The sequence below is a fragment of the Primulina tabacum genome, chromosome 5, assembly GCF_025594145.1.
Source record: "Primulina tabacum isolate GXHZ01 chromosome 5, ASM2559414v2, whole genome shotgun sequence".
NCBI lineage: Eukaryota > Viridiplantae > Streptophyta > Magnoliopsida > Lamiales > Gesneriaceae > Primulina > Primulina tabacum.
Genome location: NC_134554.1, coordinates 4,336,671 through 4,444,644, shown reverse-complemented (window position 1 = coordinate 4,444,644; position 107,974 = coordinate 4,336,671). Strand labels below are relative to the sequence as shown.

General features: G+C 34.3%; 12 protein-coding genes, 4 long non-coding RNA genes and 3 pseudogenes across 27 annotated transcripts; 8 read left to right on the top strand and 11 right to left on the bottom strand.

The window, feature by feature from the left end:
• The first annotated feature begins 2,076 nt into the window (after nucleotides 1-2,076).
• On the top strand, nucleotides 2,077-4,249 carry LOC142545700 (uncharacterized). The gene is made up of 3 exons (XR_012820321.1): nucleotides 2,077-2,418; nucleotides 3,487-3,518; nucleotides 3,802-4,249. It is a non-coding gene; the product is annotated as an uncharacterized LOC142545700 (long non-coding RNA).
• A 1,778-nt stretch (nucleotides 4,250-6,027) lies between these two features.
• Nucleotides 6,028-9,590, bottom strand: LOC142545699 (2-Cys peroxiredoxin BAS1, chloroplastic-like). Its single transcript, XM_075653046.1, has 7 exons — nucleotides 9,317-9,590; nucleotides 8,748-8,822; nucleotides 7,668-7,749; nucleotides 7,486-7,565; nucleotides 6,816-6,941; nucleotides 6,564-6,677; nucleotides 6,028-6,326 (listed from the first exon to the last, which is right to left on the bottom strand). The coding sequence occupies exons 1-7, from the start codon at nucleotides 9,527-9,529 to the stop codon at nucleotides 6,210-6,212; spliced, it is 807 nt and encodes a 268-aa protein (XP_075509161.1). The 5' UTR covers nucleotides 9,530-9,590; the 3' UTR covers nucleotides 6,028-6,209.
• Nucleotides 9,591-18,290: 8,700 nt separating this feature from the next.
• Nucleotides 18,291-20,914, top strand: LOC142545697 (protein SEEDLING LETHAL 1, chloroplastic-like). 4 transcript variants are annotated; one of them, XM_075653043.1, is made up of 3 exons: nucleotides 18,291-19,368; nucleotides 19,621-19,697; nucleotides 20,485-20,914. In XM_075653043.1, the coding sequence occupies exons 1-2, from the start codon at nucleotides 18,463-18,465 to the stop codon at nucleotides 19,666-19,668; spliced, it is 954 nt and encodes a 317-aa protein (XP_075509158.1). In that variant the 5' UTR covers nucleotides 18,291-18,462; the 3' UTR covers nucleotides 19,669-19,697; nucleotides 20,485-20,914. The 4 variants fall into 4 exon arrangements, with proteins under 4 accessions (XP_075509158.1, XP_075509156.1, XP_075509157.1 ...); XM_075653041.1 differs by having other exon boundaries at nucleotides 18,291-19,392; nucleotides 20,485-20,912; XM_075653042.1 differs by having other exon boundaries at nucleotides 19,621-20,914.
• LOC142545698 (uncharacterized) lies at nucleotides 20,289-22,943 on the bottom strand. Its single transcript, XR_012820320.1, has 2 exons — nucleotides 22,596-22,943; nucleotides 20,289-21,900 (listed from the first exon to the last, which is right to left on the bottom strand). It is a non-coding gene; the product is annotated as an uncharacterized LOC142545698 (long non-coding RNA).
• Nucleotides 22,944-26,339: 3,396 nt separating this feature from the next.
• LOC142544609 (RING-H2 finger protein ATL70-like) lies at nucleotides 26,340-27,069 on the bottom strand. Its single transcript, XM_075651639.1, has one exon. The coding sequence runs from the start codon at nucleotides 27,002-27,004 to the stop codon at nucleotides 26,510-26,512; it is 495 nt and encodes a 164-aa protein (XP_075507754.1). The 5' UTR covers nucleotides 27,005-27,069; the 3' UTR covers nucleotides 26,340-26,509.
• A 3,216-nt stretch (nucleotides 27,070-30,285) lies between these two features.
• On the top strand, nucleotides 30,286-33,204 carry LOC142545695 (myosin-binding protein 7-like). 4 transcript variants are annotated; one of them, XM_075653040.1, is made up of 4 exons: nucleotides 30,286-30,462; nucleotides 30,751-32,348; nucleotides 32,438-32,484; nucleotides 32,965-33,204. In XM_075653040.1, the coding sequence occupies exons 2-4, from the start codon at nucleotides 30,957-30,959 to the stop codon at nucleotides 33,065-33,067; spliced, it is 1,542 nt and encodes a 513-aa protein (XP_075509155.1). In that variant the 5' UTR covers nucleotides 30,286-30,462; nucleotides 30,751-30,956; the 3' UTR covers nucleotides 33,068-33,204. The 4 variants fall into 4 exon arrangements, with proteins under 4 accessions (XP_075509155.1, XP_075509154.1, XP_075509153.1 ...); XM_075653039.1 differs by having other exon boundaries at nucleotides 30,286-30,621; XM_075653038.1 differs by having other exon boundaries at nucleotides 30,286-30,625.
• Nucleotides 33,205-35,444: 2,240 nt separating this feature from the next.
• Nucleotides 35,445-38,196, top strand: LOC142545694 (fasciclin-like arabinogalactan protein 17). The gene is made up of 2 exons (XM_075653036.1): nucleotides 35,445-36,915; nucleotides 37,896-38,196. Exons 1-2 carry the CDS (start codon nucleotides 35,460-35,462, stop codon nucleotides 37,967-37,969), a joined length of 1,530 nt encoding a protein of 509 aa, XP_075509151.1. The 5' UTR covers nucleotides 35,445-35,459; the 3' UTR covers nucleotides 37,970-38,196.
• Nucleotides 38,197-38,898: 702 nt separating this feature from the next.
• On the bottom strand, nucleotides 38,899-42,892 carry LOC142545692 (calcium-dependent protein kinase 26-like; annotated as a pseudogene).
• A 2,593-nt stretch (nucleotides 42,893-45,485) lies between these two features.
• LOC142547361 (uncharacterized) lies at nucleotides 45,486-48,079 on the bottom strand (annotated as a pseudogene).
• Nucleotides 48,080-48,132: 53 nt separating this feature from the next.
• LOC142545693 (iron-sulfur cluster co-chaperone protein HscB homolog) lies at nucleotides 48,133-51,552 on the bottom strand. 5 transcript variants are annotated; one of them, XM_075653033.1, is made up of 7 exons: nucleotides 51,111-51,552; nucleotides 50,644-50,740; nucleotides 50,459-50,548; nucleotides 49,871-49,936; nucleotides 49,239-49,307; nucleotides 48,645-48,816; nucleotides 48,133-48,513 (listed from the first exon to the last, which is right to left on the bottom strand). In XM_075653033.1, the coding sequence occupies exons 1-6, from the start codon at nucleotides 51,515-51,517 to the stop codon at nucleotides 48,679-48,681; spliced, it is 867 nt and encodes a 288-aa protein (XP_075509148.1). In that variant the 5' UTR covers nucleotides 51,518-51,552; the 3' UTR covers nucleotides 48,133-48,513; nucleotides 48,645-48,678. The 5 variants fall into 5 exon arrangements, with proteins under 5 accessions (XP_075509148.1, XP_075509147.1, XP_075509146.1 ...); XM_075653032.1 differs by having other exon boundaries at nucleotides 48,135-48,513; nucleotides 48,674-48,816; XM_075653031.1 differs by lacking the exon at nucleotides 48,133-48,513 and having other exon boundaries at nucleotides 48,548-48,816.
• Nucleotides 51,553-52,623: 1,071 nt separating this feature from the next.
• LOC142545691 (uncharacterized) lies at nucleotides 52,624-53,563 on the top strand. Its single transcript, XR_012820319.1, has 2 exons — nucleotides 52,624-53,163; nucleotides 53,220-53,563. It is a non-coding gene; the product is annotated as an uncharacterized LOC142545691 (long non-coding RNA).
• On the bottom strand, nucleotides 53,229-64,989 carry LOC142545689 (ubiquitin C-terminal hydrolase 12-like). Of its 2 annotated transcripts, none has more exons than XM_075653028.1 (32): nucleotides 64,806-64,989; nucleotides 64,383-64,470; nucleotides 64,107-64,245; nucleotides 63,649-63,806; nucleotides 62,794-63,059; nucleotides 62,470-62,688; nucleotides 62,257-62,365; nucleotides 62,065-62,180; nucleotides 61,173-61,271; nucleotides 60,485-60,594; nucleotides 60,251-60,325; nucleotides 59,903-59,981; nucleotides 59,682-59,828; nucleotides 59,510-59,590; nucleotides 59,301-59,420; nucleotides 58,822-58,944; nucleotides 57,824-57,901; nucleotides 57,570-57,658; nucleotides 57,374-57,482; nucleotides 57,203-57,271; nucleotides 56,984-57,094; nucleotides 56,453-56,508; nucleotides 56,157-56,334; nucleotides 55,912-56,013; nucleotides 55,753-55,824; nucleotides 55,431-55,496; nucleotides 55,032-55,097; nucleotides 54,631-54,717; nucleotides 54,336-54,452; nucleotides 54,137-54,211; nucleotides 53,973-54,059; nucleotides 53,229-53,812 (listed from the first exon to the last, which is right to left on the bottom strand). In XM_075653028.1, exons 1-32 carry the CDS (start codon nucleotides 64,833-64,835, stop codon nucleotides 53,771-53,773), a joined length of 3,363 nt encoding a protein of 1,120 aa, XP_075509143.1. In that variant the 5' UTR covers nucleotides 64,836-64,989; the 3' UTR covers nucleotides 53,229-53,770. The 2 variants fall into 2 exon arrangements, with proteins under 2 accessions (XP_075509143.1, XP_075509142.1); XM_075653027.1 differs by having other exon boundaries at nucleotides 64,107-64,254; nucleotides 64,806-64,988.
• Nucleotides 64,990-73,426: 8,437 nt separating this feature from the next.
• Nucleotides 73,427-74,588, top strand: LOC142544608 (putative glycosyltransferase At5g03795). The gene is made up of 2 exons (XM_075651638.1): nucleotides 73,427-73,940; nucleotides 74,027-74,588. Exons 1-2 carry the CDS (start codon nucleotides 73,438-73,440, stop codon nucleotides 74,511-74,513), a joined length of 990 nt encoding a protein of 329 aa, XP_075507753.1. The 5' UTR covers nucleotides 73,427-73,437; the 3' UTR covers nucleotides 74,514-74,588.
• A 607-nt stretch (nucleotides 74,589-75,195) lies between these two features.
• On the bottom strand, nucleotides 75,196-76,058 carry LOC142544607 (uncharacterized). Its single transcript, XR_012820068.1, has 3 exons — nucleotides 75,909-76,058; nucleotides 75,750-75,822; nucleotides 75,196-75,446 (listed from the first exon to the last, which is right to left on the bottom strand). It is a non-coding gene; the product is annotated as an uncharacterized LOC142544607 (long non-coding RNA).
• Nucleotides 76,059-76,576: 518 nt separating this feature from the next.
• Nucleotides 76,577-80,742, bottom strand: LOC142545688 (uncharacterized). The gene is made up of 10 exons (XM_075653026.1): nucleotides 80,602-80,742; nucleotides 79,936-80,180; nucleotides 79,635-79,839; nucleotides 79,306-79,396; nucleotides 79,074-79,219; nucleotides 78,018-78,261; nucleotides 77,811-77,915; nucleotides 77,540-77,722; nucleotides 77,258-77,459; nucleotides 76,577-77,162 (listed from the first exon to the last, which is right to left on the bottom strand). Exons 2-10 carry the CDS (start codon nucleotides 80,153-80,155, stop codon nucleotides 76,678-76,680), a joined length of 1,881 nt encoding a protein of 626 aa, XP_075509141.1. The 5' UTR covers nucleotides 80,156-80,180; nucleotides 80,602-80,742; the 3' UTR covers nucleotides 76,577-76,677.
• Nucleotides 80,743-85,425: 4,683 nt separating this feature from the next.
• Nucleotides 85,426-87,033, bottom strand: LOC142547336 (protein VAPYRIN-like). The gene has a single exon (XM_075655590.1). The coding sequence runs from the start codon at nucleotides 87,007-87,009 to the stop codon at nucleotides 85,426-85,428; it is 1,584 nt and encodes a 527-aa protein (XP_075511705.1). The 5' UTR covers nucleotides 87,010-87,033.
• A 3,068-nt stretch (nucleotides 87,034-90,101) lies between these two features.
• LOC142544606 (uncharacterized) lies at nucleotides 90,102-93,535 on the top strand. The gene is made up of 10 exons (XM_075651637.1): nucleotides 90,102-90,270; nucleotides 90,469-90,700; nucleotides 90,841-90,942; nucleotides 91,062-91,231; nucleotides 91,460-91,593; nucleotides 91,700-91,877; nucleotides 92,089-92,650; nucleotides 92,757-92,869; nucleotides 92,958-93,201; nucleotides 93,279-93,535. Exons 1-10 carry the CDS (start codon nucleotides 90,203-90,205, stop codon nucleotides 93,492-93,494), a joined length of 2,019 nt encoding a protein of 672 aa, XP_075507752.1. The 5' UTR covers nucleotides 90,102-90,202; the 3' UTR covers nucleotides 93,495-93,535.
• Nucleotides 93,536-94,869: 1,334 nt separating this feature from the next.
• LOC142544605 (plant cysteine oxidase 1-like) lies at nucleotides 94,870-96,719 on the top strand (annotated as a pseudogene).
• Nucleotides 96,720-99,828: 3,109 nt separating this feature from the next.
• LOC142545687 (uncharacterized) lies at nucleotides 99,829-104,026 on the bottom strand. Its single transcript, XM_075653025.1, has 7 exons — nucleotides 103,664-104,026; nucleotides 102,845-102,909; nucleotides 102,435-102,472; nucleotides 101,435-102,321; nucleotides 101,195-101,284; nucleotides 100,942-101,003; nucleotides 99,829-100,186 (listed from the first exon to the last, which is right to left on the bottom strand). Exons 1-7 carry the CDS (start codon nucleotides 103,919-103,921, stop codon nucleotides 100,081-100,083), a joined length of 1,506 nt encoding a protein of 501 aa, XP_075509140.1. The 5' UTR covers nucleotides 103,922-104,026; the 3' UTR covers nucleotides 99,829-100,080.
• Between the last annotated feature and the right edge of the window lie 3,948 nt (nucleotides 104,027-107,974).

Below are 107,974 nucleotides of genomic sequence, written 5' to 3'. Positions count from 1 at the left end.
AATTTATATTTAAACTATTTCCAACAATATTAAATTACATGTTATTGGATATGATTTGGAAATTTAGAACTGTGAAAAATACTATGATTTGGAACCGGTACAGTCTTAGATCTTCTCTTAGTATGTCATCGTGGGGAAGCGATCCCCGTCATGGCCTCCCTGTAGAAGACACGAGATTTTACTTTACTGAAGTGGATTTCGAGATCTTCGTTTAAGTTCGCGACGGTGACATTGGCGCCCCATTTGGCCGTAAAGGTCGTCCCGTGGCGGTGAAGCTTGATAGATTGAGGGACGTAACTTGAAACCCGGGGATATAGGTTCCGAAGAGGAGTTGACTAGACTCATGGTGCACATAATGCCTACAGGCTACAAGGAGGATCATCAAGATCAGCATCACTCGGCCAAATGTGGTCGGCTTTTTGGGCTCAGGTATCATAGGGAGATACGGGTTCTGATAGTTGTGTGCGTTGCACGAAAAAAAATGCGGATTCAGGGCGTAAATTTGGTAGTTTCCCTGACTATGGAATGAAGGAGAGTAGGCCACAGGGTGCATTGGAAAAGAATAGCCCGAAGGGACATTGGAGGGTACTGCGTTTGATCGTATCTGCCCACTGAAGGGTATACGATTACGGGTTTCTCCTTCGGGTCGAGGATTCCCATTTTCTTGAACTTCCTCTCACCGCGAGTTTCCGAAACCAGACAGGCAGATGAATTTGTTAAGAAAGAGGCGGTAGTTCTTCTCTTCCAACAGTTTGAAATGACTTTGGAATTTTAGAGTTGAAGAGATGAAAATTAATTTGCATGAGACGAGGCATCCAACGTGATATTTGGGTGATTAAATTTCAACCATTTCTCTCTCTCCTGGTTTTGGATTTGAAAAGAACTGGATGGGAGTGAAACAAGGAATCAAACGTACTAAAATAGTAACATGATTTTCTCCAATTGTCATCTTCAAAATCAAATCACAATATTTAAGACTTAAAATTTGAGGCCTCAAGATTTTATTGGTAAGATATTCGATTTTTCTTTAATCCTGATTTCGAATTTGAGTCTCGTAATCAAAACTAAGCGACGTGTGTAATGTTGACGGAACTTCTAACAAGAGAATAAAATTAGCAAAATAGAGCCATTAGCTCGAATTTTATCACTAACTTGAAACAAGTTTGCGTTCAAAATAATTTATTTTTAAAGTCCCGCAACCAATGACGAAGCTAGAAAATTTTTAAATACAAAAATTTTAAATTTTCTATCTTCCGTCTTTATTTTTCTTCTTAACTTAACCAAACTAAATACAAGTTTTGACCAAAATCATAATATAAAAAAATTAAAAATAGAAAGGCCTGCCTAAGTACAGCCTTGCACGCAACTTAGCGATTGTAGTTCGTTAGTATCACATTGAGACTCGCTCTGATTTTAAGTAGGCAAAAACTTGTGTGCGACGGTCTCATGGGTCGTATTTTGTGAGACGGATATCTTATTTGGGTCATCCATGAAAAATACTACTTTTTATGCTAAGAGTATTACTTTTTATTGTGAATATCGACAGGGTTGACCCGTCTCACAGATAAAGATTCGTGAGACCGTCTCACAAGAGACCTACTCTTTTAAGTAAAACCGCGCATGTATATTGATCATGATATTTTTTTTTAATATTTAAGTTAACTTTTACAAAATAAACTTATGCTAATAAGCTTTAAAAAGTGATATTATAGAGTTGAGTTTGCATTTGGAGGAAAGTGAAAAGGGTGAAAATTTAAATTTATAACTATAAAATAGAAAAAAAGATTTTAATAAAAAAATTGTCATTTTGTGAAAAGAATATATAAGGTTAAAATTAATTTCGGCTGTGGGAAAAAAAAGAAGAAAATGTCTTTATTGAACCACGAGAGTGTCGAAACTTGGAGCTTAAGATAGATTTTGGAATATAATATGGGTTTTGGAAGTTGGATTAGGGTTTAAGTTTTGTTTGGCATGAGAGAGAGAGAAGGGATTTGCTAGCTGTAAGTTTGAAATCATGACACTTTTAAGCGTGTTTCGGTCTCCTCCATTACCTTGCCTGCCTTCGTCATCTTTTTTTGGTTGCGGGTTTCGATGCAAATTTGTTCGTATAATATTTTCATGCACGTATAATCAATCATACACAGAATTATGATTTTGCACAATTCTTGACATCATTTTCTGAGTTCTTCAATGAACCAATGCAAAATTAATTGTGTGTAATATTGGGGTTTTCAAGATTTGTGATGATTATAACGTGAAAAATGAGCAAATGGGTTTTTGGGTTTTGGTTTTCATTTTTTTTATTGTTTTTGTTTTGAAGGTGGAAAGAAGGATTGATTTGGTGTATGGAGGTGGAAGCGTGGGCTTGATGGGTCTTGTTTCTCAGGCAGTTCATGATGGTGGGCGCCGTGTTCTAGGGTTTGCTCCCTCCTCACGGCACTCATTAAAAAAAAATATTAGATGGTTTAACTGTTGTCAGTTGGATGTATCCTTAGCAGTGAAATTTTTTATCTTTTAACATTTTTTTAAAAAAAATCATGCATGGACTGAGTTTATTTGATAATCTCTTGTGTGCATGACACAAGTTCGACATGTGTATGCGTTAAATGTATCTCTCAGAAACTAATATGAATGCGGATTGCGTTGTTTGTTCGTCTCATTTCGAGTATGCATGTGAGCATATGGATTCTGAGATTATTGCATTCATGCCAAAGTTTGAAGCCGCTAGCGAGCAGATGTATGAGTGAATTAATACAAGCAGTTCTATGTTTTGGAAGATCAGAGAAAATTGAGTTCTTATTTTGATCTTGTAGAGAGAAGCCGGAGCAGAAGTCTAAGAGTCATTTAATTCGGAGTGTGTTGGCTCTTTAAAGTGTACCCCTTTTAAATGAAAAGCTAAATCTAACACATTTTTAAGAATGCCTTAGGGACAAAAACTTCATTCTGCATTTGAATGCTCTCTGCTCTAAGCCTTATTTGAATGGGCTGTACATATGCATGCTGGGTAGAATTTTTCTTCTTAGAGTTTTTCATTTTTAATATAAGGGAAGTTTCAACTTTCAAGTGACAATTATCATGTCCCCTTGTGATTACAATATTTTGTTTGGCCCATGCAAGATTCTCTAATTTTCCTGAAAAGGGTTCCTTCTCCCACACCAAAGGCAGACATCACAGGATCAAATGTTCTTATAACTTTATTGTTTATGTGACACAATAATTACTTTTTTCAAGGGCTTCGATAGATTGAAAGTTTGTGTACATTGTCATACCAACATCATGAATCTTACATTTTTGTAAAAAAAAAAATCATAAATCTTACGCATCTCACTCCAAGTACATGCATTCTGCTGTTCATGAGGTATTACCCTAAAAGTTAAATGTCCAATTTGGCATGAGGTTTTTCATGGATCTACATGTCTTTGTTCATGAGCTAAGGTATTGCTTCATTTTCCATCTCGTGCCATAAATAATATAGTTTTTTTGCAGGGTTATTCCAAGGACTCTCATGCCTCAAAGAGGTACGGAACCAGGGGCGGAGGTACAGCTTGTTGTACTCGGGTTTTAGCCCGGGTGTACAAATTTTTTTTAAAAATTTATATGTAAATTTTTGTATAATTTTGAATAAATTTGATATTAGCCCGGGTAGATCAATTTAAAATATTAAAAGATGTTTGAGTTTAAAATTCTAGCCCGGGTAACGCTAGATTCCTGGCTCCGGCACTGTACGGAACGAAACTTTTTTGTTTTCCTATTCTCTTTTGTTTCTCGATCTTCTTTAAAGTTTGAGTACTAAATGCACAGATAACGGGGGAACCGATTGGAGAAGTTTGTGCAGTATCTGATATGCATCAAAGAAAGGCAGAGATGGCTAGTCAGGCTGATGCCTTCATTACTCTTCCTGGTGTGTGTGTGTGTGTGTGTGATCATCGTATATGTGTATGCACATGCATTGTTGGAATTTGTATACATTGTTTTGTGTTAGAAAATGATTTCATAATTGTGAATTTTATCATATTGGTTTACAGTAATGATTATTTCCTCTTTTGTCAATTTCAAGTGGTTATGTAACCCTTCAAGAGTTACTTGAAGTCATTACGTGGTCTCAACTTTGAATCCATCGTACGTAAACCGTTAAGTTGCTATACTTTCCATTTGTAGGTTCAGTTTTTCAATATTGGGACATATCTATTACTCAGTTTCATCTATAGAGAAATGTTTTGATACATTTGTGACCTTGACTGATTTGCCGCTCTTAGTAAGAATCTGCAGAAGTTGTGAAAAATCGCAGAACATATATAGTTTCTTTAATGACAGTTGTGTGGGTTTTTTTTTTATTTGATCGGGTTTGAACCTTGACCTCTCCCACAATAGGGAGATGATTATGCCACTTAGAACACAGTTTTGTGATGATTGATATGGTGATTACCACGATTTTAGTTTCGAATATGCTAATTCAAAGATATTATTCCAACCAGACCTGAATTGAATTTGTTCCAGCAAAATGAAATATGAAAGGTGTCGAAAATGACACAGATTTGGCCCATTATTTTCATAAATGCAATGTTATTACTGTTGTAATCCATCCACGGACTATCATTTTAAGAACATGCAGGTGGGGCTTCTGAATGTGGGCGATTACCATATTTCCTTCTTGTGCTTCTTGGATAAGGCTGTTGGTGAAAGATTTCTCTCTCGAACTGCGCGTAGAATTATAGTATCGTCTACCACAGCCAAACAATTGGTCAGAGAACTTGAGGTATGCTATTAATTCTGCAGAAATTCGTCCTAATGCTTTTAGTCCATATAAAACTTATACGTACGTAAATGATAAAATGGCACATATTACCTATACAAAACATGTGAGCTTCTTTGATGCTTTTTTAATGGTTTAGTTCCATCACTGATGAGGAAATTGTAGCACTCCACGGGATTGGCTACATAATCTCGCTCCTCTTGTAATGATTCGTTCCATGTTGGCTTCCTTAATTCGTTTTTGAGTATCTTGGTTTCAACTTTCATCTCATACTTTTTCTCGTTGATATGGAATGTTCTTGAACCATCTTGAACACTCGTTTCTGATCATATATCTCATCAGAAATATACTCGTTTTAGTCTGATTCATGTTTCGTGCAACCACTTATCTTTCCTTTGTCGTCCACATCTCTAGTACCTGATTTTCATCTTTTTATATCTAAAACTATGTGGCTAGTTACTAATGAACGTATACTTTATGCAAGAACATATTCCAGAATGTCATGAGATCACATAAAAATTTATCTGGGGAGAAGTGTAAAGACTAAGTTACGTTCCGGAATCCGGTGTCACCGCCTTGTGATGTGTTGATGAACAAGTATCATCAAATTTTGGGCATACAATATTTGGTACTTATAAATATACAACATCTGCCTTACTTTTTGTTATTTTGAAACTATACGCACGGGCGACTCGTTTTTTTTCTTATTTTTTATACATAAAATTTTGTCAAATTTTCTTATGGATTTCATTTGTCAATACTAGATCAACCATGATTTAGAAAATTATATCCCGCACTGTACGGCCATAGCAAATGACTAATTATAAAAGGATAGAAGTTTTTAGTTTGTGCTGTGTCTGGAGGAATGTTTTCCGTATAGTATATATTGTTGGATGCATCAAAATATATGTAGACATTAGAAATTCATACATCCAACTATATGTAACACACGAGGAATATATCCTTTGATTTGATCGGGTTAATGTAAACTCGACTTCTTTATGTTTGGTTTACTTCAATATAAATTTATTTACATAGCTGGTCAAAATAAATTTATTTAACATTGCTAGTCTAAATGCCCGGTCCTTCACCGGAATACTCCAGCCGGTGCATGATTGTTATCCTCACAGCGAATCCCGTGAACGGGAATAATTTCGAACTCGTGTAGATTTTACCAGAGACCAGAGTTGTCTTTCTTGCGAGTGGCCGCCCAGTTCATGATCGTCACATTGAAAATCATGACTCCTGTTTGCGTTCACGATAAAAAGGGTGGGTGCAAACAATGGGAATATTATTCTTACATGAAAGAATCATCCATTCAATTTAACACCAGTCATTCACAAGCAATCTAACTCTCAAGAGTAGACTAAAAAATCTGGTTTAATGGCTGCAAAACTTTCTACGGCCTCTATAAACGCTAAAATAAAAGTGAACCGGTATTTGGGTGAGGGTGAACTTAAACAGCGGCAAAGAATTCCTTGCTAAGCTTGGGATCTGGCTTCATGGTCTTCTCCCCTGGCTTCCATCCAGCTGGGCATACTTCATCAGGGTTTTCTTGCACATATTGCAGAGCCTACACGTTTAGGTGTTAAAGTGCATCAGATTTACATAATTCCACTGTACACGAAAGAACACCATAGAACAGCCATCACCAGTCTCCCATTTGAAACAAAGTCGTACCAAAATGTGTAACTGATAATAACGGTGCAAATCAAATCTTTTTAAATATACATCCTCCTAGGCACACGTCCAATTAGATAGCTGAACAAAAGGCCAGGAACAATCGGTGCTATACAACATATTCGATCACCTGAAGAGTTCTCAAGGTTTCATCAACGCTACGGCCAATAGCAAGATTATTGATGGTGGAGTGTTGAATAACCCCCTCCTTGTCAATGATAAAAAGCCCCCTCAATGCAATGCCCTGAATTAACACCACAAATAATTATAAGATGTCTAATCCGTGCCAACTCTTAATCATCAAATTCCACAAATATATAAACTTAAGAATAGTTTGCACGATATATGAAAACCAGAAATGGCCAAACAATATAATACATACCTGGTCGGGAATCAGCAGGCCGAATGATTTTGAAATTGATTTGGTGACGTCAGATACTAGTGGATAGTTCAAATCACCCAAACCTCCCGACTTTCTCTCTGTTTGAATCCATGCAAGATGGGAAAACTACAAGAGGATGCGGTAGTAAGTCAATGCAGCTCAACTTGATACAAGCTTCTGTAAGAACCACTGGTGCATAAAAGACCCGCGTTGACAATTTGAAAGCATCTATCTCACAATTAAGACGAGAAAACTATGGTGGGAATAGATTAAGAGTTCTCTCCCAATACCGCTATAAATTCTTCCCAAAAGTTCGAATGAATATAAAGTAGCCAACTATATGCGGTTTTGCACACCTAGATTTTTAAACCTGTGACATCTTGACTCTGATAATATGAAGAAACTGTTTTCTCCCAAAATTCAAACTCATGAAAGACAGCCAACAATTACTTGTGTACTTTAATGAAAACCAATCAGAAAGTAAGATGAGGACGAGTTATATAATGGAAGGTAATAGGAACTGAAATGACCATTATTACTACTAATTGTCGACATTACATCATAATAAAAGCAATTAGCTTTGCAGTTCCAAGGATAAGTGTTAATTAACAAAGATTAAGAGTTAGGGAATCAAGAATTGATACCAGTTTTTGTAAAAGAAGAAACTAACCACACTGTCTATTGAAACGCCCAACACCTCTGTGTTCAAATTTTGAAATTCTCCATATCTGTCACTGAAAGCAGTGATCTCTGCAGAAATAAAATCAAATACGAGAAATAAAATGCATCATTAGCAGCCACCGTCTAGGAGATGCGGTGAAATTAAGGTCACTGATACAGTTTCTTACTCACCCGTAGGACACACAAACGTGAAATCCAGCGGGTAGAAAAACAGAATAACATACTTTTTCCCTATGTACTCTGAAAGTTTAACCTGCATGAAAAATACTTCAGCTTGTAGTCCACGATGTTTGAACCAGATGCAGCTACAATCGACTGAGGTCAGAGAGGATTAACCATCAAGATTACCAAATCCTTTAACTTCCAACAATCAAAAGCGAAAAAACAAAGAGTTGGAAATAATTCCGAGGTTCTCTTAATTTGAACATCAATTGATTTTACTAGAAAGTGAGTATGACATAATGATGATCCAATCAAACAAGCAATCCCAAAAACAAAATGTAGCTGACGACGGCACCTATGAAATACCCTTGAGAGATTGAGTGAATTAAAATAGCACCATTAGCAGGCATGTTACCTAACTTGATCGGATTGGTTCCGGACCAGATTAAACCGGTTCTGGATTGTCAGGGTGATAAAATCAGCCAATCTTGTATGATACCGGATTGGATCGGTTCCGGATTTGCCGGGGTGAGACCGTAACTTGATCCAAAACCGAAATCGAATTAAGTTGGATTGAAATCGGATTTGACCACATCGAAAACAAATTTAAATCAATTTTTTTTAAAACCATTATGTATCTAAAGGAATTAGATACAAGTGTCGTTTAAATTCTAGATTAGTTTATTAATTATCTAATAGATACAAAATACCCTATGCAGTGTACATGCTATCTAATATAGCTATAAGAAACTGGTTTTGGACTAATTCCGATACTGGATTCAAATGGATTGGACTAAAATGGTTTCATATTAATTTTGAAGCAACTCAATCCGATTCACTATTCATGATGAATCCATTCAACACGACGACAATTATATTAGTCCCGGATTGAACCAGACTAAACCGACCGAATTCGAATTGGTTCCGTATCTATTTAATCTGTTAACCATGCCTTCCATTAGCATAAAGCACTAAATGTTTTTTTTTTTTAATATTCAATTTTGTTGAAAACACTTTAAGGCGTCTTTGATTTTCCGATAATGGAACACTTTAACAGACTAGTTTATCTGGTACTCTCCTCCAGATCACCTTGATAAATTCCTGATCAAACACAGCTTCGGCCTCAAAATCTGGAGCTGTATTCCCAACCAGTGGAAGTTCACTCTGTCAAGAAAGTTACACAAATTACAACAAGAATAGAGGTTTAAAGTACATAAAAGAATATTACAAAGATACAGAGCCAACATTTAAGGTTTTTTATTTAGCCAATAGAAAAGAATGCCAATTCGATCATTATCCCCAAGATTTAGAGTTTTAACAACTGCCCACATATGTACAAGACTTCTAATTCAAAACTCGAATTCGTCTTGTAAAATCCAAATACATTGACAAAACTTCTTTGTGGCCTTCATTCCACCAAAAACAACAAAGTGAAATAAAATAAAAACATCTGTGAAAAATCAACACCATCCGGAAAAAAAATAAGAAATATTCAGCTATGTTATTGTGAACTGCGAGCTTGAGAACGGAAAGATAAGCTTGACCTTTCACCTTAGAAATTCAGGGTAAAATAAATAATAAAACACAAGATCACTGGTTAAAAACCCATTTAAAATAGCAACTGAAATCCAGACATCCAATTCAACAGAAACACTTACGGCACGGACGATGAAATTGCATCTTTTCGAGGTCGAAGACGAGGAAGCGTGGGATACAGAAGGCTCGCAGAGACCGGAGAATGATGAAGAACCCGCGATAGATTGAGAGCTGAAGAGAGATTTAGCTGCGGGAGGTTTGGAGAAGATGGAGGGTTTTAGATTGGGGTTGGATGAGAGGAGAGCGGCCACTGAAGCAGCTGCTGAACACGCCATTATCGCTAAGGTGGGTGGACGGATAAGTGCACACAGCTGCTGTGAGAATTTATGTCCCCTCTTGTGTATTGAAATTTATTTATTATTGTTATTTTTTTAAAAAAAAAAACTACAATTTTTGAACTTCGTTTATTTATTACTTATTACTTTTTTAGAAAATATATAGAATTTTATTTTTTCGAAGGAATATTGAACTTTATTTTCGATGTTTATGAAGGTGTTTGTTTAAGAAAATTAATTGAATAAAAAAAAATTTAAGCAGCTAGCTAGAAAATTAGCCAATGCAATAAAATAATAATAAGTATGACTTAACTCCGTTTAAATAGTCTACAATCTAGTAGAGCTTTGAAAACTTGAGGTCCAAAATATTATATGTTTGATTAATCTAGTAATTTTATATCTTGTCAAAACTAGAGCTTCGACTTCACTAGTTTCACCCGTGATTCTCCTTGTAAGAGCTCGATTTCGAGCCTTTCTATTAAGGGTGTCAATCGGGTCGAGTCGGGTAGGTCGGGTTTCGGGTCAATCCCGTGAAATTTTTTTATTTTTTTTCAACCCAAACACAACCCGAACTCGAAGCAACCCGAAAACCGCCAACCGAATACGAACTCGTCTAACCCGACTCAACCCGTCTAACTCGAATTTTATTTATTTAAAAAAAATTAATGAAAAGAATTCGAAAAAATAAAAAATAATAATAATATTTTAATTTAAACACATAATAACAAATTTTCCGATTTAAATTTGAAAGTGTTGAAAATTAATATTTAAAATGTGTGTATTGAATATTTGAATGTTGAAAATAAGAGTTGTAAATATTGAAAATTAGTGTGTGATTATGTAGGTAATGATGTATTTTATTTTTGGATTATTTGTAAAGAAATTCTATAAATAGGCTCACCATTTGTGAAGAAATTCACAATTGAGTAGAGAGAAAAATATTATAAAGTGTGTAGTTTGATAAATTTTGAGAGTTTGAGATTTTTACTTTTTACCATAAATTTTTACTTTTTTACAACACGTTATCAGCACGAAGCTCTAAAAGTCCTCCATACTTTTCCAAGCTCCAAACAGAAAAAAAAGGTAACAAAAGTAATAATATTTATTTTACTGTTATTTATTTATTGTGTATATATTTAATATATAATATAATGTTATTATTAGAAATAATAAAAACAAATTTTTCAAAAACTTGTTATAAATCCTGAGAGGATGTTAAGACGACATCCCACACTCCCGGTAAGGGATACGACAAGTATAAAAGCCTAGGGGCCCAGGTACGGTATACCGTACCGAACTACGGTACCGTATACCGTACCGAAAATATCGGTATGGAATTTTTCCATACCGATACCGATACCGAAATTTCGGTATACCGCACATTCGGTATACCGAATTTTCGGTATGGAAAAAGTTCATACCGGTACCGTACCGACACCGAAAATTTTGTCGGTATACCGAAAAAATGTTGGTATACCGAAAATGTTTTCGGTATACCGAAATTTTTCCGATATACTGAACTTAAATTTTAAAAAAATAATAATAATAAATTATTTTCGGTATTTCGGTATATACCGAAATACCGAAAAAAAAATATTTCATACCGAGATACCGTACCGAAATGTTCGGTATACCGATTTTTTCGGTAAGTTCGGTATTTTTTTCGGTACGATTTTTCGGTATTTCGGTATTTTTTCCCACCCCTATAAAAGCCTATAAGGTTTTTAAACAAAATAACTTATGACACCCCATTACAATAATATGATATGATATACATAATTATTTAAACATGACTAATATTATATATATCATATTATTACCATAAAATTATACAAATACATACATTTATTTTTTTACACCAACGGTCATAAACGGTAACAAAACGGCTAGTTTTTGCCCAATAAATATGATCTCACAAACTCTTTCAATCACTCCAACTTTCTCCTATTCTCTAAAAATTATTATTCATCAAATTTTTCGAACAAAAAAGAAGATGGCTTTCTCAAGGTTGTTTTTAATTATTTTGGTTATCATACTCACGAGTCTTTTATTTATCGGAGAATATCCTCCTCGTGTGTTTTCTTTATTTTTACAAATGCTTGTACTTGTTGTTTATCCATTACTTTGTATTGCAATATTCATTAACTAATAAAATGCATCGTAATTTTTTTAGTACCACAATGTTAAGTTTGACAAAGCTCGAATTTGTTGCGCTCGACATCACGGGAAAAAATTATATGCAATGGACTCTCGATGTAGAAATGCATCTTGAGTCATTGGGTCTAAGCGAGACCATTAAAGAAAATGGGATATCTTCATCACAAGAAAAAGCAAAAGCTATAATATTTTTGCGTCGACATCTCGATGAAGGTTTAAAATGTGAATATCTCATCGAAAAAGATCTCATGGCTCTGTAGAAAGGATTGAAAGAAAGATTTGAACATATAAGGGAAGTTATACTTCTGACCGCCCGTGATGAATGGAATATGTTAAGATTCCAAGATTTTAAGAAAGTCGGTGATTATAATTCAGCGATGTATCGAATAATCTCGCAGCTAAAATTTTGTGGACATGAGGTTACAGAATCGGAAATGCTTGAAAAAACATTTTCCACGTTTCACGCATCAAATATAACTTTACAGCAACAATATAGAGTGCGTGGATTTGCAAGATATTCTGAACTCATCGCCTGTCTTCTTGTGGTGGAAAAGAACAACGAGCTATTAATGAGAAATCATCAGTCCCGACCCACTGGATCAACAGCATTTTCAGAAGTAAATGTTGTAAGTAAAAATGAATTTAAACCTGGAAACCAAAATCAAATCCAGAGACAAGGTTTTGGTCGAGGTCGAGGTAGAGGTCGTGGTGGTGGACGTGGACGTGGAATTGGTCGTGGTCGTGGTCGAGGTCGTGGTTTTGAAAACAATAGAGATAGTTATTTTTATAACTCATCTCAAAAGGACGTCACGAACCATCCACAGAAAAGGTATCATGAGAACATGAGTGTTAATGAAAATCACTCGAACAGATTTGAAAGTTCTTGTTTCAGATGCGGCACTCCAGGACATTGATCTCGTATTTGTCGAGCCCCTGAGCACCTTTGCAAGCTCTATAAAGAATCGATAAAGGGGAAAGAAAAAGAGACCAACTTCACTGAACGCAGTGACCGTTTGAGTGATTCAACTCATTTTGATGCTGCTGATTTTATGAATGATTTCTCTGGAAATGATCAATATGTTGGTGGGATAGAAATGAACAATATTGATGCTACTGATTTTCTCAATGATTTCTCTGAGAATGAACAATATAAGGTAGAATATAAATGTACAATAATTTATTTTTCATGTATTCATATAATAATGTTTTATTGTACAATTATGATATGTATTGTCAGTAATTTTATTTCATTGCATATTTTTTTTGAAGTTCAAATATGGAAAATGCTATGAGCAAAGCTGAAGTTTGCATACCCGATAGTGGTACAACGCACACTATCATCCGAGATAAAAGATATTTCTTGGAACTAAAACCAACAAAAACAACGGTGAATACAATATCAGGTCCTGTAGACTTGATTAAAGGATGTGGTAAAGCACAATTTTTGTTACCTAATGGTACAAAATTTTTGATCAATGATGCTTTATATTCACCACAATCGAAAAGAAATTTGTTGAGTTTTAATGATATATATTCACATGGTTATGATACTCAAATAATAAATGAAGGGAATGAGAAGTATATGTGTCTTATCACATATTAATCAGGAAAAAAATATGTGATTGAAAAACTACCAATGCTCCCTACTAGATTGCATTATACACATATAAGTCTCATTGAATCAAACATGGTAGTTGATAATTCTTCAATATTAACCAATTGGCATGATCGATTAGGACATCCTGGTTCAACAATGATGCGAAGAATTATAGAAAATACACATGGTCATCCGCTGAAAGACCAGAAGATCTTTCAGAATAATAAGTTTCAATGTAAAGCATGTTCTCTTGGAAAACTTATTATAAGACCATCACCAGCCAAAATCCAAACTGAATCACCAATGTTTCTTGAACGTATTCAGGGTGATATTTGTGGACCAATCCATCCACCATGTGGACCATTCAGATACTTTATGGTATTGATTGATGCCTCCAGCAGATGGTCACATGTATGTTTATTGTCAACTCGAAATGTTGCATTTGCAAGATTACTTGCTCAAATTATAAAATTGAGGAATCAATTTCCCGATTATACAACCAAGAAAATTAGACTTGATAATGCTGGTGAATTTACTTCCCATACTTTCAATGATTATTGTATGTCTATGGGAATCATTGTTGAACATCATGTTGCTCATGTATATACACAGAATGGATTGGCTGAATCATTGATTAAACGTCTGCAAATGATTGCTAGACCAATGATTATGAAAACAAAGCTCCATATTTCTATATGGGGACATGCAATTTTACATGCTGCTGCATTAATTCGTATCAAACCAAGTGCATATCATAAATACTTCCCATTGCAGCTTGCATTTGGTAAAGAACCAGACATTTCTCATCTGATAATTTTTGGATGTATGGTGTATGTGCCTATTGCACCACCGCAACGAAAGAAAATGGGACCTCAAAGAAAGGTTGGAATTTATATCGGTTATGATAGTCCATCAATCATTCGATATCTTGAACCTCAGACAGGCGACGTGTTCACAACACGTTTTGCTGATTGTCATTTTAATGAGAAAATCTTCCCAATGTTAGGGGGAGAACAGAAACATACCGAAAAAGAAATTACATGATATATATCATCATTGTTACATCTGGATCCAAGAACAAAACAATGTGAAAAAGATGTACAGCAAATTGTGCACTTGCAAAGAATAGCAAATCAAATACCAGATGAATTTGCAGACACAAAAAGGGTAACTAAATCATATATACATGTTGCAAATGCCCCTGCTCGAATTGAAATTCCGAATAAACAAATTGAAGATACTCATGATGTCATTAAACGCCTGAAGCGTGGAAGGCCAGTCGGTTCCAAGGATAAAAATCCTCGAAAAAGAAAATTCATAGAGAAACACGATGATCACAAAATAAAGAATGATGTCCCTGAAGAAACACATGATGATCACAAAATAGAGAATGGTGTTCATGAAGAAACACATGATGATGAAAATGTTCTGTCAGAACCACAAACTGACGAGAATCATGAAATCTCTATCAATTATATTAATACTGAAAAAATATGGAAGCGAAAAGATATAGAAGAAATTGATGATATATTTTCTTATAATGTGGCAATCGACATCATAAATGATAATGAAGATCATGAACCAAAATCTTTTGGTGAATGTAAAAATCGGCAGGATTGGATAAAATGGAAAGAAGCCATCCAGGTTGAATTGGATTCGCTAAATAAACGTAATGTTTTTGGACCTATAGTCCTTACACCTGAAGGTGTAAAACCTGTTGGATACAAATGGGTTTTTATTCGAAAGCGAAATGAGAAAAATGAAATAGTAAGATATAAAGCTCGACTTGTTGCACAAGGTTTTTCTCAAAAGCCTGGAATTGATTATGAAAAAACGTATTCTCCCGTGATGGATGCAATTACGTTTCGGTATTTGATTAGCTTGGCGGTATCTGCAAATTTAGAAATGCGTCTTATGGATGTTGTTACAGCTTACTTATATGGATCGCTTGATAGTAATATATATATGAAAATCCCTGGAGGATTTAAGATGCCTGAAGCACAAAGTTCAAAACCCAGAGAATGTTATTCTGTGAAATTACAAAGATCATTATATGGGTTAAAGCAATCCGGTCGAATATGGTATAATCGACTAAGTAATCACTTGATGAAAAAGGGATATGTAAATAATTCAATATGCCCTTGTGTTTTCATTAAGAAAACAACATCCGGATGCGTAATTATTGTTGTATATGTTGATGATTTAAACATCATTGGAACGAATAAGGAAATTCAAGAAGTTGTGTCATACTTGAAGGAAGAATTTGAAATGAAGGATCTTGGAAAAACCAATTATTGTCTGGGTTTATAAATTGAACAAAAAGAATGTGAAATGTTTGTTCACCAGACAAATTATACAGAAAAGATCCTTAAACGTTTTAATATGGATAAATCAAATCCTTTAAGTACTCCAATGGTTGTTAGATCATTAAACATAGAAAAAGATTCATTCCGTCCATGTGAAGATGATGAAGATATTCTTGGTCCAGAAGTACCATATCTAAGTGCTATCGGTGCCCTTATGTATCTTACAAATTGTACAAAGCCTAATATATCTTTTGCCGTAAATTTGTTGGCAAGATTTAGCACATATCCAACAAAGAGACACTGGAACAGAATTAAACATATATTCCGTTATCTACGAGGAACGACAGACTTGGGACTTTTATATTCAAAAGGTGCTAATCCAAGTATAATTGGTTATGCTGATGCTGGATACTTATCTGATCCACACAAGGCACGTTCCCAAACTGGATATGTATTTACTCGTGGAGGCACTGCAATTTCTTGGCGTTCACAGAAACAAACACTCGTAACAACTTCGTCAAACCATGCCGAGATTATTGCACTACATGAAGCAAGCCGTGAATGTGTATGGTTAAAATCAATGACCCAACATATCCAAATCTCATGTGGATTATCATTCGACGAGAAGCCTGTGATACTATATGAAGATAATGCTGCATGTGTTGCTCAAATGAAAGAGGGATACATAAAAAATGACAGAACTAAACATATTCCTCCTAAGTTCTTCGCATTCACCAAAGAGCTAGAGAAGAATAAATGTATTGATGTTCGTCACATTCAATCAAGTGAAAACTCATCAGATCTCTTCACAAATGCACTTCCTACGTCAATATTCAGAAAGCACATATATAATATTGGGATGCGCAATCTACGAAATTTGTGAAGAATTGTTCGTGTCAACATGAGGGGGAGTTTACGTGACTGCACTCTTTTTCCCTTACTATGGTTTTTATCCCAATGGGTTTTTCCTAGTAAGATTTTTAACGAGGCACTATAAAAACACGTAATGAAGACAATCATTATGATCATCATCACAAGGGGAAGTGTTGAAAATTAATATTTAAAATGTGTGTATTGAATATTTGAATGTTGAAAATAAGAGTTGTAAATATTGAAAATTAGTGTGTGATGATGTAGGTAATGATGTATTTTATTTTTGGATTATTTGTAAAAAAATTCTATAAATAAGCTCACCATTTGTGAAAAAATTCACAATTGAGTAGAGAGAAAAATATTATAAAGTGTGTAGTTTGGTAAATTTTGAGAGTTTGATATTTTTACTTTTTACCATAAATTTTTACTTTTTCACAACAGAAAATTTAATTGTAAAAAATTAAATTATATTTACTAAATCAAATAAACAATTGTTAAAAAAAATATATACAAAATAAATATTAAATAATGAAAATTTATCATATAAATATACAATAAATTTTGTTCAAATATACAATATATAAAAATATATGTAATATTTTCAAAAAAAAAAAGTTTTCGGGTCAACCCGCGACCCAACCTGACCCAACCTGAAACCCGTCTAACCTGGTACTAACCCGAACCCACCCGACCTGAACCGAACCGAACCCGAAAAACACCAATCCGAACCTGATTTTTTTTCGTGTCGGGTTGACGGGTCGTGTTGCATTTTGACACCCCTACTTTCTAACCCCTTAAATTTAGGAATATATAAAATAATAATTAGAGATATAAATGAACCAAACCGTTTATGAGCTATTCGAAACTCGATTCGAAAAAAGCTTATTTGAGCTCGTTCAATGAAGCTCGTTAAGATAAACAAATAAAGCTCAGACTTTGCAATATTCGGCTCGTTACATCGTGAACATGTTTGTAGGTAAGTTCATGAGTCATCTTTTAAATAAAAAAAAATAGTTTTGATATTTGATTTATTGATTTTGTACATTAATTATGAAATATATAGAAAAATTTATTAAATTTATTTATTATAATAAATTTACAAATTTTAATAAGAATGTTATATTTTTCTTTGAATATATAATTTATTTTTTAATGAATTTAATAAAAATTTAAATATATAAATCATATTTATTAAATTCGTTTAGGCTCGACAAAAGTTTGAATAAGTTCGTGAGCCATGAACATATTCATCATATAAAGCTCGAGCTCGGTTCGATTATAAACGAGTCAAGCTCAAACATTCAAGAGTTCGACTCGACTCGACTCGACTCGATTACATCTCTAATGATAATGTTATATCTAGTCCATTAAAATTCACTACTTATTAACACTCTAATCAATTAAAAATTGAGTTAATCACCTAATAGGGTGATACTTAAATTCTAGTTTATGGTGTTTTTGAAATAATTTTTTTTTAAATACGTATATTAAATTTTTTGTTGATAAAATAATTTATTTATCCAAACAAAATGTGGTTTAGCAAAATTATGTGATTACTAAAATATTTTTAATTAATTGATAATAATATATTTAGGTTAATTGATTAATTCGAAATAAGATAGTAAATTATAAATTTATTTTTAGATAAATAATAACTACAAAATATAATATTGTATTTTTATATTTAATAGTTTGATTAATATGAAATAAATGATAAATAATTTAATTTTTTTAGATAAATGATTATCCATAAATTTATAACAAACATTTTTTATGAGATTTAATTATTAAAATAACTTAGTTTATAAAAGTGAATAAGAATGGGTATTTGATCAAGCAAGGCGTTATCTACCAAAACTCGAGATTTCCAGATAACATTTGCACGAAAGCTTTCTGCACCTTATCTTCTTCCGCTTCACCACCGCCATGGCCTCCGCCACCACCGCCGCCGACCATTGACATTATTCCTCTCCTTCGATTCAGAGAATGTAGCAACTACCATGCAAGAAACTCTCCATTTCACTTCCACCCCCTTCCACCTTCACAACCCACAATTCCCCTTCATTTCTCGCCCCAATCACCTGCATTTACCTCCCAAATCCTCCACGGTTGCCCTTCCCTTTCTGCCCAAACCCCCCTCCCTCATCAAATCCCCTGAAGACGGATCCCCAACGACCAGTTCCCCTCCTCCCCTTCAAGAATTGCTTCTCTATTTAGACTCTTTGGGTGTGGACTCCCTTTACTGCCTCCACTCCCATCCCCCTTTGATTTCCACACCCCTTTCCCAGGTTAAATGCACTGTCGACTTCCTGTTTTCACTGGGTCTCACCGTGCAGGATCTCCGCCGTATTTTCCCCATGTGCCCTGATTTGTTAACTTCCCCAACCTCCACGGTCATCATCCCCGCCACCACTTTTCTCCTCCGTGAAGCCCACGTGGATGCCGTTAATCTTCGCCACGTTATTCATCGCCGGCCACGCCTATTAACCCGCAGCGTCGACCGGCAGCTCCGACCCACTCTCTACTTTCTCCAGGGTACCATCGGCATCGAGAAAGTTGCTAGTTATTCCTCTCTTCTGTCCTGCTGCGTTGAATCCAAGTTCATTCCCCGAATTGAGTACTTGCAGAAGCTGGGTTTTTCTTACAAGGACACTATAGTTATGTTCAGGAGGTTCCCAACATTGTTTTGTTATAGTATAAAGGAGAATCTGAAGCCAAAATTCGATTACTTTGTTGTGGAAATGGGGAGGGAGTTGAAAGAATTGGTTGTCTTCCCGCAGTACTTTTCCTTTAGTTTTGATAATAGGATAAAGCCCAGGCACAAAATGTGTGTGGAGAAGCAAGTGTGCTTGTCATTGCCTTTGATGTTAAAGTCTTCTGAGGCGCGGTTTCGTGATCTGTTGGAGGTATACTGTGGTTCTTCTATCCCGGTCAGAGCCTCTCCCTTGTGGTGTACTAATACAAATATTTATCGTGATAATGTATGATAGATAAAAAAAAATATTTACATTTATCAGCATTTGTTTATATGAAATTGGATTCGAATTTTCTTTTCGAATCAGTTAAGTGCTGTTAAATTACGCAGCAGTTTTATGTTTTTGTGTGTACATTTGTTGTTTAAAATAAGTTATCGATTTTAGTAAACGATTCTGGAACAGGAGTGTGCCACCTACCATAATTTTCGTGGAATATCATCTTCTGATTGAAACTTGGGACGACAATGAGCCTGTTTGAGGTAGATTCTTTGGTTTCCAAAGACCTGGATTTTTGGATCTAATCAGGCTATGCTTGTGCATATATAGAAAAATGTTCTCGTTTCTTGGGAATCTTCTTGTTTGGGTTTTGTTCTGTGATTCCGTGCGTTTATGTCCATCCGGCCCATCCAGTGAAGGCAATTTAGAGACCGAATAAAGTATTTTTGCCACTTATAGCATAAATGAAATGTTTGCACGAATATAATTATGATACTCATTCGCTTATTTTTGTATGTCTCATTTACTGTTTCATACATGGGTGGAGATTACACCCTCCAGAGATAATGCCATGTTTATGTGTTTTCCAGCAGCAGTTGTTGAATCTACCGTTTGTTTACATGCAAAAGATCTTTATGGATATTGCACGTATATTTGCTACGCGGTTTCGGTATCTGTTGGAGGTCTACGTGATAAAAAAGGTTTACTGAATATAATATTTGGTTACCTTGCTAATGGTTTTTCCATTCTCTCGAGGCTCTAGATATCATCTTATTGCATTATCGAGTGTGTAATTTGACTTTGAATTCTGAGTATTTCATGGATTGTGCCACCCCTTTTCTTATGCTTTTATCGTGTTGTTCGTTTTATTGGGTTGAAGGTCTTATTTCCTTGTACTTGAATGTTTTGACTATGTGAATCATGTTTGTGTTGTGGTGTCTTTCCAATTGATCATTGCAAGTATTTTGTGTATGATGTGATATATATTTTTATCGTTGATACAACTGTGGCTTAGCTGATTCCTCTGTTTGGGATTATGTTTGTAATGAGCTTGGAGACGTGTAGATGCAAGCTAACTAACATCTCCCAGCCACGGTTGTCCATCGAGATCATGTCCAAAGTTTAGTTATAGGGATGTCTGTTCCTCAGTATGAACCAGTAAAGCAATATTTGTTAGATGCTGAAACTTTTACTTAGTTCATGATACTGAGATTCTGTACGTGCAAAAGATAAGAATATGAGAAGGAATGTCTGAATTGGATGTGATCTATGGCGATTACGTGTTTGTTAAAATATTTCTATATTTTGTTTTTTCTCTAAACATGTACAAACGTTCACTTGGTGTAACTCGGACCAAAGACACAGCCTCTGGACGCTAACCATACCATTGCCAGCATTTGAACTTGTATATTACTGTCTATGTACAAAGAAATAATCTCAGCTAGTTGAAGCACCTGCCAATTAAAGTTGGTCTATTTTTTTGTATTTGTAATAGGAACAACCATGTAACTTTGCTATTTTGCAAAGACTTGAGACATCTTTGTTCTGCTTTAGGCTACGGAAGGTATTTTTTCTTCCAGCTTTGAAGTTCCCTGGCCTAATTCCTCTCCATTGACTGTAGAACACAAATACACAGGCACATTTCATTGGTTTTTTTAATAAATATTACAACGAGGATATGATTTCCAATCTAAATCTAAATATAAACTAACTGAATTATATGCAAAAGTGATATTTGAATCCAGAATCTGGGACCTCACTCTCGCCACTAGTCTAAGAGATCAATGGACATTTCTTTGAAATACTGACAATGCGAAAACTGATTTTAGTAAAGCTAGTTTCTTGGAACTATGAGTGCATCTGCATTTCCTCGTTTTCAGGTTTTCAGTAGCATAAAACACTCCTGGTCAATATTTTAAATGCCGGTCGTTTTGAACAGTTGTTTACTTTTCATATGCATCATAAGAAGATAAAATGTGATTTGTTATTCAAATCTTTTCTTTATTGTTTCCATAATTAGATCTTTGATAGACAAGAATAATATAATTGGCACGTATTACAATCAATCACAATTGAAGACACCAAATCACAAGTACTTTTATAATTTCTAATGCCAAAAAATTTACGTTCATTCTCATAACTTGTTACGTTATACGACATATTTGTGTGACCTGATAATTTACATATATAGTCTCGTAACTTAGAATCAAAATGACATATTTGTGACCTGATAATTTACATATATAGTCTCGTAACTTAGAATCAAAATGTCAAAACCATCATACGGTGATATATTATAACTTGTAGAGTTGGTATGATGGAGGAAGCGCAAGTCGATTTTGTTTATTTGGACCATCAAACCTAATAATCCAAGTTGTTGTTCACGACTTTTGCTCCTCCAAATACATAAAATGTAGATGCATTTAAATGCATGCCCCTTCGCATACGATGGAGATGTTGTAATTTCTGCAAAAGAATGCAACTATGTGTGAAAAAATCAAAGCATGCATAATTTTATTAATAGAACACATTATATCATCTCCAATAAATATTTAATCAAAATGGATTTTGATTTACTATTCGAACAAAAATCCCATCACAATGTTGAACAATGGATCACATATATTTTTACAGTGATATAATATTGTTTACTTTGGATCTAAGTTTTCCTGCATTTGCTTTTGATCTTTATCCAAAAAGCTCTATATTATTCTATTTTGTTAACTCGTGATATTTCCTGTGTATTTTTCATATGAGATATTAGTTGAAAAATTCCTAACCATAATATATATGATTAATAAAAATGGGATCAACAAGAAGTTGTATAAAGGTACCGTGAAAAGGTTAAAACTCAATAAAAACTTTGCAGTTTCACAGTTCTTTATAAATTGCTAATAAGCATTCAGGCCAGAACAACTGACACGGCCGATTAGAGTTTCGACTATCAAAAGTAAGATTTTTTATTCAGTAATTATTTATATACGTAATTTTTACTATGGATATATGCTAAATTGAGCTAGACCATTGATGCACAAGATTTGTAACTACTCTTCTAATACTGCATATATAAATTTTACGAAGAATTCAGCTCAAGAAAAGAAAATCATTGCTCTCTTTTTTAAAAAATAAATAAATTAAATTCGTACATTTGCGGAACATACCTGCAAGAAACCCACAATCGTAGCTATTTTACCAACAAATGTAAACCTGAAAGAAAGCAAATTTCCTATTCCACCCATACCAAAATCTTGATCTTTCTTTTCAACTGTATTTTTTATTTTTTTTAGTTCTTTGTGAGTTTAGAGCTTAGAACCACGTTTGGATTCACTGAATTCTTGTTATTTTACAGGTGTTCGATGAATTTAACGTAAAAGAGAGAGGTAGGTATGTGTGAAGGGGTTGACTTGACTATAATCTTGTATTTTACGTACCTAGGACAGCTAGAATTGTCTGGCTGTAAAATTATAAAATTTAGGGCAGATTATATTATTACATATATGAACCCAGAACTCCAAAACTTTATTTAATTTGTATACTTTTTTTTTTAATTTGTGTTACCGAATTTCCTATTCATAATTTTGGTATTTTTTCAAACTTTTCGTCGATATGATGTCGAATTAACATGGACGTAGTGTTACACTAGCACTTTTTATTTAAAAAAATTGTTACCATTACAAAAATTGAAAACATATTACTAAAATCTTATTTTAAAATGTACAGAACTTTCAAATGGAAATGAAAATTACAATTTTCCCATAATTATATTCCGAGAATAATTGGAATCAGCGAGTTGTCATTGGAGTTAACAAGGGATGCTATATTTCGTGTCCAATGGTCCCGGCCAATTTTATCCTATTATCCTATTCTGTGCGGGTTATTATTGCTTTATTACAATATTACTTGACAAAAATTTGTGTGAGACAGTCTCACGATTATTTTTTTATGCTAATAGCATTACTTTTTATAGTGAATATCGGTAGGATTTACCCGTATAAATTTGTGTGAGACGGTCTCACCATTACTTTTTATGCTAAGAATATTACTTTTTATAGTGAATATCGATAGGGTTGACCCGTCTCACAGATAAAGATTCGTGAGATCGTCTCAGAAGATACCTACACATATTGTTTTAATCATTAGAGACGAAAAAAATATATTTAATATTTCATGATTTTCTAACCATGATTAACAAAAAGAAAAATATAAGATTAAAAAAAATGTTAGTTTCTAATGTTAACATTAATTTATTTTTTAAAAAAGCAATATTCTATATTTCAAATTTATATTCGAGGATAAATTGTTCACGTTGATATCTACAATTTTAACTTCTATTATTCTTATTTTTGTAGTAAAATACTAATTTTAAAATAATTATTATAACAAATATTTATTTTACTGATTTGTAAATGCTAATAAACTTATTCTAACAATCTGTAAATGCTGCAGTAAATGTAAATATACAATTGCTTAAATCTTCAAAATTACGTATTGTTTTTATATATTTTTTCCATTTTCATTTTAAAGTTTATATTTAACTAAAGATTGCACAGTTTCTGTATATATTTCTATTCACCGAAGTTAAAATGGAGAATAAAATAAAAGAAAATGAAAAGTTTCAATTTTTTGATATGAGAGAGTAAGATCATCTCTAACCTATTATACCACATTCTGTATTATATTTTGCGTTACATTTATACTACACAAAAATCATCTTCAACTCAGTGTACTACATTTTGCAGTACAATAGAATATTCTCGGTAATTTGTTGTTGTTTGTTAGTAGTTATAGTTGTCAGTGGTTGTTTCGTAATAATTGGTATTTATGGTAATTTCCACTCTTTTTAACGTGTTAGTAATTTAATTCAAAGTTTTAAAATTTTTATGACTAATATTTCAAAATATTAAAGAAATTTAATTTAATATTTATTTAAAATTTCAAAAATTATAAAATTTATTATTAAATTGAAATATAGAATAATTAAATTAAACTAAATTACTCAATAAATTTTTTTAAAAAATGGCGCAACTACAGTGATGCACCACAAGTGAAAGTGCTGGATTGGAACACCACCACGAAGGGTGCGACACTAATGTGATGCCGTGGTTGGAGATTACGTAAATTTTTAATGTTAGTTACATTTTTTAATTTTCTAATGGTTAAAGAAACATTATAATAAATTAAAGGGGGAGTAGGATAGATTAATTGACCGGGTCCGTTCTCTTATTTTATATTTTGCAAGTGTAATTGAATGGGTAATATTAATTGAGTGAAGCTTATTAATTACGCCATATAATTTATTAATTATTTGAATGTCATACTTTATGAGATTGTTGGCCTAAAATTTAATTAATTATTTAATAATGTAGTTAAAAATTATGAGCGATTTATACTTTGAGATTTGAGTATTTCCTTTGCGTGTCACACACAAGCTTCAAAATTACATGTTTTAAAGTTTGAAATAATTTATTATCTTATAATATATATGTTTAGCCTTTGAATATTATCCATGACGCACCAAAAAAAATACCCAAACTTGTTTTATTTTCTTATTCTCTATGTTATTTTTCGCTTAGGCTATGTTTGGTATGGGTGATAAGCAAAAGATAGATTATTAATCCTATATTTGTCTCATTTTTTATGGGCTCAATTAATCAAGTAGCCCGTTTTAAAAAAACCTTACTTGATTGAAAAGAAATCCCTTTGTTTTGCTAGGATTGACAATCTATCTCCTAAAATATAACCTAAATTACAAATTTATCCCTTTTTTATTTATGGTAACCCCACACGGCAAAAACAAATCAAACTTGTGAAGATTGCGAAACCCCTTTTCTATTTTTTTCTATAATTTGTTAGCTTTTATTATAAAAAAATTAATTATTTACGATTCTTTATATTTTTTTCTTGAATTCAAAAATTTCATTCCCAATTCATGTGTAGGAATTCAAATTTCCACTGGAGATCGATCGAACTCGTCTCTCTTTTTATTTATATCACTACACCACTAGCGATATCGACTAATGCGCAATATATTTTTTTAGTAACAAGGCTCCTCAAATCAAGTTAAAAATTTGGATTCCTAGATCTAACTTCTCTTTGGCTAAACTGAGTGCATATGTTATTTGGAAGGATATTAACAATATATAGACACTCCTTGTCAAAGAATTAATTTTTTTAACATTCTGTACCGGTCGTTCAGTAATTTTTTTTTAAAAAAAATTATGTTATTGAGCATTAACTTAGTTTAAGAATCTAAATTTTATCAACTAGTTGATATATAAATTGAATTGAAATTCACGAGTTTTGAAGGTTAGAACCTACGTGATTTGGACTCTATTCTTTGATGATTTATATTTTTTTATTTGCACACACATCACATAATTAACTTCACGATGAAACTAAATAAAATTAAAAAAATAATTAGAAACCAATATTAAAAATTAGATAAAATGCAAAATCATATTAATTTTAATTAAAAAATAAATTATCAGATAAATACATAATAATCTATAATCTAAAATTTAATAAAATATTTATTTATTAATAGCTGAACACATGATTTTGAAAAAACTACTACGAATATCATTTTATATACCAAATTGTCATCAATGCTAGTTTAGGGTATTTTTGTCTCAACAACAAAAAATGTAAAATTTATCATACACATTAAAATCCTACCAAACAAAACATACTTTATCACAACACATTATATATCCTTACCTTGAGTTTTGTAATCAATCTAATTAATTATCCTATCCTAGACACCAAACATAGCCTTAGTGTATAAAATAATAAATGCATTGTTAATTGTGATAAAAATATAATTGAGAGTGACAGTGAAGCAATTATGTGAATATGTTTAAAAAATTTACAAATATATAGGCTGATCCCCTGCATGCAGTCCAAAATAGAGAAAAATAATTGTAATTTTTATTTATATACATGTTTATAATAAGCAAAAATCTTGCTAATCCAACTATCTGGGATTCATGACTAATAATACATTTATACAAGAGAAGTTACGGAAGTAATAATTAATTCATCACTAATTACATATATTGAACAAGCTATATCATGATCATCCGATGGGTCGGGCTGCAAGGGGAACCACCTCCGCCAGCGGTGTCGGAATCGGCGAAGTACGGCAGACTGGGCAGGTGGGGTGGCTGTGCAGCCACGGATCGACGCACTTGAGATGGAAGAGATGGCCGCAGTCCGGTAGAACTCTAAGCATGTCGCTGTTCTCGTAATCTGCTAAACATATGGAGCAGCACGCCGCCGTGGAATCCTTGTGATTAATTTTTGCTTCAGAAAAGAGCATCTTCGGGTAGCTTGATAATGTTAATTCGTCGAGCACAACTTCCACTACACGGTTCCGGGAGTTTTCTAACGGCGGCGCTGCTGGCTGAGGATTCTGCGACCTTGATAAGTAGAAGGTTGGGTTGTTTCTGGTGCAGCAATACGAGGCTAAGGTCATGGTCACGATGAGGAAGATGATTCCAATGGAAATTGCAATGGCGTAACCGACGTTGTCGAGGTTCTGAAAACCGCCGGCGGCGGCTGTGTTATTCATGGTGGAAGCCGACAAGATATTGAATTAATTTAAGGTAGCCACTGCCAGCCATGGTCGAGTTGATATTACGGGGCATCAAATGTCAACGGTCTGAACTTGAAATTGTAAATATATATATATATATATATATTAAAATTTATTCTAGGGAGGAATGATTCCACATGAATCGTAAAAGTCAAGCAAAACATATATTTCATATTTATTTCTAAATTTTATATTAATGTGTGGTTAAAACAGATTATTATTCGTACTCAATTAATTTGCGTGCCAAGTTACGTTGTCCTATGATCCTATTGCATTAAAATATCAATTTTCACCGGTATAAACTACTCAATGAAAGAATTCTAAAAAGCCCTTTTGAAGATTTTAATAATTAGTCAACGGTGGCCTTTTGTCTTTTTCTTGACAGCTTCCTTGCATATAAAATCTGCAGCTAATCATCTTCTTAATTATTGAAGCTGTACGTATATGGTATTAAATTCAACTCTCCTTTTCGAAATCTTGTCACCTCTGTAAGGCACAACCTCAAGTAATTGAATAAATTAAGGAATTAATGATTCTATAATTTGCAAGTAAACGTGCATACGAATCGAGTCTAACTCGACTTGAGATAGCTCAAATCAAACTCCTCCAGTCCAGTTTTGCCCGAGCTAGCTAGTCACCTACTTGCAAACAACTACATGTATATATATTTTTTTAAAAAAGAAACGAAGTTCCAAATAACATAATGGATTATCAGGCTGGGTTTGGTGAATTCTTCAAACAGCCCCATTGGAATGACGGCTTCTAAAAAAGTCATACGACGAAGTTAAACCAAAATGGGAGAAAATTACCAAAAATAAATAATGACTTGTTTTGAATCTAATCAATCAGGCAGTAGAGACGTGTGGCTTATATGTTTGATATACAATTTAATCACACACCAAAATGAAATATGAAAGGATGTATGAAAAGAGCTGTGAAAAATGCTATTTTTTTTCTTCGTGTACCCGATAGATTACCAGACCGAGATGATAAGAACCCCGACTTTTAATTATTAGAATTTTTGGGATATATCTGGTAAGCATGTCACCACAACTTGTTTCGAGACATTGCATAACTGTTGCTTGCCAGATTATTTAAACGATGATCTATTGTGTTGATACCCAAGAAGAAACGGTCTGATATCATTTCTGATTTTCACCCAATATATTTTAGCAATGTTTACATAATGATCGTAAACAGACTGCAGAAAATGTTCAACTATATTATCTCAGACCTCAAAGTGTCTTCATGGAGTTAAAGTAGCGAGATCGGCTCTAATCAATCTATCGTCATTTTTTTCTCCGGTCTAATCTAGAAGAATGCACTGTTATTAAAGAATGTCTTTGCAATTATGAATTAACATCCAGACAGATATGATGGTGAATTTTCACAAGTCCTATATTTCTTTCAGCACAAATGTGATTTCTGAGATGAAACACAACATTTGCGAATCTTTAGGAGTTAGATATACTACCAATCATGGAAAATATTTGGGTTTCCCTTCCATTATTGGTAGGACTAAATCAGAAGTTTTTTTTTGACTTTATTAACGGGAAAGCCTGACATAGAAGGCTCTTCACGTTGGTTTTGGCTGCAATGACAGTTTCTCTCCAACAGTAGAAGAAGCCATGAGTATAAGAAACGCTCTGAATTGGCTAAAAAGTTTATGTTCGTCCCACATCATAGTTGAATATGATGTTCAATTCTCATCGCCATCGAAGCGTAAACGCCCAGAGTCAGATTCCTCAAGTTTAGGTTTGATTATCGATGATTGTAAAAGCCTAGTTTTGGATATTCCATGTTTTAGCTTTGTTTTTGTTAATAATCAAGTTGTCCATGCCTTTGTTGGATGATAGTTTCTAGGCAAAAACTTATGTGAGACGGTCTCATGGGTCGTATTTTGTTAGACGGATATCTTATTTGGGTTATCCATAAAAAAATATTATTTTTTATGCTAAGAGTATTACTTTTTATTGTGAATATCGATAGGATTGACCCGTCTCACAAATAAAGATGTGTGAGACCGTCTCACAGGAGACCTACTCTTTTTAAGTTTTCTAATCTTTCCAATATTTAAATACATGATAAGAAGCCATGTCATGATCAAAATTTCATAATCGCCGTAGGATCCAATCTTAAAGTTCTTGATCTACGGTAATCTAGTGGCCAATCAATTATTTCATCTCACAAATAAATATTCGTCGTCTCATAAAATACCGAATCAAAATAATATATACATTTTTTTTCATAAAAGAAAATAATATTGTTTTATGTACATAATGTTTATTTTCAGCCACATATTTTATTTATGTACGAGATTTCTTCTTTATTAAAATAATTGATTGTTCTTGTAAACGGTAGATTGGATAAACAAATCCTTATCAAGCCTAACTTTTGAGTCCACGCCACGCCACGCCATTCATGTGGGCCGTTCCATTCACACCAACTAAAGCTTATCCTAATGACATCATTTTACACTCAATATATATATTTTTACTAATAAAAGTCATTAAATATTATCCATTTCTTTGTGATGAAATATTGGCGGAAAACATAGCATATGGATATGGTATGGATGATTTAAACGATTTCATCAATTTTTATACATGAAAGTTATTTGACATTTTGATACTAGCAGTATTACAATTATTATTAGATATAAATATAAATGAATGAAATGGCACCATGTTAAATTGGTAAATGCATGCAAAAACCAAGTTTAAAACAGTGTTTAGTTTTCTTAAGTTCGGCTTTTTAGTTGTTAGTGTTTTCATAAAATATGAATAAAAACTATATAGCAACAGATCTATGTGAAACAATATCACAGATTTATATTTGTTATATATTTGATCTATATTTAGAATAAAGTATAATATTTTAAAAATTAAAAATAATATTTTTTTCATTAATCATCTTATAAAATTTACACCTAATAATTGTGGGTCACAACGTATTGATTGCTTGGGCTCCATTGATGTGGACATTTAACACGATTGCCAATGATTTGATTAATATTTAAATAGTTTATCGTTTTAACAATAAAATTGAATTAATATTTAAAATAAATTGTTTATTATTTTAAAGAAATTACATGTCATTTGTGTATACTCGAGTTACGATTGGCCAACTTAATCGAGGTTCTCTAGGCGAGAGAAATATATTTTTTTCCTGGGGAAAAGTGGAATTAAGAGTAATTAGGATGGCCAATATGTAATTTGATTCCCGGTCAAATCATGGTCTTTTGTTGAAGTCTCCGAATATACCCTTGATCTCTCTCTCTAAAATCAACGAGGCAACACCTCCCAGCTTTCTCTCTCTACAAGCAGTAAATTCAGCAATCACATCTCACGAGACACGAAGCGTTCAAGAAAACACGATTACCCAAACGGATTAAACACCCCGAATTCCAGGGTTTCGACGTCTACGTATATACAGTAAGTCCAGTTTCCTTCGATCTCCAGTTTCGGGGAAGTTGCTTCACGTATGGTCGGATATTCTACTGGAAACCACCTACGATTGTACACGATGGAACTTTTTGCATCATGGAATTCCAGCGCGGTTGGTTAATCGATCGTTATTCCCTTTCCTAGCTAGTAGGTAACGAAAGTTAACATGCCTATGTGCATATTGCGTGCGTTTTGGTATTTGGGCATGCTTGTTTATACGTGGAAAAACTTTTAAGGGGTTCGAAATCGATGTCTTTTCGTGATTCTCTTTTGTAGGGATAATGGAAATAATGTTTTGATCTGGACTTCGTGTTGAGATTGAGGAAAGAAACGGTAATTATGCATTTAGGAAATTGGATTAATATGTGCATCGAGTGAAGTGTTACGTCTTTTGGATTTTTGTGTGGTGGTGGAAGATTTCTTTAGCTATTCATGTAAAATTGGATTGGGGACCTTGAGGTTTATTGGATGTCTTTTGATTAATGGCGACTAAGAGTTCCCCTTCGACGCCGTCTACCAGCCTTGTCAAATGCTGTGACTCTGGATGTAGCTGTTCGGTGATGAACAGGTCTCTTTCAGGGACGTATCTCCGGTCTGTGAAACGTAAATGTGATGAATTCGAGGAAGAAAGTGAATTCAAGATCCCAGGGCTCATAATGCCCCAAAATGCTCGTGTGGAGATAGGAAATGAATGTGTGGCTCTGCGTGAAATGGTCAGCAGCCAGCAGGTGACCATTCAGAACCTCATCTCTGACTTGGAGGAGGAGAGAAATGCCTCGTCTTCAGCGGCCAATGAGGCCATGTCTATGATTCTGCGGTTGCAGAGGGAGAAGGCAGAGATTCAGATGGAGGCTAAGCAGTTTAAGAGGTACGCAGAGGAGAAAATGGCCCATGATCAGCAGGAGACATTAGCACTGGAGGATTTGTTGTATAAGAGGGAACAGGCCATTCAGTCATTTACATGTGAGGTGCAGGCCTATAAACATAGGATGATGAGTTATGGTCTCACAGATAATGAGGCCGCTGGAGAGAAGGGTCTGAGCCGGAATAATAGCTTGACTGAGAATCTTGAAGGGCAGTTTGAGTTTCCTCCTTGTGAGATTTATCCACCTCTAAAATGCAATTCACAGGATTATGTTGATGGTGATGACGAAGCCACGAACATTGAGAAATATGCCTTTGGGGAAACTCCAAGAACTTGGGATCAGTTTAATGATTTGGAGCGCCGGATATGTCAATTGGAGAAAAGTCCTCGGACAGTTAAGCCCAATGGGGAATATAGTGGCTCAAAAAGTTTGCTTGAGAAGGTACTAGTTGGTCAGTCTCCTAGGCATCTCAAGAAGTTCTCAACTGACGGCTCAAATTCACTCGAGCCGATGGGCGAAGAAAAAGGTCGGGATTTTGGCACAGATTCTCTGGAGTTTGGTCGCAGTTTTAAGAAGTCAGAACTTTCCCATTTAGAGGAGATTTCTAATTCGAGGAAATTGGATAGTGCATCAGACGTTGGTGCTGATTTAAGCGACTGGGTTTACACAATCGATTCTGTTAATCAGGGGGATTTACCTAATGGTTTCACGGATGTCAAGGCTACTGTTGCATTTCGTGACAAGGAGATGACGATTAATATGGAGTCGCTAAATCATCTTCCTGTTAAAGATATAGAGATCCAGAAGTTGTATGCAAGGCTTCATGCTCTCGAGGCTGATAGAGAATCAATGAGACATACAATTATTTCTATGGGCACGGATAAAGCACAACTAGCATTGTTGAAGGAGATAGCTCAGAACTGGTGCCAAGATATGTCACCAGCAAAGAGCACGCCCAGGAGGAAACCATCAGTAGTTGGGAGTTTTTCGTTCATGTCGGTATTCAAGGTAACCATGGTGATAAATACACTAATTATAGCATCTTAAATTATTTTTCTATGATATGCTGAAAATTTTATCTCGGGTTTCTCGTTCAGTGGATCACAGCTCTTGTTTTTTGGAGAAAAAAAGCACCCAAATGCAGGCAAGTACAAATCTGTCGTACTTTCCGAAATATATTTTGGTCCGTTGTTTTTTGCAATTATGGATGTTTGCCAACCTGATTATATGAATATGTTCATTGAACTGTGCTCTGACTTAATTTAACTGCTACTTACTGCAGATTATATGATTTTGGTTGCACGTCCTTGCAATTGTAATAACATGGTACTTGATCTTGGAAAGGAACTTTTCGTAATTTTGAACCCCCTTTCCCCCACCCCTCTCTTCTTTCCATGAAATAGTTACTTATATCATGCAATATGAAGCCTGCCACGTATCTTAAACAGAAAAGAGAGAAAATGAAAGGGAGGATTTTTAAACTAGGGGCCAGGGTGCACAGAGGATATTTAAATCTCCTCAATGCTTCACATGACTTGTTGATAATCTTGGTCTTATGTAGCTTTTAATATTTGGGGGTCTCTGTCCCTGCTAAGAAACATAATTGTTTCGTTATTGTTTTTAGATACATGTTTGGATTATCCGCCAACAATGTGGGCTTGTTACTGCTTTTAGACAGAAGTCCTCGCGTGGGACAATGGAAATGTATATCGATTTCACACATGTGAAATGGATGGCCCATATTCTGCGTCAATCTCCTGTCATCGCCATTTTGAACACAGCTATTCAATTGTTGCCTTTTTCCCACGTGATTATTGACGACTTTTTCTGGATATATAGTTGCAGTGGTATTGGATACAATCGTCATGTCCAGTGTTCTTTTACTTCCTCTGGTTGGTGTAGGGAACAGTTTTTCATTAGTCGAGGAAACAGCATATCCTTTGGAAATCTATTGCTCATTTTCCTTTGTTGAAATATAGTGGAGTGAGTCCAGCTAGTTTCCCCTCGGTACATAACAGGTAAATGTAAGATTTTTCAATCAATATTTGTGATATTTGTAACATAATTTTTTAAGAGGTGATCATTTCTTATGTTATAGTTTAGGGAAAATTGAGTGTTAGAACACTGCCCCTAGTAAAAAGAGCTCTTTCTAAGGAGTAACTGTACTATCTGGTTTGATCAAACCAGGGGATTCCTGTAAAGTTTTTTTCTTTTCTTATATTTTTTATAATTAAATTTTTAGTCGCAATCCTATTTCTATAAAGCAAAATGTCACCAGCATTAAATTTCCCGACTGTAATGCGACAATTTAACCAGACGATTCTGAATTACATGCGTTAATTGGAACTAATAAAAAATTAGATAATGTAAAGACCTAAGCCAGATAATATTTCAACAAACTAGTTGATCTATGTTTATATTAGAAGAAACAGACTTGATATACTATATATCATCGTATTAATGAATCTTTTTATATGTAATAATATGTATTTAATATATGATCTATGCACATCAATGATATCTGTAGGACCGAACGTTTGCCGCTTTACCCAAAGCTATAACAAGTAGTAATTGTGCAACTCAAATCTTTTAAACCACACAGCAGCTCAAGCACCACGGTTCGATCGCTCTACCAAGCAGGGACAATTATTGCACCCAACAATCTCCCTTCCAATAATTACACTTCTTGCAATCAATGATAATCAAACACGTGACCTTGGCTCTGATACCAATTGTAGGACCGAGCGCTTGCCGCTTTACCAGAAGCTATAACTAGTAGTAATGGTGCAATTCAAATCTTTTAAACCGCTCAGCAGCTCAAGCACTACGGTTCGATCGCTCTACCAAACATGGATAATTATTGCACCCAATAATATCATTTAAAAGTTATGTTATATATATGCGTTCCAAATTGGATACTTTCATGGACATTCGTTATTTCCTTTTTTAGATAGAGAAATTCATTATTATTATTTATGACAAAATTCATTATTTTCAAGATATCGCTATTGCAACATTCTAGCAATTTCTCCCTAAAAAACATTCTAAAATTTTTAAAATACTGTATATATGTTGCTAAAAAAAAGCTATGTACATACAAAAGAAACATATGATTTCAACATCTCTTCTTCGCCAAAATATGGATATTAGTTGGTTTAGAACTAAATTGTTGGGTTTTAGAAAAGATATGCTGACTGCTGAGGATGAGATTGTTGGTATTTCGAGCGGAGGAAGGCTAGATTAAGGTAAGTTCTTTGATTCCAAACGAAGAAGGGAGGAGAAAGAACTTCTACTAGAAGAATTTTTGTACCACTCTGCTTTGTGAAATAATCGGTATTGCACGTAAATCCAGCACTGAGATTTCCAGAGAGAATTTGGCTGAGATATTATTTTAATGGATGCTTTTATTTTTGGATATCAAGTTACATCTACATATTTTTCTCATATTGCAGTTTCATCACCCCTTAAAACAATTCACTTGAATGTAATAAAAACTCAAAACATATTTACTCATTTGGTAAGGATTTTAAGATTGATTTTTAAAATCATGAAATGTATAACATTATTAATTTTTACATTTCGTTTTTTATTTTTTTTTTTAAAAGAAATTAATCCTAATTAATTAGTATATTAATTAATGTATGCAGCTGCTGCCTTGAATCCATTATTTGGTACCGACTCACGAGACAGTACATATTATAGAAAGAGAAAAAAGACAAAAATATTGATGTGTGATATAACATAGTAAAGAAAATATCCGAGAAACTACAAGTAACTTTTCTGCACTTTAAACCCTTTTCAACTCCAAAAACTACTTGTTCGAGTCGTTATTCATCTTCCGGTGCTGATCAGCAAAACTATGCCACTTATCATTGTCTGAAAATGACAGCTGCTCTTTACAGTTTACACTCTCAAATCTCAATTTCAGCAGCATATCTCCACGTACACAGCAATACTGCTTTTTTAACGTAATGATGGATTCTGATTTACACATAACAGTGTTATATATATATATATATATATATATTAACAAAAGCACGCGACAAATAAATCATAATACTAAAGTGTTTTCCATGAAAAGAAGTCTCACTGAAATTTATTTATTTCCCAATGACTTAAATGTTCTACCAAACACAGCCCACCTCACAGTCACCACCGACAAAAGATACGTTCTTTCACATTTACCAAGAGGAAAGAAAGAAAGAAATAGCCTGGATTGAGAGATCCACATTTCTTCCCTCTCCAGGCATGGATTACCATATCTATGGGGTTCCTAATCTACTTTTCCTGGCCCTTTTCACTCTCCTTACCGCCATAGCTTCTGCATTGCCGGGAAGTTTGCCGGCAATGACTTCCGCGGTCTCAAATTCTGCCGCACAGATCAACTCCAACTCGGTTCTTGTAGCCCTTCTGGATTCTCGCTACACTGAGCTCTCAGAGCTGGTGGAGAAGGCGATGTTGCTTCAGACTCTTGAAGAAGCTGTATCAAAGCATAATATTACCATCTTTGCTCCGAGAAACGAGGCTCTAGAGCGGGATCTGGATCCCGATTTCAAGCGCTTTTTGCTCGAGCCTGGGAATCTGAGATCCCTTCAGAATTTGATTCTTTTCCATATGATTCCAAGTCGGGTTGAGTCCAGACATTGGCCGGGGGAGGCGAAAAATCCTACCGTTCATACCAGTCTTTGCCGCGATGCAGGTGATGAAAAAATTCAGGTGATCGAGAAAAATGGGATGAAGCTCGTGAGCATGACGAAGGTCATCAAAGGAGACGATATAATTCGGCCCGATGGAATAATTCACGGTATTGAAAAACTGTTGATTCCTAAATCCGTCCAACAAGACTACAATAACCGGCGGAGTTTGAGGGAGACCTCCGCCGTGCTGCCTGAGGGTGCACCGGAAGTCGACCCAAGAACAAATAGATTAAAGAAACCCGCGCCGCCTGTACCTGTCGGCGATCCTCCGGTTCTGCCCATTTCCGACGCTTTGGCCCCCGGTCCATCACTTGCACCGGCACCTGCTCCAGGACCCGGCAGGCCACACCACCACTTCGACGGAGAATCGCAGGTGAAGGATTTTATCCAGACTCTCCTGCATTACGGTGGGTACAACGAAATGGCTGATATATTAGTGAATCTCACCTCATTAGCTTCCGAGATGGGAAGATTGGTGTCCGAAGGCTACGTGCTTACAGTTTTGGCACCAAATGATGAAGCCATGGCTAAGCTGACCACGGACCAGTTAAGCGAACCCGGGGCCCCGGAGCAAATCATGTATTATCATATGATTCCCGAGTACCAGACAGAGGAAAGCATGTATAATGCGGTGAGGAGATTTGGGAAAGTCAAATATGATACTTTGCGGCTGCCGCTTAAGGTGCCGGCCGAGGAGGCTGATGGGTCGGTGAAATTCGGGCTAGGAGAAGGATCCGCATATCTATTCGACCCGGATATATACACAGATGGGAGGATTTCAGTTCAGGGTATTGATGGGGTTTTGTTTCCGTCAGAGGAAACCAAGGATGTCCCTAGAGTTGGTTCTGTTGCTAAGGTTGTTTCTACGCCAAGGAGAGGTACTTTATTCTTCCCATATTAACCTTCTTTTGTGATTAATTTAATTACAGCAATTTGGTGAAATGGATTATTGGGTTATGCCGGAATTTGCGATAATATTCAAAGTCTTAGCCGGAATTGTGATGCCGATTTTATTCAGGCAGGTGCAGACGATAAAAAAATCGAAAATTTCATGTTAAATGTTTTTGAAGTTAACAAATTTGCTTCCTTTTGTTTGCTGCCTATAAACAAATGATTTTTTAATTAGGCATCTGGGCTACTACAATGCATTGGCAATTCTAATTCTCCCGCTTCACATTTTAATGCTAATATTAGAAAATGATCTCGCTAGTTTAGGTACGGTTAACATCAGTCTCGACCTGCCAACTTTGTTGTCTGCACCTGCACTTGAATTAGGTACCAGAAAGTTTTGTTCCTATCGCTAACAAACAAGCACAAGTGCACTAGCCAACTCTAAGGATTCTACTTGGAAATTTAGAAAATCTTCTTTTAAGGTGAGATCGCCTTGTTTTGCCCTGTTGCATTGTTGTGATCATGTTAAATTGGGTAACTTGGCCACGGAGCGTGTAGACATTAAATCATTGGTGAGTTAAAGAAATAATATTCATGGGAAGAGTTTAGGTAGAGTGGAAGTCCTATAGTAGACAGGCTGTTTCTATCAAATTTCGTTTTCACCATGATAATTTCACATTGCGTTTTCGACCTAGTCATGGGGGAAACAGATATTTGATCTGTTTGATATAAGCTTTGCATTATGAATTCTTGAGGGTATGGATGAGCATATACAATAAGGACTGATCACTCGCATTGGGACGATCATGAATCTTCTTGTAACGTTTGTGTTAGGAAAGATGGATCTATGCCATCCATGAGGGTGGATGATTATCAAGGATATTTACGCCGAAATTATGTATGAAAAGAATCATGGTTTGAGTCGAACTTGAGCAACATTTTGATTTTACTATGAATATATTTGCAGGGAAGTTGATGGAAATTGCATGTACACTGCTTGGGGCTTTTGGACGGGAGACTCATCTTTCAAGCTGTCACTAAGATTTTTAGGATGATATTGTGCATGATGACAAAAACATGAAGTGGGAATCGAGGTCCTTTACGTTGAAATAATAATCCCACCAAAAAAATATATTCTTTTAATTTTCATATTATTATATCATAAATGAATATTGTAATTATCTATCTATTTTTTTATTTTTTATTTTATGTTTGTTCCACCGACAGTACCTATAAATAAAACAAATACTTTTAAATGACAAGCTAAATGTTTGTTATAATAATTAATTATGGGTTTAAAAGTATTTGGTAGGTGAGTAGAGATAATAAATGATTCACTTTTTTTTTAAAAAAAAAAATCTGTATAATCTCTTTGAACAATTTTTTTTTTGTTTTTTTGAATTGCTGGTATGTATGCTTGCATGAAGTTCTTTTGCTACGTCAAAAGTGGATTTGCAATTTCTTTAATCCCAATCTCGTGACTCAGTTGTTAGCTTTTGATGGTATTCTTTCACTCGAAGCAACTTACTGCCTACGGCTACTACGTTCTAAGCCATCTTCAATCCTCAATTTGCATGTTACTGTCAAATTAATTTTCAAGTTAAATTTTCCTAACAAATGAATGTACAAAATTAATGGAGTATTTATTCGGTATGGAGGAGGAAGCATGCATACCACTATTCTGCGGGCGGAATTATTAATGATATAATTTCTCTTTAGATTGCCGGCTAACTATTCTTTTCACCAATTTTATAAATTAAACTCGAATCTTCATTTAATAATAACAAAATAACGATACTTTATATTCAACTTGGGCAGTTTCAATCATTATTATAATATCTGAGTAAAAAAAATAGCAAGATATGATATGCATTTTTCAAAAAAAATCGTCTATCTCGATCACCGCCATAATTCTCCAAATATCATAAAAAGATATGAAACATTTTACAAAAATGAAGAAATGTCTAATTCCTTGCCCAAAGTTTGGAGTAGTTTTTATGAACGTGTATTGTACATGGCAAAACAGTTTTAAAATGAGCCACAAAATTGAACAAGCATAAATATCAGCAATTTTAAGTTGAAAATTGTCTACAGACTGGAGTTACTTCCCTTGAACCTGCCAATATCTCCACGTTCATGTCAACAAACTGGTGTTACTTCCCGAAAACCAGCGTTGAAATTACTCTGAAACCTCTTCTTACCGAAATCTGCGTTTCCCTTCTGCATCATCGCTACAAACTCGTTATAATCTATATGTCCGTCCTGCAATTAAATCGTTACAACAGGTTATTTCAACCACATCTTGAATCCCTGCATAGACAATGTAATGCAGAACAATGTACCCTTCCAAGAATATCCTTTCAATCACAACAGTTGAAGACAAGAAATGGCCTCAACTTGGTTTTGGATTTCATCTTCCAAATCATATTTAACGTGACTACCACAGTACTTCCCTTGGAAACTTGAAAACGACAGAATCTTGTGTGATTTTATGATTAAATAAAATGGGACAACAAGGTGTGCCATGATTAAATAAATTGAAATGATTGTACACAAAAATCGTGTTAGAAATATTTTACTATTAAATTTATCGAGGTATGATGACAATGGTTTTACTTACATTGTTTCGATCAGTTTCTCCAATAATTTCTTCCAGGTGAACATCGGCTATGCCAAACTCTTCACAAGCTTTTTGAAGCTCATCTTGAGTAATATAGCCGCTCCCATCTTTGTCGAAGTAGGAAAATGCAGTGAAGAGATGATCTTCTTTCTCGATCTTGTTCAGATGCAATGTTGCTGCTATGAACTCTGCATAGTCGATACTACCACTTTTATCCACATCAGCCTGCAATATTACCACGTAAAAAACATGTTTGCCACTATATGCGCAAAGTTCATATCTTAAATTTTTACTTGGTGTATAGTGGTCCTAGAATAAAATGAATACTCACAGCGTTCATCAAATCGAATATTTCAGACTCGTTCAGATTTGCCCCAAATCTTTTTAAACCATTCTTGAGTTCTTCAAATGTGATGTGACCACTGTTATCTGTGTCTATCATCTTGAACATTTCTTTGAGGCCCGCAATTTCTTCTTCAGAGAGACTTTCTGCGATGACCTTTAGGCAAAAAATTTGATTACAAGACCGGGATGTACTAGTAACATTATACACAATCAAGTATAATAACACCAAGTAATTAACGAAAGAATAGAGTGACCATGAGATACATATATATCTATGGAATCGAGTTAACTGTCTCTGCTGTTTCAACCAAAATCGCATGTAACTCAGTCCCTTGCTTTCTACTTAAACAAATAAATACCATACCCGTAAAGCCATTTTCTTAAACTTGTCCATTGCTGAGAACTGCGTCAACCGAGTTAAAACTGCAGAATCAAGAGGCTTATCAGGAGCTACTCCATCAATCTGCACCCAAGGATGACCTGCAAGAAAATCAAAAGAATCTGAAACAAAATGGAACATCTATACTTGTATAACTAAATTAAAAGAGATACAGGTTTATTCGTGATGAGATTAAATTTCTAAAGTTAACTTACAAAGTACTTGATAGGCAGTTATCCGGTTCCTTGAATCCCTTACAAGCATTTTCTTCACCAGGTCTTTCGCACTATCAGATATCATCGGCCAAGGATCTGATGTGAAGTCAATATCACCATGCAAAACCTCTTCGAATATCTCTTGTTCACTTTCTGTCCAGAGTGAACGTGTGAAGAATGATAAAATCTCAAGTTCATGAAAAAAGGCATGCATGTGAACTAAAGTGAATAATTGATAGGAACTTTTATATCTTACCACCCCAAAATGGAGGCACGCCACAGAGAAGAATATAAACTATAACGCCAGCACTCCAAACATCCATTGCTGGTCCATAACGCTTACAAAGCACTTCTGGAGCGACATAATAAGGGCTCCCAACCACATCAGTGAAAACTTCCCCTATATTGTTTAAGCAACCAAAAACATTATAAATACTTTCGACGAAAATCAATTTGGACTCACCTAACAAATTGATCTGTTGTGAACATGATTTTGCCAAAAACTTAAAAATTCTTATCAAAGCAGCCAGTTTTTATTTAGTAACAGGGAGTGGACTATGTAACGGTAAATCATACAAAAATAACTTCATGAAATTTCCGATGATCCAAAACGATGATTCTGGTTTTATTGAACAGTTAAAATGATGTGCTGACTCTTCACTAAGTAACCAATGACACGGTCAACTACTTTATTACATATCGAAGTATACTATACATTAGGAGCTTAACAGTTATACAATGCTAAAAAATAAGATAGAAAGAAGGAAATGCTATATTAACCAAATGAGGCATTTAGCATATGCTTTATCAAGGCAATGACGGTTGAATATACCTGGCTTAAAGAACACAGACAATCCAAAGTCGATTGTCTTTAAAGGTGAATCTTCTTCTTTGTTGACAAAGAGAAAATTCTCAGGTTTGAGGTCCCTGTGCATGACCCCTAAAGAATGACAGGCCTCAATTACACTAACTATAGTCCTAGTAAGCTCTGCAGCCTTTTTCTCCGAATAATGCCCCCGTTTAACGATTCTATCAAAAAGCTCACCTCCCTGACACAACTCCATGACAACATGAACTGCAACAGCATCCTCATAAGCCCCCTTGATTGAAATGACATTAGGTGACCCAGACAAGTGGTGCATGATCTCAATTTCTCTTCTCACGTCTTCCACATCTTCCATAGAAAGTAATTTTCTCTTTGCAATAGATTTACAAGCATATTCTTTTCCTGTACTTTTTTCCACGCAGAGAAAAGTTGTTCCGAACTGCCCTTGCCCAAGTTTATGGCCCAAATTATAGTGCTCCTTCAGGTGACCTGTTTTGGTTTTTAGCACAGATTCCACCTGAAGCCCTACACTCATCATTCTCTTAACATTGTGCGGTTTCTTGGGTTTGGGGGCATCAGACGGTTTTGGCTTTTCATTCACCGGCATGGCAACTTGCTCTGGCTCAGGAATTCGAGCAGATCTCCTATCATCGTTCTTGATCGCCTGTTCCCACGTTCCAGCTACCTGAGGTGGCTTTTCCTCTTCCTTCACTATAATCACCGGCTCAATTTTTGCAGGCTGTGATGATTTGATCCCCCCCCTCTTTAATCTTCACCATTTCTGGAGGCCTATTCTGAACAGGATCAGGACCTTCTATAGCCTTAATTTCGGGCGTTTCACCACCTTTTTCTTTGTTATTATCAGTACCAGAGATCATATCTGGTGATTTAGACGACCACAATAAATGAGACATTGTATAGAAAAACCCATCCTTAGCAATCTTTCCATTCACACAAATGTTTCCCATCGATCGATTATTTATCTTCTTTCCCAATAAATGACACTCAAACTTCAAAGAACCACCCCTACTAACTTTTTAACCTCCAATAACGTCTTCATTGTCTCGCAAACCTAAAATTGCAACGAAAATCTACTAACCAGAAATCCCAACTCCACCAAACAGGTGATGAAATTTAAAAAATATATATAATACAAACACGAAACAATCCGCGGAAATCAAGAAAAATAATAAAAACGTTCATTAAAAATTTGCATGATTAAGAAAAATTGAGGCAAGCCCTGAGAATTCCACAATCATAAGATTATGTAATTTGAAAAAGACTGCACAAATTACGTTGGATAGATAACAGAAATGCAATGAAAATGGTAAACGGTGAAAGAAAAGGAAGTAGGTGTTGGAGAAAAAAAGGAAAGAATCGTGGTGGTGATTTTATTATATATATCAATCTTTCACAGTTTTGATATGCCAATTCACACACACAGATACATACATACACACTGTTGGTATGTGTATTGTGGAGTGGAATTAGGGTTTTGAATTTCTCTCCTTTTTGATTGAAACGGGCGCAAATGGGAGAGGAAAGGCTAGGGGAGATGGAAGGTGGCAGGTTTTTCTGTTGAAGCTTTCATGTTCCCAAGTGCATGTTAGCGCGTTTTAATTAATATATATAAATTTTTTTTCCCAAAACAATAATATATAACTCACCCTAGAGAATCCAAAAACCAAAATATAATATAATGTTTAAAAAAACCAATATATTACAGGATCTTATCAAATTCAATCAAAAAATTTAGAAAAAATTACATCTTTAATCTTGTTCTAGGGCAATTTATGGTTTTAATTTACTAATTTATATATTTTTAAACTTTTAGTTTTTATACCGACAATTGTTGACGTAGTACTTAGATATTAGTGACATGTCAAAAATTGAGTTTGATTGATAATTATTTTGTATATAGAATAATTACTATTCTTAAGAAATTCCTTTTTACCACACTCTTGTTCCTGTTATTGGAGAATATTTTAAAGGCTTTTTACGACAATAAAAATTGAATATTAATAACACTTTTTTGCTCATACAAATAGCAGGATTGCTGCCATAGGGCCACACAGTTGTTGAGTGCACCAGTGCCAGCTGGAGTGCACTTCCCGAAAACCTGAAAACCAGCATCAAGGGACGACTCTAAGAATCTCAGAAACTATATATTTGCAACTCACTGGTATTTAACCCGTGCAATGCACGGGATGATATTATTAAAAATTAGTGAAAAATGAATAAATATTTAAATTGAAAAAAATAATATAATTATAAAAAATAAAAATAATAACTATTTTTCGGTTATTTTAAAAAAATTTCTTAAATACAACGCATGTCGATTAATTTTTTTGGTTAATAATCACTATCTATCATATATCAAAATTTTAGATTGTGTTAGCCTAAGGCAATGACATGATGCTTATTGTGTTTAGTGTATTTATGTCGACCACCAACCTTAAAACATATTTAATTCTTTAATTTTCGAGAAGTTATATATTATTATTTTTTAACATGTGATAAAAAAATATTTTTAAATCACATTCAATAAAACTAACTGAGAAATAGTTGTTTAAAAATTCAGTAATTTCGTCTAAATTCACATTCACAAATAATTTTGTGGCATGACACGTGTTCGACACATATGAATGATAACAATAATTGTTTCATCAATATTTATCCAAATGGGTTGTGATTTTATTTACAAAATCTCTTCATAATATACACAACAACCTATTATTCTGATAGAAAAATAAAACATGTGATCCTAAGTAAATTATGCATAAATCATAAAAGTTATTTAATTTACGTTTATTACGTATTCCAAAACAATGTCAATAAATTTTATAACATGTCTTCTAATAAGATGCTTACTTTCTTTATAATTGATTTAATCATTTCCATTACGAGAAATTTTATACTATCATGTATCCGTGAACTTCGTAATATAGAAAAAAATTATCACATTAGTAATACGTAATAATTAAAATTTTGTACAAATAGATGAATAATATTTTTTATTTATCGATCATGAAAGCAAATTTCAAACTTAATGTCTCGTTGTTTCCTTATGTCGGTAGTTCATAACAACGAACAAATATAAATTTAAACGAACATTACATATTGAAAAGATTCAACTCATATATGATGCTGAAAAGAGGAGTCATTTCAGAATTCAATTTTGGAGTATATAAATTTAGTAAGATAAATAGAGTAAAATTGACTTCTAATATAATATTCAATATTGTATTATTTATAATTTAAAATTCAAATAAGACATCTCAAGGGACAAAAATTATACATGGTATGCTTTTGACAAAATTATACCATATATTAACGTAACTCTTTCAAATTATGGAAATCTCGAATTGCATGCATCGAGTGTCAAACATTTCTGATTATTGAGGGTAATATACATGTTTATTGAGAGTAATTTAACGTCCATTTGAAACTCTCTTGAATATATCTCTTTTAATTTTTTTGTGCTCTCTTATTTGAATTTTTAAGAAGACAATTCAAGATATACAATATACATATAGTTTTGGAAGAAAACTACAACGCATTCATTCTTTCAAATTAAGGTAATTTCAAAATAATATGTATTTGGAATAAAAAATTATGTTTATTAAATGATAAATTAATGTTAATTGGAAAACCTGTTGTAGTGATAACTTTTACACTCAACCAATTTTATTTTTAGAAAAATTAAATAAACTAATAGAATATTGTATTTCTTTTTTAGCAAGTAATTTGGGCATGAAATTAGTTAAAATAGAAAAAAAAAATTGAATGATTTATCTCATGAATGATGCTGAACATTGCAATCATTGTATTTTAAATTTATTTATACAGTTTTTAATTAAATTAATTGATATAATCAATGCAAAATTTTTAATATAGTTTATGTTTTAAATAGAATTTAGTTTTAATTTGAGTAAAAAAAATAAAAAACATATAATATACAAATTATATTTGAATTAATATAAAAATTAATTGAATTCAAAATTGAATTAAACGAAATTGACGTAATCAATGCAAAAAATAATTGAAGTGATCATTTATTGCAGTACACATGTGTTAATATTCATGTAAATCTTTCTTTTTTAGAAATGGTATTTTGGCGGAAAATTACTATTTTTGACAAAAACTTTGCTTTTTTATATATACAGATATTGCAAAATTTTTCCAAGTTCCACTGTCACGTCCATCAACTTGCCCCCCTAGTCGAAGGTCCGACTACTGGTGAAGAGCCGTTTGTGTAGTTATTCTTGACGATTGAGTTGGCAGAATGTCGTTTCGTAGAACTTTGTTGCTCCATTTTGGATGAGCCCGCAAAGTTTTGGTCGGTTAAAAGGGAGACAACTTCAAGATTTGTAGCCAAAGAGGCTTCTACCCAAAGGGTACTGGATTTTGATTGTTCTGATGAGGTGGTGTTCTCATTAGTAGCTGATGAGCTATGTTTAATGGCAATAGATTCTGCCGCCGCTGTGGATTTTAGAACATCTTCGTAAATTGACATGAATCGATCGATAGTAGGTAATGGAATTTTCAGGCTTTGAACTTGAGTGGAGATCTGAAAACATGCTGCGGTTTTTTATACAAAGTAGATCCGTTCGTAGTCAAGACTGTTGTTCTAAGAGGGTGGCAAATGAAGATTCTAATCAGTAAACACAAAATAAGCATAAAATTATCACTAGAGAGGACAATATATGTGATTATTCACCGCATCCCATGATCATTTCAAGATACAAAACAAAGGATACCAGTCTGGCTATTAACAAAATTGTAGTTATGTTCGTTCCGGTTATTCCAATCGATAATTTAATCATGTTCAAATGATATCTAGTCAAAGTTGTCTACTACTTGACATTCAACGTAAACCAAGCAAAGTAACAAGAGCAGCAAGAGGATAACAAGCAAGTGTCCCAAGCTTATTTTATGTACCCTGATATCTTAAAAAAATATTGCTTCAAATATTTTAAACATGAATGAACCAGCTTTAAATCCTAAAATATGGACCGTGGACGGAACCATAAGTATTAATGAAGACTTCAAAGGACTAGAAATTAATTTAAGTGGCTAAACCAAATTCTGTTTTTTTGTAGAATTGTATTCGAGGCATTACAGAAGCAAATATCATATAAAAGGAGATATATATGGGGGTCGAACTTAACAAAGCCGTGAGAGCGACAAAAAATAATGACTTTTCATAAAGCAACAAATATAACGAGCATTACTAATGAATATAATGAGTGTAGAGACATCTGCTCAAGTGCTGTACCTTAAGCTCCTCACAATCGATTCTGTAGCCATGGCCTCCTCTAAAGCTTCAGACGCAGCAGTTGAAGCAACTCTTCTCCTGCGCATGGCATGCTATCGCAATGCAATATTACAAACGTGCATTACAATACCCAATTGAAGAAATAGATAGGAATCATATTGATACATAAGTTCTCATGTACCTTTCCAAGTTTTTCAAGGTTTGAAGAGACACCATCCAATGGAATACTACCATTCGTCCACGGTCCATATTTTAGGATTTAGTGCCTCAGAAACCTCTGACATTCCCGCAGCAATGTTAGCCATCTTCTTCATTCCGGAAGAATCCAGTGCTGGGGATACCTTAAGTCCACCTGATAATCTCCGGCCAGGGGACAGAGACATCCTTCTAGCTACCACAGGACTTGCCTGCCTCTTCCCTGCAGTTGGTGACGGCTGCCGATATCTTGATGGCACTATTATTGCTGGTTCCCTTGAGGTCCTCCTATTTTCCTCCTTGGCAGCCTCCTCAAGGCTAGGAACCACGCACTTTGACGGTGCAGGGGAACTCGAGCACTTTCCTGACTTTCCAGCTGGGGATGGATCCCTCTCCGCTACCGCCGCTTTCCTCCTAGATGGCATCACGGATCTCTGCTTTAGTGCTCCAGGTGACGAAAACCTTTGCGAACTGACCTTTTCTGAACCAGCATTACCATTATTATTAGCCTGCGCATCTCCAGAACTGACATTAACATTCAGATTCTCTTTTGGGGCAACAACTCCTCTATTAACCTTAGAGGAAGCTATCTTAACATCACCCCTACTCACATCACTCTCGGCATATTTCTCCTTTGACTTCTTCCCCATCCTCGACAAATAAGCTGCAATAGGGTCCACTGAGGGGTCAGACTCTGAAACCGGCTGGATTACAAACCACCGCTGTTAATGCGATCAATGAGGGGTTCAGGAGATCCAATAAACTGGTGACGACCAGTTATAGGGCGTAGATTAAGTGGGGGTAGGAACAGAAGGTGAGTCGGAGACAAGTCTATCGAGGTGCACAAACTGACCCACCTGGAGGCGGTTGTTGAGGATGAGGTCGGTATCACGATCAGAAAGCCATACATAGGTGGAATTCCGGGAATCCGACAGCTGCTTGGAACATGGGTTGTAATCGATTCGAGGGGTTTCGAAGGTGACCGTTACTTAGATTTCGAATTTCAAATTATATCGGGCCTCCATTCTTTTTATGAAACAATTCACCTTCAGAATTTTACGGAAAAAATATAAACTTTTATTTCCTCAAATTTAATTCCAATAAGAGTTTACATTCAAGTTTGATTCATCTTACTTGAATTTAAAGTTGACTATATAATATTTATGACAATACAAATATGATAAAAATAATCAGTCATTGTTGCTCAAATTACAAACCATAAAGTATAATTGTTGGAACACAAAATGTATTGGTTTCAACTTCTTCGATACCTAATTCAGAGTGACAATCCATTCCCCCTTTTCCTTTTTTTTTTTTGGTTTTTCAAAATTAAAATTTAAAGTAGGGCGATGAGGATCATATGCTTTACACCCAAGCTTTCTTCCATTTTATTCATAAAGAAACTTTGTTTTACAAATCCTTCACAGTTTCATAGTTCGGCATTAGAAATGCATTCCTATTTTTCAAGATAAACACATTGATAAAATCGTATGTTTACCACTTACAACTAGGAATAAAATTGTCCGAGTGTCAAAAAAAATTTGTCTGGAAGTTGCATTTCAGCAAAATCACTAAAGTGAAGCTCGGTTATCACTCTTGATATCGAAGAGCACCTCCAGTGTCAAAAAACCTGTCGAAACTCGTAACATTTCCTTGCATTTAAGGACTTCTAGTCAAAGACTATCTTGTATCCGGAGTTGTCGATATAAGCACAAAGTTATAGACACCTACACGCGAACGAGTAAGATTCTGATCACGGTATGATGTCCAGTAAAATATTGATAACCCTTCAGGTTATTGAGTCAAACCTGAATAAACTGTCATCCATAGTTCCTACAAAAGAGAGGAAGTAATCTACCTTCTAAACTAATAGGACAGAAAGTATACCAGCACTAAAGCTTCTTTATAATTTCCTCATTTGCACGTTTGTAGTAAGTCATTCTTCGAATTGAAGAATGCGCATCTTCATATTTTTTACTCCTTAACGCATCTTCAAATGAGTTAGACCAATATTGCAATTTCTCCTGCAACTGAAAAGGCAGAAAAGAGGAATGGGGAAGATATTATAATCAGTAATTTGAAAACAAAACATTCCAAAGAGAAAATGGTTCACTTACGGATGCAGTCTAACCAACGGACAACAAAGATCAACAAAATCAAGCATGGCACGTAATTCTTGAAAATGATTAAGCATGCCAACTTGGAATTGTCCATTTGTCAAGAATGTTCATAGAAGTACACAAAAAACACATTATCTGAAGCCATATGCACGAGTCTATGATCTGAAAGATATGAAATACTAAGCAAAATTTATAAAACCTTCAGACGACTAGAAGTAGTCCAACTAAACAGTATGGATGAAACAGTTTCTTTTTGTTCATAGTTTCAGAATTAAAGCTCAAAAGATATGAAGAACTGCTAAGTCCTTATGTCAATTCACATCTATAGATACCTGAGCCTGGATCTGAATTAATGCCTCAGTGTCTTCTGCTTCTTCAACAGCTTCCCTTAATTCCATGATCTGCATGCCAATCCACAAATTATTAGTGCAAAGCAGTTTCCATGAAAGCTCCTCTGGGAAATAGGATCATAATGCTTACGTGTGCATACTGAATCCACCATATGAAATTAACATATTCCAAAAGAACTTGAACAGGTTGACTTGTCAATATATTGCTAGGAGCTTGTGATCATGCAATTTCATCAGTGGAACAATTAACTCTTGTTAGTGTCATGTCATGTTAACAACAATTCTGATTTCCCAATTCAAGTTTTTTCTATTGTTCCCGAAAGGCTTAGGCATAAAAATTAGTTTAAAAGTCAAGCTTTTTAAAATCACACGATTCAACAGGTCCATGACATGAAAAATAAGTTCTGCTAAATCTATAATAAAAAGAATGAAAAGTATTAAACTTCAATGGCTTCTCCAATTACATAGTTAATGATGACAAACGAGCTGTGACATATTGCATGCAGAATTGTAGCAAATACGTGCATAAAACAAAATTTTGTGAAGCTAAAAGATTAAAAGAGAGAGACAAAAACAGTCCTCCGAAACAGATGATTCATGGAGTACTTCATTACCTCAGCTAGGAGCTCCAGGTCTGTTATCCTTTCTTCCTCATCCACAATCAGGCCTTCTAACTTCATCTACATAGGTCAACCTCAACATTAGTGGGAAATGATGGAAAAAAGAATAATGAACACCTTGAGAGAATTCTTTCCACCACTCTGAAAAAAAGGAAATGAATTTCAAATGCTACACTTCATTGACATAGATCATATGGCTCAAAACATACCACATGACAAAAATGTCAGGCCATGCATAATTTTTACAAGATAAAATAAACAAAAGTCACTCAGTAAAGAGAATAGGATCAGGACAAGTACACGAGATCATGTACTTGAATTTGGGGCATTAAATTTAAGGAGAGTTGACTTCATCAAAATCCCCCATTACAATTGAAAGTTTAAAACGAAGCTATATAGGCTCCAATCATAAGATATGGATTTCTCTTCAGGAATTCAAATAAAACATCTTTGAATAACTACAAAATTTCTAGGCATTGTTAACCTTTCATTAATAAGCTTATTTTTACACAACAATAACCACTAAGGTGCAATATTAATATGTGATGCTCAAGGTTATGATCCAAATGAATATTGATATACCATGTAGATTGCTCTTGTCAATGGGTCGGCAAGTGTTCGATATGCATCTATCACCCGTGCAGACTGTTCGGCTGCATACTCCCTTTCTGTCTAGGAAAAAGCGAACAAAAATGTTGTCATTGTCAATGAAGACTGTTTTTTCTAGAAAACAAATTGGAAACACGACATCGAGGCAGCATATTAACCTGGGTTTTTGAATGAACTAGATCAGGATGCAGTTTCCTTTGCCAGTTCTTATACTCCCTCTCCAACTCTCCTACCTCAACATTGTAATCCCTCGCCCTACAATGGAACCAAATTTCCGTACATCATTCTTCAACACCGAAAAGATATAGATCACATTCAGTCTTATTAAACCCGCAAGCATGTTCAGCACAAAAATATAAATAGATGAAGAGATCCTAAAAAATAATCTCAAAATTCAACATATTGCGTCCAATTAGCATATTGCAATTATCACATTAACTTCATAAATATGCCAGCACTAACGCTTTGTGTAGCAAGAATGATTCCCAGACAGCAGAAAAATCCAGAACAATCGATTATCGAAGCACGCATCAAAACAGCGATCCACAAACATCAATTCTAAAATTGGTCTACAATTTGAGCGCAATAAGTTGAATCCTAACTTTCCGTAATACAAAATACCCACATTCCGAAAATTTGGAAGTAATCAATGGAGACATCAACCGGTTGAACACTGCGACAAGTATGACAGAACAGAAACGGAGTCGTATTCGCACCCTCGGCGTCACAATTCCAGCAGCGCCGGAGTTTTTCAGTGGATCCCGACTCGGAGCAGAAAAAGCACCTAGTATGATCAAAATTTAAGATATCGATCCATTTCGCACCAAATAAAATCTTTGGGTTCGGAAAAAACGACGTTCTGGCAGAAAGAAAGGGGCTTCCACCAAATCTCTCAGTGAAACTAGAAGATGAAGAACGTAAAGCAGAGGTATTACGATAAAAGAGATTAAAACATAGAGAATCTGATAGTGGAAAAGGGAATTTCGTTGAATTGATCATCCGCAGAGAATCTAAAGTCTGCTTTCTCCACATCGTGTCTCGGTGGTGAAGGAGAAGAATGATTCATTTTATTTCAACAAAAGCGAGGCTGTATTTATAGATAGACGGCGTCATATTTTAGGAAATAGCAATTGAACCCCTTTTTTTTAATCACGGAACATCCGAATTAACAATAGTGTGTAAATTACGGAACAATTTTCCCCAAGGTGCTAATTGCAATTATAATCTCTCTCACAATTTTATGTTAAATATTTATGTATAAAATTACCATATTTTGTATACAAAAAAATAGCACAAGCCTATATTTATATAGCTTCAATGATACTTTAACTCGATTTTGTAAATAAATGTTCAGAAAAAGGTTTACAGAAAACTCATATCCAATTTCAATGGTCACATCTAGGGATGTAAATGAACCAAACCGTTTGTGAGCTATTCGAAGCTCGATTCGATAAAAGTTCGTTTGAGCTTGTTTAATGAGGCTCGTTAAGATAAACGAACTAAGCTCAAGCTCTACGATATTTGGCTCGTTAGCTCGTGAACATGTTCGTTAGTAAATTCATAAGTAACATCTTAGATAAAAAATAATAATTTTGATATTTAATTTATTGATTTAACACATTAATTACGAAATATATAGAAAAATATATTAAATTTATTTATTTTAATAAATTGACAAATTTTAATAAGAATATTATATTTTTTTCCAAATGTTTAATTTATTTTTTAATGAATATTTAAATGTACAATTCATATTTATTGAGCTCGTTTAGGTTCGATAAAAGCTTGAATAAGCTCGTGAGCCATGAATATATTCGTTAAATAAAGCTCGAGCTCGGCTCGATTATAAACAAGCCAAGCTCAAACATCAAAAGTTCAGCTCGACTTCACTCGATTACATCCCTAGTCACATCATACAATTTCATGTTATTTTAGTATATTTGAAATACATTCAAATAAATACTATTTTAAATTCATCTTTATTCTGATTTATCCGATCAAATCTCTCTTTCTAATTTAAAATCAACTTCATAAAATTCTCAAAATATCTTAAGATTCTCGTTCTTGAAACAATTTCAATCATAATAACGATGAATTTCAACTACAACCAACTTATATCATTTAAAATTCATCTCAAATTATTCCTCAACTCAATTCTCTTCTAAATCAAATCCATCTATCAATAACCACCTAAAGTAATTTGCCGTACTTAAGAAGCAATAAATCCACCGCAACAAAATCGACAAGAGCCAATATATTTTATCGTACATTCCATTGAATAGTATTTTATTAAATTTATCAACCCAATCGTTTGGATAACAAGTCATCCACATATTGATGGAACTCCTCTCTCGGGGACAGTGTTGCTCTGCCCATGAGGGCCGCGTAGCCTATACATGTCATGAGAATTGAGGTCCCGCAAGTCTTGCTTCTCTGTAAGGAGTGTCCTATGATTCATCGAGCGTCGATCGTAAGAATGGACAAAAGTTGAATCGGATAGAAACCCAACAAAACAACGCCAAATTAAAGAAATTCTAAGAATTCAACGTCGGCTGGTAAACTAACCTCCTTAAAAATGAATTTAAACAGACGCTACTTATTTGTATAAATGAATTATAGGACGAAACACCTGACCAAGACCATTATAAGTTCTGAATCATTTACACCTGATGAACTCGGTAGGCCGAAATCGACCAACCAAGCTATGCCGATTTTTTTCTTAGCAAGCAGAAAGGAACCAAAATTAGAAACGAATAGATTATGGCTCTATAAATAGCTACATAATTGTTTCTTTTACAAAGTGATCTCCCCTATTTATAAAAACAGGAAATACAACCAAAGGGGGTGAAAAGAACTTCAAACGAAAATTAACAAAATTAAAGAGGACGTCGAACGGAACTCATAACTATACCAAAGGGGGTGAAAAGAACCTCAAAAGAAAAATAACAAAATTAAAGAGAACGTGGTACGGAACTCCTAACTATACCTACCCACCTTACAGCCCCATCCACCAAAATCTTGTCATGCTCATAATATAAATTACGGGGACGACATAAATCTTCCCGGCTACTTCAAGAGCAGGTGACAATGGGACACAAAGCAAAACACTAATCCCCCAGCCAAGTCAGAGGACAAAAATAATAGCCAAAGGGGTGACTAAATGTCCTAGAAAGAACGGTAGAAGAAAGCAGCATCACGCATCCTTTCTGCCATATATTCTCCTTAGCATATCCACAGTTCCGCGTTCGAATTGTGGCTTTCAGATTTAGGTAAACAAAATCATAATTAATTGTATATTTTCACTGGCTTCTCAAACATGTGGCGGTTCTGCAAGACAGAAAACAAAGAAAACTTCAAGATCATGCTCAAGCAAATACTCTTAGTCTTTTAGGAGTAAACTCGGTTAACCAAATCTGTATACACAACGATGAAACCCAAGTTATTCAGAAATAAATAGTTATAGTTCTTTATGTTGTGACGAAGTTACCTGATTGGCAGCATAAGCCCTTTTAGGAGTAGTATCAGAGTGTTCTAACCCAAGATACTGCTCCCAAGCACCATAAACATCTCTTCTCTGAAAGAGAAGATGTACATGTTGAAAATTTCTGAAAATAAAAATCGACTAATAATAATAAGATTCAAACAGGAAACCTGAAAACGACTGGAGACAATGTCAGCATCCTCAAGATACTCCGGGCGTCCCAATGACAAAAAGGCAAATTTCCACTGGATTTTGAATTAGAGTATCAAATGGCATACAAGTTTGGAGACAAAATTGGTAAAAACTTCAGGTAAATGAAGTGTCATGGTTTGATAAGGATATGTAGAATTAACCTGAGATGGAACATACCTTCAAAAATTCCTCATCGGGAACCTGCAATTTCTTTTGAACGCGTATTTTAATATCTGCCAATGTTTCACCCTCATGTATGACCAAAAAGAAGGGTTCACCAAAGTTCTGGACTTGCTGTTAAAAGAAATTATGAAGAAAAGTTCAAAGCGCTTGTAAGTACACATGCCTAAGGTTCATTTGGTTTTGTGCATCAATCAAGCTTGCTATTCCAACAATATATTAACCCTGTGCAAGAATAACAAACAAAAATAAATGGCAATTAGCATAGAAATTATGCGAATGCTATGGGTACCACTTGATTCTGAGCATTCTCCTTTGTGAAATGGTAAACATGAATCAAGCGATCATTGGGTCCAAGGTTCTTCTCTTCTTCTGGAACCTATTATAGAATAAAACAAGTTGAACCGTAAGCCACTAGAATAAACATGTAAACTGAGGCAAAAAATCACAGTTCCTACCAATGAGGAAAAAATCATACTTGGAACCCTGAAATATCGAAGTGAAAATTAATTTATGCCTTTCCACCCAAAAGTGGTTAAGATTTTCAAAACAGTTGGTGTCCTTTCCAACAATTTATGCAGTTTACAATTAAGCTTTAAAACTTACAAGTAATAAAACTCAACCAGGGAACAGCTAGCTATAAGAAAAAAAATAGATCAAAAGACAACAACAATTTCAAAAAGCGGGTGATACCTCTTCAGCACGTAGAGTCCAGTACTGATCATTTATATTCTCAATCTTCTCGTTGATTGGAAATATCTGCAAAACAATATTAGCGGAATGTACATTGTGAATTACAGAACCCGCACAATATACTGAAATCAATTCAAGGATCATCTGAATTATCAAAGGTTTTTAATTAAGACTTGGGTTATAAATTTCGCATGGTTCAAGTCAAGGTAAATTCTTCAGGCAGTTGAGGATAAGATTGATTGACCCAAACAACTAGCCATCTAATTTGGGGATGATAATCCTGAATCCAAGAACAGTTCTGAAGATGGCAGTTTCTAAAAGTAAGGTGGATTATGACTCTAGAAAATTATTATTGATGTAAAAGCCCAAAAAACCAATGCCAGACCAATGAAAAATTACCTTGTAAATCTTGTGATAGAAAACTTCAAGCAGCCTAAGTTCAACATTTGGATGAGACAACTCTACCTGTCAGTAATTACAAAAAGATGTTAGTTTCAATTTTAATCTTAAAAGTCGAGGATAATCAGGCATGAGCGTCAAGGTAGGACGAACGGATCTGTTGTCACAAGTTAATTTCAGTTTTTAACATCTTATTCTCCTATAGGTCCACAAGAACAAGCATGAAAAATTTCTGCTGGGTGGTGATGATTGAACAAACAAGAAGCTCCATCTCAACAACATTAGAAATTCACAATACAACTTGCTCCAGCATTAATCCAACCTTTGTTTTGATCTCATTAAGCACATCTCCGACAGTGCTTTGTTTTGGCAATCTAATATTGAGAATTATAGCCTACAAAAAGACAATGTGACATCATAAAATTATCCCAACTCAAATTGAAAAGAATATCACAAGCATACAGCACATCAACAACAGCACCTCATCCTTTGTGGCGTGATGGTATGCAACTTTGAGTGTTTTTAGGCATTGCAATTCTGGAAGGGGAATGTCCAGTACTTCATAATACAGTATATCAGAAATCTACAAAGGAAAATATATTGATCAATCTGTCAGATCTATACCCACATCCCACCAACCTGCAACCATCTTAACAACAACTCCTCACCCTTCAAAGAAAATATCAATAATGATGATGACCATGATAATGGATAAAAAAGAGCTACCTGATTGTAGTGGACAAGCATGTCTAACAAATGGTCCACTGATCTGTATTTGACAGGGTTAGGTTTTGGTTGCTGAGAGTAACAATTGTGAGTAGTGAGCCGAATTTTAGATGGATCATCTAATCCAAGACGCTGAGCAACTCTTTCCACAACATCATCGTAGGTGTGATTCTTTGCTCTACTAATTCATGCAACATATTGTCACGGAAATTTGACAAAAGACTGCAACAAATAAATAAACAGAGGAAAAAAGAAGCAATTCCAACAGTTTGGTTATGGTGTCAGAATGTACTCACAATTCTAGGCAAAACTCGTCTTCCTTGGGTCTCTCCAACGTTCTAAAATGCACAATCTGCACGCACCAATATATGCTGAAAAACAACTTTGAAAATGGGGTAATGAAGTGCAGGATTATAGCTTTATAACAAAGATTTTCTTCAAATGGGAAAACATAGAAATCAAAAAAGCTTTCCAATAATATAAAAACGACGAAAAGCTTTACAAGACAGGAATGATTATTGACCTACATCTCAATAATACTGAGAGAGAGAGAGAGAGAGAGAGAGAGAGAGAGAAGAAAGAAAGATAAGCAAGCTAATAGAATGACCTAGAAGGGCTGCAAACAGATTTTCTGGGACTGTGTAGTAATAAATTCAACAAAATATGGAGGTTAGAAAGTGCTTAAAGCATGAACATTTAATTAACTATGAGTATCCCGAATCAATATGGACGACAATGGATTTCCTCAGTCACAATATATCCATTATTTTAACTGACACACCAAAAAGACCCTTCCCGACCATTTGAAAAGATATGCAACTATATACCTGTCGATTTTTCACATATTCCAAAAATGACGGGACGTCGGGAAACCGGATTTGCTCTTCACTTTCGGGAGGAGGGTGTTTCTGGAAGCAAATGATGTCCCCATCTTCAATCTGCGAGAGAAAAAATAAGTATGGGAAGAGAAAAGGAGAGAGAACATAGATTAAATAAAAATTATAGAAACTATAAGTAAAATGATAAAAGTACACAAACAATAAAACCTGACTAAACCGGAATGAAGCTCTTTTATCAAGTCGTTCACACATTACATTAGGCTCAAATTTTATTTCCTGTAAAATGTCAAACAAGAAACTGGCATAAACAAATATGATACATGTTATAACTAGCTATGGGCAGTTTGAATGTACTGCATAACGGAGAGATGGGCAAACCTCATAGAGTTCGATCTCTTCATCAGGAGAAAATCCAGCCAATTCATTTAGTTCTGTCAAAATCTCAACAGGCTTGCTAGAACTTTTTACAAAAAGTCTACCAACATACCTGTAATATATAGTGTATCACAAAATAAAATGACAAGCGCGATATAAAAAAAACAAGAAAGTAATATATATTGGAGAGTAAAAATACCGGAGCTCTTCTTTTTCAGGATCATAAAGCTTAAAGAACAAAAGTATGTCGTCCTTGATTTTTTCAGGTGGAGGAACCGGAAGAAAATCCTAACATCAAATCATTAAAAATAGTAGAATCAGGAGCATTAAAATCCCACCATAGCCACATTCAAATGGTTGTAGGATAATCATACAATTAAACCATATATAGTTAGGTAGTCGAGCAAAACTGCAAAAGTGACAAATTAATCTTTAACGCGGAAAAAAAAAAACCTGTCCACGCTCTACTTCCAGAAACAATTTCAGCTCAGCATTGTGGGCCTTATTGGAGACTTCCCTCAAAGCTCCAACCTGCACATGGTAGTTCCAACATAGTAAAAAGTATGTTGAAAACCAAACAAACAAAAAGGCTGATTATTTGATCCTGTAAGGTTAAAAAATTATCGTATCCCAGATTTTTTTGGCCAATAAATCCAGGTGTTTTTGCTTGACTCACAATTCACAAACCACTAGTGCAGGTAATTTTTTGTTTTCCTATGTATGATGCAGTTCATCCACATGTTTATGGATCAACAGAGTCAATTTAATACACGAACTCAAAATTGAGCAACTTACTCGAATTCAAAATCATAAAACCCTGAACTTACTCAGAAACAGCCAACAGTTGGCCATTTTTCAGATTTTGTGTAGTACTTCTGTTCACATGGAAAACTTCGTAACAAGTCAAGTTAAATGATGGGTTTCAGTTTGAACTGAAATTGCAGCAGTTTACAGAATTTATCGTTCTAAAGAGGCTCATACTAACACTCCCAAAAACGTGAGGCCCAGGAAAAAAAGGATCAGCTATTCGTCTCTTTTCTCCTATTTCATATTACATTCCAGCCTTACAAAAAATTTTATTTTACTCCTCAATAGCTCTATAAACTTAATAATTCTAAAGCTCTTAGTTTGCATCCTACAAATGAATTTCAATTATTATGGTCTGGGTCAGATCTCATAGCGAACAAAAAAAAAAGTTATTCAAACAAAAGATCTCATATTGCCACTGATTACTTTCAAAACATACTTTCCCAGAACTTTGTCACAAATTAATGATTAATTATTGTAATATAAGCATACTGGCCCTACATTGTACATCTATCAATCTCTAAAGGTTACTGCGCAGGGTAATTCGATATACTTGAGATACAGAGATAGTAAACATTCTCATAAAGTACGTCAATATTATTATCTACAAAAAATTTGGAACCGGGAAGTGCAAATATATTTACCGTCTGTGCTTCCTCGTGTGGAGTTAATGGGCGGTTTGGGCGATAAGTGTGGTTCTGCCTTTTAGCCCAAATCCAGAAACGCTGAAATTGAACTGGTATTCCAAATTCTTTGGCAACCTCCTCCTTGAATAACAAATACGATTTTAGGTAGCACTTTACCCAAAAGCATGAAAGGATTTTAAAATAAAATCTGGTTTCACATTTTTCTATACAATCATCATTTTCTATCCAATTTTTCACATTTTCCCAAATCAACTCAATTGTCATAACATATAAAAACCCAATAGACTATACTTTCAAATTAAAAATACCCCACAAATCATTACAAAATTAAATAACCCAATACATTCGAGCATTTCAAAATATTTACATCAACTTTAGAAAACAAAACCAAACAATAGTTACGCACACCAATTTGTTTTCTGGAACACATTCAGAAATCACAAGACCCGACATAAAATGGAACATTACTAAAGTACCTTGAAAAGGTTAAAAGACATGTGTTTCTGTATTCGAAAGTTACGGACTTTGTCATGATCAACAAGATCAAAATATATATCCTTTCCAATCTGTTCCTTCAAATCTTCATCTCGTGCAACCTAAGAAATGATAAAATATTACTTAGCAACTCATTTTGCAATAACACAGAAACATTGAATGATAAAGTTTGCCAAACGAGAACAATAACCTTGATAATAGTGTAAAGATGAGCCTGAGCCTTATATCTTCTCTTATCTTCCTTTTCTTCCTGTTCCTTTTTCAGTCTTATCTGGAGTGGGTGGCGCATGAGATATTTCATCACTATCTTACTCCAAATAATTATGTGATAGGATGCAAACTGTTATCAGTTCAAAAATTACCCGAAGATGTTCCGCAATGTCCTTCTCATCCACATCACAAATTATCTTATCCTTGTCACTCACTCTAATATAAACAAGCATGTATGCATTAGAGTATTTTGTAAATTTGAATGGAGTGTTGTTGTAGCCAGGATTTGTCTGCGGCAACTGCAGGATGAAAAGGAGATATGTAAGATAAAAGGAGGTAGGGCAATATCAAATTTAAATGGTAGGTATATCACCTCTTCCTCACCACCATACTGCTCCTCTAATGCCTTCTTCATATCTTCCTTAGTGACTCTCTCATCATCAAATTTATACCTGAACAGGGAATTACAATACCAAAATATCTGATGTAGTATTTCAAGACTAAATCAAACCTAAACTACAACTCCGGTGCAGCAAATAAAAGAATAGGCCACATTTATGCAAGGAAAATAGAACTGAGATTATTAAGCGATCAAAACTACGTGAACTGGTGGGTGGATTACAAAAAGCTGCATTTCAATCCAACCTTAACTGTCCAATAGAGCGTGAAAGTCAGCTCAAGGAGGGGGTAGGTGAGATTTTTCAGGTGTAAAAACACATACCATTGATCAGTTAGTGTAGGCCGGATGAAAGCATAATAATGTCCACCATGTACCCCACCACTATGAACCAAAACACTGTAGGATAAAAGAGGAAATTTAAAAAAAAAGGTTAAGAGAAAATAATCAGTAAGAGAAACAGATGCGCATATAACATTACAGAGGCATGTTGTAAAGATAAAGACAAAGAAACAAAACAGAAATATGTAGATAAAAGAAAAGGGAGTGCAAACCAACCTATGAAGCATGTAGAGGTTTCGGACACTTCTATCTGCTTCCGGTGACAAGAACTTGCCATTTTCCCTGTCAAGATCAAGCTCCAATGGAAATTCATAACGGTCATTTATCTGCACCACAAAGCATATTTTTCAACATCACTGAAAGTAAACATCAAAGCAAGGAAAAGTAAACTCATCTGATAATAAACAGTGAGCAATAAAATTATAAATATAATATGGACACCGCGCGCAGAAGTTCCAATGGAAAAGGTTGTTTCTAGGGAAAGAGAATTTCCTACAGTAAAGAAGTGTAAAATGATCAACCCACTTCAACATAGAATTCACAATCAACAAAATTGGATGTATTGTCTGGATATCCACATTAGCAATGAAAATTAAGCGAGTGCAATACATTGCAAGACTATATTTGCTCTAAGGATCTCAATATGAACCAGACACAAAGCACAAATCAAGATGATTAAAGAAAAAAACAGTCAACAATATATGCATTAAAGTATTAATCCTTTAATATTGACAAATAGATTTAAAATCACATGATGGGCATCTGTATCTGCTATACACCAAAGAGGTAAAATTATAAATCAATAATCATACATGCTGTCAGCACATGCTAATATAACAAGCAATCAAAATAATCACATTAATCAAGTAAAACTATAGTAGACAACAACATTCAAGCTACTAACCTTGACCATTGTATCTCTCATAAAATCATACTCAAAGCGCTTTAACTGAAGCTGGAGAACTGGAGGAAAGTCAATGAACAAGACACCCTTCTTCGCATCCTATGATTTAAATAAAATTCATCAAATCAATACTTTGATACGGAGTGGCCACTACAATGAAATGACACATGGATTAAACTACATTATGATTCACGGATTGAATCAAAAAGATGCACAAAAAAGCCAAATGATATTTTCATTTATAAATAAAGTAAACAAATTTCCCGCCTACCATGAAAATAGAACTTCAGTAGAGAAGAGTGCCATAATTGATAATTACAGAAAACTATTAATTTCTAAATTTCTAAAATCGTCAAAAGAGCTTAACACTTTCCTTCTAGTGGTCCATAAGAAGCAGTGATTTATATATTGTCAAAAATTTATAACACTTATAAGATCACCAAGGACTGTTTGCAATCCAAATTCAAATGAAGAGAAAATTCAAATTCAAATAAGACTCAAACGTAATTGTGTCCTTAAATTCTTTTCACTATACATGCAGTTTTAACCTCTATTTTTACCAGAGTACTGCTGTTTAACTTCAGTGATTGACCTAATTCTCAATTCAATCTCACCCATAAAAACTTTAATTATTCAAATTTCCAATTTTCTCGTTGAGCTCAACAAACGCAAAACATTATAATTTTTATGATGTTTAAAAGCGGAATATGCTCTCAAAACCAGTCTCTAGAGACTGGAACCATGATAATTCAATCCTTCAGCTACCGGTAATTAATATGATGGTGAGTCTCAAGAATCATTACTATCAGATGAATCTTTTCACCTTCGGCAAGAATTAAAAAATTTAAAGACACATTATGTCATTATTTAATAGAGAAGCCGAGCAATTTACCTGCAGACCATGTTCTTCAGCTTGATATTTGTTATCTCCTTCGAGACGCTCAACTTCCACATATTTGTCAAAGGAAGCATAAACATCTTTACAACCTTTTACGTCAAGTTGTAGGTCTGCCGCCAAAAAGAACTTAAGTCACACATCCGTCCACCACTAACCAATATCACAAGTCAAAAAAACAATTAATACCATAAAATGATTCTTTTCTTGTAGATTTGAAGTCAACATTGATACATTCAATGTAATTCATATTGTGCCCCTCAAACAACTTTTGTATAGTACCTTCGACAACAGTTCCCTGCGCCAGTAAAATAACTACAATTACATCACAATAACAATTTTAGGTGCATCGAAAAAGGAAAAAAGAATATTTAAAGAAGGGCGTGTAGTCAGACACCATACCTTCATCTTGTCTTCTAGCTTTTCACATAGAACTCTGTTAAGTTCTTGCACATCATGTTGCATGAAGGAATCATATGTATCCCATCCAAACGACTTTGTAAGTTCTTTTGTAGCCACACTAGTGTCATTATATTGAAGCTTATAAAACAAACTCTGTAAAGCCAAGGGGATGCTCCCTGAGGGGTTATCATTTTCTGTTGTCGGCATATGATACACAGCCTGATAAAACATTTTTCAAGTGAGGCTTCTTTGTGCTTCCCTAATCATGAGCGCATATAAAAAAGACAAATCTGAACTAGCTATAGCATGAGAACCTATTGTAACCTTTCTAAAGTAAGGGATATGGTACAAGGTTTGGAGCAACGAGTTCATGTAACAAGTAGCTCCCTGGTTCTTAAGTCCAACATAGCCTGTCTCCTTCTTTGAGTCATATGCCCAGTAATCAACAACCTTACGTACAGCTACATCAGCTTCAACAATACAAGTATCATTCACGAGGTATCCCTTATTAGGATCGTAAAGCTCGCTAAGAGGCATGAACGATGTGAAACCCCAATCACTCTCCCTTTGGTTGAATTGGTGTTGTGTGTCTGTGAAACATGCAAAAGCCAATCAACACATCAAAAAATAATAATCAAGGTAAAAAAAATCATTTGAATGGGTGAAGGATGAAAGGTCAATATATTCTATTTTACGCACCTTGACAATAAATTTAATAAAACAAAATGAAAATTTAACCAACTCATAGACCAAAGTGACATTAGATCATTCGTAAAAACGATGATAATATAATGATAATCAAATATTAACTAACAATATACATCCAATAGAATGGATAAATTGTAGAGTTCACATATGCATATTTTTCGGTGCTAAATTTAGTTTGGGGATAATAGACAAAAATCCATTTCTGAAACACTAAATCATGAGGAGCCAAAAGGCAACACAACAAATTGAGAATGGTGAAGAAGCCAGTCTCTTCACATTGAAGAGCATAATAAACCGATTGTAATTTTATATTCCACAAATTTTTTATCATTTTCTCATCTTATTTTGTAAGCATTTTAAGATAACATCTGACTGCAGAACTATGAAAATATGTTTTGATGAAAACATAAAACAAATTGCAGTTCCAGTTTTAACTACTTGCAATTAGATCGGGTCAACTTTGGAAGATACCTTTCTTGATCGTATACTTGTTATGCATCTGATTAACTACCGCCAAACTAAACTGTGAAAATCTATTCCACCCATAAGGCAAGGTCGCTGAATCAGCCACATCTAAATACATTGACAAGTACTCCACATTATTTCCTTTAGGAAATATAAGCACCCGCCTGCAAAAACCATTGTAAGTCTAAGGGAAAATAAGTCTTTCAGAAAGCCTTAAAATCCATGCAAGTCAAACCGAAATCAAGTCATATTCATATTCTGTAAGAAAGTGGTAACGAAAATAAGAAATTCTTTGCTCAAGAAAAAAAGAAAAAAAGGAAAAAGAAATCAAGAATTTTATCTACAACAGAATTCAAAAAATGAATTGCATGCCAACAATGTGAATACAACAAAACAAAATCAATATCCTTCCTTATACAGATATAAAAACGACGAGATGGAGCAAAATTACATCTACTGATTACCATTTATAACCTCCAACAGTGAAGACATCAGAATAAAGCTTCTTTATATTCAATCGGGAAAAGTTCTCGATCGCCCATGTAAAGTGTGATGCCTGTGGCTCATCACTGGCCTGGTTTTCTACTGTTCCATTACTCTCTGCTGCAGTCACTGGAAATCAAAAGCACTATCAAACTCTTGTTTCAATACAAATAAAAAAATTGGACCAACAGAAGTCCAACCAATGAATCTGGCTACAAATAAATAAACAAAGATTCAAGTACTGTGGAAAGGATCACCTTCCATAGGCTGCGGACCTTCCACTAAAGGCTGCGGACCATCAACTAAATCTGAGTGCGGCACTAGCATCTCTTCATCTTCTTGTTGCTAGAATCACAAAGGCATGAACAAGAGTTCGATCCAGTGAAATAAAAAAAAGCAAAAAAATATTCCCTCGCATTAAATCAACAAAATAGAACTAAAATAAGATTCAATTCAGTAATTTAAACCTCCCTTTCACTCAAGTAAAACCCTAGTCGATCACAAAAGATTCATCCCCCAATATAGACACAGGCACAGATAGGTAGACAACAGATTCTCCGCCACAAATACACCAATTACAATAATCCAGTACTACATGCACCAGTACGCGGAATAGAAGCGTAAAATTTTTAAGAGCAAATACGAATGAAGATAAGCAAAAACGAAGAAAGCAGAGTTACATCCGACGGATGAGGCGTCATCATCGTCATGGCCGGATATATTGCCACCGCCTGATTGATAAATTGACAGGGAAATCAGAATAATGCGAACGGGAGAAGAGAGGGAGAAGAGAGGAGGGATATTTAGAGAGAGAATTGATGGTAGGCTTCTGGGTTTTCTGGGCGTGGGCTTTGGAAGGGGATATGTTGGGTATTACAGGCAAAGGTAAGGGTAAAGCGGGGAGTTCGAGATATGGGGCAAGAGTAACAGACTATTGTAGTACCATAACATTTAATGGCAAATAGAATATTGACACGTGGTTATTGCTATTTTCGTTTATTTCTTTTTGCTTTCATATAATTGGATCTAGCTTGGGCCGATGTTATGGAATAAACCGACGTTAGTTGTCTTCTTTTGTTTTCTTTTTCTTTTTCCCCTTAATATTCTTTTTTGTACATAATAAATAATATTTTTTTACTTAATATATTTCCGCCGCGCTTTATAATTATCATATCACGAGACATTTAAAATTACAACTATACATTAATTTACATATATTTTAAAATTCAAATTTTATTCATATCGTTTTCTTTATTTTTAAATTTTTAGATAATGCATCACTCATAATTGAAAAATATTAAAAAACTATTAACTTGAAAATAATAAAAATGTCATATTTAATCTTTAGATAAAAAAATTTTCCATCACATAAACATACACAAAATGTCACCAGTAGAATATAAATGATAACATTGTGGTCATATATAGGTAATGAGATAACGCGATCATATTTTTTTTAAGAATACAAGTATGATATTATTTTACTGTTACAAAAATATAATATAGTTGTCCGTACTAATTACTAGACTTGAGCGTGCACCTCAATATTGCTTATGATCTCGGGTTAATGAGATCCTACCTTATGTGGGCACTACCCTCACTTCAATTTCAACGGGTAAGATCTTGCCACACATACAATTTCAAAAAAAAAAGTGGGTCCTATATATGCATGAGCAAATCTTGGTCATCCATCCTATCATGGGGGCAATGCCCACATGGATAGGATGAAATAAACCATGATCTCGAGAAAAGAAAATACAAATAAACAACCAAATCTATTACACAGTATTTTCATGAGTTTTTGTGCTTGTGCGTGTTTTTTATTATCTTTGTAATTTATTTTTATAAATAATTATATTAACATATACTTGTTAAGATTTAGATTCTTACTAATTATAAATTACCGATTAAACATTTTTTAAGTGTTACGCTTGTAAATAAATATATTATGTGTTAACTTATACTTAATTTAATTAAAATTCAGAAGCTGGTATGATGATGATTATACTTTTACAAAAATAATCCTAATAACAAGTTAGTGTTAAAATCAATTATTTATCAAATACTACTCATTTAAGATTTTCAACTTTTCACTTTTATTTTAAAACATTATCCACTTCTAATTTTTTTCATTACTCCATCATCTGTAAATTTAATTTCTTCTTTAAATTTAAAAATTGTTGCATGAGTGGAAGGAGAGAATCAGGTCTTTTGTATCTTGTATCTTTAATAACTGAATTCTATTCCTTCAATCTACCTCTCAAATTTTGGAACTTTCTTCTTCTTTTCCTAATCTTTGCTGCTTCAAAAAGACAATCTTGAATTTGCCACTTAATATATCTCGGACCTAAAACCTCGTCCAAATTTGAAACTTCGACACAATTGAATTTGTCAGATATATATATGATTGACAATTAACAATGTGAATATACGCGATTATATATAGGAAAAAAACTATATGCCATAATTACGAATGCATTCCGCTAAGTTCCCTCCAACTGCTCAATTTTTTTCCCGCCCAAGACAAGAAATTGATACGTGGTGCTTACTGCTTAGCTATGCATTCTTGAATGCGAGAATCTAGATGCGTCTGGCAAGGAATGCGCGCAGCAATGCAGAGCTTTTCAGTCTGCTTGGAATAAGTTCCCGCATGTTTCCTGAAGATACCTCAGGCCCCATTCTGAATAGAACAGGGAAAATGAGCACACAAATGTCTTGAAGCTTTGAGTACTTGTATCAGTACGAGGGAATTGATCGTGTCTCAGTATAGGCGGGCGAAAAGAACAGAGGCAGATCCAAATATAATCAGGAAAATATTAGGTCTTTTGTTGAGGGAAGAAGAGTCAACTTCAGAAGCAGAGAGAGATGAATACATCTATAGTGGTATTTCGCTTCATTCTACACCATTGCTTGCACTCACACGCGCACTAACTGACACGATTTCTCGTGTATTTGGCTAATCAACTAGAGGGGGCGAGATGAGTCGCTGACAATAATTTGATGTTTTATATATAATTCTATGGAAATATATAGTGGGATGCGGAAAATTGACGTTGCTGGGAGAACGATACGGAATGTTAGCGATATGGCCACCATTATCACTTGCTATGCGTTGGGATATCAAGCAAAAGCAAATAAACAGGGTAACATCGCAGTGGAACATCATAAATAATATCAACAATGAATAAGATAAACACCAATATTTATAGTGGTTCACCCCAAGATTGGGCTACGTCCAATCTAAACCTCTCAAAGAGATCACTTCTTTATTAATAACAAAGAAGACAAGAGAATTGAGAATACAAAATATTTCACTCAGAACAATCTGATTTTAACACTTACTTTATCTACACTAGTCATATTCCTTCCAAAGATAAACACACCTTAAGAAATCTCACACTAAATCATTTGTCTCACTTCTACACTTATAATTATAAATGAGAGGATTTTGTGTTTTTGGTGTGATTTAGAAATGAGTAATGGAAAGTATTTATAGGTGAAGTTTTGGGAAAAACAAAAATTAAAGCATCATTGCATACATAATCAAACCTAATAATTTTTTACTAATCAACACATTGTTTATAATTCAAAAATGGTGTTATTTGAATTCAAATTTAGGTGGCTTTTGAATTCAAAGTTTGCTTGCTTGATTACTTAGCACTATGTTTGATTTCGAGGGTTCAGTTCTAAGGACGGCCAACGATGCAGGATCAAATCTTTTAAAATCATGCGAAACAAATCTTTTATACAACACAAATGTCATTATTCAATCGAATCACTCTTAATAGTTACATTCCTTGCAATCTTGGTAAAATTATATCCAACTGCAGTTGAAATAGTTTAAATGGCTTCAACTTTTTTTTCCCTCATTGAACTAAGAACTATCCTTGATGCATCAGAAATTTATGATCAATATGAGGCGCACGCATCTCATATTTATTTTGTGAACTGTAGAGTTCGGCCATAAAGGTTACAAAAATGTATCATCGACCACAGATACTTGTCTTGCCTGTCGAGATTTTCTGAATATCAAATATTTTGGAACTGTTTATACTTTTTATTTTTTAAGGTGAATTAGTGGTATAAAGATGATAGCACAGGTTGGTCGTGAACAAAAACTTTTTGCTGTAAGACACTAATTAGTATGTCCGTGTTCTAAAATGTTTTCAAAAATTGTGTTTTGGGATATGGATCTGACAGTTTCTCATGCTGATGCCATGCTATAATTTACTCGCTGTAGAATAACGAGGGAGATATTATAGAAAAAGGCAAGTACAGTTTCGAGGAAAAGACTGTTCGATGAAACCAAACTTCCAGTGCAAAACAAATTCCTGGTAGGTGTAGTTCCGACTTACCTAGTTGACTTCTATTTATGGTATACAGATATGTCTGTTGTTTCAATACCACTAACTTAATTCTTAATTACCCTGCGAGCTGCGAGGTAATATTTGTGCAGACCCCGGCGGTCATAGTGGGAATTGCTGCCAAGGGTATGCTCGATACACATCATGAGTTTATTTTGTTCAACTTGATTCAGGGACCTGTGGCATGACTTTCTATATTCTCGGTGTTCATTTTACCCATACTTAAGTAGACTCGAAATTGCAAGATGACTACGAATTTGAAGTCACTATAATGGTGACACTTATTTAGTGACCACATTTCTATCATCCAAATTGTGGTTCAAGCTAGTCCATTCCCTTGCGAGCTGCTTTCAACATCTGAGTCAACCTCAAGCATATATAAGTCAACTAATCGATATCGAGTCAAACTTATCCATGATGATATTTGATACTAAGATATCCTTTTTTAAAAGTTACCTATAATAATGATAACTAATTCATAAAAACATTCTTGATGCACATGCGAGTCAAGTTTGAGTATAGTGCTATTCGAGCTCGAGTCCATGTGTGCAACGTTTATCCAAAGTTCCAAACCCATAAAGAAGCCTTGCCAACACAATTCCCTTTTTGTCTTCACGATTAGGTTAATACATGCTCTGTTTGAAATATTATTAAATAAGACACTAATTCACATATATTTTTTTTAGCATGAAGTTTCTAGTGCAACAACTATATATATATATATATATATATATATAATTTCGATATATTGCTCATCAATTGCGCTCATATATGTATGCGCTCACTTAGTGGATGTGCATGCATATGTAATGTGAAGTAGATACAGTTGGTAGAATATAACGTATCAAAATTATATATATGTTTTGACTAGCTTACACGTATAATTTTCGCAGGAAATTTTTGTCATTTTACACTTCCAATGAGGTCTTCTTTTTGTTATGTTATAAAAATATTAAATTTGAAAATAAGATGGCGATATTTGGTTGTAAATAAATTTCAAAGCAAAGATTTTTTGTGATTATAAATAAATCCTCGCCTACTAGAATTTTAGTTTATAAAAATCCCCAGAAATCGAAGTATCACGTGGAATGTCCCTGAAGCATCAGAATTATTAAATCAACCTGGTGTTGGTAATGCGATTTAGTCGACCTTTCAAAAAATTTGAATTGAATGGTGAAGGGTACTTTAGACGACATTTCAGGCCACGGAAGCTTCAAATAAAGTTGATAATTTTAGATATTTTTCATCGAAAATATTAATATAATATTATATACGTCAGTTTCATGTTTGTGCCACAACGCTACACCATTTTTCGTCGAGAATATTAATATAATATTACCTTGGTTCGATTATTTCATGATTTGAAAATTAGAATTATATTTTAATAGTTCTCAACATATAAAATCATTGTTTACACCAACTTGTGATTCATGGGGATAAAAGATATATTAATGCCTACTATACAAATAATATATATGATCGAGTTTCCTGTTATTTTCATAAAGATAATCATTAATGCTACTGCATTTCATAGAATTTTGCACTATATCAATGTTAATACAATTAGTTTAGATTTTGATCAGTTTGCAATTGCACGAAAATAAAAAATTATTCATTACAATATTATGATATTTGAATACGGCATGATATAAAAGTTTTTCTAGTTTGAATATATTTTCATGATTTTATCTTAAAAAAATAAATCACTTTTTTTATTTGTTTGTTTATTTATCATATATGGATGTTAATTTATATTAGGTGTGATATTGTGAAATATTGAAATAAATAGGAAAATGTTTAAATTTAAGGTATCCCAAATTTTTTAAAAATATGTCTATTGTGAAACGGTCTCACGAGTTTGCTATGATTTTTTCAGGACATGAATGGAGCGAAATTCGGGATGAACCGAGATTTTAGAGGATTTTACCCGCACAAGTTTAATTACTTAACTCCGAGCCTTATTCGTAAAATAACCGTATACTCTTCATCAACAAATCATTTTCCGTTAATTTAAGCTCGTAACTTACATGATAACGTACAGGCTTTGTACAAATCCTAATGTAAAATATTGTTCAACTTAATCTTTTGATAAAACAAACTCAATAAAATACTCGTACCCTTGTTGTCGTAGGGGATTGATCTTGTAATTTTAGCTACATATGGAATATGTTGATTTGGGTCATATTATAAAATTCAAAATTCATTAGTCGGCTTGTACGACATGTTAGTTTATCATTGGTCCAAAAATCTAGTCTGCATATAAATCTAAATATGCAGCTGAAAAAAACATATAGATCATGCCTCTACCTTAAATCAACACATTTTTATTGCATCACCAGCTTTTATTACTGCGAAATTTTATTTTTTTTTCCACTAACTTTTTTTATTTTGAGTTTTGTGCATTAACTTTGTTTTTTTATCTGTGACGTGACATCTGAAAATAATAACGTGAAACAAGAAATTGTCGATTTGTCTGATGTCACGTCGACAATCAGACAAAATAACTGAAAATTAAAAACTAAAGTACCAAAATCACAATTCGAAAACTAAATAAAACAAAACTCAAAACCAAACAAATTAATTAACAAAAAAATTTCCATCCATTGTTTATTTCCTTTGTCCCAAAACTAATGTCAAAATGCTCTGATCTTGCCTATGCTCCTTTAAGAGCTCTAACAACCATTAGTTCATTCGATTTGACCAATCACGTTGATTAATTTTAAAAAAGTTTATAATAATATTAAATTACAATGAAATTGATAGGGTTAAAAGATAATTTATTTAATATTCGATTTACACATAAGATAATCCAAATTGCATTCCCCGTGGCTAGTTGTATTGACTATTTCGAAACCCATGTGGTCGTCCCAACATAATTTCTCGAACTCTAATTCTCACATGGCGGCCTCCAATGTACGAGGTCTCTTCTTCAACGCTTCTCTCTCTCGTCGTCTGAGAAAAGATTCAACCAAAGGATCGCCATTGTTCTTTCTCCCTTTCATCTTAGCTTTCATCTCTGCAATTCCGATCATCTTCTACGCTTCTTCTACGCCAAATCTCAGCAACAGCATCCCACCCGACCCGACGACCAGGCTCCATGCAAATCAGTTCCTTGAGCAGCCAAAGCTAAATCAGAACTCAATCGCACAGGTTTCAGTGCTGCGACAGGATGATCATGATCAAGAACCTCGAGATAGTACTGCAGATTTTAGGTTTCATGAATCTGCCGGAGTAACAGAACCAGAAGCCCGCCGTTTTCCACGAGCTCCGCTGTTGGCAGTACCGCCGGAGACGATCTTCAAAGGGATCAATGGCTAAAAGAGGCGGCAAAAATGGACTCAACAGGTAAGAATTCTCTTTCACATCATTTTTTGCCCTTCTTATTTGATTTATCACTGGTAGTTAGCAATAAGCTTAAATCCAAGTTCTTGATGAACTTGTTTTGGTTCATTTTATTGTATTGTAGAAAACCATCAAAGTTACGACGACTTCAACCGTAAATAAAATATATTTCCATTTTGCCAAAATCTAAGTTATATTAATTAGAATCTAATTTGGCAAAAATTATTGCTTATATATACATTATGTACAACGAATAAGTAAAATTAAAAATTTCAAATATGATTTTGTAAATTGGTTATTTCTAATACAAATGATGAATATTTTGGGAGAAAAGAGCTAGAGAATCTTGTGGAATTTTGAATGTTTCCCATGTCCACGACGTCGCCTCCCCAATTTTGTTAAGTTCAAATTCATGATGTCAGCGATGGAATTAGAAAAGTTAAATGACATTATTTACTTGGTTAATATAATATATATATATATATATATATATATATATATGTACCACATATATATATATATATATATATGTGGTATATTAATTATTTGCCGGTGATTGATTACATTGCTGCTATTTCTTTAACATACGTGAAGAAGATGTGGCTAACGATGACTGGTCAAGAGGAGTTAAATATTTCTACAATCGTGACATTGTTTAGCATATAGTATGATAAATATTCTTTATTGTTTTATTTTTATTTCCAATTTACAATATAATGTAATAATCTAGATCTAGATGCAAGAGAAATCATAAAAAAATTAGTAAACTCCAATGACAAGCATCGCACGAATATGCCAAGTCCATGGAATAATTGTTCCTGTTGAACTATTCGATACACGATTATTTGCGCATATTACAATTTCTTCATACAACGTTTGGGCTTCTTCCGAAAGTTTAATTATGTATATCTGGTACGTCTGCATCCGACTGGAATTCTACTTTGATGATTGTGAATGGTATATATATATATATAATTTTGATATAAATTCCGTCCATCGTTCTCAATTCTGTGTCCATTGCTGAGATGCGGATGCACAAAATTCAAATTATACATCTTTATTATTATTTTATATTCTATTTTATTAAATTTGAGGATATGATAGTAACCACCTATAAAGGACACCAAATTTTTCTTTCAAATTTACTCTTATTTGATACTAATATAACATTTTTTTTTGTTTTTGTTTTTTTTTTTTTAAAAAAATTCAACACACATTTTCATTTTTATTTTTTTTATATCAACAATTTAAATATCAATTTAGTCCCTCCATAATTTGTCAAATTTCACTTTAGTTCATCGATAATGCTAAAAAAGACTGCACGCGTGTGCATAGTAACTAGTTTTTATATTAGGATTGATTTGGGTATGAAAACCATTTTTAGTATCAAGTTGAATCTAGCATTTTTTCCCTTTTTAACCCTTACTATATTTCCCAAGTTTAATGATAAAAATAACTTCATCCACTACATGATCTCCTCAATTCAGACGTATTTTGGCACGCAAGCTAGTATTAATAATTGCAGGGATAATGTTCGCGCTAAAATTGTGATTTTTATTTTTCAGGGAGCATGGAGGAAAACGACGACGTAAAGGAGTACCATGAAATGAATAGAACCCTAAAAATATTCTCATATCCCTACCAAAAGAACGACCCTTTCGCCAACGTGCTGCTTGCTGTGGATTCTGAACCCACTGGAAACTACGCCAGCGAAAGCTACTTCAAGAAATCCCTTTTCAGTAGCCATTTCCTCACAGACGACCCTTCAGAGGCAGACCTATTTTACTTGCCGTTTTCGATTGCCGAACTGAGAAATGACAAGAGGATTGGGGTTAGAGGGATTCAAGATTTCATCAAAGATTACGTCCGAAACATCGGCCGTGACTATCCTTACTGGAATCGAACCGCTGGGGCCGATCATTTCTACGTCGCCTGTCACTCTGTTGGGAGATCAGCTACGGACAAAGCGGTTGAAGTGAAGGTGAACTCGATCCAAGTTGTGTGTTCATCGAGCTACTTCTTGCAGGGGTATGTTGCTCATAAAGATGCGTCTATACCTCAGATTTGGCCCAGGAAAGGAAAGCATCCGGTTCGTTCGCCATCAGAAAGGTATCCTATATATAAACTCCCAGACCTATTTAAACTACCATGCAACGTAGTGTTTTTTAACATAAAATAGGACACTCACTTTGCAGGAAAAATCTTGCCTTCTATGCTGGAGCAATGAACTCTCGGGTGCGACAGTCTTTGGTTGAACACTGGAAAAACGACACTGAGATTTTGGTCCATCGAGCCCGTCTCAAAACGCCATACTCAGAAGCCCTTTTGAGTAGCAAGTACTGCATACACGCCAAAGGATTCGAAGTGAACACAGCTCGAGTAGGGGATGCATTGTACTACGGTTGCGTGCCGGTGATTTTAGCAGATCACTACGACCTTCCTTATGCTGATATCTTGAATTGGAACAGATTCTCAGTTGTTGTTGCGACCATGGATATCCCAATTCTGAAGAAAATACTCCAACAAATAAGCTTCGATGAGTACTTGAAGTTGCAGAATCACGTGATGAAGGTGCAAAACCATTTCCAGTGGCACCATTTGCCAGTTGATTTTGACCCTTTTTACATGGTCATGTTTGAGTTATGGCTTCGAAGAAGTCATTCGAGGATTCCTATTTTTTAATTTGTGTTCTTAATTTTAACACGTTCATGTATATAATATATACACACAACTATATGATTAATTCAAATCTCTGTACGTCTTATACCGGCTCCTGATCGAGTTTCAAGATAATTCAAATTAAAAAAAAATTTAAATTTATACTTTAAGTTCTTAAATTCTAGCCGTGTTTGAATATTATTTGTTTCGAGTCTAATTCAAGCTCAAGTCATGATTTTATTTGGCTAGCTCATCATCTTTAATGTATTAATTATTTATACAAAAACTACTATTTTACTATTGTAATAATATAATTTCTTTTGATTATAATTAAAAAAATATCTAATATCTGACCATATCAAATATATCGATATATTTAAATTCCATTATCTTATTCTATCTAAATATTTTAATAATTTATTTTAAAAAAATTAAGACCTTGCGAAAACAACTTATAAAAATATGGGAGCTAATAAGTTATTTAAAATAACTGTAGCCATTTGATAAAAAAATAAATAACTTTAGCCAAACGTTAGGCGAAGATATAAAACCACATTGTGAGGATATAAAAACTAGTTACAAGTTAAAACCAAATATAAAATTGGATATTGGCTTGTTTTTGACATTATACGATCATGTCATGCAGTATATCAAGTCCATTCTGTTTATGCAACTGGTAGTGGTACAGAAGAAAAAAATACTTACTTGAATACTCTTGCGAGTTCATATAAACATGTTTATGTGTAAAGGACAGGCACGTGCAAGTGGATGTCTAAATTTACATGCCACCCTATTTGCTCAAATCTTTAAGAGTTTGATGTATGTTTTCAAATAATGTCAGATGGCTAGATAGTAAGAACTAAGAAACCACCATACCTGCTGCAATTCAAGAAGCTTCATCTCCAATTCTCTAACTGCAACATGTTCCTCTTGAATTTCCGCAAGAGTGTCCATCACCTGCAACAAAAATTACAAGAGCTGCGTGAATAATATGACTTACTGAATAAATTAAGTCAGCTCTAAAAAACGAGGAGCTATTTCAAAGCCGATTATGAACGATTTATAGAAGAGAGTTCACAAAATGTCGAGAAATATTCTTCCACCATGGAAAAAATTGAGTGATGGCGATGTCTGGCTGGCAAACATTTTTATGTATTAAAGCAAATATGTTTCACCAGAGGAAAACATAAAAAAAGTTAGGCAGAGATTGAAATTGAAGATAACCGAACGAGAATAGTTGCAACAGAAGACAAACCAGACCTTGACCTTGCTCTCGGATTGCTTTCTGAAAAATTTGCTCACTGTCACCAGTCTCTATTAATCTATAAATCGTCTGAAAGAAGAATTGTTTCAGAAAACTTTGTTTTAAAATGGTAATTTTAAAGAAAATAAATATGGGCCACGGCCACTCAGCTTCACCCCTTCATCAGCTCGAGTGCCCGTCACTGAAAACCAATAAAAAAAGAGATCAATACGATTATTCTAGACTATATGAAGCGGTTGCATTATGTAGCAGAATCTTTTTTATAAAAAAGAAGGTATCAACCTCGCGATACTCCAGACGTATGCTCTCTCTTAAAGTCCGCAAGAACATATATTAAGAAAATTTGAGAAAGAGGAAAAACATAAGAAAGTTGATTGATCAGAAGCCATACCCACAAGAACTTTCACTTCAAGGTACCTGAAATTCTGTCATTCTGTTTTTGAACTTTTACTTTAAAGCTCTGCATCGAACATATAATTTAAAGCCAAGGACTATAATTTTCAAAGAAACATGTTTGATTCTATTTCTCCCATAATATCGGATATGTTAGAACTCAACCATATTTGGTAAAAACTTTAAGTTATTATAAGTCTCTAACAACATTTGGGCCGTTGTCTACATTTTGTTTTAAAAAGTGAAATCAAAATATACGAGCCCAAAAATTAGGTCCAATCGACAGCGATCCGGTAGGCCCAGTTGGATAACCGAATTAACAACTAAAGATAGCAGCAGTAGCGTTTTTAATACCTTTTTTTTTCTTTTTAGAAAATGTAGCGTTTTTAATAAATACTTGCAGTGAACATAGGATAAACTAGTTACTAGCTAATGATCAACAAAGTAAATAAATAAATGATCAAGAATGTCAACTTTATTTTCTTTCTAATAAAACTCTAAATCAGACAAACGACAAAGGTGAGAATCTATTTAAGCCTTCACATATTCTGTAGTGAGTCCATATCCAAATGGGAATAGCGGGTCGTAATGTCGATCCCCGACGTTCATCGGAAGTTGATCAACGGTTTTGAACCACGTGCGTGGAAGTTTGCCCGAAAAACCATAATCACCATACAGAACATCAGCGACACCTTGGCCTTCTGTTCCTGGAAGCCAAGCAGCTACAAGTGCATCGATTTGAACCAGATATGGCTGAATCACGACTGGACGGCCCGTGATAAGAACGACTACACATTTTATCGAGCCACAGACAGTTGTTATGCTGCTCAGTCCAGGATCAGGAAGTGTCAAATTAAGGTTGTCTCCAAATGTCTCTGCGTAAGGTGGTTCTCCAACTACAACAATGGCATAGTCGAATTTGTGGGATTTAACGTATCCGGAGTCGGGATTCTCCACAAACACCACTTCTGTTTCAGGGTCTACTGTGTTCTTGATGGCATTCAAGATTGTGGTACCTGATCATAGCAAGTGTAATCTTTCAGGTATTCAAAAATATTGCTAAGAGCCCCCTAAATGTCTGAATAGATAGATGAAAGGTTGTTGAATTTACCAGACGTAATATTGCCACTCTGTCCTTGCCATTGAATCGTCCAGCCGCCACACTGGTTACCAATATTGTCAGCATGTGTTCCAGCAACAAGTATCTTTGAGGCCTTCTTAGGAAGTGGTATCACCGGCTCGTCTGCAGATCCGCCATTTTTAAGCAGAACAAGCGATTTTCTTACAGCTTCTCTCGCCAGTTCTCTATGTTCCTATGTTTAAGCATGAATGATACAAAAACTTCAAAAATTTATTCTTGGAGGACATAGATAAAGAGAATTTTCGTGTGAACCTGGCTTCCTAGGTACTTGGTCATGCTATAATCAGCCAACGGATGCTCAAAGAGACCCATTGTAAATTTAACTCTTAAAATCCTCTTCACGGCATCATCAATTCGGGTCATGGGAATGAAGTCATTTTTCACTAAGGAGATGAGGCCGTCAATAAATTCAGTATAATTATAGGGAACCATGATCTGCAATATATATACGAGATAGCTCATCAATATATACTCACACCAAACTCATATGATCGCATATATTCATTCAAGCAACAAATGATACCATGTCAATTCCAGCACTGATTCCAGTTAGGATAGAGTAAGTATAGTTCGCGTGAGGTGGAGAAGTGATTCGATCAATTCCTTGCCAATCCGAGATCACAAATCCCTGAAATGATTCAATCACAAACATTAACAACTGAGCTTAGTTCATTCATTTAAACCATATGTCAAGACTTTGACTCTAAATTTCTTTCAAACGAAATTATACTCTGAATTTCTGAGTGTTCTTGAGAAAACCAGTGACAAGATTGCGGTTAGCATGCATCTTTATCCCATTCCAGCTCGAATACGAGATCATGACCGTCGAAACGCCTTTGATGATGGCATTGTTGTATGCTGGCATATGAATACTGAGCAATCCATGCCTGGTTGCTACTGTGTTATTCTCATTTATCCCTTCTGTGGTTCCACCATCACCAACATAGTGTTTCGCACATGCTATTACCTTATTCCTGAACCAAAAACAAACAAACACATGTAATTTATTTATCATTGTTTTTGCATATTTATAATTATAATTTTGTTAATAGATACGTTTCACTACTTTAATTATCATATTTCTTCTTGCTTTTTAATTTTAATTAAAAAGTAAATTACATAAACAATCAAAAGCAATTAAACGAAATATAAGAAAAATAAAAAAATCCAATCTTACGCCTTTGTCTGCCCATCTTCTTTGTTAATCAATACAAGACAAACAACACACTCTAAAATTAGTCATAGTTGCCAACTTGCCACGTATTTAAGACCTCACTTGTCCAAATTAAAATCGGACTATTGGATATAGTATTAATGTATATAAGTCTTACGCACGTCGAGTCTTGGAAATGGATTGGCGCACAATTGTAACCACAAGACAGATCCATCTCTTTCCTTCACTAAAATAGGCCACACAATCGCCACACCTCACCAAGAAAAATATACACGCAACTTTTTCAAACAGTTAATATCTAGCCAAGTCAAACTGTGGTTTTATTTGCTTAATTCATGCCCCTTTCCCGCCACTCACACGGTGGAATTATGGTCCATAACACTAGTCCTCGACCTTTTGCATGATGCCAATGGAGTCATTATCCCTTGAGAGTTGTGCCATTACTTAACCTCCAGCGAAGCTATTCGCATGGAACTTTCCTTCTCGCACATTTAGCAATACTAATGGATATTTTATTTTGTGCTCACCATCTAACATATATAAATTCAAAAAATAATGTATGGTAAATAAATACGAAGAAAGGAGGGACTAAGATTCAAGAGAGAGACTCACTGTCCAGCCATGAAGGGAACTCCTTTAGAAGAATTTGCAGGTATATCTCCCTGTAATCCAGGTATGATCTCTGTCATGGAACGAACCACGGCTGGATCTTCGCTGTAGCTTTCATAACATCGACCCCATCTTGGATCTCTGCAAACCTGTTTGTGGAAATGAACTCGGTATTATATCTTATGTCAAAATCACTCAAAATTTTATAACGAATGAATTACAATAGACCAGTTACCGCAATGCAAGGAGCAAAAACATATGGAATGCCAGTAGCTCTGACTTCAAGTGCAGTTGCAGCTCCAATTTTCTTTACCAGTCCAGGATCTCTGTCAAAATCACACACATATATATTACTGTAACTAAAAGCTTCAAATATTTTTTTAGTAAAATTGGCTGCTTCGCTTTGTTTTGACGTTCTTGATTCGGTCATTCAGTTTTCTTGAAAACAATTCACAAGATCATTGCCTTCAAAAGCTCCAAAAGGAATAGCAAAGATCCATCTTTGCAAAGATAAACAACAAAGATAACAAAGAAACAAATCAGCAGAACCGTGTAGCCACTTGCCTAGTAGCTCCAAGGCCAACATTGTGGGGAAAAACTGTAGCCTTATACACGTTGTTGTGTCCATGAACCGCATCAATTCCGTATATCATCGGAATTCCAAGCCTAGTAGACAATGAGCCCTTCTGAAAGCTGTTCACCATGTCCACCCAGGTCTCAGGGGATGCCTGTGAAGCCGGAACACTTCCTCCACCACTCAGCACGCTTCCTGCCCCAAACCCAAGATTTCAAAAAAGTATATCGATTGAGGAGTTGCAGTAAATATAAGTTCATATAGAGGACAAGACTGCATTGATGGGAGAACCTATATAGTACTTCTTCATGACTTCAATTGATGCAACCGATCGTTCAATTTGCGTCATTTGGCCTATCTTTTCCTCTAAGGTCATCTTCTCCATAAGATCCTTGATTCGATCATTAATGGGTCTTTTTGGATCTTTGTAAATCGTATACTCCGCATTAGATATGGCCGTGCAGTAGCACAATGCCAAAAAACCAATAAAATATGCCTGAATTTTCTCCATTTTTAATCTCAGCACAGCCTCGAAACTGAAATAAAAAGCTTGAAATATTACACGATAAAGTAAAATTGAATTAATTCGTATTCGTAATATTAAAAGTTCCGATCAAAACATACGATCAAATATAAGGCCGACCCAAATTTGGTATCATTTCACACTCTTTGTACTATTTCAAAATTCATCACGAACAATTAACTAATCTAACAAAGCAAATATACAAGAAGTATAAAAGATTTTCCACCGTCGGATCAGATTCCACATTCCCACATACACAATCAGCACTGAAATAAAAGCATGATTCCAAGCAGACGAATCAGCCTTTCCCAAATAAATCACACTTCAACGTAAGCAAAAATCAGCTCGAAACAAGTTTCAAAAAAATAAAAATAAAAAGTCAGCTAAAAAACACATGAACTCCACCAGAAACACAGAAAAGGCAAACCGCTTACAGTTACTCAACTGTCCCCGAACACTATCTCTGGTTGTTGGGATTGACAGAGAGAAGCAAGAGATATTTTTTCGGAAGTAGTTTGCGAGAACTTGCGTGGGATAGTGGTGGTATTTATAGAAAATGTTCGTTTCAGCTTCTAATCCTTTTCTTTTTTACCATTACTATTTTGGAAATTGAATAGATTTATTGCTTTTAATATGCATTTAGGGCCCATAATTGAATCCTATAGGTTAGCAGTCAACGTAATTCAATAATTTCTTAAACTCTTTGGATATTATACAAAAGGTATGCTTTTTTTTTTTTGAAACATATATTATACAAAAGTATCTTCAATCAAATATTTCACGTGTTTAATTTAATATAAAGTATGAATCCAATTAAAAAAACAATCGTAATTCATTGAAAAACAAGAGTGGGTCTCATGTGAGACCGTCTCACAGATCTTAATATGTGAGACGAGTCAACCCTACCCATATTCACAATAAAAAGTAATAGTCTTAGCATAAAAAGTAATATTTTTTCATGGATGACCCAAATAAGAGATTTGTCTCACAAATACGACCCGTGAGACCGTCTGACTCAAGTTTTTGCCGAAAAACAAATGTTTATGTATTCCATATCTTCCTAGGTTTGGATTCGGACCCAATCCCCATATGATTGTTTTTTTTTTTTTTTTTTTTTTGAGCTGATTTTAAAATATGTTTAAAAAGAAAAAAGCATTTTATCGTGAAATATAATAAAAAAATATTTTATTTTATCTTATAAATCATTATAGTGATATTTATATGAACTGGAAAAAACAAAAATGCACCATTCATCAATAGGTTTTAAGGTGCTTTTCTTCAATAAAAATAAATAAATAATTTGTAAAACTTTTCAATTTAAAAAAAAAAAAATTATTTTCTTACAGCAAATAATTATTACGTAACTAAGTAGCGTGCCACCACAATGCTAGCAACATATCTATAAAATAAAATAATGTTTCATTTAAGTGAGGATTGAAAAATGGATTGTCGTGTAAGCATGGATATGAAAAATTGCGGATTAGCGGTGTGCCTCCTTCGTGGACTATTTTCAAATATTGGTCCCACTGTTTTTATCACGATTATATGAATATCAAGAAACGTGAAAGTGACCATACATATATACAGATATATTTTATAAAATTTTAATATATTTAATTTCTTAAAATTATTCTTATATACATGTATGTTTATAAATTTTTAGATGTACATTAATACGTCAATCAGTCTCACACATATTAAATTTAATGTTAATTTTTAAAAAAGGTAAAAATTTGTGTTGACGATATTATGAGTCGTATTTTGTAAGACGGATATCTTATTTTGATCATGCATGAAAAAATATTACTTTTTATGCTAATAATATATTTTTTATTGTGAATATCAATAGGATTAATCCGCCTCACATGTAAAGATTCGTGAGACCATCTTACAAGATACTTATTCTTTTAAAAATTATGTTAATCGAATAAATCTATTGGACAAATCATATTTGCTTGAAAATATGTTGACAATAGAATCAAATTCATACATGAATCTTACGTAATTGGTCAACAAACCAAATATATTTCTTTTTATTTTATGACAGTCATCGTGGACCTAATCGATGGTATAACAACATCAAATCAAGATTCTTGAGATATTGGGTACACGTTGTTCATTAATAAACTGGAACACCGGAGATTGCAAATTGGACAAATTTCGTAATATTTTAAATTTTTTATTAAAGAAATCCAGCTAAGGAGTACAATAAGACAAATAATTAATTTGTTTGACTATTGTTTTGGAATTATAGTTAATCTTAATTAAAGAGCATCGGATTTTTAATGTCGATCACTCAGTGGAAATCCATACGTTTACGGGATTCGACCTTTAGTGGCCGTTGAGGAAATCCATACGTTTACGGGATTCATCGGGATCATCTTCTTATTCATCAAGAATAGTGGTACGAATTGTTAAACTACTTGAAGAATTAACTACAGAATTAAATATATAAATTATATTGAAAAAAAAAATGTAATTTAAAACTGTAAAAAAATGGAATTTAAATAGAGAAAGTACAGTGACAAAATTAAAATGAAATTACAATAATAAAATAAAACTGTGATTTATTTATATTTCACCTCATCCCACAACCATCTTGGCGAGCACATCAATGCCTCCAAAGTCGTTGGATTAAACATACTAAGATGAGGACCAACTATTTTTCCACTATTGCTAAAAACATATTCAAATGCAACAGTTGACATAGGAATAGCTAAAACCGTTATGCTTGAGATGTTCTACCAAAAAAATGAAAATTAATAAAACTAAAACTCTAAAGTATTTATATCCACATATATGGGACGTGTATTATAGGACACATGACTCGTCCCATGCCCGAACGGATATGAAAAATTGGACCCAAGAACCGTCCCATGACCCATTTAGTATGCCCAAACGCGCCTCATACACGCAAGTCCATTACGGGTGGGTCTGGGTCATTGACATCCCTACTTATTTGTAGGCATATAACATAAAATAAAATTAATATTTATATAATCGTTATAAATCATGTACAAATATCCTTATTAATTTTGTATTTAAAACCAATAAAGCGCCCATAAACACGAACTGGACCAGCTACATTTTTATTGAAATTAAGCAGCAAACACATTGCATTTTTATAATATAATAATAATTAAATACTGACGTATCCGCACCTTTTATAAGTCAAGTAAATTAAAGAAATGGGATGAATTTCACGCTATGGTGTAAAATATCCAAGTTAAGGGTATTTAATGCTCACATGCCCTGCTATGATAATTGTTAATTAGGTGTCAGCTAATGAAATCGAATCGAATCGAATACAAAGATTCATGGAAATAGCTCGAAAACATAAATATATTAAATTAACAAGAAGAATAAGTACGTTCGTTGGGCAATTTTTAATACTAATATCATGACATTTTATAGTTTTACCAAATATTTTAATTAATATTAACGGTACAATTCTAATCTTTTAAATTATACAGCAGTTCAAACACTATATTTCGATTGCTCTACCAAACATATTCAATTATTACACATCAATAATTTATCTCATAATAATTACATTGATTGCCGTCAATGTGAATTGAACTCATTATTTCGGTTCTGATATCAATTGTAGAACCGAGTGTTATCCGCTTTAATAAAAGTTATAATACTGATAACAATAAAACTCTAATATTTTAAATTGTACAGCAGCTCAACCATTCAATTCATTAAGAGGCATAGCGGCGCCAATATCTATATCATAATTAGTAATTCATCTTTGTGATGCATATATATTTAATTTATGTAAATATTTATTAAAATTAATAAGTATGAGCATTTTAATAAATATTTAAAAATACAAATAAATTAAAGAAATTATAAATCATACAATTAGAAAAGCAAATAAAATTTACAAATTCTGGAAAAATTTTTACGTACAGTGTTGTCGTTGAACTTTTTTTCGTCTGTTATCACCATCGCATATAAAAAATTTTAAACATCTAGTATTTATAACAATGAATATAACAATATATAGTTGATCATGACTAAAAACAAGGTTCTTAAAAAAATGATACAATTAAATGAAATTGTCTTCGTTGGAATTTGAAAGGAACTATTGTATAAAAAAGAGTCAAATACATTTTTGAAATAATCACTTTATGACCCGCATTATTTCCAATAAAAATAATTCATTTCAAAACATGGTTTTCGAGCATTGTCATAATCAATTTAGAGCAACTGTATAATCCAGAAGAATGATATGTGTTTTGCAGCAACATAAATGAAGTACTAATCTTCAAATTCAATTCGTGATTTGGTACTCCATGACATTTTAATCTATTTGAGAATTTTGGATTATCCCATACACGGACTGAACAAAATCAAAAGACGCCACTTATATATGTGTCTGCTGAAAATATGTTGTATAATTGACAATACCGTCAAACGCTGGATATGTACTATCAACCATTATTGCAATAAGATTATTACAACCGTCATTTGATTCTCCAATTATTCATCCCTGATATTAGCAATTCAATCTGAATATTGAATGATCGGATGTTCTCATGAAAGTGTTCTCTAAATCTTATATGACACAGTCAATAAGTTTTGTAGGACGTCCACTAAATTCTCTATTTTGTGGCGAGTCTCTCGACACCATTTTGTCAATTACATCTAAAAACAAATTTAAAAACTTTTAAATAAACCGAAAGATAGAAAATATGATCGATCAACAGAACACGAAATAATTTACCAAAAAGTTATGTATCATCAATGACATCAGCGTTTTTCAAATCTTTATTTTCATATTTGAAAAGAACACGAAAAATGATATCACTGTTCTATTAGAGAATAAAACGACAAAATGTATTAACCAATTATGCATTATTACACATATAAATATGAGACTAAATCCTAATAGTAATTAAATAAATCGATATGTATGATACAAATTTTGAATGTTGTTTCTGTTTTAAAGAAAATATTTCATATTCAGATTTGAATAATGAAAAGTAATTAGAATAGACATAAATCAAAATATTTAAAAAAATATATTTTTTCAATATCTTAGTCTTTAAATCTCGGTGATAGATGTGAGTTTCAACATGTTTAATATATTATGCGGATACTTATATGATATAATTATTTTTTTAGCAAATTTATTTTGACGAGATTTTACTAAATTTGATTGAGAACTCTGCATATAAATGACTCTGCACATATATATATATATATATAAAGAAAAAATAGTAATAACAATACATTCAATTCGCTTCTATTCAAACCACAGCCAACGGCTCCGACGGATCAAAGCTTCGCCGATGAATTCCAACATTGCTGTTAATCTTCTTCTTATTCATCAACCTGATATTCATCTCTCCGCTGCCATATCCCTCAACTAAGGGCACAAAATTCTGTGTAACCCCGGTTTTCAAAATCTTTATAATCCGCGAACGATTCAACTTCACCGCAATTTGCAACGCAGTCACACCCTTGTTTGTTCTAGCATCAACATCAGCTCCCTTTCTAACAAGCAATTGAATCACATCACAGTGGCCTGACTCCACAGCGCAATGCAATGCCGAATACCCATCTTCATCTTTGCCATCGATATCGATTCCTTCTTCGATCAAGGCCCGTGCCACTTCAGTTCGGCCCTTAAACGCCGCCCTATGAAGGGCTGTCCATGAATTTTGATCGCGCCCATCAATACAAGCGCCATCCTCTAGCAAACGGTTGATCGTCCTAAGCTCTCCTTTCCGAGCAGCTGCACATAATTTGTCTCCTAAACGAAGGGCGTCAAATAACTTTGTGTGCCCGTTTTCGGCTGCAAGATCATATGGCGTCTTGCCTTTCTTGTTTCTTACATCTTTGTTGGCTCCTTTATAGATTAGAAGTTTCACCATTTGCTCATCACCTAAACTCGAGGCAAGGTGCAATGGGGTATCCCCGAAAGCATTTTTTGTGTCGGCTTTGGCCGAGTTGGCTAACAAAAGTCGAACGGTGTCCCATCTCTGGTGGCCCACTGCTATGTGCAACGCCGAGTTTCCGTCTTTAGTAAGTGCATCCACATGAGCACCTTTGAGTAAAAGAAGGTTTAAAACCTCACTATGACCATTTCCAGCTGCTAAGTGAATCGGTCCGAAATTGGAAGATTCCGATCTTTCTGTGCTAGTTTCGTGGGCTAAAAGTAGCTCAACTATCAATGTTTCCCCCAAGGAGGCAGCAGCCTCAACTGGGCTTGATCCCGACTTCCCACACGCCTCGGTATCAGCCTGGAATTCGAGCAACAACTGGACTAAATCAGGCCTACTCTGAGCAATAGCCAAGTGGAGCAAAGATTTGCCATCAGAATTAATAGAATCAGCTGCACTCCATTCAGGATCACTATTTTCAAGAACTTCTCTCATCTCATTCATGCAACCTTTTGCCACCAAACAAGCCAGAATCGACGAGCCAACGAACATGATCTTTATCCCAATATCAGAATACACCTGTTTCTTCTTAGTAGTGAACCATTCACTTGGTGCCGAATCACGGGTAGCTGATAGATTCTTGAAAGCTGCACAGGGAGTCACCACACTCTGCAATAGAAACGAATCATCGCTATGCGGGTAACTTTCTGGAAGACAAGAATTTTGTGGGAGATGGTAAGTTATTTCTATGGTGAATGTCGATAGAGGTGGTATAATTCCCGAGTTTGGGACGATTGTGTATCGAGTTTTATCAACCGGTTGAAGCCGAAACGCGACTGGCATTGTGTGCATAACGTTGCGTAAAGTGGTCGAGCCGCAACACCTTTTCCCTGGTTCAATTCTGATTGTCACCATGTTTGATGGCTCTAGGCTAATGAGCCTATCCATCTTGCGACTTAGACAAGGTTTCAAGAGTATCTGCTCAAGTTTATTTATACTAAAAGGGAGGGGTTGGATGTAATGGGATTTATAGTCAGATTTCCTTATCTGGCATGTACGTCACTCGATCAAATACATATTTACAATGAGAAAAACAATTGGAATGCCACGTAATTTATATGCTATGTCAGAAGAATGTAAGGAAATGTAGCCGGCTCAATTGATGAGGCATATTGGCCACTTGGCGATGTTAAAATTAATGAAGACTGGTTCTCTCTGATGTCCGACTGGTGCTTCATTCGATTTTCTGGTGCTACTTCTTCAAGTCAATTTCATGGCTTCGCAGTTTTAAGTTTTGCATATATCAAAATGATTAAAAGAACTTCGACGATGTCTTATAACTCATCTGATACAAAATTTTCAAATTTAAAACGAGATTTCAAATTTCCTCAAACTGAAAACAAAGAAAGAAATTCTTATTGAGCAAAAAAAGAAGAAATTCTCGTATGAAATTTTTTTTAAAAAATAAATATAATTATTGAAGTTCATGACCATGACATATGGAAGACTCGGCCGAATTTAGATTCCCACAAATCCCGACTCTACAAGCTAAAATGCTATTCTAAAATATTATACAAATATAAATATATCTTCTTCTTCTTCGTTCTACAAAACCCAAAAATTAAATATTCTTACTGAGAAGTTATGCATTAAACACAAACATATATATGTAAACATTATAATATTAAAAATGATATGTTCGATTTTAGAGGACACAATTTCGTTATAATTCTTACATGTATGCATAAAAAGATTTGACAGAGGGTTTCAAGAGTTTTAGCATTTCAATTTTCGCAAGAGAATTTATAATATATTCAATATAATAAACTGAGTACATCAAAACATTATTTGAACAATAATCGAAACTCACTTGCCAAGAGATAAATTAATCCATCATTTCATATTTCACCAGAATTATTTTCTCAATTTATTACTAACATTAATAATATTTGCTGATTTAATTTTCATCAATGACAAATTAAATACAAGGACGCTTACTTATCAATCAAGGCCCGGCAAAAAGGAATATATCATCCAGATCTTTATGTATATATATAAATTCATTCAACCACGTTTTTAGAAAAAACCAAACGAAAAGTGTAAAAAGCATTAATTGTCAGTTGCGACAGCTTTGATTAAATCTGGCGCAAAAACTCATTCAAAGACTTGACTGAAGCAACTCAGTCTAGATAATGGGAAAGTACTTTGGCTCTACTTGTTTAGAATTAATATGAAATCCGGTAAGATAGAGCTGGATTTGAAAAGGAGATGCCAGACAATACATACTGTTATATATTAAGTCGGATTTAGGAAAACCCAACTGGAAAATTAAATGAATCCTTTCAAATAGATATTGGAAATAAATAATTTATAATCATATACATATGTGTGTACATATACATAAAATAAAACAAAACACACACAGATGTTTATACAATTTTGATATAATATCCATCAACGTGTCTACCTCCGTCCTCACCAATAAACTGATCATCTGCTATCGAATTTGATAAACCATATCAAATTGTATGTCCAATAATTCCCATTGTAAATGTTTGGAGATCTGTCACGGAAAGATTAGCACCAGCCCCGTCCACAAAAATAATGAGGCGGAATAAGAAACCCAAGAAAGAAGGCCCAAAGTTTACCGTTCAGCGTTTGAGTGTGGAGTTAATTTACATTGTATTTCCTTTACTGTTGTGGTAATATTGGCGGGCCAACTTTGACTTTATTTTGGGTCATTAAAATATTTGGTCAAGTCTACTGGGGTAGAGTTTTGGGGAATGATATTGACAGTTGTAGTGAAGGATGAAGGAAAACAAGGAACAAGTGAGTTTTGAGTGTCCCAGTTTGATTGTACCGCTGATTGCAGAATACATGAGGTGTTTAAGGAACCAGATCGGGTTACCTCCTGAGGGTGAGAACGATCATGCCATCGTGATCGAAGAAGGCAAAGGTCCGGTGCACGTAGATACTCCCATAGTAAGAAAAACCAGATTGAGAAATTGGTTAGGGAAATGTTGCAAGCAGGATCATCCAACCACGTACAAGTCCTTATTCGAGCCCTTTGATTTTGGTTAAAAATAAGGCGGTCGTTGGAGATTTTCCCTGGATTATATATCAGATAAATATCACATTTCGGTCTAAAATTATTGGCAAATTTTTAAGATATACTGACAGAGGAAGAACATCGAGTGCTGCACTGGAGGAAGGTTTTCAAAGTTGTCCAAACTCACTAGTCTGTAGCAAACAAAAAAAATGTAGTTTTGGGCAGAAATAGGTGGAATATCTAGGGCATATTGTGTTTATCAAGGGAGGAGAGGAATATCCTGATAAGGCCAAACCACTCGTCCCACAAGTGCAACGAGCATTTGTATTTACTTTACTATTTTTCGGAAATATTCAATATTATATATTGATTTCCTCTACTTTTTGTATTTATGACAAAACCTAGGTAAAAAAATCCAGGAAAAGTGTTTCTTCTAACAAAACCTAATATATTCATAATGTTTATTTTTTCAAGTAACTCTTGTTTTTATCATAGTAATTCTTATTATATTCTTCTTTTTCTTCAAATAGAATACGACAACTTAGTGAATCACTCTTTTGTCATATAATAGCTCTATAATTTATTTACTCATATTTGATATATTTTAAATAAAATACTTTAATATATTTCTTAAATGGATTGTGTTTGGGTCGAGTCTTATACTCGGATCCAACCCGTGTTTGGGAAGAAAAAATGGAAATATGTTACCGAATTGATACCCATTTAACTTACTCTATATAGGCCCTGGTTTGGTTGTCGGACCCATTTAACTATAAAACTAAAATTTAATAATATAAAAACCAAAATGCAAACATATAATACCAAAAATAATTAAAATTCATATATTTAATAATATACTAAATTCAGATCAGAAGCACGAAAAATATAAAGAGGAAAATCGGTCTTCAATTACCAGAGCAGCGTTCTGCATGGCGACCACGTGTCACGATACATGAGCAAACACAGGCAGTTGGATCCATACCGCTTCACCCTTTCCTTCGTTCTTACCCAAAATTCATCAGAACCCAGAAGATAACATTTTTCAAATACGAAAATCACTCGGCCTAACAGAGCTAGGCTACTGATTCAGACATGGAGAAGAAGACGAAGAAGAAGCATCTTTCCTCCATTGCCAACGATGTCATCCAGCGATGTGCCCTGTAAGTCTCTCTTTCACCACCGTAATTTGGTTTTTTTTTTTTTTTTTTTTGCAAATGTATCGAAATCTTTGCACGAATTGGTTAATATAGATACATTCTTACGTTGTATATATTTATACATGATATTGAAATGATTTTTCACCGAGAAATTATACGGGATGGTAGAAGATTCTTCAACTGACGCGTGATTTGTTTCAGGACGCTCGATTCTTTGGTTTATACACTGGTGGAAGATTTTGAGAGAGATCAATGGAAGCCAGAAATGGGGGCATATTCAAGAAAGTTGATAGAATTTTGCTGCTCGAAAGCGCTTACTGTCTTGTGTGGTTCTGTAGATGAAAAGATCATCGATGGTTCCATAAGCCGCTTCACTTTTGATATGATGCTTGCTTGGGAGATTCCAAGTTCAGCAGAAGAAGAATCTCATACCGTGAGTTTCTTAGCATGATTTGCCTTCGCTGCAATAATGAGAAAAACATATGTATTAAAACAATATGGTTTCCTAGTTCAGCTTCACTGTAGATATGATCTGATATGCGTGATTCATGCAAGTGTTTATTGAGTTTTCAGGAATGTGTGGCAAAAGAGAGAGAGGAGAAGAAGGTTCCTATAGTCGCCGACCAAGTTCAAGATGATATCCCTCTTTTCTATTCCGATCTCATGCCACTCCTTGTAAGTGAATTGTGGTGTCATACGAGGTCGCAAGTTTTCAAGCATAATATTCTTTATTGGATGAGCATGTGGATGATAATATCTCGAAAATTGGATGTTTTCTTTTTATTGGTTGGTAGGTCGACTCCGAGCCAAGCGCCGGAGAAGATGCATTTGTGTGGTTGGGGACACTTGTTCCTTTGTTAGCCGACGTGATCAATGGGAGATTTACATTCGAAACGCTGACGGCAACTACAGGAAATCGACTTCACTTTCCGGCTTATGACAAATTTCTACGGGAAATTCACAAGTAAAATATCCCAACCCGTCACTCCTGTTTTAGTAGCATTTTAAATAAAGTTGTTTTAGACTTGGGAATTTGAACGAGCGAGGGGAGAGTTGATGTGTCTTCGGGGGAAGGACCAGCAATTTTGAGAATTATATAAGATTTGAAAATTTTTAAATGGTGGGTGGCCATATTTATTTCCGCAGGGCAGCCTGTAAACTCATTTATTATATTTTCTTGATTTTTTGTTAGATGCATAAAGCATCTGCAGAAGCAAGATATTCCGAAAGGGGTAGAGCTAGTAGATGATGAATTTATACTTCATGTTGAAGGAACCGCTAGCTCACAGAGAGTCGTGCGTCATATTGGGGGATCAAGTTGGCCAGGTGAGTGTTTTAGTCTTCTTACTTTTACGAAATATTTATATGCATCAATTGTAATATACCTTAGGTTATCTGCACTAGTTAACGAAAATTTTGGGATGTTTTCTAGGAAGGCTGACGCTGACAAACTATGCCCTTTACTTTGAGGCTTCTGGTGTCATATCTTATGATGATTCATTGAAACTTGACCTTTCAAAAGATATCGGGCAGAATGTGATATCTTCGGCTACCGGTCCGTGGGGTTCTCCTATTTTCGACAAAGCCGTAGTATATGAATCTCTGGATTTGTGAGTCATGATAAGATTACAACATTCTATGCTGATTCCTTACATATGTCATACTCCTAGGGTTACGGGTGGTATAGCCAATTTTTAACACAAAACCTTATTTTCTTTTTCAAGGAATATTAATGTTTCATCAGAAACAAGTCTTGTGTAGGGGTTGTTGGATCAGTTATTCAGGCGTGTTTATTAAATTCTTCTTCTATCAATGTTTTAGGCAAGAGGGTGTTGTCTTAGAGTTTCCGGAGATGACAAGTTCAACTAGACGTGACCACTGGCTTGCTCTCGTAAAAGAGGTGATACTACTGCATCGTTTTCTCTCAAAGTTCGAGCTCGAATCGCCACTTGAAGCATGGGAGATGCATGCGAGGACAATATTAGGAATTATACGGCTTCATGCAGCTAGAGAAATGCTAAGGATTTCGCCTCCAGTACCCAATCGTTTTTTAATATTTACCTTGCTCGATGAGGTTCCCAAGGGAGATTACGTGCTAGACGAGCTTGCCGAGAGTTTGAAAAAGGTTACTAGCGGACATCCATGCAGTGCTAGCTCGATTCTGAGAAATTTGAACACTTCCCGCCCGCCAATTTATCCGATTCCTTGTGCCGGGATGCCACAAGTCGATGAGGTTAGTGAAATGGTTCGGCCTGAAAATCTATCATCGTTGGAGAGTGCATTACACCGAGCGAGAGAGGAGGCGAAAGAAGTTGATATGGCGAAAGCTACTACAGAAGGGCTAAAAGAGGAAGGAATCAGCGAAAGTGCCCAAGTTCTTATTGTAAGTTAGAAACAAGTTATGCGAGTTAATGTTAAAAAATTCATGGTTGTAGATACCTCATATTGTTCTTTCATCATATTTTATATCGAATAATTTTGATGTATAGGGGCTGCTTAAACCGGTTAAAAGTGTACTCCCGTGGTCTCGAGAAGTTATTTCATGGGAACGGCCTGCAACAACTTGGATAGTCGTAATTACGACAATTATAATTGTCTACAAGTTAGTTAGTTTCATGTAAATAGGTGACCTGATTCTTGGTGTCTTATGTATATGTGATATTTAAACCATGAATTGTATTGAAATGTAGAGTGTGGGTCGGCAAGGCAATATCAGCTTTCTTGTTGTGGGCGGTCGCGAAGATGGTGTGGACTAGACGTTGGGGGATCCCCGAGAAGCAGGACAAAATCGTTATCCGCACTGGATCCGATCAGACAACAATGGAGAGCATAGTATCAGCTCAACATGGTTTAAATAGTTTGCATGAAATGATGCAGCAAGTAAACATAGCATTGTTGAAAATTTGGTCAGTGTTGGTCTCAAGAACTCCAAAGGTACGATCGAAAAGATGAATATGATTTCGATTAGCCTTGTTTTTTTTATTCCTATCGTATGTTTTGGTTTATTGCAGCATACAAACACGGTGATGATCGTTATGACCGGATCGGCCCTTGTACTAGCCGTCGTTCCCATCAAGTTCATCTTGATGACGATCGTGTTGCATGGCTTTATGGTGAACTCGAAATTTGGGAAGCATTTTCAGAACGAACAAGGGAATCGGCGTTTGAGAGAGTGGTGGGATTCTATCCCCGTCATTCCAGTGGAAGTCGTTGACAAGGATAAATAAAGTAGTGCAATACCATCGAGTAGAAAGGGTAAACGTGGTGTTGCCCTTTTTAATTGACTCTACAGACTTATATAGTTTTATTTATGAAGTATAATATATAATATAATCTATACCGAAAAATGATATCGACAGTTCCTTTGAACTGTAAGCTATAATATTAATGAAAAAAAAAATTTAATTTCTAATTTTCTGATTCGTAATTTTGGTTTTTGTTGGTTTTAGGTTTTATTATACTGAATGTTGACGTCATGTAAAATAAATCAATATTTTTTAATATCACGGTAGATTTTTAGCTCTGGAACTGAATCGGAACTGAAAAGCTTTGGAACTGAATCGTTCGTTGTATCGGAGAAAATCTTTCAGATGACAGTTGAATTAGGATTAAAAATCAAACAAACAACGAAATTGTATGATTGAACTCAATTTTGATAAGGTGAGTATCGAAACCAATAAAATGATAATTTAAATGATTAAATGAATTTTTACTCACTAATAAAACAAGATATCTAATATTAAGAGTGACATTTAATGACTATTTTTTTTTGTTTTTTCTTGTTTTCATGGGAATTGGAAAGTAAGAAACATACACAAAAACTGCCTACACAAAATTAATAGTTATCTATATTCATGGTGTTCTTTGGTTTTTAAATCTAAAATTCACAAAATATTAAAAACATTTTATAAGCAGATATATTTTGGTTTTTAAATCTAAATTTAACAAAAAATATTAAATATTTTATATTAAAAAATATATTTTAGCCTTAGATTTATATAATAAAATAACCAGTATTACAAACATACTTTTCATGTGCTACGACCAAAATTATATCAATTGAATAAATATAAATCAAAATGTTTTGCGAGTTGCGCCTAAGTAAAATGGGAGCACGAGACCAACTTTTTTTTTTTTTTTTGATAAAAACAATGTTTTCTTGATTAGATATGTTTTAATTTTTTTAAAATGTACTATTGAATTTTTACGAAATGTGATACCGTCTCACAGATCAATTTTGTAGGACGGATATCCGATTCGACTCAATTTATTAAAGAATATAACTTTATATGTCAAAATCATTATTTTTTATGATAATTATTGACTAAGTTAACTCGTCTTACGGATTAGATCGTCTGACTTCTTAATTTTTTATATTATATATATATCAAACTTGGAAAAAATAAATAATCCTCGTCGAAATCTTGAAGGCTGAAAGGTGATCGTAAAATTCAATTAAGTTAAAAATGACTTTGAATTTATGGTCACATTTAAAGTGGTTTGATTTGATTTTGTCTTCATTCTCTCCAATTAATATTGATTCCTTGTTTGTAGCGAAAACAATTATTATATTATCCGGTTCGCACAAGTAATCATCAGATTTCAATACCCAAAAATCAGCCATTTTCGAGACTTTCTTTTCTTGACGATGACACTAGAAGCTCCGGGTTTCTTGCAGGGGAAGATTGGGAGATTTGACGATAAGGCCGTTGAGAAGAAGAGAACAAGAAAAAGGATTCGAATGGAGAGACCCCTGCAGGCCGCTTCGATTGCTCTGGAGAGGTTGTATGATACATGTCTACAAGTTTTTCAGGGAATTGGGACTGTTCCTTCTCCTATACATGTGAAGAAGTTGTCCGGTATTCTTGGTAAGGATCCACATCTTGTGTTATTTTTATAAATGGTATTTTGAGAAATAATTTATCTTTTTGAAGTTACACAGGATTTTTAGATATTCCTGAATCATGTGATCATATGTCCTAGATTCTATGAAGCCTGAAGATGTTGGGCTTCGTGAAGATGCGGAGTTCTTCAAAACCAAGAATTCTGTTCAAGGGAATATAGGAGTCACTTATGCAACCATCCATAGATGTCAAAATTTCTCGGTTAGGATTTTCTTTGAAAATTATAATTGGAGATTTTAAAAAAAAAAATCTTTGAAAAAAAATTATTTAATGAATATAATTATGCATCTTTTATACTCGAATATTTATATCTCGAAATTGAAATTTACGAGTGTTTTAAAGTTGTTAGTTTATCCTTTGTGCAGCTGTGCATTTTCTTCCTCCCCCCAGCAGCTGTAATACCTCTGCACAATCACCCCGAGATGACGGTTTTCAGCAAGATTTTGTTGGGAACCATGGCCATTAAAGCTTATGATTGGGCTGATCCCTTCAATGGCTACCCAGCGTCGTCTTTTAAAAGTAATCAATCATCTCTGAAATTAATATTCTTATTCAATGCAAGTTAATCCTGCCATCTACGATTAAAATTTATTCTGGTTCTTTAGAGAAGTTGACTATAAACTTTAAATTTCCCATCACTTGTCTATATATTATTCTATGTTATGTTAATTAGAATAAATTTCAAGTTCACACATAATATTATCATCTGAAACTAAATCTACTTTGTCTTGCTAATATGTAAATAAGTATCGTATTATATTTTATTATAAACAATAAAATTATAATTGAAATCCATGGATTTGATCATGTCCCCAAACACAATCTTAATGTCTGATGAATTCGCAGCAAGACGACTAGCCAAGCTTAAGGCCAACACTACATTCACGGCACCATGTGACACTTCTGTGCTGTATCCTACATCCGGAGGAAACATACATGAATTCAGAGCCATAACACCCATGTGCTGTTCTAGATGTACTTGGACCGCCCTATTCGAAAGACGACGGGCGCGACTGTTCCTACTATAAAGATACTCCGTGCACTGTTTTATCAGGTGAGCGAACAACCGTGTCAATGCGGCCTTGGAAGAGACACCTAGGTACTATATATATACATGTATAGCTCAAATCACTATCTAATGTTTAATTTAAAAAATTTAAGTTACACGTTCGACTGAAGTATGGGTTTATATACAGATGGAGAAGAACTCACAAAGGTTAATAAAGATGGAAGAGGTTACGGATGGCTCGAGGAAATCGAGAACCCCAAAGAATCAGACATGGATGTGATTGAATATATGGGTCCTAAAAATCAAGATTCCCCTTAATAATTCTTAATCGTTCCTTTTTTTATTTTTTCTCGATCTACTTAATTTCTATAACTAAAACATTCTCTCTACAGATAGCAAGAAAGTTGTCTTACGCGAATATTACTCCAACATTTTTTTTTTTAGCTTTATGCGGATATTACTCCAACATTTGATTGTCGTCTCATTCTCGTTTCTCCTGTAAATATGTATATTTCGACTTATTGGTTATGTTTAGAGTACTCAAGTATATATTAAATAATTTGATTTTTGTGTGAAATTCAATCATAATTATATGCAGTAGATGCAAATTTAAGTTCAATTTTATTTTTGATAGTTTCTATTACTTGACAACTGAACTGATCGATCGCATACTCTTAAACATTACAATAAATCATAATGATTATATCTGAATATTCAAAAATCGTGACATCAAGTAACAAAAATTTGAATACACGTTAAAACAAAATCTCCTACTCCCATTGTAATTAAAATAAACTAGAATAATATTTTTCTATTAAATTGTTGGTTAGGGGGCATTTTTTTAAAAATTGGATATTTTGTCATCATAAAGCTAATTAATTGGAAAAAAAAATATTGCTTAGAAATAAATGACAATGGTCGAATGGTTCAATCGTTTGATACCATGATTTTTGTTTTCAATTAATATATTGATACCCATGGGCCCACTAGGCCCAGATCACATTTGGAGGTCGAGACCACATTTGGATGGAAAGCCCATTATTGACTTGTTTTTATGGCTTTTATTTGTTGAACCATTACTATTACTATTTTTTTTATATATAAAATAAAAGACACCACTAGAGATGTGTGTGCAGGGCTTTATTAGTTTATTGTAGAACTTCACTTGTTAATTGTTATTCTCCCTCATTAAAGTCTTGGTATAGTTTAGAAGAAGGGCATTTCCCAAAGAAGAATTTTTAAAGGTAAAAATAATTAATGGTTGGAGTTTTTTTTAAATGTTTGGAAAATTATTTGGGAAATATTACCAGGAACGGTTTTAATTTTAAAAGATAAAACATTGTTTGATTTTATTAAAAGTCATATATTTTAAATTAAATTAAAAACGATATAGATACTTAATAAAATAGTAAAATATTACTAAAAATTGATGATTATGATTAATAAGAATTTATCCTGGAGGAAAAACAACGAAATGGTTTGGTGATGTTTATTTTCATTTTTCGAGTATGAAAATTAAGTTTCGATAACTAAAATCAAGAAAAGCTTAATCCTAACTAATCTTCGTTCATTGTAGAATTTAGAAAACATGATCAAATAATAATTTTTTTTTATCATTCGCTCAAATTTACTCAAGGAGAACCAATTTTCATCTTGGAAACACTAAATATATATCATATAAAATCAGAAAAATAGGATAAAAATATTGGGAGCTTGATAGTGGATGAGAGTACCCGGAGATTATTGTTGGAGATATCCAGTTTACAGATGGTGGTGAGATTTGTCGAAGGATTGGGAAGTGCATCCAAACACATCCCACTTAGATCCACTATGTCCAGCTTACTGCTTGCTTCTTCCACTCCGGCCCTTCTGTTCCTCGTCACCTGCCTCCTCCTGCCGTAGTCCATCCTCGTAATATGCTGCTCTTCAGGAGTATCAGTCCGAGGGTTAATGGGACAGACACTCAGGCGTGTTTGGATGAAACACAAGAACACATGCGAAGGTGATCATGTCTATATATATATATATGGTTGCGTGTGTGTGTGTGTGTGTGTGGACAGTGGGTAAAATGGAAATTATAGTACGGATGAAAAATGGGGGTGCGAAGTACAAAATCCGTAGGTTGTGTACAGAACAGAAATCAACAATGCCCGCCATCTTCTTCCTTACTTGGCTTTCTTCGCACGCAACTCGATGCTTATGAACAATTCTTGCCACTCTTTCAAAATACTCTTTTTTCCAAATATATGGGAGATATTTTTGTGGAGCTGGAGCATTTAATTACATGGGATGGTTTTTTTTTTTTTTTTCCCTTTTTTGGTTAATATTTATTTTCCTTGGTTTTTAAAGCTTTATTGTGACTTCTCAATGTATTAATTATGACCATAATACAAACAAATATATCGATGTACCTGTTATGTTTTCGTATAGTCTTTTGTCGTTTAAGTTTTTTTTTTATAACTAATTTGATTTATATATTATAAAAATAATATCATAATTATAAAAATTTATATACGTCATTATGATTTACGGTAATATGTAAGCTTGGCCAGGTCTCACGTCTGAGTCTTAATATAGTATATAGATAAAAATAAATTAAAAAAAAAAGGAAGAAAGAAAAAGTTCTCTTGTCGACCGTTATTTCTATTCATAAACTTGAGTCCTATACCTTATAGAAAGGCCAAGTATGTTGATATGTTGATTATCTTTCAATAATAATGATTTTAATAGCATGCTAATATTATAATTAATTATTTATGTAATATTACATATTTGTAATTTTCATCTTTTCACTTTTGTTTTCAAATATTATTCACTTCTGTTTTTTCTTCACTCTTTATGATTTATAAATCTAATAACTTCTTAAAAGTAAAATATATTGCACATACTCCTTTGACATAATGAGAAAGTTTTTGAACAATTTTTTCAAAAGGTTTTCTAAACATAATATCAACTATAAAGTATTTCTAAATAAAAATGACTTCAAATATTTTGATGAGAAAAATACTTGCATTTAAAATTATTTAGACTTGAGATGTGTGGCATGAAAATGACAATTCAACAAAGTCTCTGACAAGTCAAGGAATTTCCCAATTCTTTGTGGTCGACAAATTTTGGTGGTGTCCTTTTCCCTATGATTGAATTATTTGACATCTCATCACAAACGGCGCCGACACTTCGAATTATACCATCTTTTGTTCCCATTAAATTGACTCCATTAATTAATATTGGGAAAGTAAAACTCGAAAATGATCGTCTTCACGAATTTATTATTCAAAAAATGATACCATTAAACCTGAAGCAATGTGACCTTTTGGTCGTACTCACAAATGGAGGTGTTTTTATTGAAAAGCCATTTATTTTTTTTCCACATAACTCTAACGTTAAGACGGTTGTGTGACAAAAATTCATGAAATTTTTTATTTTTTAATATAAAAATTATTATTATTCATGATAATTATATATAAGATCAACATGTTTTTTTTTACATACCAAGACTTGCTCATTTATTTCTTGATTAGGGCACATTACCAATCTGGTACTATAACTGCTAATCCAAATCAACTATTGAATCAACAATTATTTATGAACCCTTGGTATATGCGATCATATCTTGATAATAGTCGATGTCGGATTGAAATCATGTAGTAAAATCCCAACAATTCGAATTAGGACAAAAGGGTATTTTCAAACAGGTTCATAATTTGATTCAAGCATTGGGAAATGTCTGAATCGCACATATAAATAGATAAACTAAAATTTTGATAGACTCCAAAAATTTCAAGAAATGCCGCAGAGTGATAACCAGACCAATGATCTGGAGATGAAATCATGGCACGTAAATTCAAAAGTATCTTGCAGCATAAGGAACATTTGTCGCAAGTGGTTGGTTTCTCCGGCTCAGTCGTCATCAGCATAATTGAATTTTATCGAATGGGATTGCAGGTCAATTTGTCCTCCCCTGTAGCTACCACGCTTCTTCTTGGTTTTTTCATGTCTGAAGCCCCTGCGTACGGGCAGTTTAGCAGAAAATGTCAGCAAGTTAAATATTCACCGTGTAATCCAGATACAGATATTGTTGTATGTTTCAGGAGCGATTATGCTTCACAAAAGAAGATTCAAGATTCAAGATGTCTTTTAGTTCTCATTAGAACCCTGAAAGCGGCTCAAATCAGGGGGTATTGGCTCAACCCATAATCATCAACCAACACACCCAAAAAAAATAGAAGGAATTTCAAAAAAAATTGACTAGTTTCTTCTCGGCGACAAGCATCTGAGAGGGGCATCCAACTAACCCTGTATCTTTTTACTCTGTAACAAGTTGTAAGCTGTCATAGTTAATTTTGAAGGAAGAGGCAATTTGCTTTTCACCCCATTGAGCGACAAGGGTAATGTACCATTGGGTGTCCCGAAATGCAAGAGGGCTTTTTCTACAGTAGAAAAAATGGGCACGCCAACTAGACATCAACACCACAAGCATTTTAGTGGAACACATAACAAATGCAATCACACAGAAAGAGAATGATTATAAGCACATAGATACATCTCCAACATCCACTGGTGGTCGGAGATAATTGCGTGATGTACTTGAATCAAAGGTATTTTTACTGAATAAAGTTCTTACACACGTTATGAATTGTTGTAACTTCAAATCCATATCATAAGTGTTCACATTTATACCCAACGTCCTTGCATTTTCAGCCTTCATTTATTCTTTTTTATTTGAAAGGGTTTGTCGTCTAAAATCTCAGAAAAACATACCTTCCTTTGACCTGACCGAGAACTTCTTGTGCCTTTGCCCCATAACCACTTTCAGCACCATCCTGCAAAACCTTGGAAGAATAAGTACTACTACCTCATGCACGTATGAAATATTGACATGGTAAATTGTACTTCAAATGAACAATCACATGTGCATTATTGTTAATCGTAAAGCAAATCGACTTGGAGCAGTATAAATTAAAATGCACAAGCGTAAATGATGAGTCAAAAAAAAAAAGGAAAACCAACAAACCTTAGCCCAATAAGAATTATCTTGAAGCCTCTCATCAACAAACTCCACCTCGTCAACTTTAACTCTTTGAAATGCATTTACTGTTTTCGGCTGCAAAAAACAAGAAAAGAATAACTTAACATAACATCTACCAGAACCTTTAACAACTGGTGCCACAGTACAAAATTGATCACTATGCGCACATCAAGAGAATCGTAAACAAAATTTTCTAAAAATGTTGGTCAACAGAAGGAGACATACCTCAGTAGAATTTTTATGCTGTTTCGTAGCAGATTTTGGGTGGCTTAGTTTCTCAGCTCCATTGTTGGGATCCCCATCACGAATTTCACCAGTTTGTTTCTCAATGTGGCTGTCAGCATGTCCATTGGCTCCAGGGAGTGTAATCTGTGTTTCAAAACTGTCGGTTTTTCTACGCTTTGATCCCCCAACCGCCACATCCAAAATAATAGGCAGTTCTTTATTTTCATCAGAAGCCAGCCCTTTTCTTTTCTTAGAAGACTTCTTAGATTCCTTAACCACAACTCCAGCAGCCTCAACTGATTTCTTTTCAGATGTGCTATCAATTGGTTTTCCCGAGTCAAGTGCTGCTGCATTTTCATCAGAAAACTTATTATTTTTATCATCTGTCTTCATTTTCTTTTTCTTCGTTTTATCTTTCGTTTCAACTATGACCTCAGAATCATGTTTATCATTGCTTGCCACAGATAGTATATCTTTCTGTTTCCCTTTGGTCATCTCAGGGATCGCATTTAGCAGCTTTTCATCAGTAATTGTAGATTCTGACTTGTTCTTTTTTGTCTTGTCCTTTCGTTTCTTAACCAATTCATCCCCTAATTCTAGTGTTAATCCACAAACTCTTTCTGTGGTAGACTCGTTAAATGTTTTTGATTTCTGTTCACCATGGCTAAGGGCACCATTTGTCTTGCAGTTTTCCTCCTGTTGGAGCTTCAAATTTGATTCATTTGCTTTTTCTCTGATAACGGCATCTTCTGAAGTTCTTTCAGAATCGATGGCTGGAACATCCCCCTTTTTCTTTTGCTTCTTCTTCTTCTTATCACTTACTATCCCTTCAGACACTGCACAACACGAACCTCCAATTTGCTCTGCTGACGCAGGACCCTGTTTTTCTGCAAGAAAATAGGTTTTAGATACGAGACTGAAACTCGCTTTTGTCGAAATGATACAAAGGTCAAAATGATACAAAGGTCAACATAAAGTATTCAAAACGTCAAGGATTTACCTAGCTGCTTTGTGGTGTTGTCTTTTTTCGTATTATTACTGCACACAAAAGGAGTTCAACAACATAAGAATCAAATATAAACTTCAATATTTTGGGACCTTATCAATTCACTGTTCCAAAAATAAATTAATTTTAACAAAATTGCCATCAAATGAGACTGTGCACAAGAAAGTTGCTGCCAATCTCAGACCTCAGTACACATGGAAATCCAAATCCGAAACTTGAAGTTCTCTTGTGCCCAGATAAGGAATGAGGACTAAATAGCAGAACATATAGCAACGAGGGCCGAGATATTTCAAATATTTCTCATGCTTTCCAGGAAATCAGAAAGAAAATCTGTTAGCAACAAAATTTAAAATAAGAAGAAGTTGACAATCCAGCAAGCGTCCTTGTGAATCCTGGAAGCTTACCAACTATCCAAATAGTTGGAGAAAATCTCGTTCAAGTTCAGCGCCCTGGCCTTCCAACTATCATCCTGAAGAAAAACTGGATTAAATACAATAAGCCAGCAAAACCACAAATTATAGATGAAAATTACAGAAAATAGTTAAGCAGTGCCTTAACAAGTAAGATATTACATGTTCATACACAGCACATAAGATTCCATTCCATCAACTTTTTCTTTTGCATTAAAATTATTTCGGGTTATGTCCAGAAGTCATTTATCACTTGCCAGATAAATATGTAGGTACACAGCACTTATGATTTAATTCCTTCAACTATTTATTTTCCATTATACTATGCTTTATCCATGTCTAGAAAAGCTCTTTAGCACTTACCATATAAATTTAAAGTGTATAGCTATATCTAATGAGTGAAAATCATCGAATTTTCTTGATTCAAGCCAAAAAAAAAGAGTGAACAATGTGAACAATTCCTAATACCTCAAAATCCATATCAATATCAATAAAAGGCTTAAGCATTGCCACTATTGGCAAAACATAGTTTATGTGTATTCTTCAGATCACTTTCATTCCCAGTATACTTTAAAGTTCAAATTGAAACAGGGAGCTGAAATATTCACATTGAACAAGACAAAGAATGAACAATGGTGTATTTCTCGCAAGTTTAAAAACATAATAGACGCACGCCATCACATAAACTTTAACTGAGCGAGCAGGAGCAGTTCTCAAATTGGAAAAAAATGGATCTGCACCCAAATTGCCCCATTTTCCTCCCCAAAAAATCTTGGAGAACCTGCACAACCAAATGTAAATTCTTGTACAGACCTGAATTTGAGTTGCGGAGACGAAACGTTTGAGGACTTTGAGTAGGCCTTTATTTTCGAGCCACAGAGCGACAGAACAAATCAAAACAGACTCTTCTTCAGACTTCAGTTGGGCGGAGTTCTCAGGCCGCTTCCTCTCCATTGCCGTGGCCCCCACCAAGTTTCTTTGAAGTTCTGCGAGGAGCACCTGGCGAGGCTTGAGGGCAAGCAAGGATGATGTGCTAGGGCTTGCGTCAGCACACCCTCCGCCTTCGTGCATACAGCGAGAATCCTGCTTGTCGGAGGAAGGAATGGTACCTCAATGGTTTAAGGCTGCACGATTATATTTCCAAGGGTTTTGGTTTTCAAGGTGTTGTACGTGGCTCTACAATTACAGTACCCCGCATTGTTTTTTTTTTTTACCTTTTCTATTTTCTATTAATTATTTGGATTAATATCTACTTGTTGACGATTTCTTCCGAACTTCACAGACAATTTCATAGCCAAATGAGTTTTTTTATTCTATTAAATAAATCAATAATCACATATGTAGAAAAAAAATATTTCAAAGAATCGTAGGCATACTCAACTCGAATATCCGATTAAATTAATATATATTTATATATTTATATCGTTAATTCTAATATGATTTTATTGAATGATATTAATTGGATGGAATGAACAAAATTATTTTAGTATAGAGTTGATATTATTTTTATGGGATAATAGTGTTAGAATAAATTGTTTATAATATTTTGTTATTTATTTTATAATGTTTAGTTTACTAAGTTTTATTCAAGAAAATTTAATTATAGATGATAATATAATATTTGAGTAGAATATAGATATTCAATTTTTTGACAAGTATGAAGATGAATATGCAATTGAATATCGGATAAAGATAATAAATATAATAAATAACGAAGATTACATAATTTTCAATTCATTATCATTCCTACGTATTGCCAAATAAAGATTATATTTGTTTATATTTCAAATTTAAAAATTGAGCAAATTTATTTAAAAACACATATTTATATTTTTACCCAAAAAAATCATCATCATGCAGCAATCAACAACGAATGAATTTTTAATTAAAAAACTAATTTATGTTCTTACATCATGTAAAATGTTATTTTATATTGAAGTCAGTATTTAGTTGTTACAAATATATTATGTCATTATGTGAAATATTATATTGTAAAATTTTTAAATAGTAAAAAAAATGGAATGGTATAACAAAATATCACAAAACTGTTATGAAATTGTTTCACTGATTAATTTTGTGAAACAATTATCTTTAATCCTATTCATGAAAAAATATTATTTTAAATATCAAAAATTTATTTTTTTCTAGATGTGAACAGGGTAACCCTGCAAACCATAACCAAACATTTATTGACTTATTTCCCAATTTAGTCTGAGAAATATGTTTCATAAAAAAAATTTCTATATAATATAATCTAAAATTATAAAACTACAAGTTTGTTTGATTGTCATTAGTTCGTTTGATGTTCTTGTGTGTGTTGTGATTTGATGTTTGATTTTAGCCATGAGAAAATGGCAGGTAATACGATGTGGTATATGTGATATTTTTCATTATATAATTTTGTGATAATTTTATTATGGTATTTTAGAAGTTGTGGGAGAAATTTTTGTTGGATTAAATGTAATGGGTTTGTGAGATTTATGGACTTTCCATGTGGATGAATGAAATATTAGAAAGGTGGGTTTGTCCACAAAATGATATAGATAAGCTTATATTGTGTTACACTCTATAGAAGTGTAACAATGATTGATCAAGAGGCTCTCTCGCGCCGCAGAGGACCCCAAATCATTGGCCTTTTTTGAACTGGAAAAAGCTTGATTTGTGTGCAAGCGTACGAGCGCGACCTAGGTGTGTCGAATGTCGGACCGATCAAAGCAAAAATCGCCTAGCTAGTCTATGACATCTTTTTGTTTTTTTTTTCGGTTGAGACCTTTAACATGCCCTGACTTTTGGTGCTTCGTCTGCCCAATCTTTGTGCTTCATGTGCTTTCTTTATGGCAACCTTTGGCCTTTCGTATGGATTGTATTGAGATATATAAATAGGGGATGTGCCAAGGCAGAAAAGACCATCGAAATTCCACTTTCTCCTGCATTTTTACATTCTGTGTAACGTACCATACTGTTACTATTCAAAAATTTGCGGAAAAATTAAAAATTTTCTTAAATAAATCGTGAACAACCAGAGTTTGATGAAGTAAACTGTACGTCTCCAAATCTGTTGCAACAAAAGATCTAAAAATTTAAGTTTGACAAAAGTATTTGAACATTTTTATAAAACTAAAACTTGGCGGTCCTCGGGTCTAGCCTCCTACTCAGTCCAAGCCTGCCCCTTGGTCACCACCTCCAGTCTCCTCATAATCATCCACACCTGCATCGATCAAGTCTAGTGAGTCTAAAGACTCAACACGTATAAACTGGGAGTAACGAATAATACGTAATAAAACCACATACAACTTTAAAATAGAACATACATACTTGAAACTTGAACTTACACTAAACATGATCATACGTACATAACTTAGACATGCCATAACGTGAAAACTTTCATAAACATGCTTGCATACTTGTACATACATAAACATACATGAATTTCATTATTTTTGCGTAGAGGCATGTTTCAAAGCAAGTGACACATAACATAAATAGCCTGATCAGACTAAACCACAATACTGGGCTGACAGGGACGAATCCACTGCCACATACATGAGATCCCCGTTCATGCTTTAACGGGCGGATTGGTCCCCGTTCATGATTTAACGTTTTTCAATCCTGATCTAAACACATTCATGCTTTAACGGGGTGGATTGGTCCCCGTTCATCATTTAACGCTTTCCAACCCCATACATACATTGATCACAAGACATTTAGTATACATCAAAAACTTGAAAATATTTTCTTGCACGTCAACATACTTACTTGGTGTTGAGGGATTCGTTGGATTTCATTTGGGGCCGCTATTGCACATACTAACATGAGTTTTAAATACTTAACTTGCATAGCTTAGACGTAGGTATACGTGCTCACCACCGAATTCAATAAATAACTTAAGACATTCTATAACACTCCGGACTTGACCTCATTTAAATCATCGTACTAACCCAAGACATGAAACTCCAAGACACAATAAAATTTCCCAAAATTTATGAAGTACACGGACCCCGTGCATGGGTCCGTGTAGATGCGGTGAAATTTTTCGTGCAGAAGGGGGAAGGCACGGACCCCGTGCCTTAGTCCGTGTGAGGGTCCGTGTAGACTCGGATAAAAAGACACTTCGAAGGATATAAAGGCACGGACCCCGTGTAAGGGTCCGTGAGAGGGTCCGTGTACCTGCGCAAATCGAAAACTCACGAAAATTTAATACATGGGATGCTTATCATTCTAGACTCGATTGTACGGACCATGAACTGACACTCCGAGACTCATCCTAGTATGCCATGACAACGAACCAAATTCGTACAAACACCCCAAAGCAACGACGTCCACTCTACGACACATACAATTCAAAAAACACGGCAATTGACACCAAATCGCTTCCTACGATTTCTAACGAATTCGAGTGCCTATCGCCACTAATCGACAACCCAAATGCCAACCCAATATCATACTGAGCATACTTAGACGCGGCAACGATCACCATCGATCCTCAACGAAGCCTGCAACAATAAAATCTCAAGAACACGTTAATAAACATATTTTTCTGAAGACGCAGTTTGAGTAGTTCTACGAAAATACCATAACTCACTCAATTTTTACCCAAATATTTCGAATTTACTGTCAAATCGAAGGTATCGAAAAGTTTTACAATTTTGTGTTGAAATTTTTCTCGAAAACGCGACCGAAAAACCGCAGTATTAAAAAAAAGACAGAAAAAACGAAAATCTTAGATCTAAAAATGGTTTCAAAAGTGATATAAACACAATTGCTCAAACTTCTACGCATCACACATGTATTTTTACGCATAAATAACAACATAACGCATAATATGACGAGATCGATGCAGAAATAACAGAATATACGTGCCTTTGATGATTAGAAATACCGATGTGACGATTCCGACACGGGAAGGATGCGAGAGACGATCCGGGACGAACGTGGCACTGAATTCCTTGAAGAAAACTAACGAAAATGTGCTGGACAAGAAAGGGAGGGGCGACTGCTCTCTTGGGGAAGAACCCTAGGTTTCTCTCCTCTCAAAATAATAGAAATCTGAAACGTGGTTGTGTGTGTGTGTTTTGCCGATTTTTAGTGTGTGTAAAAATGTGTGTGCATGTGATTAGTAAATTA

What these genes read in the sequence shown, in the direction of transcription:
- LOC142545699 (XM_075653046.1), bottom strand. Translation starts at nt 9,529, where the DNA reads ATGGCGTGTTCAGCAGCTGCTTCAGTGGCCGCTCTCCTCTCATCCAAC. An exon ending in CACGTTTGTGTGTCCTACGG is followed by an intron (nt 7,566 to 7,667) that starts GTGAGTAAGAAA and finishes TTATTTCTGCAG; the next exon opens with AGATCACTGCTTTCAGTGAC. An exon ending in GCCTGCTGATTCCCGACCAG is followed by an intron (nt 6,678 to 6,815) that starts GTATGTATTATA and finishes GTGTTAATTCAG; the next exon opens with GGCATTGCATTGAGGGGGCT.
- LOC142545697 (XM_075653041.1), top strand. Translation starts at nt 18,463, where the DNA reads ATGCAAGAAACTCTCCATTTCACTTCCACCCCCTTCCACCTTCACAAC. An exon ending in ACTGTGGTTCTTCTATCCCG is followed by an intron (nt 19,393 to 19,620) that starts GTCAGAGCCTCT and finishes ATTCTGGAACAG; the next exon opens with GAGTGTGCCACCTACCATAA.
- LOC142544609 (XM_075651639.1), bottom strand. Translation starts at nt 27,004, where the DNA reads ATGAATAACACAGCCGCCGCCGGCGGTTTTCAGAACCTCGACAACGTC.
- LOC142545695 (XM_075653040.1), top strand. Translation starts at nt 30,957, where the DNA reads ATGGCGACTAAGAGTTCCCCTTCGACGCCGTCTACCAGCCTTGTCAAA. An exon ending in CGTTCATGTCGGTATTCAAG is followed by an intron (nt 32,349 to 32,437) that starts GTAACCATGGTG and finishes TTTCTCGTTCAG; the next exon opens with TGGATCACAGCTCTTGTTTT. An exon ending in AAAAAAGCACCCAAATGCAG is followed by an intron (nt 32,485 to 32,964) that starts GCAAGTACAAAT and finishes TATTGTTTTTAG; the next exon opens with ATACATGTTTGGATTATCCG.
- LOC142545694 (XM_075653036.1), top strand. Translation starts at nt 35,460, where the DNA reads ATGTTCTACCAAACACAGCCCACCTCACAGTCACCACCGACAAAAGAT. An exon ending in TGTTTCTACGCCAAGGAGAG is followed by an intron (nt 36,916 to 37,895) that starts GTACTTTATTCT and finishes ATATATTTGCAG; the next exon opens with GGAAGTTGATGGAAATTGCA.
- LOC142545693 (XM_075653033.1), bottom strand. Translation starts at nt 51,517, where the DNA reads ATGTGGAGAAAGCAGACTTTAGATTCTCTGCGGATGATCAATTCAACG. An exon ending in TACTTCCAAATTTTCGGAAT is followed by an intron (nt 50,741 to 51,110) that starts GTGGGTATTTTG and finishes GTTCCATTGTAG; the next exon opens with GGCGAGGGATTACAATGTTG. An exon ending in TGACAAGAGCAATCTACATG is followed by an intron (nt 49,937 to 50,458) that starts GTATATCAATAT and finishes TGACCTATGTAG; the next exon opens with ATGAAGTTAGAAGGCCTGAT.
- LOC142545689 (XM_075653027.1), bottom strand. Translation starts at nt 64,835, where the DNA reads ATGACGATGATGACGCCTCATCCGTCGGAT. An exon ending in TGGAAGTAGAGCGTGGACAG is followed by an intron (nt 57,659 to 57,823) that starts GTTTTTTTTTTT and finishes ATTTGATGTTAG; the next exon opens with GATTTTCTTCCGGTTCCTCC. An exon ending in TGCTTGTCCACTACAATCAG is followed by an intron (nt 56,014 to 56,156) that starts GTAGCTCTTTTT and finishes TTTCCTTTGTAG; the next exon opens with ATTTCTGATATACTGTATTA.
- LOC142544608 (XM_075651638.1), top strand. Translation starts at nt 73,438, where the DNA reads ATGAATAGAACCCTAAAAATATTCTCATATCCCTACCAAAAGAACGAC. An exon ending in GTTCGTTCGCCATCAGAAAG is followed by an intron (nt 73,941 to 74,026) that starts GTATCCTATATA and finishes CTCACTTTGCAG; the next exon opens with GAAAAATCTTGCCTTCTATG.
- LOC142545688 (XM_075653026.1), bottom strand. Translation starts at nt 80,155, where the DNA reads ATGGAGAAAATTCAGGCATATTTTATTGGTTTTTTGGCATTGTGCTAC. An exon ending in AGAACACTCAGAAATTCAGA is followed by an intron (nt 77,916 to 78,017) that starts GTATAATTTCGT and finishes GAATCATTTCAG; the next exon opens with GGATTTGTGATCTCGGATTG. An exon ending in GAGTGGCAATATTACGTCTG is followed by an intron (nt 77,163 to 77,257) that starts GTAAATTCAACA and finishes TGCTATGATCAG; the next exon opens with GTACCACAATCTTGAATGCC.
- LOC142547336 (XM_075655590.1), bottom strand. Translation starts at nt 87,009, where the DNA reads ATGGATAGGCTCATTAGCCTAGAGCCATCAAACATGGTGACAATCAGA.
- LOC142544606 (XM_075651637.1), top strand. Translation starts at nt 90,203, where the DNA reads ATGGAGAAGAAGACGAAGAAGAAGCATCTTTCCTCCATTGCCAACGAT. An exon ending in TGGGGGATCAAGTTGGCCAG is followed by an intron (nt 91,594 to 91,699) that starts GTGAGTGTTTTA and finishes GATGTTTTCTAG; the next exon opens with GAAGGCTGACGCTGACAAAC. An exon ending in AAAGTGCCCAAGTTCTTATT is followed by an intron (nt 92,651 to 92,756) that starts GTAAGTTAGAAA and finishes TTTGATGTATAG; the next exon opens with GGGCTGCTTAAACCGGTTAA.
- LOC142545687 (XM_075653025.1), bottom strand. Translation starts at nt 103,921, where the DNA reads ATGCACGAAGGCGGAGGGTGTGCTGACGCAAGCCCTAGCACATCATCC. An exon ending in TCTCCGCAACTCAAATTCAG is followed by an intron (nt 102,910 to 103,663) that starts GTCTGTACAAGA and finishes GTTTTTCTTCAG; the next exon opens with GATGATAGTTGGAAGGCCAG. An exon ending in AGCATAAAAATTCTACTGAG is followed by an intron (nt 101,285 to 101,434) that starts GTATGTCTCCTT and finishes TGTTTTTTGCAG; the next exon opens with CCGAAAACAGTAAATGCATT.